This window comes from Lytechinus variegatus, chromosome 5 (genome assembly GCF_018143015.1).
Source record: "Lytechinus variegatus isolate NC3 chromosome 5, Lvar_3.0, whole genome shotgun sequence".
Taxonomy (NCBI): domain Eukaryota; kingdom Metazoa; phylum Echinodermata; class Echinoidea; order Temnopleuroida; family Toxopneustidae; genus Lytechinus; species Lytechinus variegatus.
This window is the reverse complement of record NC_054744.1, coordinates 34,411,829-34,556,007: the sequence shown is the minus strand read 5'-3', so window position 1 is coordinate 34,556,007 and position 144,179 is coordinate 34,411,829. Positions and strand designations below refer to the sequence as shown.

The 144,179-nt window shown below is 36.6% G+C and overlaps 6 protein-coding genes and 10 non-coding genes across 24 annotated transcripts in view; 3 read left to right on the top strand and 13 right to left on the bottom strand.

Moving 5' to 3' along the window:
- Nucleotides 1-54,068: 54,068 nt before the first annotated feature.
- On the bottom strand, nucleotides 54,069-72,616 carry LOC121415996 (neuronal acetylcholine receptor subunit alpha-10-like). Its single transcript, XM_041609424.1, has 7 exons — nucleotides 72,019-72,616; nucleotides 64,558-64,634; nucleotides 63,068-63,216; nucleotides 59,713-59,757; nucleotides 58,202-58,311; nucleotides 57,432-57,970; nucleotides 54,069-56,348 (listed from the first exon to the last, which is right to left on the bottom strand). The coding sequence occupies exons 2-7, from the start codon at nucleotides 64,622-64,624 to the stop codon at nucleotides 55,828-55,830; spliced, it is 1,431 nt and encodes a 476-aa protein (XP_041465358.1). The 5' UTR covers nucleotides 64,625-64,634; nucleotides 72,019-72,616; the 3' UTR covers nucleotides 54,069-55,827.
- Nucleotides 66,095-71,580, top strand: LOC121415994. The gene is made up of 2 exons (XM_041609423.1): nucleotides 66,095-66,481; nucleotides 68,347-71,580. Exon 2 carries the CDS (start codon nucleotides 68,365-68,367, stop codon nucleotides 70,495-70,497), a length of 2,133 nt encoding a protein of 710 aa, XP_041465357.1. The 5' UTR covers nucleotides 66,095-66,481; nucleotides 68,347-68,364; the 3' UTR covers nucleotides 70,498-71,580.
- A 485-nt stretch (nucleotides 72,617-73,101) lies between the features above and the next one.
- LOC121415993 lies at nucleotides 73,102-82,872 on the bottom strand. Of its 4 annotated transcripts, none has more exons than XM_041609419.1 (6): nucleotides 82,501-82,872; nucleotides 80,654-81,405; nucleotides 78,812-79,070; nucleotides 77,243-77,320; nucleotides 76,230-76,378; nucleotides 73,102-75,304 (listed from the first exon to the last, which is right to left on the bottom strand). In XM_041609419.1, the coding sequence occupies exons 2-6, from the start codon at nucleotides 81,293-81,295 to the stop codon at nucleotides 75,068-75,070; spliced, it is 1,365 nt and encodes a 454-aa protein (XP_041465353.1). In that variant the 5' UTR covers nucleotides 81,296-81,405; nucleotides 82,501-82,872; the 3' UTR covers nucleotides 73,102-75,067. The 4 variants fall into 4 exon arrangements, with proteins under 4 accessions (XP_041465353.1, XP_041465354.1, XP_041465355.1 ...); XM_041609420.1 differs by having other exon boundaries at nucleotides 76,230-76,375; XM_041609421.1 differs by having other exon boundaries at nucleotides 77,249-77,320; nucleotides 82,501-82,871.
- Nucleotides 82,873-85,192: 2,320 nt separating this feature from the next.
- Nucleotides 85,193-85,264, bottom strand: TRNAC-GCA. The gene has a single exon. It is a non-coding gene; the product is annotated as a tRNA-Cys (tRNA).
- Nucleotides 85,265-85,993: 729 nt separating this feature from the next.
- Nucleotides 85,994-86,065, bottom strand: TRNAC-GCA. The gene has a single exon. It is a non-coding gene; the product is annotated as a tRNA-Cys (tRNA).
- A 652-nt stretch (nucleotides 86,066-86,717) lies between these two features.
- Nucleotides 86,718-86,789, bottom strand: TRNAC-GCA. The gene has a single exon. It is a non-coding gene; the product is annotated as a tRNA-Cys (tRNA).
- Nucleotides 86,790-87,815: 1,026 nt separating this feature from the next.
- TRNAC-GCA lies at nucleotides 87,816-87,887 on the bottom strand. Its single transcript has one exon. It is a non-coding gene; the product is annotated as a tRNA-Cys (tRNA).
- An 824-nt stretch (nucleotides 87,888-88,711) lies between these two features.
- On the bottom strand, nucleotides 88,712-88,783 carry TRNAC-GCA. Its single transcript has one exon. It is a non-coding gene; the product is annotated as a tRNA-Cys (tRNA).
- Nucleotides 88,784-89,384: 601 nt separating this feature from the next.
- On the bottom strand, nucleotides 89,385-89,456 carry TRNAC-GCA. Its single transcript has one exon. It is a non-coding gene; the product is annotated as a tRNA-Cys (tRNA).
- A 612-nt stretch (nucleotides 89,457-90,068) lies between these two features.
- Nucleotides 90,069-90,140, bottom strand: TRNAC-GCA. Its single transcript has one exon. It is a non-coding gene; the product is annotated as a tRNA-Cys (tRNA).
- A 26-nt stretch (nucleotides 90,141-90,166) lies between these two features.
- Nucleotides 90,167-90,238, bottom strand: TRNAC-GCA. Its single transcript has one exon. It is a non-coding gene; the product is annotated as a tRNA-Cys (tRNA).
- Nucleotides 90,239-91,022: 784 nt separating this feature from the next.
- Nucleotides 91,023-91,094, bottom strand: TRNAC-GCA. The gene has a single exon. It is a non-coding gene; the product is annotated as a tRNA-Cys (tRNA).
- Nucleotides 91,095-92,169: 1,075 nt separating this feature from the next.
- Nucleotides 92,170-92,241, bottom strand: TRNAC-GCA. Its single transcript has one exon. It is a non-coding gene; the product is annotated as a tRNA-Cys (tRNA).
- A 1,255-nt stretch (nucleotides 92,242-93,496) lies between these two features.
- On the top strand, nucleotides 93,497-120,512 carry LOC121415992 (beta-hexosaminidase subunit alpha-like). The gene is made up of 13 exons (XM_041609417.1): nucleotides 93,497-93,638; nucleotides 105,496-105,700; nucleotides 106,665-106,870; nucleotides 107,822-107,887; nucleotides 108,753-108,802; nucleotides 111,648-111,758; nucleotides 112,396-112,497; nucleotides 113,383-113,690; nucleotides 114,618-114,777; nucleotides 116,804-116,975; nucleotides 117,917-118,007; nucleotides 119,061-119,165; nucleotides 120,180-120,512. The coding sequence occupies exons 2-13, from the start codon at nucleotides 105,504-105,506 to the stop codon at nucleotides 120,241-120,243; spliced, it is 1,632 nt and encodes a 543-aa protein (XP_041465351.1). The 5' UTR covers nucleotides 93,497-93,638; nucleotides 105,496-105,503; the 3' UTR covers nucleotides 120,244-120,512.
- An 8,393-nt stretch (nucleotides 120,513-128,905) lies between these two features.
- Nucleotides 128,906-138,920, top strand: LOC121415991 (protein C1orf43 homolog). Its single transcript, XM_041609416.1, has 6 exons — nucleotides 128,906-129,031; nucleotides 132,517-132,787; nucleotides 134,354-134,523; nucleotides 135,282-135,340; nucleotides 136,391-136,487; nucleotides 137,886-138,920. Exons 1-6 carry the CDS (start codon nucleotides 128,966-128,968, stop codon nucleotides 138,129-138,131), a joined length of 909 nt encoding a protein of 302 aa, XP_041465350.1. The 5' UTR covers nucleotides 128,906-128,965; the 3' UTR covers nucleotides 138,132-138,920.
- A 3,646-nt stretch (nucleotides 138,921-142,566) lies between these two features.
- The window catches only part of LOC121415990 (heterogeneous nuclear ribonucleoprotein K-like), an 80,063-nt gene continuing 78,450 nt past the window's right edge, over nucleotides 142,567-144,179 (bottom strand). For all 6 annotated transcript variants that reach the window (XM_041609409.1, XM_041609411.1, XM_041609410.1 and 3 more), the window contains one exon: nucleotides 142,567-144,179. This exon is cut by the window's right edge and continues 432 nt beyond it. The gene's annotated coding sequence lies outside the window, so the exon portion shown is untranslated.

Here is a 144,179-nt window from a genome sequence, read left to right as displayed (position 1 = left end):
AGCATCGCGTACGGTATCTTGTAATCAAACGTACCTCCAATATAAATAGATCCGCCTCCCCAACTCATACCAACCTATACCAAAGTTACCACTTTAAAAACATATTTCATTTTTTTACCAACACCCTAAAGAGAAAATACTTGGCGTCTCCACTCATATCGACTTACACCAATCCGATAAGAGGCTGGTAATTATTGTAACAAGACCCAATGTTTTCATATCACTATTGGTAATGATGTCTCCGAATTGGCCCCCGTGGGTGCTTCTCCGCTAATTAACTTTGTTCGGCGGATGGGGTTTCGCTAAAAGAAAACAGGAGCATAGCGGTAAAGTAAGCAACCCCCTCTTTTTTCTGATAGGCTTCCATCTCTAACCCTGCCTATATGCATCGACGTCAGCCTGTCGGTGCTTTTTCATTCTTTTCGCTTTTTAATAAAATAAAAATAAAATTGACACAACCAAACGAAACTTGTTGAATACACGTGTCAACCCAATTTTTAAAATGTGTGTACACATTTATGTAAGCCCCCTTATAAAATGACTTTTCTTCAACATTTTCAACTTATTTTAATCTCATTTTATTTCTGAGATACATGAACATCGTACACATAAAGTTGGGTATGTGCGTCCACGATAAAATACGTCTGAATTTAGCTCTTTCAGAGTTCTGTTTTTGTCAGTGCTTGCGCCACCGACGCGAGAGGGCATTGCCATGAATATGATTCATCAATTATTTCTTATTTTCATCTTGATACTCATGGAATCATACTAGCATGCGCCACCTCTCTACGGACACAGCAAACACAGAAGTAACTCGATGTGGGGATTATATTGAAATGAGACAATTTGTATATGTTATTTGTATTTTAATTTATCTTCGACTTGCGTGAAATTGGGATAGGATAGTCAGCTGGGTGTAGGGATATACGATGCCGCAGAAGCTTGTTGAGTTAAAGTGATCTGGGAATGAGATCGTTATCGCAAGTTATATATACATGAGATTGTATGTCAAAGGTTGTTTTTCTATGCGATCGTCTAAATAATTGAGCCGTATTAATCCGTTGGGGATGGGGGGGGGCGAGAGTGTAGCAACTTAAATAGGACTTCGAAAAAAAAAACCCACCTGAGTTTGGGAAAATTCTATTCTTGATTTGAGGAATGCAGTTTGCCGTACAGTTCTCGATGGTCTAATAACTTTCTTTCATATGATAATGACATTGTGAAGAAAATTTGTTGCTTTTAAAAAAAAAAAACCATACAGTAGTAGATCAAGAGGAACAAAAGGATATCATTTTTTTTAATAATCAGGATAAGACAAGGTACTAACTGACATCCCCAGAGATGCGTACACACACACCTTCACCTTTCATTATATACATCATGTATAAGGTGGGTGTTTGGGTGTGTGAGGGTGTGTGTGTGTCCGGGGTTCAATTCCCAGTCACACCCCTTATTTGCCCGTGAGCAAGGCATTTAATCAACTGCTTTTTTATTATATGTACATGCTCAATTTTTTAAAAATATATTTACCATGTTTATTGTTAACAAAGATGAAGCTCTCGGCAAGGTCTGATCCATGTCCACTTTTATTCTAAGGTTACCATTTTATTTCTTAACTAAAAGCAATTATACTACATTTTGCCAACACAAGTAATTGTACATTGATTTTGTCCTTTCTTGCTGCTACCCTTGGTGAACTTGGGTACTTTTATGGGGAAAGGAAAATGCGTTTAGTTTTCATCCATTTACTCGATGTAGGTCTTTCGGAGCAGGAGAAGACGGAATGATCAAAACCACACGCAGGTGCAAAGTCATTAGCGAATATGAATGAATGCAGTGAGTTGCGAGAAGGGAATGAATAAGGGGTGGGGGTTGAGGAATGGTAGAAAGTATGCGGATAGGGGGAGGGGTTAAGAACGGTTGTGCGACCGGAGAAGATTGAGTAAGTAGAGAGGTTTTGCGATTAAATGAACATTGAAAGTATTTGTTTGTTTTGTTTGTACATGCAAGCAATTCAATTTTCAACAGACAATTTCTTCAACTTATATATGGGTCCGCAAAAGCAAACAATTCCAAACAAGATAAATGATCAGATTAAAGATACGAAAATGAAAATTAAATTAAAATGTATAAATGGAAATAGTCGTAATAGGTATTTTGAACTTGTTATATTTTATGAACGTGTAATGAGAACAACATTGGAAGCAAGACATGAAGTTAAAGACTAAAAAGAAAAGGGGAAAGAAGAGTCAAACGTTATCCTGGGTTAATCTTGGGAGAGGAAAGAGGGAAGGGGTATAAATATTAATTGGGCGTGATTTGGATGTGAGGGGTAGTTAATGGTAGAGAAAGGGGGAGGAGGGGTAACTGCCCCCTTATTTGGGTGAAGTGTAATAGCGAATACATTGTATAGGATTAATGACCGTTCATTCCTTAAAGAGATCAATGAACCGCGAAGGCGTACAAAAAAATATCACACCTTTCTCTCGTTAATAGTACAAGGCTTACACTACATCCAGGTGTGTTATTCTCTCAGTTTGGTTTCCTATTAACCCTCACTCACATATTGAAATATTCTTGCATTGTTAAACATTTGATATCTGAAGGTTCATCACCCTTACGCTTTTGCTTACCAAACGTTACATCTACAGATGAATAAGAGTTTATATTATTTAGTATAACTGTATCTTATAACAATGTCTATTTCATTCTTGTTATTATCATAATTATTTATTAAGTTTTATTGTTATATTTCTATAACTAAAATCAATGTGATAATCATTATAGAATTTATATTTATGATTATTCATATCCTTTCCTTTCACTTGGCAGTTCAAAATAACTGAAGACGTTACAATATAATACCAACAGAACATACAAAGTTAGGAAGAGACAAATTTAGTGAAGGGTTTATGGCATTCTTTTAGTTTTGATATGGCCCATCAATGTTCAAACTGTCTCAAACAGTGTAAATCTTCGAGGCGAAAGGCGCTACAAGTTCGTGCGAACTTGACCGTATTACACTCAATCCCACATTTCGCCCTCTGTTTTTTTCACCTCGTTCGTGTCATAACAAATCAACAGAGAAAATGAAAGAAATTAAGACTTATAATATACAGCATTGCTTCTCTGTATACCACATCGGAACATATAGGCAAAGGGGTCTCTCGGGTGACAATTTCGTGGTCTTTTCTTTTATTGCGGCGCTTGAGCCACTGTGTGTTTTTGTATCACACATAGTAAAGATAAAAAGTTATAAATCTGATGGTTTTTATAGGTGATGGTGCGCCGATTTTGTCATGAAAAAGTTCTTTTACAACTGTTATAGGTAAACAACACGTTTTATGAAGTAGTTTTTCATAACTTATTGTATGATTACAAATTCCAAAAGATATAAAGGTGACAAAATAAATAGTAGTTGACACCCTTTTTTAAGACTATAAAGTCGTTAGAAAGAGCGCGGGTGGTCAGACTACAAAGTTGTCAATCTTATCATGACTATTCTTTTTATATACTATACTGTATAAATCATTATCACATGTTTTAGATTAAGAATAAATGTACTTGTCAATGTAATAACTTGTGTAGTATTTGAAGTAAGAACAGATTATGTCATAAAAGAACAGGAAACAGGGTAAACATCAAAGTAGAAGGCAGCCATGCGAAGTTTGTCTGATAGAAGGAGAGGTGTGTTTTGTTCACCATAAAAAAGGACCAATTATAAAGTTCCAACTCCACAGTTTCCACAAATATTTTATAGATTTGTAGAGTTCTCAACGTCGAATGTTATAGGATTTTCAGCTCCTTTTTTTCGGAAATAGTGCACCTTTGCCCTTATTCGAATTGAGACCCCTTTCAGATTTACCTCTGATATATTTACATCACCCCTCCCACCTTCCACATCATTTTTATCTCCACCCCTCCCTCCTTCATGTCATTACATTTTTATTCATTCTATTATTCCACCCCCAATATCACGACTTTCCGGCCTATAACCCCCTTCTTTACCGTTTTCCTATGTTATATCTTAACACATCGCCCCCACCCCTTTTCTCTACAATTCAATGACCTTTTTTGACAGTTTACAGTCACCCATAAAAGAATAATCCAAACTGAGAAATTATGGCACGTCATTAAAGTCAGAATTAAATTCCTTGGCAAGAGTAGCGGTGCACAATTTTATTAAGGAATAAGAAAGAAAAATCACAACCCCATCGTCATAAATACAAAGCCAGTATATTGACACAACACGCACATATAATTCCGTAACAGTCTTTAGCATAACTGATGAAAAGTTGTTTACATGTATTCAAAAGAACAAACATTATTTGGACCATGGGTCTTTATTAAAGGGCGCTTTAATGTGGTGCTATACAATGTACATAAAGAGAGAGAGAACTTTCAATGTATACCTAAACTTATTTCACCGCAAAACATTTTTTACAGTCATTATCACGCATGCGCTAAAATTACCGACCTTTTTTGACAAATTCTTTAGAAGAAGATGCAACAAACGTCATTATGCGTCAACTCGGTCAAAAAGCGCATTACATTGACCGAGGTAACGTCAGTCAATATCATAAGCTTGATGTACGCTCTAGCTGTTTTTTTTTTTACGTAGACATTTTGAAGCAGCATGTAGTGCAGGCCAATCGTATCAATACATTGAATTATCAGTTGGTCTATTACCACTTGGTCTAATTCTCAGTTCTTCCAACTTCATTTGGTCTAAAACTATTCCGCCTCCAACCAGTTTGTCTATTATTCATTTCGTCTAATTCCCACGTGGCGTTATATCCAATTCGTCATAGGACCTGTATTTAAAAAAACGAGATAAAACATGCAAAAATCTCAAATCAAGTGTGTGGTGCATTGACCCATACGAACCACGAAAGCACCTCTCTTGGTATTGTGGTAAAATTGTCTTTTTTAATCGTGAGTGATTATATTCGTCACTCTTTTGATACTCCACTTTCAACGGCAACTCGGTATGCATTTCAGTTTCCTTCTCCACCTTTGTTGCTCACGACCAACGGAATATTAGTGGCCCGAAGAGAATCAAAATAACCTCGAAAATAAAAATTCTTCGGTGTAAACTCTTCGTGGTAGCACGCCCCTTGTCATTTTTTCTCTTTTTTTACAGGCCGATGACTGATTGTATGTTCCATTGTGTGGTCCCATACCTCACCTCCCGTGTACCTGTTCAAAATACGACCAGGTGTTGGTTCTTTCTTTCCCTCAGGTTCAAAGGGGCGACTGAGGATGCAGAGTGGGGGTAACAAACCCAGAGCGTGTAGCTCCATCTTGTTTTCCTGTTTTTCTGTAGTTAGCAAAATTCCTCTTCAAGTCATAATTATATAAATATTCAGAAGCTAATTTTTTTCACATATTATCCTCGTAAAGAAAAGCATAAATCTGAAAATGGGAATGCCTTCCCTCTTGTGTATCTAGTTACTAAAACCATATTTTGGTGACAGTTTATTTGGTTTTGTTTTGCTTTTGTTTTGCATGATTCAATTGTTAGAGGGCATTACCAATCAAGACCATTTTTGCATACGCAATTTCTTCGAAACGGTAACCAATCAGAAGTGTTCTTTCATATTTGCAATATTTTGTGTGTCCCGAGGCCCTGGTCATTTGTACAATATTTCGACAATTAAAACTGACTAAGATAATTCATGGTGCTCAAGTAGGTAATTGATAATTGACGTAGGTAATCTCTGTGAATGCAAAGTAACTAATCGGGTCCCTTATGGGACTCCTCTCAGAGTGAGTTGAGGGACCAGTCCTAATGGAGTGAGCTTTTGGTCTTTCATGAGTGAATTCCCTCCTCTTTTGGAGTGAAACTGTAAAAAAAAGATGGCATTGCACACTTTCACTCCAGAAAAAAGGCAAAGACTCACTCTTGAAAGACCGATTTCTCACTCCATTAGGACCGGTCCCTCGTCTCACTCTGAAAGTGAAAGGAATGTAAGTAGGGACCAGATTACCTCCTTTGCATTTAAAGTATGAATAATCTTAATAATATTTAAACTTAAGGATTGAGTTGTGGGCTTATCTCTAATCATTGTTTAAAAAAATACGTTTTTTGTCAACAGAAACTTAATTTTATCCGAAATTGTAAGAATAAAGGGCCGGTCTCTCCAGCCAAATGGTATCCAAATCCCCCCCCCCCCTTCTCTCTCTATTTTTCTCACTGAAATGCCTGTATGAATGGGGTGGAGCAACAAGGTCCGGGCGGTATTTTTATATATCGCACACCTGTACAGCTGGTATGACACGATAGGGGAAGGTCCCAAAGCGCCAGTCGATTGTTATTAACCAGCCGGCCATTGACTAACTCTTGCTCAACATCAACATTCCAAGTCCCCCAGTGGAGTATCTATGGGGAGGGCGCCTGTCCCGGGCGCCACCTTAAGGGGTGTGCAAAACAAAAATTAAAACAAAAACTGAAAATTAAAATTATAGTTTAATCAGAAAAAAGGTGTATCCGGTGTCAGGGGTTAATAGTGGCCCGATATCACAGCTTGCCGAAGCGTTGTTTGTCCTAGAAACCTGTTTGATTTTGCTCGAGTTTGTCAGCCTATATTTGTATTATTTACTTTCTAATCATACGTGTCAAATCTGACATCTAAAGTATAACACTTTGTTTGTTGTCGTTTCCGAATATCTTTTGATATTCTCCCTGGTACAAAACAATAGACCATTGATTTCAAAAGTAAATGATTTATGTATATCGTACTTGAGCTTAAACTTGATTACAACAGTAATAATTAATAAATTTTAACTGAAGTGGCAACCCCCCCTCCCCGAAATAAAGTAAATAAAGAAATAAAATAATTTTGTGGTTATGCAAACTTGAAAGAAAAATCTTGATTGATTAGGCGTAACAGCTAGTACATGTCTGGGACAAAGAGGCCCCGGGACCTGTTTTCAAGTCCTGGGGATTTTGTAAGTTTGTGCCCAATAGAGCTACGCGGCTATAGTCATGCTGATAGTGGGAGACATTCGTGATCTGACAAGGGATTTACGAAGACTTTGCGAACAGTTTGCTAACATACCGGGCATGGTGCATGGCTCACTGGTAGAGCGCGCGCCTCATGAACGGGAGGTCGTGGGTTCGATCCCCGACCGAGTCATACGAAAGACTTAAAAATTGGACCCTTAAGCCTTCTCAGGCGCTCGACGTATTGGAAAAGAGAAGGGTAATAATAACACCCCATGTTTTCGACTTCGGGGTAATGTGTTACTACCGCACGAATCTGCGTAGTAGCAATTGTAGAGAGACGCGCTATTGGTTTGATAACCGCGGTAAACATAGAAAAACTATGGAAGCTTAAAAGTGCCACCGAGATGTTGAGATAATTATCTCGGGAAGTCGACATCTTGATAGCAAAATATAAGATGACGAGATCCTGGATCTCATCATGTTGACATCTTTTAGAAGAGATGATGAGATGACGAGATCCTGGATCTCATCATGTCAACATCTTTTAGAAGAGATGTTGAGATGACAAGATCCCGGATCTCATCATGTCAACATCTTTTAGAAGAGATGTTGAGATGACAAGATCCCGGATCTCATCATGTTGACATCTTGTAGAAGAGATGATGAGATGATCTTGTCATCTCATCATCTCTTCCAAAAGATGTCAACATGATGAGATCCAGGATCTTGTCATCTCATCATCTCTTCTAAAAGATGTCAACATGATGAGATCCGGGATCTTGTCATCTCAACATCTCTTCTAAAAGATGTTGACATGATGAGATCCGGGATCTTGTCATCTCATCATCTCTTCTAAAAGATGTTGACATGATGAGATCCAGGATCTTGTCATCTCATCATCTCTTCTAAAAGATGTCGACATGATGAGATCCAGGATCTCGTCATCTTATCTTTTGCTATCAAGATGTCGACTTCCCGAGATAATTATCTCAACATCTCGGTGGCACTTTTAAGCTTCCATAAAAAACACTTACTTATTCAACAATGAATATTTCCTATTGACTGGATATTATAATTGCACATGGAAACAAACACTCTTTATAGTTCAGTTATTTGTTTTAATAAGTAATGCATCTAAACATATATTGCCATTTTATACCGATTTTATTTTTGTATAAGCATGATACTTATAAACCCCGACTAGTGAGGAGAGCTTCATAAATAGAAACTAGTTTTTTTTAGTCACCCTCAGGCTCTAGTCGGTGGTAATTTCTTCCTCTCGTACATATTCTAGTTGTCTTTTGCCTGGAAATAAAATAAGATAAATAAATAAATGTATATACAGAGGAAATAGCGTGATCAAGTTTCCATCCATCCATTTAACCGTCTCCGAACATTAGCCGTTCTCAACTGTGATGAACTCTTTACAAAAAAACTTGAATTTATGGCTTGCTATCTGACAAAACTTCTTCAAACATAAAAGACACAATAATTATGTCGTCATGATAAATACCGATAGATCGGTGACATTTAAATAAAAATCACCATTTTTGTTTGGTTTTCCGTGTGTATGCATTTGTCACAATCACCGAATGACAAAAAAAAATGCATAGGACGATCTCAGAGGCAAGGTGTTTTATATCGTCAATGAGCACGGGGCATAAAGGAGTGATTTTCCGCGCAATTTCGCCTTTTTAAGTCTTGCCGTTTCGGCAGATTGCAATGTATCACCATTACCGCTCAAATCACCAAATAGGAGAGAGAGAGATGAAATTCCGCGTGGAATATACCGGGAGCTCTCTAAGGGTATTGGGAGGAGGCGGTTCTTCTGGTAGATCAAGGTGTGAGAAGGGATGCAACTAACTATTAAAATGAAAGGGAGTATATAAAACCAAAAAGTATGCGGGGAGACGTAGAGATTGAAACCGCTGATAATTATCCGGGAGAGTGTGCAGCAAATGTAGCGTTTGATCTTGAAACTGAATTCGGTCAGGTGTGTGCGCTGACTACCACCCGCCCTCCCACGAGTTCGCTCGCATTTCCCGCATCTTCCTTGGCGCAGAGCATTCGTGCAATAACATCTTACACCCTCTGCTGAAGCATATTCTATATTTAATGCATTCAACATCCCAGACAATCAAGTCGACTGATACAAGAAATTGTAGGTCATATTTCCAGCCGGGTAGCAGAATGTCGATGAATTCCGCCAGGACTATTAACCGTTTTTCGATAATATTGTGTAAATGGTTGATATGAAATCCAGCCCATCTTAGACCATTTCACACATTTTTTTATCAACATCAACAAATGCACACACACACAAGTAGTTAAATAATATATATATATTGTACCAATAATTAAGATTCATTATAGATAGTAGAATGACACAGATCAAAATTAAAGATTTTATAAGAAAACGGAGCAAACCATGACATTATAATACCATTTAAAATTATTTTATTTTCTAGGTGCTATGTTTATTCAAATACAGAGGTGAACAAATCTCTTTTATTTCTCTATACATCGTTCGCATTTTATTCATTCATTTTATTCATTTATAAAACATACTTACTCAACAAACCAAAAACATTTTCAAACACCAAAAAAGTACAGCATTTGTTCATAAAATTGGTAATAACACACACACATAGGAAAAATATATGGAGAATAAACCAGCATTCTTTGAGAATGAATCACCACATTTTTTTTTATCCTTCCTGCTATATTTTTGACGGATTATTCACCTGTCGCATTTCAGAAAAGAAATAACAAGTGTTTTTTTTTCTGGTTAGAAGAATAAAATTGAAATTGAATTGAGAGTTATTTCTCCTAGTGAATCACTAGTTTATTCATATTATTTTGCCCCCCCCCTTTCCTCTCTCTCTCTCCCTCTCTCTCTCTCTCTCCTCTCACTGTCATCTCTCCCCCATCTCTCTCTGATTCTATTCTCTCTTTCTCTCTCTCTCTCTCTCTCTTTCTGTGCCCACCCACCCCCTTTCTCGCTCTCTTATCCCTCTTTTTCGGTTTGAAGAGTTCAAGATACCCTAATATGCATATGCATTTTTCTTGCGTTTTCACAATATGTTATCAAAAGGAATTTTTTTATTCATTGTTTAATTTCCCCCGGATATGTTTTCGTAGATCAATCTGATTATCAACTTGATTTATTTTCAACCCTTTGCTATTCAAGCATTTGCTGAAGGCTTGATACGAAGATTGAGTGGTTGTAGCTTATTTTTCACACTTTTTTCGGTCAAAATAATCCAAGTTTTTCTTTCCCACTCGTTAGCGCCGTCATTTCAAACCGCTTTTTCAATGATTCATGCGCGTGTCAATATTGAAACAAGACATGATTTTCTCGGGATAATTGAGTCGACAGGTGAAAACGCAGGATGTAAGGCGAAATGACGAGAGATGAAAAGAGAACCGTTTAGAAGCCCCTTTTATTTTGATTTAATTTGCAAAGGAAAAGAGTTCAATACAACAAAGGATTAAAGACAGAACGATCAATAAATGTCGCTTCATGAAGTCAAAGAGATTTAAAAATAATTGTAGGTGCACTTTCAAAACGGAGAGGTACTGTAAATTTGTGGTTTCTTGTAAAGTGCAAGGGTTTCTTTAAAAAAAAAAAGAAATAGCTATACGCGACATCGGGAAGAAGGCCAGGGCTTTTTGTATGCGGTAAATCAATAATAATGGATTTAAGCTAAGAAACTTTATATTCTATTGAAATTGACCTCAACGTCATTTTTACTAAGTGACACCTGCATTTCTCCTCACCCCTCCGGCGCACAAATGTATATATGTACATATATATATATATATTCATATTTATTTGTTTATTTGCATATGTGTATAATGTCTAATGAGAATGAAAGTTGCCTTAGACATGTTAGATGTTTTTGGCTACCGGCAGTATCATGCTTCTTGGAACAATCACCAGGCAGATAAAGAACAGATTTAATGGATCATTTTAAACATTACTATTTCACAACACACACATATACATACACACACCCACACCACCCCCCCCCCCCACACACACACACATATATATATATATATAAATATATATATTTGATAGTACATCTTGTCTGGGTTAAGCATTAAGTGCCAACAAAGTTTATTCCAATGAAATCCAAACCAAGTTATCGACGAAACACCCCATGATTTCTCGAAGGATATACACGATGGAAACGTCGAAAATATGGTATTCGTTAAACTTACCTATCCAAGATGTACTCTGCCCGTTTTCTCTTTTCTTTACCCAACTCCAGAATTCTTATCTTTATATATATATATATATCAACACTCAGTAGCGTACGCAGGATTTTCTTAAAAGGGGAGGGGGTTCAAACTGAGTAAAATGTTGTAAAAAAGGTCTTTCACCAATTATTGTAGGTCGTTTCCTATCCCCCCCCAAAAAAAAAAAAAAGATAAAAGAAATAGGGGGTTGATTTCTTAGGGGGTTTGGGGTTTCAAACACATTTAAGGGGTCGAACCCCTTTACCACCCCCCCCCTACGCCACTGTCCACACTGTGGAATCATCTTCACGCTGTGAAAAAAACCCATTAAAATCGATCTCAGAAAAGACTCTGTGGTAAACAAGATTGTGTGAACTAATGTGGAGAGAGTTTGCGCATAGTCAAGTGAGCATGCTGTGACACTAGTTAGGGATGTTTTCCCATATCTAACAGAGATCATTCGTTGTTAACTTTCGTATTTCACTTCCAAATTGATTTAATTTGTAAATTAATGTCAATTAGTGATATTCACGTCTGATTTTGTTTAATCAAATCCTTCGTTAAAGAAAAAAAAATCGCTTTTCGGCTCCCCTTCCCGTCTCTCTGTATTTCAGCATCTCTCTCCCTCTCTCTCTCACATCATGCTCACCGACACTCATTTATCCCGTCTCTTTTCTACCCCATCTCCTTAAGTTAGGATAGGTAGATTTCCGAACCAATTGATTGATGATCTATACCTGATGATCGATCGGGCTCTGGTCCCACTTATTGTTTACCATGTCATGTCCGATTCAAAGACTCTACTCACATTACAAACGCCTGGCACGGAGAACTGAACAGGGCAACGTGTGAAAATCGTAATTGGTTTTTCACCAGCCTAAATAAATAAGAGTGAATTATTGAGCGGTCCGCGACTCAAAAATGCTTGGCAAAAGCAAGGGAGAGGGAAGCCACGAATTAATCCTTTTCTAAAGAAAAGGTATGAATTCAAACCTCAAGAAAAGCCCAATTCCAATGCGTCGACAATTACGCGCCTCGGGGAGATAAAGAACTGTGTATTAATGCTTCCGCAAAGATTTTTTTTCATCGAATGAATCAATCTTGCCTCATAACCTCCCCCTTATCCCCTTATCCCCCCTCTCTCTCTCCATCTCTCTTTCTCACCCTCCATCTCTTCGTCCCATTAAATCATTTCTCTTTTCTCTGTTTTGTGCTTTTTTGCGGAGTAGGTAAGCTTGTCAGCACTGCCTGCGGGCGCAATACTAGGCTGACACAGTGCATATGTTCTTGCTTGATATATTAGCCAATTTGTGTGATTTTAATCCAGTATGATAGCCCAGATATTAATCAGCGACCAGTGTTTACTTATAATCATTTTACTTATAACCAGGGAGCGGGACAGTCCAGGGAACTGGGGTCGTTGCCGAAAGATCACCTCCAAACATCAAATGTAACTCGATTTTAAGCCAATCAGAATAACGTTTTCAACTTGCACTTGATTTTTTTTTAAACCATGGATCCTACCATGATCCTACTAGTACTCGTCGGATCAGTTTGTGGCAAACTGTAGAAACGCACGAGCACGAGCCGTCATCACAAGTAAATTATGATTGGCTGACACCAGACGTATTTTTAAAGCATTAGAAACCCCTGTAAAGTAGCTGCATCCGTGGGGTGCAGCTAATTCTGTACCATTTTAAGCGATTAATAATAAGTTTGATGATTAAGTCAAACTATGATTAGAAATGGTAAGATTATGACTTTACTTCTCCAAGGAAAATTTCTTGTACCCGTTTATCTCATATATGAGCAGAGCGTGGCAAATTCGGATCATCACCTTGCTAGATGTGGGAGGGGCCTAAGTGCTGCGGCGGGATTCGAACCTCGAACCTTTTAATCTATAGTCAGGGGACATATCCACTAGACCACGAATCCCTCTTCAATTCAAATTGCGAACATTCTCATATACGATTCCCAGTCAAGAAAAACTCTCAAAGGGATTTGGAACGCATACAAAGTCATCTCAAATCATCACGGCGTGACTTTAAGAATAAGGTATCAAGCAAAGAAAATGAACAGAGTTTAATGAATATACTTGTAGCAAATTTATACTTCACTTCTTTGAGAAGCTGTTGGTATGAAAATTAATTATGTTGCTCCACTTGCCTAATGTTTACACAAAATGTCACTTTATATAAAAAAACAATCATACGAGTCATTGTTGTACGTTATTTATATTGAAAACTTTGTTTTCCTTGCTTTATTTGTTCATGTTGATGAAGTATGGTCTTGTTTGTTATAAATTTAGCAATGACTACATAGTTTTGTCTTAACCTTTAACGACAAAGATATAGATCGAATAAATCGTATAGATGATAATTAATGGCGATAATGATTACGAATAATGATTTATAAATTCTAGAGAAAAAAAAACGTCTTGAACTAAAATAGATGACGTCAGAATTGCTATGAATGATTTAGAAAATGAGGACATAATACGAAAAATTGGTAAAACATCAAATAAAATACCTATAAATGATTATCTCGATTCAGATGTGCATTAAAATTTTGGTGATGAAATTTACAAGGAGACACAAAAGTGCATGGTACCCTCGTTAAACAATAGGATACTAAAATACTGGGAAATTATGACTCGACACAGACACAGATAAAGATAGCAATATTTAGGATTCAGCATTAACATCTATGACGTGACAAAAAGTGCTACTTGTGCTGTCACCCCGGGTCCCGTAACACAAAGGATAGTAATTGATCGTAAGCTAGAGTTACACGATTGACTGTACATTGTAGTCAATGCAATCAATAAAAAAAATGTTTTATGATGATTGCTAAGCGTTTTGTTATGGGCCCTTGGACATTACTTCAGTATGCTTCTGTTTCATTCTTCTTCTTTGGTTTTGATGGCAACCAGTCAGAAATGACACTTTTTGCCACAACATAATGAAAGAGTTAATATAGCTTATTTCTCAGTTTTGAATTATTTTTTCGTTTCTTTTTTTTCTTTTTAATTATTTTCTTTTCTCTTTTTTTTGAATTTTTCATTCCTTTTTTTTCTTTTTTTCTCTCCTCTAATGTTATTTCCTTTTTTTTTGTTTCTTTACTTTTCTTTACATTTTTTGTTTTATGTTTTTTTCTATTCTATTATTTTCCTTTTCTTTCCGAAGTTTTTCTTTTTCCTGTTCTCTTCTCGTCTTATATTTTATTTTCCTTTTTCTATTTCCTTTCTATTCGTTTCTTTCCTTTCCTTTATTCTTTTCTTATCTCTTTTTACCCTATTTCTTTTCCTTGTCCTCTTCTTTTGTCTTTTTTCAGCTTTGGTTTTGCCATGCCGACGTTCTGTAGGCTGACCAGCCGTTTTGTACATTAATTCAATTCCTTTATATCAAGCATTCTATTGATATCAGTAATTTATTTTGTCAATAACACTAACTATCATTAAATTCATCAAAATTCAAAGAATCGTTTGAAAAAAAAAGAAATGGTATTAAGAAAACGCTTTGCCTTAGCCTACGGACGTCGGCATACGCTGGTCCGCGTGTGACGTCAGCGCCTTATTGCCAGAAAAAAAATCTGTCCAGGATATGACAAAAAAAAATTATGGAGGTTTACAAAACACGAAAATATTTCACAACACGTATTCTAGAAAAATACAATTTTAAATTTATTTTGATATTTGTTTCTAGTTTGTTTAGCTGTGCTGGAAATCCGAGTTGTTTGCACCATCTGAATTTTGTTTCCTTGTCAGTGTGTGATAATCAAGATTAGATTTTGGAATTCAAATTTTGACAGTCAACCTTTGCCATTAGCTTTTAACTAATAGAACAGGAAAAGTGCAAGCCGAGCTTAATTTGACAAAGTGCAAAACCATGATCATGATGATATCAAATATCTTCTTTTTTTACCGTCAGAGAGGAAAATCCCTTTTAAAACCTATAATGCCAATAATTCATATTCTAATAAATCAAGGTCTCATCATCTTCTTCTTCTTCATATTCCTAATTCATGTCGGTAGCTTTAAAGAGAATCCATTGGTTTGGAGGTGTCTCGTTAGCATATACCCCTTGGTGAGAGCAGTTCCTGCCATAAAACTCCTCCTAAATTGTCTGCGTCCTCATTCGACGGTTAAGTTTCCCAGCTTGACTTTAGTTCTCGCGTGAGGTATACAGGTATAGGGTAGGAGAATGCAGAAAAGAGCTTTGAACCTAACATTTTCATTTCTGTCTCTCTATTTACTGATCAGTTGATTGATGTTGGGGAATATTCCCGACGTTCATTCTTCTGTCCATTGGCGGCGATTTCATGTTAATATGGTTAATGTGAGCATGGATTGGGGACGGAAACATACCAAACCATGTGAATTCCTTCTACGCGCACCGAAATAAATCATGTTGGTAAGGGGTCCTAAAGCTACGCGGGTCCAAAAGCTACACACCACTCCAATGCGCATGCAATTCCAATTGCAAAATAATTGTGCACTCTAGCTCTGTGTGTGAAGTTGTGACTGCAGAGTAACGAACGATTCCTATTCATTTTTTTCTTCGACAGAGGCTACAATAAATCACTAAATGCAGAGAAAACCAGCAACTCTTTGGAATTCTGGTGTAATATTCACTTTTATTTCATTTTTTTCCCACAATTATTATAAACAAATTTTTAGAAATTAAGGCACAGGAAATACTATTTCTTTGCATGATAATTCGAGCTTTAGGACCCCTTCTACATCGGGCAGCGAAATCGAGAGGTGATCGGAAAACACGTCGGGATTTTTGTATTAGTGAGCTTTGTGATAATTTCTTCTTGGATAAGGATCTTTAGAATATTTACCACAAATTAGTGAACAATAATTTGTTCAATTATTAAAACTGGCATAGTTGTTATCAATTGTAAACATATTGCGTTGCCTTAGCCCCCCCCCCCCCCATCACACCGCAGAGCGTCTTGTTGATTTCACGCAATGATGTGATTGACTTTGATAGTTAATTTGCATCACGTATTTCTTTTGGACAGGTGGGCAAATGTAAAACTATGCAAAAATGTTTAGAAAGTAGAGTGTGTCTTTGAAATTAACGTAATGAGTTTGATCGGTCTGAAGTCGGTATCGCCTGTAAAACTATGACATGAGAGCGTTCTGTCACTATGACTGCATGGTTCTCATTTCTGATCCTTCTTTCCAGATTTGTGTTTTTCCCCCTTTATTTCTACAGTGTTTGTCTTTGAATTAAGGTGAACAGGCTACTTAATACCGTACCATGTTGTAAGATATTGTAACATCGTAAAAATTGATCTTGAAATTGGACAAAAGACTATTTCAATCTTAACGCTATTGTGTTTTGAAATATTAGATCATTACCGATATTTTGAATTTAAATGAATACAAAGACTGCCTACTCTCATGTTTAAGATCCTGAGTTATCCATCGACTTTTTTAAACAAGTGATTTATCTTTATTTAAAAAGAAGGGGAGATAAAACATTGCCCTGCGGGACGTCGATGTTTCTTCAAGCATGTGCTTGCATAATAGCGTATTATAGCATCTACTTCGTAGACACTTTCTGCAACGTTCAGAATTTATTGAAAATGCCCATCAAATCATAATGGGCAGATTAGAGGTCATTGTCGAAGGTTGGTGGACCGGGACAGCACATCGTCTTAAGATTCGGACCGGCCAAAAAAGAAAATCAAAATGTCGTTTGTCCAGAGTCCAGGATGACACTGTTTCTGATTCACTGATTGTTGTTATGAAGGTCTTTTGACACAGATTATCTGCGTTATAGAAAGCGTTGGCGAAGTGTTGCTAAAATGTCCTTATATCCATGTGGGTGACTCCGATAATGTCTATACTATAGGACCAACAGATTACCGGACAGGCTTGTCTTAGTACATCAGTGGAATTTGCACGAAGAATAAATACTACACAGAGGTATATTACTGATAAATTTGTAAAAAGGGTTTTTAATCTGACGTTCTCTCGACTTGAAAATTAAGGTTAAAAATCTATTTGAAAAAAAAAGAAAAAGAAAAAAATGCTGCATTTTCCATATTTTTTCTGAGATATTGAAAAGAAATAGGATACATGTACATCATATACATTATACTTAAATTGGGATGATTTAATGGAATTCTCGAAATCTTACAAAAGTGGCATTGCGATGCTTCTGAAAAGAAGTCTGGTCGATGAAAGGATCCCATTAAAACACATAAAGGAAAATATTGCTTTAATTAACATAATGGAAAATGATGGTTAAGATTTATTTGTAAACGTCTGATATCATAGAAGGCGTATTTGAAATGACAAATCAAAGATTAAGCGTTGCTAGTTCAGCGTATCTGAGTACAAAATGGGTAAACCAAAATTTAGGAAATTTTTATTTTAAAGATAAGTGACTTTGTTTTATTATCTCAATATTTCATGAATTATAACACAATTTGCCATGCATTCGTTCATTTCCAAACATCATGACCATAAGTCTACACTCAAGAAGAGTAAGAAGGATAAATCATCATAATATTTATATTGAGTTGACATCATAGAGCCAAACCTTAAAGGTAAAAAAAATAGTGCCAAACTCAGTGTTTCCGTTTATAAATATATTTTGTTTCACGGTTAAAGTAAAACAAAAAGAAAAGCCGTATGACGTCTCGCCGAACATGTGGGGTGTGGGGCCAAGCCATAAAGAATATCTGTGATTGTGATTCGCTTGAAATTAGTTTTGGGTTTTATTGTATTCAGCAGACACGCTACTATTAATTCATTTTTCCGATGATTCAGTAAAATAATTACAAACTTCACACGTCTCCAATCAACCCAATAAGAAACATTGATCCCCAACGTTTGGTGCATGGGACGCGAATTTCCTCACAAAGTGCAAGTTTAGATCAATTCAGGAAACAACAGTTTTAATGTTTTGGGTTCATGTTGCTATCAGCGTGATCATGGTTATCTGCTATAAAATAAGGGAAATTATGTGAAGATGCATGGAAATTCAAATATTGAATATTTTCTCTTCATATATGACTTTGTCATATAAACCTTACAATGGTTATTTATTACTGGTCGAATTTATCCCACCTTGAAGACAATTATTTTTATTCATCTTCAGTGATATACATTTTTGATTGAGTTGTAATTGGAAATGAGATAAATTGTGAGACCTGTCGCCCAACAGAAAAGTGTTTTATCCAGTTGAAGAAAATAGAATTTGATAATTGTTTTGTTCTTCCTTTGTTTCTGTTGTTCTTCATATTATTATTGAGTCTCAATAATTGCATAATACAAATAATGCTGACATTTCACACCTATATCTATCATGCAAAACTAAAAAAATTGAAAAAGAAAAATTACATGAGAACACGACTCATTAATAGATGTTCTGGGATTTTCCTATTTTGCCTCTTTTTTATTTCACTATGAAATAATCTATGCCCCTGATTAAGCACTCAATATATATATCTAACCTTATTGGAAATTCAATTCTTTCAGAAAAAGGGGTGGCTTCAACTCGGATATAAAAATTTTACCAAATTAAAGAGGTTTCTTAAAACAAAAAAAATGAATGTAGCATATTATTGAAATAAAAAGTGGCAGATAGCATTAAAGTACAAGTTTTAAGTCCCTTATTACTGAAGAAGGCGCTCTCTTTTTGTACTTGTTTCTCTTTATTTAAAAGCATTTAATGCAATTGTCTGTTTAATAATAATAATAAATTGGTACTTGTATAGCGCATAATCAATTAAATTTCTCTATGCACTTTATACAAATTGCTCTCCAATATTACATTTACACTACAACAAAAATAAGTATGTTTTAAATGTCTTTTAAACGATTCAACAGAATTACATGATCAAAGGTGAATTGGTAAACTATTCATAATTTGGGACCGCAAAAATAAAAACTAGCTACCCCCTTGATACAACTATCGAAATGTTTTTTTTTTTCATTTTCATCATTTAGTTCACAAACTAAAAATATGAACATAAAAACAGCAAATTCATTGAACAATTTCAAGAATTTTCTGCAAGGGGCAAAATCAGAGCACGCGGAAAAGCTGATCCTTACTTATATACTTTATGGGAACTTTCTATGTATCAATATCGAACTATTCCAAGGTTATTCATACACAATACAGGGAGGGTATCCGACTATCAAGAACTTCCGAATTCAATTAGCAGTGAAGTTGTTAATTGTCTTTTGTTTGGCGGTGGGGGTTCATTTCAATATTATGATCGGGAGGGGTGCATGATTGTACGGGATATATCTATTTCCGTCTTCTTACCCTCGCATCGTAAATCATACAGGGAAGACTGGACGTGATAAATCACAATCAGGTGATCTTCGTCAGCGCAATACTCATCTTATAGTAGAATTTTATTTTATTTTTATTTTTAGGGGGTGTAATGAGATTCTTTTAATGGAGGGTGTTGCCTTCCAGTGGGTGTATTATATCATCATAGAAGATAACACTTTTAAAAAGCTACCAATAAATTATATAAAGGAGCAGTGAGCGAGAGAAATTAGGGAGATAGCGGGTTGCAGAAAAGATAGGCCCCGTAGATAGAGAGAGTTGTAGGGAGATAAAGAATCGGGGAGAGAAAAGGAGACTGTTAGAGAGACACATATTTTGCCCGATTGATTGTAACTCGTGAAAAGGTGGAGATACCCGGCGAAAGAGCGGAGAGATTGTTTGGTGTGAGAAGCTGGGGTGAGTGTGTGGGTTGCAATGTACGCGTGAGTGTGCGCGCAAGAGTGTGCGGATGCATTTGGATAGAGTTAAAGACCATTTGAAAAAAAAACGAACTTTGATGTGTTTCATGTTTCATATTGTTCATAATAAAATAACTGACACCCCCCACACACCCAAAAAATATATATATAATGCAGAAGGTAAGTGGTCAAACAGCCTTTTTTAAGGAAAATGAAATCATCGACAACAGAGGGTGCTAGACACGAAATAACAAAATGTTGAAATCTATACAAATTAAAATGTTAACGGCTGAAAGAGGGGATGAATTGGCAATTAGAAATATAGTGAATGATGATGCCCACCGTATAAATAAACCAAAAAAATGCAGGGGATGGGGTATGTACACAGCATCCCAATCCCCCTGTTTTAGTGGTTGATTTTTCTTTTAAATGTATGAAATAAACTTTTCCATAATGATCATCTCCCATATGAAATCATTTCCCAGTTGTGAAGACCTGTCTGCGCCACCGGCTGATCTGATTGACCGATTACAGTGAGAAGAGTGTTAAAGATGGGAAAGAAAAGAGGAGAGTGAGACTTTGCAAAAATAACGAATAAGTAGAGTAAGAGAGAAGAGAAATGCAATTGTCTTATTCAATCCTTGTCTGCATGGTGCTACAGGTTCTTGAAATCAAGTGTGACATTATGACGCTCAATATTTAGGTGTTCGTCCTTCCTTTTCACTGATCCAATTACGATATTGTGCGTTACCCCGGACACACAAAGACATAAAAAGCACAATATTGATAGGTGCATCTGAAGATCAGGGACATAACATTCCTCCGAAGGGTTCAAACCAAATTTCTTCACTTTCTTCTATTCAAAGAGCAATAATGGCTACCTAAAGTTAAACATTACTGGTAGTTTTCGAACTTATACAGAAAACGATTAAAATATAAAAACCAATCTAAACGGAGGAATGTAGATGAGTGTCACGAAAAGGTTTTTTTTGTATTTCATTTAAAGAATGAACTGTCGCTTAAGTCCTCAGCGAGAAAACAAATGTCTAAACGTGAGATTCCGCCAAATGCGATGGAAGAAATACTCATGTTTGGAAATATGCATGAAGCATTTTTTTAATATAATTATTCATATCTAGAGATCTGAATGAGTTTGCTCTCTCGTATTGCAGATGGGCACTAATTGTTTGAATTGCAATTCAATTTGGTCGATAAGCAAAGGTGTTCTTGGAGTCCACGGACGTGCTTTGATTTTTGATTGGATTCTGTGTTGGATTAGAAAGTAGCAGTAATGGCAGTTGTACTTTTGAGAAGAGACTACTGGCATGTAGCTTTACCTACAGTACAAAAGTTGTTTTTAGAACTTTTGCTGAATGTCAGATGATTGTATAATTTTTATGGTATTTTGTTAAACTTCAGTATGACTAAACATAATGCCTATATAGGTTCATACGGCAACACGCACGAAATGTTGTTTTATGAATGAAAACCAGAACTTCAAGCGTGGAGTAGATAAGGATTTATATTACCACTAAATCAGAAATAACATGCAGCGAAACAAATGACTGAAAATGAAAGACCACCTGGAAAGGAAAGACAAATGGAATAAAAAAAAATACACAAGATGTTTCAAGATTCAAAATTGTTATTCCATTTCCATATAAACACAATAAACATTATATGCAAAGCAAATGTAAAAAAAATTGTTATACATAACGTAGTACGCTATTTTATATCATACCAACATTAATTTTATAATATCGGTCTTTAAAAATACAAGTTTATGGACATAAGGAGTCAACTAAAAGGCAAAGCTTGTAGAACGTGGTCTCCATAGCAACGGATAATTGTGAATATTAATCATTTTTCATAAATAAGGCAAAAACGGTAAAATTCATGTTAACAGATTTATTTACAGGGTGGCATAACTATCATTTCGAACACATTTCTCTAACATAATACAAATTCACATAAAATGGTTAAGAATCACGTGCCAGTTGCTTATAAAATAAATAAGAAATATTAACATAAAGCGAAACAAACTTAAATAATTCATTTCAACTTGTTAAAATATGGAGAAATGTATATAATCAAATACGAAATGTGTAGCACTAATAGAAATGAACGTAATACAAATAAATCAACATAACACAATTATATACACTGCAAGTAATTTGCCTGAATAAATGGTTTGTCATATTTCATTTATTGAATGTTAGCAAAGAAATAAGTTGATCGCATTACTGTCTTGTTTTGTTTTGGAAAGGATTACGTTTACATGAGCCAGGTAAACCAAATTCTGTTTCTAAAACCAACTATATGAAGTAGAGATAAGGGCCTGTCTCGCCGGTATATACACGGAAGCCTTCTCATCCTCTTAACCATGTTAAATCGAACAAATACCAATACCTTACTCATAACCTATTCATCAGCCAAAGAAAATGCAATGTTTGTCTGACTATATCACCTTCCGTTAACAACAAAACATCGTCCCGACAATACGATCAACACCTTTTCGCAAAAGGAACTTCCAAATAAAAGACGATCTGTCCGCATCTTAATAAAGCTTAATCAAACACCTTTTCTTTCTCACCCCCTTCTCGTATTTGAATTGAAAAAGAGAGAGAAAGAATCGGCCGGTGAGCCTTCCCAGCTGCAAGTCTCTCTGTTTTCTTTAATCAGTTTGTATAGGAAACTTTTTTTTCAAGGGGCAGTCGTTGGGAAGACCAATTCTACCAGACGTATCAATAGCCGGCGATGATAATAGGTAGTTGTTGTAGAGGCGTTAAGGGCGTTAATTTTCCACTAATCGAATAGCACCTTTCATGGCTTAAAATACATATTGGCCTTTTGTGCCCGGGTGCGATAGAAAAAACTATAGACCGGCGCTCTCTCTCACGCCTTCTCCCTCTCTCTATTCCCCTCTCTCCCCCTCTTGATTTGAGAACTAAAGAAGCAGATTTCTCACCTTCCTCTCTGCTGGCGAGTTCCCTTTCTCTCATCTTTGTATGTTCGGAAGTGAATAAATGACAAAAGAGCTCGATTGATTGGTTTTAAGAGAAAGGATTGGGGGGTCGGAACGTAAATAGGAGTCGGTGGTACGTGCCTGGACATACGGGCAGGGGACTTTGGAGCACACCTGACGGGGTTAGCCAAGGCCGTATGGGGCGGGAGATTATGGGCGCCATGAAAGGGCCGGACCATGTCAATAATACATACACAATTGGATAATAAGGGGTATTTAATTACACCGGTGAGATTGATATAGGTAAAGGGGGACTGTGTGGATAGAGGGAGAAAAGAGAGATAGATGGAAGGATGTTATTATTATGATCTCACTGGCGTGAATTACTAGGCGTGAATAGGCCCACCCCCCCCCCCCACAAAAAAAAACATTTTGAAGAAGAAAATTATTATGTTAATTAAATAAAAGTTTGTTGATTGAATTTAAAAAAAATAATAATTGAAAACTTCTCTTTGAATTCTGTTAACGTGAAAAAATCCGTTCATTAAATAGACCCCCGCCTAAAAAACAAACACTCACACGGTCGCTTAATTTGATCTACCCCTTCTTTATTTTCTCAATAATATGAGCAAAAATAATTTTGCTCCGAAAATATTCCCCGTAGTATGACCGTGAACAATATCTGCATCCACTGCCTATTCATACCATAATTAATTATTTGAAAGAAAGTTTTTGTTTTTATTTTTCCGAGTGCACTATTGGCATTATCAATGTCAGCCAGCTACAAGCTCTTCGTAGTACAATAGCACTAAATGACACTGAATAAATACAATACAACTTGTTGGGTGGGAGGGGTGATCTTTGTTTCATTTCATTTCATTTCCATATCCAACCGACTCTATATTTCAAGTAGCATTGTATGCATTGTAAAATATTGTAAATCATTAAATTAATCAAACAATAAGTTCATAATATACAATAGGTAGTTTACATAACATGTTTGGTATGTAGGGGAGTGCTGAAAAGCCAGGTCAGTGGCTTGCTCTCCCCTATAATTTAAATTTTAAAAATATATATTTGTATAAGATATCTGATTGATAGTTTTTGTTTTCATACCGACACCGTACCGATATGACCGACAGGAGTATGTAATTCATCTGCAATTAAATACTAATTCTGCGCACATAATTTCGAATGTACTTAGATTGACTGAGGTCTAGTTTATGTTTCTTTTTTGTGTGCATGCATGTATGTATCTTCTTCGGAGATTAATTAGTTTGATCAGGTAGATAAACAAAATGTCCTTCTTTTCTGAACAAGAGACATTTGAGTTGTTCATATTCCCTTTCCTCTTTTATTTGTGTCTATTATTTGAAACTTCTTTAAGTGACTTCATTAGAACCGACGCTCTTACGATCGCTTTGCTCGCTCGCATTGCCAGTCCTCAGCCATTGTTACAAGATGCTGTCAACCATGCAGACTCACGGGTACGCTATGACTCGCACATTCATGCAATTACCACCAGATCATCTTATCCCACTGGAAAATTTAGCGCTTTAGTGTTCATTCCTCTAAGTTCAAATTTCTTTATTTAATTGAACGATAATAATATTTTAATTTCAGGTCCATAGCATAAAAAAAATAAAAGATATGTTACGTGCCAGTATTCATGAATATTTGGATGTTTCATTTTCCCATTTGAAAGATAAATAAACATTAATTTTTGAAAAGAAAATATAGTCCTTGATATTGGAGAGACCCGCTAATTTTGAAGTTTCGGGTCAATATTATTTTTATCGATATTTCCAGTATTTAGATGCTCGAATTAATTCTTTTTTTTCAAAAGAAAGGGGTTGAATTTTCAAACCAAGAAAATTAAACTGCGAAACATTTTTGTTGGCGTTTGACTGTTTAAGAAAAGAAGATCAAGTCAATTATTGTGAGGTCACAGACGAAACAGGAAAAGATGGATATTGGTCTTATGAAGAATGCAGAGAATGAAGACTTGTCGGTTACAATGGAAACCTTGACAGTCTTTCTGACAATTGAATATAACGACGATTCGCGAAGTAATGAAATTGCTATGTGGTAAGATTTTTAAAAAAATTGTTCGAAGGTTGGATTCGACAATATATTTTTTCATACCGGATAAAAAAGTGACCTTGATCAGACTGATATGACAAAATTTTAACAGACGTCTTACTATGCAAATCAGAAGCTCATAATATATATTTTTAACCAAACATCTGTTTTATATAATTTTTTACGCAATTGAAGTGACCACGGGAAAAACGATTCATATGTCCTGTATGTCCAGGCCCGCGTTGCATGCCCAAAAAGTTACTATTATAGGAACTTTGCCGTCCAATAGTATCTTTCATAGAGTCCTTGAATTTGATTGGTTGTTAAGCGTTGTTACAATAGTTGTTACCATGAGATGTTAAAGTTCATGTAATAGTAATTTTTACGGAAAGGGACGTAGAACGTGTTTACTACTGAAAGAATCAGCCTGGTTGCATGGATGGAAGTATTTATCCATTATTTTTCTTTCAATCAATTCATGCAATCATTGGCGAAGCAGATTCAACGCGGATGCGAAATATTGTACAGTGATGTCATAACTCTCTAAAAATGTCATTCCTAAGCATCAATCAAAAGGGTTCATTACATAAATAACTTTTCAGTAGCTTAGAACTATTGAACCTGCAAACAATGCCATTAAACAAAAGCAAAAAATGGACGATGTAAACAGATCATTGGTTCGTTAAATCCCACAGTAGAACCATGTAGGTAACCTGGTCATAACATCGTCCACTTAACACTCGGCCTGCAATAAGTGGTTATCGACCTATTACCAGCGTCGAATCGATCGGGACATACCTGTTAAAACACCTGTATCGATTTTTACCTGTGCTGGTAAATTAAAATATGAATACTGTTTTAAAAAGTACTCAGGTATATGAGGATGTAGACATCACGTGACTATTTGACGTCATTGCATTACAAATGTGTGCATGGTCTGACCTGCAAATGAATAGATATTCTTTGGTTCATCACCTGGGTATATGATGCAGGTGAGATGTGAAATACATTTAATTGTATATCTAGATGTTTCTTAAAAAGAGGTTGGGGAAGAGAAAGTAACACGAAAGACAGTGGAAAGAGGGGGGCGCTGAATAGAAGGAGAGAATGTGAATTGATGCATACCCCACTTACGGTGTCACGCGCGTAAAACATTCACCCATAGACTTGTGTGTTAAAATGAAATGGAAAAGATCATTAAATAAATGTGAAATTAGAGGGTCGAATATATACTACGATTGGATAGGATGTACATCTGACATTCCATATCTGACCAGAAAAAGGTATTGTAGCCAGCCCATTTAAAAAAAAATAAATCGCCATTTTAGAAGACAACTATGATGGGATCAATCAAATTCATGAAGTGAAACAGTAAAATATCCCGAATTCTTCCACCAGTCAAAAAATAGTTCCAAAGTCATTGATATATCTATGGGCAAAGGAAGTTCAGTAGTTACCGTTTCTAGAATCAGTGTTATATTTTCAATCATATTCATACACTTTTATCAATCAGCAATATCAAAATTGAAAAAAAATTGAATGGGTTGGGTTTAATTAATATTGTTTTGCCTTCCTGTTGTAGTTTAGGCTCATGGCACCATACATCAAATTGTTTTTTGTTGCCACCGCACACATTAGACTGTAGACCTACGACTGGTCCACGAACTGATTTTGGAAGAAATCGCACTTTGCTTATTTTCCGAAAATGGGAAAGAAAAGTACCTTTTAATTTGAGGTTCAAATTAACTATGAATGTACTAACACAACAATTAAAACTGTAAAAGCCTTCATTTGGGAGTAAAGGCCAGTTTAGTTTCAAATCGTAACCAATCGTATGATATTTTTGACGTCTCTCTGACTAGATGTTAAATTCGCTGTAGCATAGTCCCAGATTTGAGCATAATGATTTAGACCTTTACACAGTAAGGTTTTCCATGTCGATATTCGCATGAAAATTTGCAACGTTTTATTTTAAAATCGACACGACAATCGACAAGATTTGCATTTTGTTAACAACATGAAAAATGTCAAGATTACAATAACCATCATTTTGTGTAGCTAGCAAAAGGCAAATTATTTCTTCTCTCTAAATTCCGTAGATAGACTGTCAGTAGTCAGGGAATTACATGTATCTAAAATTGGCTCAAAAGTTTCAATTGAATAATATTGAATTCTAATTATATTACTTGGAAACTTCAATCTAACTTTGGATTGGTCCCTGATCGCAATATATTTCAATCTGAGGAATTTAGAGCGTCGATATCAAGGTATGGGATTAAGAAAACGACTCGTAATAGCCTCTATACTTAACATGCTTAAGTCGGCATAAAATGGCTAAAAATAATGTTCAGGTGTGAAAGTCCTATTCAGAAGTAGGAAGCAATTACAGGCTAAGCAAAGACACATTGATGTCGATAAAGTAAGGTTTATTCATGATATTGGTAAAGAGGAACATCGGTGATCCAATCCGATTGTTCACATAATTAATAAACTCGTTTCAGGGATGCGCAGCGCATCTTTATCTTGTAAACAAATGGTTTCCTTTTCAGAAATTGCCCTGTTCTGTAATTGGAATCTAGGAATACGTGTGCACGTGTCCATGTTGGGTCTTTCAGTTCAGGTATGATAATGAAGACATTTTCTCACACCTCTACCAAATAGATTTACGTCATATATTATCCCTTTTATACTCTAGGTCTTCACTTTCACAAATGATACATTATCGGTATCACATGGGCATCTCCTCCCCCTTCTTTTTCATTCTTCTCTTCTCTTTATGTCTATAATTTCTCATCTTCGTTTGCGTTTAAAATGAAAAATATTCATTGCCGTCAAGGCATGGGCTAACATTGATTGGACTTTAAAACTCATGTGAGCTGCATGCTTGCATGACTCGACCGGGATCGAATCTACGGGCAGACGTTCTACCACTGAGCCACCTTGTTTGGTGATTTTGGACATTGTTGGCAAGGTGTGACGAGAAATATTTCCGATCATTTGCAAATTTCAGTTGTACATTTTCAAATGACGATAGATGACTTTAACTAAAGCATAGCAATTCTTTACGTCACTGTACGTGTTGATGTATAAGAAAAAGACCAGTAATCAATTGCAAATTTCAGTTGATTAAAAGTTTTGTGATTGATTTTACTTTAGGAGTTAAATTTGACTTGCAATCGATTGAATATTTCTTGCGAAGTCCATCTGTATTTTGTTTCTTGGTTTCCCCCTTCTGCCCCCGCCTTATTCCTTTATTCGTTTTCTTTCTTTTTTTTTTTTTTCTTTCTTTCTTTTCTTTCTTTCTGTATTTCTTTCTTTCTTTTTCTTTCTTTCTGTATTTCTTTCTTTCTGTATTTCTTTCTTTCTCTCTTTATTTTTTTCTTACTTTCTTCTTTGTTTCCCTTTTTCTTTATTTCTCTCTTTAGGTCTGTCTCTCTTTCTTTCTTTTCCTTTCTGTTGTATTTCTTTCTATCTTTCCTTCTCTCAATCTCTTTCCTGCATGACCCATCCCCTTTCAGCTAGGCCATACGGTCGCTCCTGTGGAGTCCTCTCCTTGCTTCAAGGCAAAGGGCATGACACCCAGTATGCAGTAACAACCCACTTCAACTCACTTAATATAATGCAAATCCTTTATATTCCCCAGTTTGATTTTCAGAAGACAAAAAAGATATCGGTTGTTAAGTGAGAAATTCAAAGTTTGTTCTATCATAATTGGCTGACAGTATCCAGCGTGCTAACTTGTTACAGTTTTTTATCTCTAGTTCTCAGCGAACATGGTGAAAACTAGAACCAAAACCAAGAAAACATTTCCAGGTATCATTGGCAAGTGTTATTTTTATGCAATCGTCAGCATTGGCTTCAGAAAGATATCGAAACAAAAGAAGAGATGGGTCAGCCAGTTCTATATTTTAAAAAAGAAGTAGGTACCAAAGTCCGGATTACGAGTAATAAGGAATGCTCACAAATATATCCTCAAAATAGATTTAGAGAACAAGATACATGTAACTTGCATCAAAGATGCCGAAAGCTGTCTTACCTTCTTTTTAATTTTGTCAAGTTTGAAAAAAAAAATGTCTCCAGCGGTATGCGGTACCCATGCCTTTAGCTTTGAATGCTAACACCTCAACCACCAAACCACTGAGACGGGTCAGTGGATTCGGCCACTCTTATCAAATCCTCAATTCTTACATGATTTTCTCCAATTTGTCTTCAAATTGTCTGTTGTCTGTAGATATTTCTTTTTCTCTTAACCCCCCCCCCCCCCTTCACACTCCCACACTCACAAACAAGCAGGCTCCTGCCAACAGAGAATCAAATAATTATGGTATAAGGGCTTCTGGAAAGCATAATTTGATCCTAACACGTCTTCCCCTTCTCACCACGAAACATCATGACATTAATTCCAATCTCCGAATTAATTTTGATACAATTTCATCTTAGCAAGCCCCTCGGGAGGTTAGGAAAGAAAGAGTGAGAGAGAGCAACCCTGTAACATCGAATTAACTGCTCAGGAACATCTGTCTGACTCTAGCTTTACGAGGGTGTCAAAAAGGTGATACATTGTTGCAGAAGGGTTCATAAGAACATCCATTGGAACCCTCGGATGTGACGAATTTCTGCCCATGGGGGGTGAGAGGGGTCTAAGTTTTCACAAAATTGACAAAGTTTCGAATTTCGAGTCCCCCGTCACGAAATGTTGAGGATTATGTTAAAGTGCGTTCACACATATGGTGACATGTTAGTTAGGACTGGCTACCGGCCGTCGGGACTGATCAATGATGATTTGGAGGAAGATTGTAGATGGAGTATTGCCGCCCTCTCATTTTTCTTATATCATCATTAAATATTTCATCATGACATTCTTCTAATCATTAAAGGGATCCTCAAGGCTGAGAAAAATATGTTTTGAACAGATAAAGAGAAATAAAACCAACAAAACATTGAAAAATTGATCAAAATCGGACAAGGAATAACAAAGTTATGACATTTTAAAGTTTTGCATTATTCCGGGGAAAGTGTTCTAGGATTGTCGTTATGTATATTCAATAAGCAAATTGATGATGTCATATCCCCACTTGTTCTTTTGTATTTTATTATATGAAATTAGGTTTATTCATTTGTTTCCTTCAAAAACTAAAAACACTGAATTGAAAACTGATTAAGCGCATTAGACATGTTAGCTTTTCATTGCTGTAACTTATTTTATTATAGGGGAGACATAATGTATCATTTACACATGTATGAAAATAATCAAGATTTCATCTAATAACACAAGAAAAGGGAAGGTGGGGATGTGATATCATCAGCCCATCTAATGTATGTTCATGACGATGTGCATATCGCTGTTTTCACAAAATATTGCTTAACTTTAAAATTCAAGAACTTCGCTATTTGTTATCAGATTTTGATGAAACTTTCAGCATTTTCTCTGTGAATTTTACTCTGTTTATTAAGTTATAAATATTTTCAGCCCGAAGCATCCCTTTAATGGTTGGTCTTTTATAGTTACTTTTTATTATGATTATTATTATTGTTCGGCATTTCAGACAAAAAAACTCAAGGGGACAAGAAGGAGAAGAAGAGAGAAAACATTTAAACAAAAACAGAAAATCAAAAGTTTTCAATCTTGCACCGGCACCGGAGCGTGTGTGTGTGTGTGGGGGGGGGTGACAGTGTTACGCGTGCTCTAACAATAAACCAGAAGTATGCAAAGAAGACTGTGACATTGGTGGAACATAGTGGCTTAGTGGTAGAGCGCCCACCTCAAGAACTTAAGGTCGTGGGTTCGATCCATGGATGAGTCATAAGAAATCTAATAAAAATGGGACCTCCTGTCTTCTTGTCAGGCGCTCGACGTTTGAGGATGGAGAGGGATGATAAATTTTCATTATCTTTATCCATCATCAGCTAGTCTGCTCTCAGCTATTGCCTGGCGTATAACCAAACCTTTCAGACGAGACCTTGTCAAGTGCTATCAAATCGCATATACTTCGATGGGATATTGATAATCCAGCTCGAAAATAAAGCATCTCATCATCACAATGCCGAACAATATTCTTGTAAAGTTTGAAAGTTGTGAGATTGTGTTTATCCATGATAATAGTTCCATAGTTTTTGTTTTATAGGTACGTACTTTGGCCAAACAAGAATCATTAGCACAGCTCGGTTAAAATGAAGTTAAATATTTTGAATGAGCATCCCTCCTCCCCCCCCCCCCCTCTGTCTGTCTGTCTCTCTCACACACTCTCTCTCTCTCTCACACACACAACGAGTCACAAAAGTAATCTCCGATTTGTAATTACCAAAGGTGTAAACGGCCGTCAGCAAGACGTGCCATATCGCCCTAAAAGCTCCAAGTTCAATCTTTTGTGGCATTAGAATGGTAAAACAACTTCCAGAAAGGAACTACAGAATGAGCTGTTTACTTAAGTTTTACAAGAAACGCGCCGACCTGAACATAAAGGGGGTTTAGCATTTACACAGGTGTGGCGCAGTTCTAAACCTCTTTATTTACGGAACATAGCGGCGGACACAAAGGCTCACAAAGCGTATGGGAAACAGTGAAATATTAAAAACACATTTTGTATCGCACACACACACACACCTCTGGCTGATGAAGCCCTTTTCCTGTTGATATTCCTTTTTTAAGAAATCGTGGTATATCGTTTCTAGAAACTGTTGATACAAGGTGACTCAAAATTGAACTAATGTTTTTCCGTTTTCTCTTAACCATTGGTTAGCCGGTCGGGGTGTGGTCATATTTTCTGATACATAAAGAAATCTATCACAAAATTATATTTTCCTTTTTAAAAGGTAAAAAAATTTTTTCGCTCGCTTCGTTCACTCGAGGATAACGGGGAATTTATTCACACACGCCATAGATTGCCCCATCATGTTATTGAATCCGGTAATTTGGAACTTGTATTTGTATCCGGAGTTGTGCCCAATTTGATCGTTAGTGCGGTTTGAATTGCATTCAATCGCATAAGCTCTAAATATTCCTACACTGACCCTGACTCCCACAATCTTAGCTCTTTGATACATCGTCTATCCCTATAAAAATAAAAGTTGAAATAAATGTACATGAAACATTTCATCGAAATTGGATGTAAAAAAAACCTTAAGGCCTACTGTTCAAATTACACATGGCATGACGCATATTTTTTTTCGGGGGGGGGGCAATAAGCTTGAAACTCAAAAGCGAGGGAATAAAGCGACTGGCCTTGTAATGGGGGTGTTTCTGTATTTTCTAAAGTGGAATTCAAAGATTTTGTGCAAACTTTGAGGGAAGTTTGTGAAAATGTTTAAGAAAATAATTGTAAGGATACGTTTTCTGCGTATCTCCGTGAGTGATTGAGTATACAACTTTTTTTCTTAATATACATCACTCGCTTGTTTTTTACGGGCGTCCACATGGGATAGGGATTTGGGGACATGGACCCCCTAAATTGTTTAAGGCTAAGAAAAAAAGGAGAAAAAGAAAGAAAATAAAAGGGAGAAAATGTTAAATGTGATAGCAATTTCTTAATATTTAGACAAAACCCATCACAAAATCGGATTTTGTATTAAAATGTCAAAATGTTTGCTCGCTATATTCTTCTTGCTCGCAGTTTTGTAAAGGAAATTATGCTCCATACGCAATGTGTGGCCACTCTTTTTTTTCATTACGTCACTGATGGCTGTCGTAGTATATGAATTGATCATAGAAGATATATCAATTTTTATGATGCACCCTGTTGGATGCGAGGTTAAAGCCCTCCACCCAAAAATATACTCACCTTCCCTACACAATGCTATGCAGTTGAACGAATAACAACAAGGATAATAGAAAATTCTCGCGCTTTACGAATTTCTCACAAAACGACCACCGAACTCTCAATACACCTTAACAAACAATGTCTAAACAACTCACTGTTAGAAAACACACAAAGATTGGATCTTCGTGCCCCAAAGCGATTACAAACTCAATAAATGGAAGTGTGGAAAATATTGACAATTTGACAAGAAAATGGAAAAGGGGGTATTGTGAAAGAGGAAGGGGGGCTCTTTATTGAAACAGAAATGATTGTGCATTATCCCCCCTTTCCGTATTTTCATATCCTTCTGTAAACTTGGTTTTTTGTCTCGTCATCTGCACTTTGAAGTTTAAACCTCATCGCAAAAGGAGGGTGTTTGATTTTAAAAAGTGCATCTGCCCTTTTTCGTTATTTGTTTTGCAAACAATTCATCATGAGACATAAATACATATGTAGATAAAGGCTAAAAAGAGATCGCTGTCGCATTTAAGATCAGAATGCACCTTTACTCGTCAGCAAGGTATTGCCCCCTTCCCCTCTCCTCCCTGCCCCTCACTCAAGCTTTTCTTTTCTTACCAGCCCCTCTTCTCGCTTCCCATGCAACTTATATACATATAATTTATACAAAAATGAATTATTTTAACTTCGTTTCAACCCTTCTTACCATATTTTTACGTTTCAAGACGTATATTTTTTAGCTATACGTTTCGTTTCTTCTCGAGTTCCTACATCCTTAGTATAAGGACGCCCAGCTTGTGTTTTTTTTTAGATTTTCTATATAGATTTATAGATTTCCTTTTTCAAAATCGTTAAATTAAAGTCCCCTCCCTAAAGGTGGTGTCAATGAAAAAGCAGCCAAGTTTCAACACAGAAAAACAGTAGAAACATGACTTCTATATACCTGCACGGTCGTTTACAACTATTTCCTTCCAGCATGTCCAGAGTACAGTGTATCGTTCGCTAGTTGCATCGCTAATTGTCTAACCTCTTTCGGCGGCATATCCCATTGTTTATCTACATTATAATTATCGTTATTGAAACCATTAATACTTTCCAAGAACAAACAACGTCCCTATCTTACCCCTAGCCGCGCAGGATACTCTTAATGCATTGGGTTGTTTCAAGAACACGTAACTTAATATATTATCTTGACAATACATTATTAATTGTGTGGTGTCAAGAGGTCGTCTGGCGTTAAAAGTGTCCATCCTTCTTTGTTTGAAAAGCTTGTTAGCACTGGTTATCAAGGGTTTTCCTTTTCAAATGGGACAGGCCAGGGAGTCCTCTATGACTAATCAAATGGATTTAAAATTGTAGTTACAGACTCAATTTGACACGTTCAATAGAATGGGGAAAATACATATGCAACTACATAATCGTCTATCGCTCCGCTTCGGTTTTAGTACTAACATCTTAAAAATCAAATGATTAATGTCCAGATGAATCAGATGAATGAATAACATTTGGAAGCATTTATTCATTGTTTATTTTATTATTGTTTATTATACAGGAAATTTTGTTTTATTATCGAAGTTTATACTTGAGTTTAAACTTCTAGTACACGTTAAGAGTTTAGCATCAATGTGGCCAAAAACGTTTGAGACCAAAACATGCAAAAGTCGACTTTCGTTTTCTGGTGTTTTTCAAGACCCATTTTAAGACACTTATCTCCCTCCTTTCTCAATGGTCATGTAAGTGCTTGTATTTTTTTAATCTTCTCTCTCTCTCTCTCTCTGGGGCTATGAAATGAGCGGTTTTTTTTACAGTAGGTATATTGGTCGATTGAACTAAAGGCAAAGAGCATGAAGAGGGGAGACGATTTCATCTAGAGATTAGGGGAAATTGTTTTCCTTCTGTTAATTAAGCATGCATGTTTAGTATAGAATACTGCATCGAACTGGGTATCGATCGGTAAAACAATGATAAATTGAAAAAAAAAATAATCAAAGAAGCGAGTATGTTCATTCTCATTCGGAGCAAAAATTATGCTAAGGAATTGCACAATTTGAGCAATATGCCTTCCTTTTCACAAGCAATTTCTCATTAAAAAAATTCCTCGTTTTGTGTACACATTGTACCTTTCTGCTGACAAAGAATGTATCCAAGGTTGTTCAATGCAAACTTGCTGAAAAATATTAATTTTTGGCATTCGATTTTCAAAATGATATTTGGGATTTGTAAAAGTACGGTGATTTTGAAGACTCAAACTGCATTAATCTACTGAATAAGCTCTTTTTTCCTCAAACACATAAAGTCATGTTACTCGATCACAATCACGTAAAAAGGGCGCGCTACAGTCGAAATATATATATAATAAAAAAAAATTGACGCCCAATCGATATCTGACACTTGCCACCGTGATTGCGATGTGTGGCACTGAGTCAAATTCCTTCATTCTCCTCAAAATAATTTTCTCATTACCCAACTTGTTATGTGCAATTGTAACAACATAACAACATACCCTTTTATTATTCATCATGTCTCATATTCGTGCTATGTAATGCAATGATAACAGAAGTCAGAATTTCTCGAAATCAAATTTATGAAAAGGTCTTGGTGCGGAGAGGGGAAATGTCAGCCGACAGAAAGTGTTACTATTGAGTTCTTCAAATACATCAAACGGATCGGGTGTCTTTGATGGAAATTTTATTGCAGTTTTAGGGTTTGGAAATTATGTGGCGATTCTCTTACATGAGTGTGAGAAGAAAAAAAACATTCCTTTGTGTTTTATTGGGTCACCTATTTTGTTAGTTGAAAAAAAATGTGTGAATTTGGCAAGAGAGATGTATATATTAATGATAATGGTGGTAGTTAATGCAAATGCGATATGGCTTTTTTTCTTCAGAACTTTCAATTATTAAATGGATTCATGACGTGTTTTAGAATGTTCAACAATGCTTTATTGGTAACAATCGTGGCGGTGAATGTTAATTGAAAACAAATTTCAAGCCCGGACTCAATCATAATCCGAACCCCCTCCACATATATACATTTCCAATTTTCATTTTATGTTGCTCATTTCATTCATAGAAAATTAACATAGCATGATGTTTTTTTCTTAAGGTAACATCATAGGCATATAATATGCTACAAAGTATTGAAATAATCAATTAAATAAATCATCAGATATACAGGAACACCCCGCCCTCCTCCTTCTCCAGGAAAAAAAGTGATAAAGAAAAGTTTCGATGGAACTTTTTCTTACACTCACACACCCATACACCTAGTACTCATTTAATCATGAACTACGAGTTTGTGTAAAAAAATAAAAATCTTTACTCATTTGCCTTCCTCTAGACAAGTTAAGGGATTCATTGCCAACGTGTATTCTTAATTAGTATTTCGGAACATGTATCATTTTTATTTATTAATCTCACCATTCAGTCACCACCTAAAGTTTCCCCAATTTTCGCATGCTCCACCTTTTTTCCGAATATGCACATTTGTATCATATAAAGTATATAACGATAATAAAAATGTATGTCCTTTATGATATGTATTGGTCATCAGGAAATTATTGTGACACTAATCCACATTATTAGAAAAATATAAAGAATTATATGATTTTTCACCATCTTTTAATTAAATGTATTATACATGTATATTCTTCTTTCTAACAAATTAATTTGTGAACACTGAAAAAGAATCACAGTTACAGTCACTCACGACGATGCATGGTGATGATTGATGCTTGATGATAGTGAAGATGATGATGACGACTGTCAGACAATGGCGATGATGATGTTGATGATGATGAAGATACTGACGATGATGATGATGAAGATGATGATAATGATGATAATGTAATGATGTGGAGGAGGATGGTGTGGTGATGGTAGTGATGATGATGATGATGATAATGACGATGATCAGTGGCGTAATAAGCCCCCCAAAATTGAGGGGTTCGATTTGGCGTATTGCGTAAAATTGATAAAAAGTTGAAAGCGAGCGAGCAAAAATTGCGACATCATTACCACCAAAATCAAAATTTGTGATAGATTTGACCGAATATTCACAAAATAATATCATATTTCACCCTTGTCCCTCTCCTTTTGTATTTTCTTGGTCTTGACAAATTGTGGGGGGGGGGGCAAGAGCCTCCAAGCCCCCCATCTGTACGCCAGTGATGATGATGATGATGGTGATGTTGCAGATGAAGGTGATAATTATTTGATGATGATGATCAGCACTTCTATTGTTTCAGTGGTCATTTCCACTATTTCATTGTTTACCAGTTATTTCAATAAAAGTGTGTGTGTGAGTTGGGGAGGTAGGTGTGTGGATTGCGGGGTTTAGCGAAGTTCAGAGCCGGAGAAAATTCAAACTTGTTACATCAAGGATATACTTTAGATGCTCCACCCCAAATTTTGTCGGCAATTTGTCAGCATATTTGCTCAGGAGAGCAGGGGGGCATGTCAGATGAGACTTTCTCGCTAAGATCAGACGACGGTTCCCTGCAGGATCAAAAAACACCACCCGGGGTCCAGGGGTACAAGAAAGGCCACCCCGAAAAAAAAATGAATTTACACCGCGTTAGCCTCTCGAGAGAGCAGCCCATGTCGATGCTCACATGAAAATTACGTTTCCACCGCTGCGAGCTCGGAATCTGACGCGCAGTGAGAGAGCGAGGCGGCACACTGGTGATCCGTTTGACAACATTATGATGGAGCTGCGCAAACAAACAGCCCTGGTGATGATTTTAATGACAAATTATGAGGTACCCGACAGATATCCATACCGCGAACTATACAGTTGCTATCTTTCTCTTGTACCATGTCCCCCACATCCTCGGCGAGACCAGCGCGCGCGGTGAAGATCCCCCGCTGGGTTGACTAGAGTATTATTTCATTTCTCCGAGATGGGAGGAGGCGGGTCGAAGGAGCGACCCATGCCGGGAGATCGGGGGTAAGAGAAGGACAATCTGCGGTGAAGATAAGGCATCCAAACCAGGCCCAAAACACACAAGAGACTGGTTTAATTTGTCCGATGCTTAGCATGACATCCCAACATCATGTTTGGATTATTTTATCCAATTAAGAAGAAAGGTATCGGTTGGTAAGTGGACAGCAACAGCTGATAGTCAACTTTCCAAAGTCAATGAGACTATTAACTTTGATGGCACACTCTTAAAAATAGAAAAATAACATTTCAAGTCAGCCTATTCGAGACTCCTGAAATAAAGTGATGTTTATCTTGATAGCAAGTTAATAGTGATATCATTTTCAGCGACAGCTTGGAATTGTAGTTCTCATATCCTTTAGGGTTTAGCTAATCCATAGCAATAAACAATGAATTCAATGAATTGAATTCATTGATGGAATGAATGAATTAATGAATGATTGATTGATTGATTGATTGATTGATTGATTGATTGATTGATTGATTGATTGATTGATTGATTGATTGATTGATTGATTGATTGATTGATTGACCTAATTGATATATGGAATGATTGATTTTTTCTTAATTTTACATATTTCACATATGAACATATATAATACAAAAACAATATAACATCAGAAGAATTAACATAGTATATAAATCAGACATGGCATTATTCATCTAAGTTAAATAAAACGGCAATTTGAAATCAAAGACAATTCAAAATTTGGTGGGAAATGGTGTACGATAATAGGTGATAAAATTATGACACCTGCCAAGTTGTAATTTTTTTGTATTTTAAGGTGTTTTATGTATTTTTAATTTTTTACTCCTTCTTCAGATGATGATGATGATGGAGGTGGACACCGTCGTGATGGTGAGAATTAGCACGAGCCTACTACATAGGTCAATGTAATTAGGGAGGTAGCGATGATGGTGATGACGATGGCAATGATGTTTCAATTATGATATATAATGACGAAAAAATAGTTACATACAAACAATTGAAACGACTAACCTATCCTTGTGAGAAGGTTTTAGCTTTGGAAGTATGATTTTTCTCCTTCGATAATGATACCGGTCAGATAGGTTATAACCAGAACTTCGTGTGAATAATCCCGTAGTATGCTGCCCAGATTAAGTAAACCATTTGCCCCAAAGAATAGCTGTGTGAAACAGCGACAACAAAAAACCGAACAAAGATGTTAAGTAAATCAAAACCCATGATATAGTGGAGAGGTTGCATCAGTTGTCAAATTTTAATCCATCAAAACAAGGAATTAGAGAGGTAAAACCCGTCAATATCTCAAATTTCAAATAAAAGTTTTATTAAATCTCTAACGTGAGGGAGGCTGGGGCGGTAAAGTGTAGTCCTCAGTTGCGTTGGTGAATACCTCGAGCGGGCGCTATAACATGATTTCTGCACAAACTTGAAATGGGTTTTCTTTTTAAAACATTGAGATCAATTTTTGAAATGAATATTTATTTCATATTTGAAAATAAAATAGATTCCAGAGGTTTATCGATTTCCGTTTAGTTACTTCATGCTATATTTGATTCTATTAATATATTCGTTTCTTTAGAACTTATATTTTCTTCCCAAGAACTCTAAAAATTTACTGTGATTTTTTTAAATTTTATTTTAAACTGTTCTTTATATAATTTACGAGTATGCATTTTAAAGTAAATGTTCATTATCATTCGGGGTACCATGAAAGACCACTACGTATCAGTAAATTATCTAATCTTGTCAGAAATAAATAAATAAGTAAACGATTAAATAAATAAGTAAATTTTTGTCGCAGTGTATTATTGTAATATTGGAGAGCAGTATAATTTTGTAAAGCGCATAGAGCAGTTTGGATTGATTATAAGCACCAGTTTATTATAATTATGTTTAGATAGATAGATAGATGGATAGATAGATGGATAGATAGATAGATAGATGGATGGATGGATAGATAGATAGATAGATGGATGGATGGATGGATGGATGGATGGATGGATGGATGGATAGATAGATAGATGGATGGATGGATGGATGGATGGATGGATGGATGGATGGATGGATGGATGGATGGATGGATGGATAGATAGATGATAGATAGATAGATAGATAGATGGATGGATGGATAGATGGATGGATGGGTGGACGGATGGATGGATAAATAGATAGATAGATAGATAAAAAATAAGTAAATAAATAAATAAATGAATAAATAAGTTAATGAATAAATAAATGAATAAATAAATAAATAAATGAATGAATAATTGTAACCGGCCGGTCTATTGGTATGGCCTTAATATGCAAGAATGGAAAATAACGACGAATCCTTATAAATTGCAAATGCTGAAAATGCAAATAGGAATAAATAATTGATTTTCTTTCTATGATTGCTTCGATTGTCTTGACAAGCACAGCTGTTTAGCCTGAATATAATTGTAACGAAAGTTGGTTTTCACTCGTGTTAATGCGCGTTCTTGTGGAATACACTCAAATAAACAAGAATGACCAACTAAACCAATCAATTTTGCACTTGCAGGTTTCCAAACAATTATGATTAAATTTCATTGTGGTCAGATTGATGTATACTACGATCCAAAATGGCTGACCACAGGATTCAATTAGTAAGAATAAACATGGCGGCATGTAACCACATTATTTATATGCTTGTATATCCTTGTTCGATTGGGCAATTAATCTGTGTAAATTGAAATGTCCAGGTGCTAAAAGGCCCAATTGATGTTATTTATATGCAGTTCATATTCCATTTTCAAAACGCTTATTAGGATTTTTTTCATAATTACACATAATAAAGATTAAATGGGTGGGTGCATGGTATTGGTAAGTGATATCATGGAAATTTGTAAAATTCTTTATGAATTGCATGAGACACAGCAACAAATTCTCCTTAAAAAAAACTTCACTCGCATGACCATGGACCTTACCTTACTAAGGGTCCATGGCACGACTATCCAAGTATTTTGCACAGCAAAAGGTTAAACAATACGAATTTTATGCAACCTGTTTTTTTTAATGAATTTAAGGTAACGTATAGTCGGTCATAACAATATAAAAGGAGCCACGTAATGTGTTGTTATTATTAAATTACAAACTAACTGAAACTGCTATCTTTTTAGTCAATAATCAGCAAGCATGCCTTTTAAAATGACTTGAAAACTAAACAACCGACAGTGTTAAGAGAGAAAGAGTATCGTTTAATGAGCGCATTTACACAAAATAAGATATCAGGATTTTAATTAGTTCCTATTATTAATTAAATATTTCCGAACGCTGGCAGATCATGACAGTAGTGTATCTAGGAGTTTTCACAGGGGGGCAAAAGCGTCGGCCCAAAAAAATTGACAAGCAAAAAAAAAGAAAAAGGTCTTCAACTTCGAAGGAGGGGGCCACTGGTGCCTCGTCAGGGGGGGGGGGCAGGGATACGTCCCTTGCATGGGTTGTGACTCGTCAGGGGGGGGGCAATCTGCCCCCCTGCCCCCCCCCATATACGCTAGTGGATAATGGTCAAACTTTTCCGCAGATGTTTGACAGTGTTAAATCTAAGTCAACTAACCGTGTTATGGCGAGCTTTTGCGAATCTATCTACGTGTATAACAATGTACAGTCTTGATCATTAAATATATATATGTATTATAATTTCTCACAAAGTATTAACAAACCTCAGACCTGTACAGTATATAAATCTAACAAGACCCAGTGACATAGAGCAATCGAAATCAAATATCCCTAACTCCACAGGGATTTGATTTCTCCATTATGAATCTAATTTTGTTTTCAAGTATGGCGAGGCTGGTTAATCTTCTTGTGTTTTCTTAAGAAATTAGCTCGTCAAATATCACCCAATGTCGTGCCGGCCATCCAGAGGTACTGCACACCGTGATCAATTTGTTCGATGAACTTTCCATTTTTTTCATTCCACTTCTGTTTGCTTTAATCATTATTTTAAGTTTTGTTTAAATATATTTTGTTGAAACGAATTGTATTTTGGATTTGATTCTGGAGGGGATATTGGTTTAAAGTTAGAGGGGGTATACTCGAAGCTGGAAACAATGATATCTGAAATAGAGTTTAAAAAGTAGAGTAAAAAAAAATAATTAAACAAAATAATGATTTTGATAAATTATGAATAAACCTACAATTTTATTCGCATTGCCTAACTGAAATATATTTCATATTTGAAATATGTTTTCGATACTTGGTAACAGAATTATTGAGATATCAATGTATAGAGGAATAAATCAATGTGATTATCATTCAAGTGCATTGGGCCTACACTAAAAAGTCTACCCACAATAGTGCGTAAAATGGGAACATGCATGTTAGTTTGGTAAAAAGATCACTATTTTGTAAATTTTACGCAATGATGCGTTAAAATTTCTCCTTAAAACAAGCAATTTGCCCAATATTGGATTAAAAAAACACACTCAAGAAACATGCATGTTCCCTTTTTACCCAATATTGGGTAAAACTTTACTTATTGTTTTTAGAGTGTATATTACCAAAATAAACTACTTAAAATGTTGCATTATGGTTTAGAAACCGGGCCAGCTTTGAAAGTTGCGGACTTTAGGTGGTGCTATTGAGGCAGCTCGTTCGTATCTGCTTCAAAGTATATGTCAAGAGTGTATAATTTGTGCACGTTCGTCTATATTTCTGTCTCAATTTTTATGATTTCTTGTAATAATAACGGAAGAAAATTGGATTCGTATAGAGACGCGATGGATGCATACTTAAAGGCTAAGTTTTCCTATTTTTGTTTTATATACGTTGGAGGAATATTAATCAATAAAACACCAAAATTTTTAGCAAATTCGGATTAAAAAAAAAGCTGACATCTAGAAGCTTCACAATACATTAATAAATGTGCACACGATGTCAATACAAATTGGTGAACCGATACAGCCACAAATTAACATTTGTTTTCTATATTTAATAATAAATATTCTTTGACTGCCCACATGATTGTGAGACACTCTAAATTTCATGGATTTAAAATAAAACCAGATCGGCTAGTGTGGATAGTGAGCAACCGAAATTAGATCTACTTATTCTAACTTTGTGGGTTTGAATATAAAACTAAAAGATTTGAATCTGAATTTCTTGAGATTGAAAAGCTAATCCTTGATTAGAAACCAATCAAAAGAATATTCGACTGGTCTATTGCCAGCCGATCTGGGCTGATTTTTAAATCCATGAAATTTAGAGTGTAGGCCTACAGTATTATTTCATTTATTGCAATAACTTGCCAAGCTTTATAAATTGAATCGAATTCCTTCGAAGTGAAAAAATGAAAATCTATAGTATTTTCTCATGTCGATGGTTATAAAATTTGTGAGGAAAGTCACATTACTTAAAAGTGATGTAAATGTCTTATCATACTTTGAATTTTGGTGATTTAAACATAAATTAACTTTCTTATTTATTCTAAATTTTGGGAAAATTTTATGGGACTTGTTTGATTATCCTTTATATATGAATCAAATGTTTTGGTTTGGACTTAGCCTTTAAGAAGAAGAGGTGGCACGAATGATCGTTTCTTAATACGTCCGTCGTGGAAAGTGTCAAAACAACAGTTGTACAAACACGAGCCTATTGTGCGTGTGACATATCGCTCTAAGTTACAACGCGTTCCCACTTATACATTCTTCCAATCCCAATAGAAAATTGTTTGAGCAAAGCTCGAAATTCATCTATTTTGCGAGAAAATACAAATAAAATGAATGGAGCAGTTCCGATGTGTTGGATAACTGGAATTCAGTTTGCCTTATATGGGGCCAAATATTTAGAAATAAAGTGTATTAAAAACATTGTTGAATAGTTTGAATATTTGAGGAAAGCAATGGTAAAGTAAGTATGAACATTTTACCCAAAAAAATAGGAAATTAAGGAATTTTATTAGTACTTACGGAATTGTACAAGTACCTCATTAATAGATTACCTTTTTTATTTGTTTGTTTGTTTTTGTGTTTTTTGCAGGAGTTTCTGCATTTGTTATAAATGAAAATAACGACCATGATATGACATAATATATGAAATAAATTCATTACTATGTGCACAATTTTAAAACAGAGGTGTAATAAGCTATAGAGTTTAGATTGCAAGCACAAAATATAGTAATGAAAAAAAAACATTGTTGTGCGAATCAAAATCTTGATATGATTTATAAACAATCTGAGGGTAAAGCTCTGTTGGTATATTTTGCTGCACAGTATAGAGATCATAAAGAACAGGTGATGATGTGCGTTTATGATGGTGGTGACGATGATGATGTTGTTGGTATTCTTGTTGTTGTTCTTAATTATGATGACGATGATGATGATGATGATGATGATGATGGTGATGATGATGAATGAAATGATAGTGGTTGTAGAGATAGTGATACTGATGATGATGATGATGGTCATGATGATGATGGTCATGATAAAGATACTGATGATGATGATGATGGTCATGATGATGATGGTCATGATAAAGATGATGATGATGATGATGATGATGATGATGATGATAATGATGATGATGATGATGATGATGATGATGATTCCTCTCCTTACGTCAGATTTTTACTATCAAAGTAACGATATTCTTTTGCCTTTAGAAATAGAGTGAATTCAGTATTTACCTTCATATTTTTTTATTCCTTGGTCTCTGAGGTTTGTAAGAATTTCGTTCCAGATCTTACATCGATCAGAGTGCGAACGCTTCTCCTTGAAACATCACAATGTACAAATTTAGCCCAGCAAGACATCAGTTGGTCGTTACTTTCGCTGGTATGACGTCGAGATGCGTAGCTGCCCCCCCCCCCATCTCTCCCGCACTCTTATCTTTCACTCTTTCCATCTGTCTGTCTCCCTCTTTCATTATATTTTCCTTCTCACTCTCTTTGTATTTCACATCCAACAACGCACCCTCACCCACACCCTAACACACACATACATACACGCACGCACCTCTCTCGCTCACACCTTCCCCCATCCCCCCTGAATCTAATTCCCCCTCTCTCCACAATATCATAAGACAAAACATGTAAAAAGCTCGTAATAATGTAATCATTTCACTTTCCAATTAAATGCCAAATTTTGTAGAATAATGTCATTGGTAATTGACTCCAACTGTGATATATACATGACACCATGATATGTGGCCAGATTGATTGACATTTGTATAGCTGACATCAAGGTGGCATAAACTTTCATACGCAATGTGCCTCCAAAGAAACAGAAAGTAGATAAAATTAGACACTATTTCATTGGTGCCGCCCCCCCCCCCCTGTTCAGAAAAGGGAAATCCAAACGATTCTGTCATCAAATCCAGAGCCGAAGAGGCTTTTTTTTCAAAGCCATATGGACCAGTGAAGATCCTGTGCCAAAGTAGTTGTCCATCAATTATTAGATAATAAACTTACTGTAATATCGGGTTTTTCCGTCTATTTGTTTTTATTTTTTGGGGGGGTGGAGGGGTGGTGTTCAGAATCATTTAGGCCTAATAGATATAATATTACAGAAATCTGTTTGATCTATTCATGCTCTTCTCATTTATCCATCCACATCCATACTCCCCGCTTAACGGCCATAAAACAAACTTGTTTACCGATGTAATCATAACAAGCAATTAAATAATTGTTGATTTTTAGGAAAAAAAATAGAATAATGCAATATGGTACCAAATTAAGAGTAGAATTTGATCTGTTATCATGGGTATAGACATTGACCTTTTCTTACCCTTTTCGGCTATTTTTTTAAAATAAATGATTCCTTTTCAAAAATTGTTCTTAATGTCTTCAAGCTTATGCTAAGCTTTGGTTAATCCTAAGATTATTTATTTTCAAAATTTGAATTGTTTTGTCAGATAAAAAGAGAGTGTATCATAAAAGACATGTTCTATTCACATTTTATCAATTTTTAAAAATTTTATTTAAACCTCTAAACTGAAAAAACCGCGCGTTCCCGATAACCTATTTTTAATAAGTATTTGGAATCTTTTGGAGATTAAGTTATTCCTTAATGAAATGAGGAGACATTTCAGGAGCATACAAACTTTCTAAAACTCCGTAAAAAGAAAAAAAAACGATCTTAACAATTTTAAGCAACGCTGTTTACAATATGAACTTTATAGTAGCCTTTTAACAGTTTAAAACCGTTATTTTTTTTAAGGATTCGATTCACAAAAGTACCGGCGGTCAGCCGTATACAGTGCGAAGGTGTTAGTCTGTTCTTAAAGGACAAGTCCATGCACCCCAACAAAAACTTGATTTGAATAAAAAGAGAAAAATTCAACAAGCACAACACTGAAAATTTCATCAAAATCGGATGTAAAATAAGAAAGTTATGGCATTTTAAAGTTTCGCTTATTTTCAACAAAATAGTTATATGAACGAGCCAGTTACATCCAAATGAGAGAGTTGATGACATCACTCACTCACTATTTCTTTTGTATTTTATTATATGAAATATGAAATATTTTGATTTTCTCGTCATTGTCATGTAAAATGAAGTTTCATTCCTCCCTAAACAGGTGGAATTCCATTATTTTAACATTTTGTGCTTCAGGCAAGGAGGTCCTAATTGTCAAATTCGTAAAAATTGAAATATTGTATAATTCAAACAATAAAAAACAAAAGAAATAGTGAGTGAGTGACATCATCGACTCTCTCATTTGGATGTAACTGGCTCGTTCATATAACTATTTTGTTGAAAATAAGCGAAACTTTGAAATGTCATAACTTTCTTATTTTACATCCGATTTTGATGAAATTTTCAGCATTGTGCTTGTCTGATTTTTCTCTATTGATTCAAATCAACATTTTTCTGAGGCGGACTTGACCTCTAAGGACAATTTACATGTATTTTGTTAACATTAAGTGATGATTCGTATTTTGCTTTTAGCATTTCACCGAATTGTTGGGCCACATAACCCAACATTTCATAGATTAGTGAGATGTGTGTGTTTGGGGGTGTGGGTGTGTTTTTACGGATGTACACAAACGTACATCCGATAGCGCGCCGTGACGTGATTACTCGAGTAATAAGCCGAGAGTGGGCGCTATATGCGATAACCCAGAAGAATCAGTCCATGAAAATTAATATGATCACTAAACTTAATAATTTTGGAATAAAATTCAATATAATTCTCATGACCGAACCTTTACCATATTTACCAAATATAGTGCTAGACAGACCTTATATTCAACTGTCATTTAACTTTTTAACAATGAAAATATGGGCTTAATACAAGAGGAGCAAACCAACACTGTTTTAGGTCTCTCGTCAACTGTGTCCTATTAAAAGTTTGCCTTGAAATATACTTTTTGAGATACCTATCAATAAATACAAAAAATAAATAAGCTGGTAATTTTACGTGTATAGGGAAACTAGAATGTGTTGAAAACAAAAGTACTTTTACTTGGTGAGTGTGTTATGAATGTATTGATGAGTTTCGAATGTACTGAGGAGTGGATTAATGTGTTGTATTTTAAGTGTGCCTACAGTAAAGACTATCTTGCTAAGGATGGTGCATCATGGGTCAGGAACCAGGACAGATTTAAGTAGTGGAAGACTTGAGGTGATGCTATACAACGCCACTGGTCCGTATTTGGATTCTCATTATTGTGTCCTCAACTCAATAGGAAACGATCGACACTTCCACTATATTACATCTCGCTATCTAAATATCAACCATAGTATGACAAATATAATCTAGTTGGATGAAGGAATAGAGGAAAATGTTGGAAAAAATAGAGAGAGGGAAGCAGAAATGAAGAGAGGAGGGGTGAGAAGAAGGGGTAGAATGCAAAGAGGGCAGGTGAGATGGGTCAAAAGTTCAGAGGAATTAAAAAAAAATATGTATATATATATATATTTATACCTTCTCTAATTTTTTATGTTTTTTTTAAATTTCCGTGAATTACAGCTAGTGTACGAGCCGTTCAAACCAACCAGTGTTTTTGGTTATTATATAAACATATTTATAACTTGAATAAAGTGGGGTATTAAAACCGACACCCATTGGTGACACTAGATAACAACATCCTAATATGTTAACACTACACCCTAACATTTTAACAGAACACCAAAGAACACCAAAGATTGTTCTGTTAATGATAATAATATGTATCTAGAAACAATCTATTCAGAGGCGCATTGTTGTTGTTTTTATTATTATTACAACAGCTTTAGCTCGAGCTGCATTTCAGCGCTCGTACATTGAAGGAATTAATAATGCCGAGTACCCATTCACCTCACTGGTCGTTCTTAACTTACAAACAGCTTAATTAAACACCCACCTGGGTGTGGGTGCAGCACAGTGTTGATAAATTTCTTGCTGAAAGAAAATACGCCATGGCTAGAATTCGAACCAACGCCCCCCTGTTTAAAAGGCGAGAGTCAGAACCACTAGACCACGACGCGCCCACTCTTCAGGTAACAAACATGACAAAGACGTTGTAAAAGCATCCGTGGGTGTTCAACTAACACTGCAAATTAAACACTTGAGTAAAATAGCCAGTGTGGTCCTACATGTTCATTTTATTCTTGTGTGGTCCTATATGTTCACTTTCATTCTGATGTGGTCATATATGTTCATTTTTATTCTGGTGTGGTCCTATATGTTCACTTTCATTCTGGTGTGGTCCTATATGTTCACTTTCATTCTGGTGTGGTCCTATATGTTCACTTTCATTCTGGTGTGGTCCTATATGTTCACTTTCATTCTGATGTGGTCCTATATGTTCACTTTCATTCTGGTGTGGTCCTATATGTTCACTTTCATTCTGGTGTGGTCCTATATGTTCACTTTCATTCTGGTGTGGTCCTATATGTTCATTTTATTCTGGTGAGGTCCTATATGTTCACTTTCATTCTGGTGTGGTCCTATATGTTCATTTTATTCTGGTGTGGTCCTATATGTTCACTTTCATTCTGGTGTGGTCCTATATGTTCACTTTCATTCTGGTGTGGTCCTATATGTTCATTTTATTCTGGTGTGGTCCTATATGTTCACTTTCATTCTGGTGTGGTCCTATATGTTCATTTTTATTCTGGTGTGGTCCTATATGTTCATTTTATTCTGGTGTGGTCCTATATGTTCACTTTCATTCTGGTGTGGTCCTATATGTTCATTTTTATTCTGGTGTGGTCCTTTATGTTCATTTTCATTCAGGTGTGGTCCGATTTGTTCATTGTTATTCTGGTGTGGTCCTATATGTTCACTTTCATTCTGGTGTGGTCCTATATGTTCACTTTCATTCTGGTGTGGTCCTATATGTTCATTTTATTCTGGTGTGGTCCTATATGTTCATTTTATTCTGGTGTGGTCCTATATGTTCACTTTCATTCTGGTGTGGTCCTATATGTTCATTTTTATTCTGGTGAGGTCCTATATGTTCACTTTCATTCTGGTGTGGTCCTACATGTTCATTTTCATTCTGGTGTGGTCCTATATGTTCACTTTCATTCTGGTGAGGTCCTATATGTTCACTTTCATTCTGGTGTGGTCCTATATGTTCACTTTCATTCTGGTGTGGTCCTACATGTTCATTTTAGCCTGGTGTGGTCCTATATGTTCACTTTCATTCTGGTGAAGTCCTATATGTTCATTTTATTCTGGTGAGGTCCTATATGTTCACTTTCATTCTGGTGAGGTCCTATATGTTCACTTTCATTCTGGTGTAGTCCTATATGTTCATTTTATTATGGTGTGGTCCTATATGTTCACTTTCATCCTGGTGAGGTCCTACATGTTCATTTTATTCTGGTGAGGTCCTATATGTTCACTTTCATTCTGGTGTGGTCCTACATGTTCATTTTATTTTGGTGTGGTCCTATATGTTCACTTTCGTCCTGGTGTGGTCCTACATGTTCATTTTATTCTGGTGAGGTCCTATATGTTCACTTTCATCCTGGTGTGGTCCTATTTCTTCATTTTATTCTGGTGTAGTCCTATATGTTCATTTTATTCTGGTGAGGTCCTATATGTTCACTTTCATTCTGGTGTGGTCCTATATGTTCACTTTCATCCTGGTGTGGTCCTACATGTTCATTTTATTCTGGTGAGGTCCTATATGTTCACTTTCATCCTGGTGTGGTCCTATTTATTCATTTTATTCTGGTGTGGTCCTATATGTTCATTTTATTCTGGTGTGGTCCTATATGTTCACTTTCATTCTGGTGTGGTCCTATATGTTCACTTTCATTCTGGTGTGGTCCTATATGTTCATTTTCATTCTGGTGTGGTCCTATATGTTCATTTTATTCTGATGTGGTCCTATATGTTCACTTTCATTCTGGTGTGGTCCTATATGTTCATTTTATTCTGGTGTGGTCCTATATGTTCATTTTTATTCTGGTGTGGTCCTATATGTTCACTTTCATTCTGGTGTGGTCCTATATGTTCACTTTCATTCTGGTGTGGTCCTACATGTTCATTTTATTCTGGTGTGGTCCTATATGTTCACTTTCATTCTGGTGAGGTCCTATATGTTCACTTTCATTCTGGTGTGGTCCTATATGTTCACTTTCATTCTGGTGAGGTCCTATATGTTCACTTTCATTCTGGTGTGGTCCTATATGTTCACTTTCATTCTGGTGTGGTCCTATATGTTCACTTTCATTCTGGTGTGGTCCTACATGTTCATTTTATTCTGGTGTGGTCCTATATGTTCACTTTCATTCTGGTGTGGTCCTATATGTTCACTTTCATTCTGGTGTGGTCCTATATGTTCACTTTCATTCTGGTGTGGTCCTATATGTTCACTTTCATTCTGGTGTGGTCCTATATATTCATTTTATTCTGGTGTGGTCCTATATGTTCACTTTCATTCTGGTGTGGTCCTATATGTTCACTTTCATTCTGGTGTGGTCCTATATGTTCACTTTCATTCTGGTGTGGTCCTATATGTTCACTTTCATTCTGGTGTGGTCCTATATGTTCACTTTCATTCTGGTGTGGTCCTATTTATTCATTTTATTCTGGTGTAGTCCTATATGTTCATTTTATTCTGGTGAGGTCCTATATGTTCACTTTCATTCTGGTGTGGTCCTATATGTTCAGCTTTATTCTGGTGCTGTCCAATATGATCATTTTATTTTAGTGTGGTCCTATTTGCTCCACTTTTTTCTGATGTGGTCCCTTATGTTCATTTTTGTTTTTGAAATAAATATAAGAAACTGTTTCTAATGATTGTAGTATCCAGCAAAGCACAAATATAGTTTGTCTTTCCTCTCGCTCCTACTCCACTCCCGAAACACATTATCCCCTATCACCCCCCCCCCCCCCTCTTCCTCCCGATAACCTTGGCATCATCTTTTGGGGCCCCATCCCTGATATTTACCGAGCTCAAACTCTTCCAAGGCGTCACAGTCGTCCTAATAGTGCCCATACACGCTCGTTAGTTCAAACTCTTATGGATTGATTTTGCGAGTTGGAGTACATTCTAAACGAAGAAGTTTATCCACATCCGCTGCGAACTGACGGCGAGAAAAAAAAATCGCAAAGAAGATGAAAAGGAGGGGGGAAGAGGGAGAAATCGCGAGATGAAACAACGATGACTACACTACAATACTATAGAAAAGAAGGAGGAAAACGGTAGTATTTGATCTCTCACGTTTTTCGTCTCCATGTGTTGACTTATTGGGAATTATTACCATAAGCGTGCAATGTACACATGGGGGCGCAGTGTACTTTAAGCAACCTGCGCCGAGCTCACTTCTGCACACACAGCTTCCATGATCACTTATAATCACAAGCATTTTCCCTTTTCCTTTCTTTTTTTTTCCTTTTCACCTCCTTGCTTGTGAAATCGATAGTGTTGTGGGACTAATTTCATCTAATGCCCAACAATTTTCATTACTCGCATTGTGGATGAAAGTCAATCCGTCCACGACAAATATTTTCTTCTCCCTTTTTGCATTGGATCATATCACAGTTTTCCCAATGCACCTATTAACCATTATTTTTCAAGAAGATATGACATTTGCTTTTCGGAATGGGGGAAGAAAAAAATCGACGTGGAAGGACACCGTCTCAGCATGCACAACCAAATATAAAGCTGGACGTTGAGCGTGGCGCAATGAAAAGATCATTCTTGTACGGATGAAGTGGGGATGGGCGGCCGGTGAGGGGGGAGGGGGGCTTCGGTGATTGGACAAGCATATACTGAGAGCAAAGGAAATGACTAGTGGTATAGTCGGGAAGGACAGATGGAAGGAAAATAAAAGTGGTAGCGAAGTGCCTGGTGCAAATGAAAGACAAACATCCCAGATTACTGATATAATATCTTGAGATAATATTGACCGCCAAATCTTGCACTTTCTACGAGAAAAGTTGAGCTTCGTACAAAAATGATCCGCAGTGTCATCTACACTAATATTCTGACATCTACATCCAAAAAGTGCAATCCTTCTGAATTCTTTTTCTGAAAGAAATATATTAATCTTTTGAATAAGAACAAAAAACATAAGACGTTATCTACTTTATTAAAAAAGATATAATACAATCTTTTTACATAAACATACATGTTATATCCTTCCATGATTATCAACCAACAGACAACACTGTCTATTTAAACAAGTTATTGGTCATTGTAAATAAAATATTTTTAAAAAATCTACAGCATGTTCCATAGATAGGTGGACATTGACTTAAATTGATATCCAATCTTAATCTTGCTTTTGATTTATCAAAAAAAATAAATATATTTTTTCATTATAATGTATCAAACATCTGTGAAAACCCCATTCAAATGTGATGTTGATATTATGTAGCCCGTATCTTTTTTGCAGCTAGTGAAATGCATCAAAGATTTAACACAGATCTCTTTGGTTTTCTAAAGAGACGCCTTATGCTTTATTTATCAATGTAATGTGAGTTCCTAGAATTTTATTTCTGACAAAGTGGCATTTTTATACATTTTTATGAGTTGCCTTACTCTGCTCCAAAGCAACGCAGGAGCAAGGCACGCTGTTGCTTAGACATTATATAATTTGTCATTCTTTATTCATAACATGTAAACAATTAGTTGGATAATTTCTTTCATGCATTTTGTTTTAACAAAGATTTTCTTATTAAAGTATTTGTTATTCTCTTACCATATAATATTCATAATTGGGAAGACAACATGCATATTGTGAAAGTCAACGGCAGCTTCTCCACTGCAAGAAACACCGGTGTTGATTTAACACCAGCTCGGTATCTATATCGGTCCACACACATGTAGATACCAGACTGGTGTTAAATTAACACCGGCGTTTAAGTAGTGTCCTGTATCTCTGCATTTTGTTTATTGGTAAATTTCGCAAGGCTTACCCAGTTTTACTTCGAATTGTTCATATTCATTTTTTAAGAATGTTATTCAATATTTTGTGTAACAACCAATATCATATATGAATATTTTGTCTTGGATTATATCTAATAGGCTGTTATTATGTTATAATCATCGTGCAGCGGTTATTGTTGTCATATTCGAACAATATTATCGGTGTAAGGTGTTCTATGAAATAAGATAAACATGAACCATTCACTTGTATCGAGTCGTGCTGTCTATGATCGCTCAGACTTTTCTCATTCACTTTTCTTGACAACTAAGAAATGCCGATCCCAAACATATAACCTTGGTAGTATTTGATTTGCCGACGGCGGTAAAAGACGACGTAACACAACTTTGAAAGAAAATATGAAAAGCGAAACACTTGAAACACCAAGGAAGATGAAATAACGACGTGTAACGAATGAAAGTGAATTGAGCTATCAAGTAGCCGACTGCACTTTCGGCGGGGTGTTCGGGGGCTAATTGCTTCTACCAACCGATGTCAATCATTATCCGGGAAGACAAAAAAACTCCATGAAAATGGTAGAAGGCATGGCAAACACTGCACGCGCTTAAGTAAAGTTTCCATAACACTTGACCGAAAGAAGTGCATTCTGAGGTCACATAATATATATGAAAGCTGGAAGAAGATGTTTAAAGTGCGAAAATGATGCATGGGAGGGATATTGCGAGAAAATAGTGAAAATAAGAGATTGAAAGGATACAGAAGGAAAGATTGAACAATTGCATATAAAGGGAGAAAATAACGACATGGATAGCAAAAAAGAAACACACCCAGTCTCACGCCCCCCCCCACACACACACACCCATACCCACACGCATGTGCGCCCTCACATTATTCGCATAACCCTCTGTTCTCACCCTGAAAGTAATAAGGATACATTCTGCTTATCATCTGGGGACTACTGTGTTGCACGAAAGGCTTTTCTATGTGGATTGTACTATAAATTAATACAGAAGAATATCACTTAAGAGAAAGAAAAACAAATTAACCACTCTTATGAATATTTCAAGATTAAAACAGCTAAAAGTTGAATTGGAATACAGAACTGAAAGAAAGCACAAATTACGTCATTGCGTCGGATACGCAAATCGCTCATTATTTTATTCAATAAACAACACTATGTTCAATTTGTTTTAATCTAACATCGTTATCGCCAAAGGTACAGATTTTGAAAACACAGGTAAATGTTGATACACCAAGACTGGATCTAAAATGTCAAAAATTGATCCTATCCACCGATCTCTTGTGTAACATTACATTTTGACCCACGTCCTTCATACACCAAAAAAAGAAGGACAGAAAGAAAGAAAGACAGAAAGAAGGAAAGAAAGAAAGAAAGAAAGAGAGAGAGAGAGAGAATAGGCGCTCGACGTTTGAGAATGGAGAAAGATAAAAATAACACGTTATCTTATGCAGGTCCTGTTGGAAGAATAGCTAACAGGTGAAGTATGTATCCTGGGTTAAGAAGAGTTATTATTTGTATTCAAAGGGAAGGAAGAATCAAATATTTTCTTTTAATTGCCTATTTTCAATACTTTTAAACATTTAACCTCAATAGTCTCAAACTCTCGTTTTTTCACGAAAATATTCATACAATAAACTCTCTTGAATTGTTACAAAAGTTAACAAGCTCATAGTAATAGATTACATGAATTAATAACAAAATAATAAGGAAATTAAAAACGCAGAGTATTATATCTGGGCTTCGTGACAAATGAAGCAGTGATCAAACAATGCAAAACTTGGATTGACCATTCGCAGTCAATGTTACACGTCTACTTTCCTTCAGAGGCTGACCTGAAACCAAACAGAAAGTATGTTTTATATATTGCAATAAATCGCAACCATTTTCATTACGGGGCCCACGTTACTATGATAATATCTATCTTAATTCTGGTATATGTCATATTTACTACACTTTGGCATGGGTACGACGTATTATACTTTCATAAAGCAGTTTATATATTTTCTGTTGGCTTAATTTGACAGTAAATAGCTAAGGTTTGTTAAATTAAAAGCTTGTAGTGTATACATATATGACACAAATGTTTTTTTAATGGTGGTAACGATAACACACTGACTGAATAAAACATGATATTTTTGTATTCTAATCTGCCCCCCCCAAAAAAAATGATTTGCTTATATGATTTATAAAAAAGATATTGAAATACAGTAATCACATTAATGAATAAGCATATACTGTACACACATGTAACTTGATAAATGAAGAAATATTATGCTGCCATACCTATACTGTCTCTTAAAAAGAAATACTTCAGCTTTCCTGATTACAAGAAAGATACAATCAAACTTAAAACAGACATCAAACTGAATGTAGATTTATCATGTTTTATATTATATGGCAAGATTTGAAAGTAATGGTAAGATTGATCATTATAATATTGTCATGATTCATGCGTTTCGACAAAACCTGAATTAAAAGCTATCGTCAACATAACTTGATCACCCAAAAAATTAAAATGGCAGAAGGGCAGATATCAAATTAAAGAGATGGGATACGTACATATAGCATTCCAATGAATGTTGATAAAATTGCAATAATCAACGTTAATAATGAGGAATAATGATAAATCCATAACAAAATAAACATACCATGAAAACAATCAAGTAACATGCAATATATCTTGGAGTAAATGAATTGCACAGTTTTCGTGGTTGGAGTCTTTTCCATCGAATATAATGGATTCTGTTTCTATGTGATTTTTATTGCATCGTAATTTGCGTATGCGTATTTATCTTCATTTTTAATTACCGATTGACTTATCAAGACATCTGGTATGATCAGGGCGAATATCATATCCATGCTCGACCATGTTCATTGAGCTCGTGCAGCAGCGGCGACAATGGTGGCCAGAGTTATGGCCAGACAAAGGATGGCGAAGAAATAGGTGAAAAACCGATCGAGTACGCTGGCGATGTGCATCCACTCCATCGATGTCCTCTTGCTCTCGGCATTCTCGAAGGTGAGTTTGGCGAAGTGGGCCACCCCACGCGAGATCTTCGTCATCAATACCTCGATCGGGTCGCCGTTGGACGTCGACGTCGACGCCTGGAATGGATCACCATTGCCGTCGTCGTCCTCGAAGACGGGATTGAGAACCCCACTGCCTTCGATCTCGCCACGGCGCTTGTGGGATGACTGTTTCGGGTCGTCATCGTCGTCGTCGTCGTAGGGGATGGCCTGAACGCAGAGGAATCGAGCGAGAAGGCCGAGGATGGCCTTGCGGACGAACCTGGGAGCTCGTTGACTGTCCCCTGTGTGGTGGATACTGATGGTGACCACGGCGAAGAACGTGATCAGGCCGACAGCCACGATGATGGCAGCAAAATATTGAGCTGATAATAGGAAATGAGGTGAAGAGAAAAAGAAATTGCAATGCCGTTGATTAAGAATAAATTGAGTCATTCTAAAAATATAATTATTATTTAAAGAATAAGGATACAACTTCTTAAACAGACGGCAACTTGATATCAAAATGAGACGGGAGTAGAAGTAAAGACTAGGATCTCAGGAACCTGCAATGGTTAAGATTATCTCCCCACCTTTTCTTTTGGATTTTATTTGTTTTGGTATTCCAGTTTTCTGCTATAAGAATGTGAACATAAAGATTCCCGATTATAGCATGTATAGCTAACCTACTTGGTGAAAGGGAAAGAGGGATAGCTAATTACCAACTTGCTAGTTGCATATTTACATGCAATGTCCCCCACCCCCCCCCCCCAAAAAAAAATGCAAAACTTTAAAAATTCAGTATCTTGTCTATTATTCATCCGATAAAATTCGTCGTGTTTTGCTTGTTTCATTTTACTATAATCTATTACAAAAATATTTGCAGTACCCCTTTTCATTTTCCTTCATTGCTTGTGCCAAACCCTCCGGAAAATCGTTTACATGTTACGATGCATTTCGATTTATTTGCTTCAGGACTTTCAATCCGAAATTAGAAAAAAAAATCTGTAAAGTATTTTATTATACATGGCAAAAAACGATAGTATTGACCGGTGTGCCTAGATAATTACCAGTCATTTCCTCCGGTTTACATTTGTGGTGTTCCACACCCATGAGTGTTATTTAAACACATTTGGTTGTTACTTGTACACAGTTTGGTTTTACTGCCAAACTTTAGCTGTTTAGGGTGCAATTAGAGCACCTCAAGGTTTAGTTTTCTAGGAACACACATTAGTCTTAGTTTTAACACACCAATGTTGGCAATGTCGTAAGCTACATTATAATCAAAAGCCGCGGGACGGTTTTCAAAGTGGGGAGGGGGCTGACCATGCAAAAAATCACAATCACATGGTCATATTTACGTTTTTGTAAACGGTTTTGGAAAAAAGTGGGGGCTGAAGCCCCCCACTTCCGCGGCCCTGATAATGTAACATTTATGTTGTCTATTTTCATTTCAGTGGATAACTTACAGATGAGCGGCACCACTTCAGAGGTAGGTGGCATGGTCTCGGCTACCAGCAACAAAAACACAGTGAGAGAAAGAAGAATAGTGAGTGTTAATGTAATCCTCTCACAAGCATCAGACGGCAGGACAAAGCCCAGCAACACCAGAGAGGAGATGATCACGCAAGGGATCACCAGGTTGAAGAAGTAGAACATAAACCGCCGCTTGAGGATCACGCTGAAGGTCACCGATGGGTACACACCCGGACAGCACTCTCGCGCCTCCACATGGCGTACCACAGGGAACTCTTTTAGGTCCCATTCACCGTTTGGTTGGTACTGCGTCGCGTCGCCAGATGTGCCGTTGACGATGACATCGATCTCGTCCCTGTTGTAGGTCCAGGAACCAAGTTTCAGGGAACAGTTCTGAGTGTCGAAGGGGAAGTAGAGAGGGTTCATTGGACAGGCGCTCATTAAAATGTAGTTGGTCTTCCATGATACCATCCCATCGTATCTGATCCAGGCATGGGTCCACCGAATGCCGCCGTTCAGCTCATCGTTGGCACTGTCCGATTAATAGAAGCATATAACAATGTGTCAAATCACTCACAATTTGACATGTGAAATTCAGTCTTGACTGTTTCTAGAATGGTCATGAGGACATTAAAGGACAACATGTTCAATATGTAGTTAAAGCTTGAGTTTTTGTTTATTTCTGTGTTTTTGTGTGGTCTGCTTTGTCTTTTTTTGTAAAATGTAGAACTTTCATACTAGGCAAATGTTTTGATTTACTTACTTATTATGAAGAATAATGTCGGGTTTCCAAATATTTTCGATGGGTATCTGGATGTCTGTGATGTTCCAGAACATTGATGGTTCCCAGGTGAGGAAAGCGTCGTGCCATTCCTGGAAAAAAAAACATTAAAAAGCAAATGGCATATTATATCAAATAGCAAATTATAGCAAATTATATATTGGCCAAAAAATTGGGGTCCCAGTCCCATCCATCATTTTCATGATGGACACAACTACCAACACCCTGTAACCATGGTAACATGGGAAGTTACAGATCTGAAATTCATCACTGAGCATGCACGCTCCTTCTGTTCCGGGGACTCGGTAGTCTGCAGGCACAGACCCTCATTGGAACTTTGATCAACAAGCTGTGCCTCCACGCAAAGACTAGCCAAGCAGACTAGAGACTCGGGGATATGCCTTCCCCTACACAAGTGTTTGCTTCTTTTACTTGCACATGATATGCACACCCACTGTCACCATTACTTTTACCTTGATAAGCTGATGATATAGATTTTTGGGTGAAACAAATCAAGATCTGTCATAAAATTAAATTTCATTTTCAAAAGGTCTTAACTATTTTTGTCATGACTCGTTTTGCTCATTCGCAAATACTTTGAAATACCTCCGTTCTATTCCGTAAAATCTTAGACCCAATACGGCACTGTTTTGTTTGGTACATCTTGTACAATCTACTTCATTTTATAGCCTTTAATATCCTTTCCGAAAGTAACCCCTCTCCGTCTCCCCCACCCACCCTTAAATGATTCAATTGTCGGTTTCAACCTGTTGGTGCTGCTTTACCATGTTTACACACAGGAACTAATCTTGGTTTTCTTTCCTGAAACCTCACCATTCCAATCACCCAAGAGAGATCCTTACCCTTTCTCACTATACAAACATACATGATAGCTATTGATACTGTAATCCAAATATTTTCTCCGCCAATGCTTTCCCCCGCTCCACTCAAAACTAAAGAGAAATAGATTTCATTAAACCGGACCCTAACTTAGTTAGCACCGTATTGTACTATGCATGGCAGTGTCGATTTCGGAAAGAGAAATTGTATCGTTTTCCTTTGAGGCTCGCTAGGCGGAAATTCATAAAGATATCATTGTGCTTTGGATGTAAAAATTCAATAAAAATACTATATTGGAAGATTGTACGAGCAAAGCTGGCAACAAGCAGAACCTCATGGCATGGGATCCAGGGGAGTCGAGGGGGAAGCAATCCCACCCCATCCCCTTCAAGCTTTCGAATATGTCTTCAATAAATTCATATTTCATTAATAAAAATATATATTTTTAACCTATTTTTCATATCGGAATGACTTATGACACTATGCAAAGTGAGAAGTAGGAATTAAGATAATGTGTTGCAGAATTGCATCTAGGGGCAAAGGGGTACAAGCCCCTGGTATGTCTCATAGCTGGTGATCAAGAAAAATCAAAGGGGAGAGGGGACAAATGGTTTTTTTTTTTAAAAAAGGGGGAGAAAAGAAATCGTACATACCTGGGTCATATAAGTGTTTGCAGTCATGATCTGGTTCGCCTCGTCCTATATATAAATAAAAGATAAAAGCCAGAAAATTTGATTTTTTTTTCCCAAGCGAATCATTTACGTATTTCTCCCTTAGGATGACCTACACCATCACAGATGATAATGATACGACCCAGGGGGAATCGCTAGGACACCGCGCGATTTCTTAATCAACCCCAGTTCGTGATGCCCTACCTATCAAACCCATTAAAAGACGTCATTTTAAGAAATCGCTAACAACAAAGTGCTCCTCGTTCTAGGTTTCCAAATGGTTATTCCACAAAGGAAGGAGGATACTAGATTAATAGAACGGGGAAACGGGCATAGGTGCTATGAGGGTGAGTCAATCGAATTCACCTATAAAAAATGCCACCTAATACAAGACCGAATAAACAAACATAGAATCAGGTTACACATATTTTTATTTCCCTTGTTTTATTCTGCATTGTCCTTTTTGGAATTGGAAAGATAGATCCCGGGACACGCTTTACAAAGTGGTAGTTTCGAATGAGTTAAGAGCGCATTCGATAATAATTCAATATTAAATAACCTACTTTCACGAACAAATAAAGATTTCTGGTTTGTAGCAAATGTTTGCATAGAAAAACCATGCCCCCACACTATTTAACATTTATTTTAACAATGTTATTGATGATAAATAATATTCTATCAATTTTGGAGCAAGGAGCATTAAATATTTTTCATTTCTGAAGTAGAAACATTCATATTAATGGTTTGAAATAAAGAAGTGTATAGATATAACACGAATTTGCTGTTGCCAAATATATTCTACATAATCGAACACGACAGACATGTTTAATGCACACTTTAGCTGATTTATCAATGGCAACTCTATTTTTGCAACGCCAATATAATTAATCTTGATTTGCAATCGAACGTAAGCTTCTTGCAACACCCGGTTGGCATGATTGGAGTAAGTATGTGTAGGTTAAATCGATGTTTTTTTTTTCAAAACAAACAGCTCTTGTCTGACATCTGTGAGCATATAATATAACTTTATCGAACATTGTTATTATAAAGGTGAAAACAGAAATAAAACCTAATCTTAAGTAATTTTAACTTAAGCCCCATTATATTCATAAATTAATATACAAATAAGAAACTAACTTCGGGATTAGATTGCCATTTGATGGTAAAAATTAATGAAACCCAACAGCGCCATCATATCCAACTACCGAACATGTAATGGGCGTTGTGGCGTGCGTCTGTAATCCAAGCTGTGGGGAAGTTACAAATTGATGCAGAGGGTCGAGATTCGAGCCCTGGTCACGTCTTTCGGATGATGACGTTAAAGGTCGGTCCCAGACGTAAATAATCATATCTGATTGATACACGTCTGACAAAACTCAAATACACACACACACACGCTTGATGATCACTCACTAAATTTATACGCAGCAGCCGCGGGCCAGGGAGGGGGTCTTGGGTGGGTGGGGAGGGGCTACCCCTTCTTGCTTCTGTTCCCCCGCCCCCCTCCACCACACCCTCTTTTCGCTTCACAACTTTTATAAGTAACCATGTGTACAAAAAATATGAAAATGATCTTCAACTTGTAATGTTATGCATGTTCAACACCCCCACACACTGTCAAAGTCGTTCTGCGGCCCCCGTTAGATGTACAAGCGGATTATAGATGGAAATTATAAACTGCCCACATGTGATTTAATTGCATGGATTCTTCCTTGCTTATGCATCAGAGCGATACCCTTCATACTCCTAAGCTTAAATAAGGAGACATCCGTTGCAGACGGCTTATTTCGAAAGGGTGGGTGCTGTCGCGTTAGGGTGCGTCAACGCGAACGCGAAGATTCGTCCAAAGCCCCCCCCCCCCCCCGGTTTGTCCGAAAGGGTGCGTTGGGAGCGCCACGTCGCGTCGCGTTCACTGGAACGCGCCCTTTCGTCCAAAGCCCCCCCCCCCGGTTTGGACGAAAGGGTGTGTTTAATAATAATGAATAAATAAATACAAATATTTATAAGAAAGCTGAACAAACAAAAAAGACGAGTGATATGTGAAATTTGCATTGGAACATAAATCATCATATGGCACAAACATTCTTTTTAAGGTAAAAAAAAAAAACAATGACGGCATGCTGCATGAGGATTTTTCGGTGGAAATGTTTTATGGTGTATACATGTAAAAATTATGACTGATTTCAAGGTTCTTTCAAATAAAAAAAAGTAACTTACCTTCAATTTTATACTTTGCAGGTGTGTATTTATTACAAAGGAAAACATTCGTATACCTGGAGATATTTGGTGTCCCCCAAATTATAAAACTTACGGCAGATGTGTCCTGGAAGGGCAAGGCCAAAATTGATGTCGGGTCAGCATTCACAACGTTTAACTCTTCAGACCCTACCTTACTATATTTTACACTTGAGACCCTGCCTTAGTATATTTTGTGAGATGTATCTGTTGTGTATGTGTGCGTGTTGTGTGTATAATAATAATAATAATAATAATAATATGTGCGTGTTGTTTGTATAATAATAATAATACTTATAATAATAAAAATAATAACAATAATAATACTACTTATGATAATGATAAATATAATAATTTTCACCCCAAAGAGTGAATTTATGGAAATGAATTTGGAATGGAAAATTGGCGCCAAGTGGCTTATTGCAAGGGTGGGTATCTGATTTTATTATCATTATTATTATTATTATTATTATCATTATTATTATTTTTATTATCATCATTATTCTTAGTTGAATTTTTCTTTCTTTTCCTCAAATTGTCAATGCTTTAAATGATTGAAAATCCACTATTTTACCTGCAAATTGGCAATGTTTGACAAAATACCTTATATTCAGCTTTCTTATAAATATTTGTATTTATTTATTCATTATTATTAAACACACCCTTTCGTCCAAATCGGGGGGGGGGGGCTTTGGACGAAAGGGCGCGTTCCAGTGAACGCGACGCGACGTGGCGCTCCCAACGCACCCTTTCGGCCAAACCGGGGGGCTTTGGACGAATCTTCGCGTTCGCGTTGACGCACCCTAACGCGACAGCACCCACCCTTTCGACATAAGCCGTTGCAGACATCGGTATGATGGGGGTGCCATGGAAATGGCGGGGGCAAGACCGTACTGGTGACGATTTTTTTCTTCAATTTATTGAAAAATGCAATTTGAATTTGTATGACTAGGCCTTTTTTTATTACTTTCTTCTTTTTCTGTCTTTCCCCATTTCTTATTTCGTCTCTTAAATGTCAAAGGGGAGGAGGCCCTTCCCCCCCGAGAGCACTGTCCCTGCCAATGAGCATGCTTATTGCTCAGTGGGTGTTAATGACACTCACCATATCTAGGAGGTTGACAATAGCCAAATCAATCTTGACAGTGATGGCGTGCTCTTGGTTGAGGACTGGGCGAGCCACGGTGCTGTATCCATTATCTAGCAGACGAGAGACCAGATGGGCTTCCTCGGGTATCACTTGGCCAAGGACACCTGTGATGAAAATATAGATATAACACTGTATAATATACTCTTAAACAAATTGAATTAAAAAAAGACAGTATTGGGTAAAGGAGATAACTTTACATGCATGTTAGTTGGGTAAAATATTTGGTAAAATACAAGTGTTAAGGGGAAACAAATTTACAAAACAATATTATTATGCAATATTTTACCAAAATAATATTTGATTTGATTTATTTTTTGCATTCATATCAGTATCATAATTTCAAAATACATGTATACTATATACAAAGGTAGTATATGACAAAATAATAGTAGTCGTAGAGTGAAAATTTAACCAAATGTATTATAAATTTTTCAAAATAAGAGGATAATTATAAGGAATACAGGAGACCGCCAAATATACTAGTACCACTGTTCCACTATTTACCCAAATACAAAATAATTATGGTTAACCGCCATTTCGTAAAGCACTAACCCGTAAAAGAAGATCAACAACCCCCAAAAAAGTCATCAAAATTCTATCGGAATTGAGGTGGGCACTCTGCCAACTGCTTCAGCTGTAGCACCCCCCCCCCCACCTCCATCCAACACCGCGATATGCGAGTTATTGTGTCATACATATTACTTTACATTTGCATCTAAGTTAATCATTTCCATGCAGTCCGCATATGGACAGATGTAGATCAATAAAGTGATATCGATCGGAGCTCAACCACTCTTATAATTCGCGTATGGTAGACTGACTGGTCGTTTTGTGTCCGATATTATGCGGTCATGTAAACAGAGGTGTTGGTGTTAAAGGCTACTCGCCCATCTTCATGACCACAGTCACACCAGTGAACTCGACTCCAGATCGATCAAAGGGTTTAAGTTATGACATCGGTTGGTTTAGAGTCGATTTCGTTGGTAGATGTGACTGAATGCATCATAACAGAAAGGATGTTGTAGAGTTGGTGTCGATCGGAAGGGGCGGGGCCGGGGCCTCTTCCGAATTTATTTCTGGTTTTATTTCTCAGATTTGTTTTCATTCCAAGTAAAGAATTCATAATAGAAAATGCAAATATGTTTTATTTTCATTTGATTATAACCATGACAACTGTGATTTATTTCTAAAGTGTTTCCCCTCAAACTCTTACGACATAGTTCTACGACAAGCCATCTTATCCAGCATTCGGCTCTGACTTTTCTTATTGCGATTCAAATTTGTTCCTATCTTATCCATTAATTTCTTTCCCTTTTAGAATCCAGGTACCCCCATCCCCTTGCAAAATTACTTTAACTAAGTTTATTAGTTTGTTTGTTTTTGTTATGATTTTGTTTTTGTTTTGTTTTATTTTTGTTTTTGTTTTTGACACTGTACATACATACCTGGAAGCAGGGAAACGATCAAAATCAGAAATATCGGACGATGCCTCCTCATCGAATTGGACTCCATGGTTTTCCACCTGTAATGGGAGAAAATTTTTAAGTTCAAGCGTTTATTTCTTGTTTGCCAAAAGAACGGTTGAAAGCTACAATGTAATAATATGACAAAAAATAATACACAAGGATTGAGTTATAGATATATACATGTATATAAAGTATATTGCTTGATTACACATGAAGTAGAAAATATTGGAAATGAGGCACTAAAGAGAAGCAGAGTTTGAAAAACTTGAGTACCTCTATAAATTATGATTAAATGCAATTTAATCTTCAAGTCTAGATAAGATTGCTTAAACAAAATAATTGACAATTATAAATTACCTTAAAACAAAAGAAAGCAACAACATCAAATAAAAAAGAGGGCCATGAAAAGAAAAAGAATTGAATTTAAAATAAAGAAAAGAGAGAAGGCATGAAATGAAAGAGAAGACAAAAAGGAGATCGATGTGAAAAGAAAGTTCCATCTGTCTCACATTTAAAACATGTGAAAAAAAGAGACCTTGGTATCATCATGGATTCTACTCATGTAGGCCAAAGTGAGTTCCACTTTGAATTGATTTTCTTCATATTTTATTTTAATTTGAATTGTTCATTATTGAAATATTAAAATAAAAGATTGCTTTGGTTCGACCAGCACACCGACCATCGAGATACACGTATTTAGAGCTAACCCTGAAATATTAACTAGGTATTTATATTATACATATTCGTTGTTTTATTCAGTTATTTTATTTATTCTTTTAGAGAATAAACACTGTCCAGATTTATAAAAAATCCGACACCGAGAATTGTTGATTCTGAATTCCATCCAATTTCTGCTAATATATCGCAAATAAAATGTATCTCCATTAACGATATACTCATCAGGTTCTTGGCAGGCCTACCTTATGACATGATGAAATAAACAGAGGCATAGATAGATATTAAGGGGGCTGTCTTCTAGAGTAATTCCATTGAAATCATTATGTGGAAATAATACACTGATTTATTGCTAATGCATTTAAAAATAGCTGGGGCGTCAATATCCCCCCCCCCCCCACCCAGCAACCGGTGATAACAGAAATTCTGCTTCGTTACCTCTCAAGATATTGTTTTCTTTGATTTAATTGATATTGGAAAAAAATGAAATGCATATTGTTCATTGTGTGTAAATCTGTTATCTTTTATTTATTATGGACAAGACTCGGATCGATGGCCAATTGGCTTGATTGGATTAGGGCCTGCACTCAAACATGTCCGTCCGACGTACTCAGTGCCATTCTCCGTCAGTTGCTAGGCGATGTCTTTTCGACGCGGAGGAGTTGTCGGTGCGATTGTCTTCCGCATCCATGCCTTGTGCGCAAGGGACCTACGGACACAGAGAACTTTTGTTCAAATCGCTCCCAATACAATAAACAACAAGCCTAATTATCGATTCCCCATCGAAGAAATAGATAACCTGACTGCTTTTAAAATATCACTTTTGTACAGGGCTGCGAATAGATGCCTAAATCGATATATTGCTGTTCAAACTTTTTGCCCCTTCCCCATACCTATTCATGTCATTTGTAACGATTTTTATACACCTTATAGATCTGTGTTTGTTACTATATCAGCGAGGGGAGTCCATTTTGGTGTAGGCCACCACCAATGCTTCCGTGGTCATGTGCTAGTATTTCTTCCTTTTAAAAACTACCAAGTCAATATCTAACAGGAGACGAGAAGAAAACAAGACTGTTATAAGACAAAATGGAGAGTGATTGTATCTTGTTAAATTGGCCCATGTCAAAGTGCCAAGAAATTATTCCCTGCATGCTGACTGCATGTCCATTGCTCGTTGCCTGTGTATATTAATGTCATCGATGATTTTGGACTTATCTTAGCCTTGGTAAGTCTGGTATATGGTTTCGTGTGTATTTTTTTTTGTGTGTTTTTTGTGTGTATTTTGGGTTGTTTTTATATCGTTTTTGACACAACAACTGCCTTCTTGGCTTTTAAGGGGAGGTACTTCACCCTGACAAAAAGTTTATTGTAAAAATAGCAGAAAAAAATAATCAAAAATATTGCCAAAGTTTTGAGAAAAATCCATCAAAGAATTAAAAACCTTTAAAATATCAATTACTTGATTTGTGACATCATTTGCGAGCAGCTTTACTGTATATCGTATGTTAAAAAAAAATCAATGACATGTCATTTTCTTAAAATTAAAAAATTAAAAATGTTTTTTACTTTACTTTCAGTATACATGGTATATCAATAGACAAACCGTTTCACACCCGTTCCCAAAAAGAAAACAAAATAGGCCATCACAAACCATTGAAAGAATTAAATTCATGCATTTTATATTACATAACATAATGGGGCAGCTGCTCGTTTATTACGTCACAAATCCAAAAATTAAATTCTTATAACTTTTGTTGCTATTTTTACAACAAAACTTTTCTTCAGGGTGGACTTCCCCTTTAACTGAGAACATCACAGCAAAATTACGTTCTGCAATTGCATAAAAGCATTAACAATGATTCAAGACCCTTTTGTGTCAGTATCCGAGATGGCTTGATGAGTTTTTTTTTCAAATTAGGGGGCACAACTTGAAATATTGGGAATTTTTTATGAACATTTACGAGCGAGCGAAAATTACAACCTTTTTATAATGAAAATCTTAATTTGTGATACATTTATACATAGTATTCAGAAAGTATGCTGTATATCACACTTAAACCCTATTCCTTTTTTTTATACTTTTTCATTCTATTTCTTAATCATATTGAATTAACTGCCCCCAAGACCCCTCCCCTTCCCTATAGGCCAACGGGCCCCTCACTATTTAATAATGATAATATAGGGTATTTATATTGCGCACATATCCACCTTGTTAGGTGCTCAAGGCGCTCCTATATTACCCGGCTAAGCTAGGCGTTCATAGCGCACACAGCTTTTTAAGGAATTACTTCCTACCGGTACCCATTTACCTCACCTGGGTTGAGTGCAGCACACTGTGAATCAGTTTCTTGCTGAAGGAAAAAAAATTCAGGAAATAAAAGTGGAAGAGGGAGGAAAAGAAAAGTGCAGAGGGCGGGCGAAGGAAAAAGGATGTCTATCATGCAATGATACAGTACCCATAATTTCTATCTTCAAAATAAATTGAACTAATTTGGGGGACATCTTAAGCACCCATGTCCCTTGTATAGAATTTCGTATCCTTTATAAGAAGTACTCTTTTAGGTGGCCTTGCATTTTCTTTTTCAGTTATTGTGTCTATCATTGTCACTAAAGACATAATTCATGATTGATAAATTAATAGATTTGGTGTTCATGATAGAAAATAGGCCAAACCCTTAAAATTGTTTTTTTTTGTCTTGCCATTTACATTTTATTTGATATAATCAATCGAGTGAAGGAAAATTTCATGCGCGTTGCCTAGAAAGATAAACTTACATTTGCATTTATAAAATGCATGATTTATCACAATTAAGTCATTTGGAATAAATTGACAAATTAAGATATGTTATTTCTTTTTACATCGCGAGAAATGAAGATGACTTTGTCACTTCCCGCAACCCCCCCCCCCCCCTCCCTCCCCAAGAAACAATTAGGATTATTGTTGTATCTTCCTGAGATTGATATTTTTAATCTGAAAAGTCATAGTTGGGTTAATGGTATTTGATTTTATAAAATCATTCGGTTGAAATCTTATCATTGTTACACCTTAACTGTTTAATTTATAACTGCTCTATTGTTTCTCGTTAACAGGTTACTCCTACTTTCAAGATGACGTACGGAACCAAGAATTACGGCGCCGTAGCGTCAGCCTACGGACCGCTTACTAGAAACATGCCCAAAGTAAAGACAGCAACTGGACAGCAAGAAGGAGACAACCAGTGGAAGCAGAAGCAAAAAGTACTCCATGGATCTCTTCTTGAGTACACGAAGAGGATGGACAAGATCAAACAGGCTCGGATGGCCATTTCAAAGAGCAAGGAACAAGGTCGATTGAGTTCGTTACCACAGCAACGACGGCACTTTAAAATGGTCTTACCCGGTTTGGACCAACTGGAGCATGACGCACTGTCTTTGACCAATAAGTTCATTAGCCAGGCTCAGTTCCAATCAGCATCCAGTGCCGCAGATAAGTTAATTGAACGTTCTAAGGAGACATTGCCATCAGAAGGCGTTAAGTCCAGTATCTTCAGCAACGAGGTACAGGAGCGGTCAAAGGCATCACCGAACTCGTTTAAACAGAACTGGAGAGTTCTGAAGGATGTTAAGGTCAGGAACATACCGGTCCTTAAAACAAAAGATGGTGTTGTCTATTCAACGGTTAGTCGCCCAGCTAAGATCAATCAACCTCAAACAGCAGAGACCTTTGAAGATACAAGGACTACCATCGTGAAACTGGACGAGCAAGGGAATGCCAGTACAAATGTGACCAATGAAAAATTCCGGAAGTATCACCCTGGAATTTTACCAATGCCTGGTATGAAAGGCCCTTACAAGTCCAAGGTTACCCTACATGTTTCGTTGCCCCAGATGGAGAGGGAATTCGAAGGTGAAGCCGACGAGGAAAATGACACCAACTCCTGCTCCATCGACTTACCGAATGATTCGCAATCGTCAAGCCGCGTTCAGACACCGAACCCTACAAAGACTGACACCGGACAGGACATATCAAGTGCTACTCTTCAAAATAAAGAGAAATTCGAAGCTGTTTTGAGCAACGATCCAAAAGATGATGAAAACGGTGCAACACATAACGTAAAAGAGAAGCCGGAAGATGTCGCAAAATCTTTAAAAGGAAGGGACACGCACAATGATCGTCCAAATGAAAAAGACAATTTCAAAAGACATATTAAAAATGAGAATGCTAAAAATATTTCTCCTGTTAAGAAAATATCGGTTTTGCCGCCGACAACGAATTTACCGCGAGAGAATAAGCATGGCGAAAAGAACCATTATCCCTGCGCTGATTGTCCTGTGTGCAAAGCTGAAATGGAAAGTTCTGAATCGAGTTCGTCTATGCTCAAGAAAAAAGACAAGCCATTGCCAAATATCAAGTCGTCATCTGGCCAAGATTCGAGCCGCGAGAAAAATAAAGTTAAAAGAAGCTCTCTACAACAGATAACCTTACCAGGCGGAGTGATGAAATTAGGGAAGGTGACATATCACAGGACGTATAAGATCAATGTCAGACCAGTACCACCGCATATGAAGCAGATGGTAGGTGGTGTCAGCAGTGAGCTGACGTTGCATGATTCCTTTGCAGATGCTGTCAACGGCACCGATGTTCTCAAAGAAGCCGAACGAACTCTCCGCTTTGAAAAGAACCGCAAGGAAAACCAAGAACGGAGGAAGAGATTTACCAATGAGACGAAACCCATGCAACCGTTGTGCAGACACGGTCGTTTCGTGCAGGAGTGTTACACGTGTAGAGCTGTTGAAGAGATCCGTCAAAGACTGAACAGCTCTTACAGCCGTAGCGAACAGCAGTACCAATGGAACCTTCTGTCGAAACACGAACGGCACTTGACGCAGAATGGCAGTAGGCCTATGTCGAATGTGAGACCACCCCTGCGAAAGAACGCTCCATACAGGTTATCCGCAATCTCTAAATCTACAGATACTGTTCATGCTGCAGAAGACAGTAATGCACTCCCTGGTAAACCTGGTGGTAGGGTCATCACTGAAAAGGAAGAAGGACGTGCCAATCCTCAAGGTTTGCTGCCGAAACAAGCAGAGCGCAATATCGACGAGAATTGTGACAATGTATCGAATGAGAATGAAGAATTGGCGAACAAAAAGGTCCGATTCGCAGAGGAAAGAATATATGATCCCATGAGGGGGTCCTACAGACAGAGCAGTAATTCGAACAATGAACAGATGCTTTTACCGCCCCTTAAAAACTGACAAGTTTTATTGTCATTTTGTGTTCGTTCATGGAATAAGGTGTTAACAATATTAATGTATTATACAGTGGCGTAATGAGGAAAAAAGATTGAGGGCCAGATATGGTGTATCGCGTACAATTAATAAAAACTTGCGAGCGAGTGAAGCGATCGAGCAAAAATTTCGACATTTATTACAAAAGTCCAATTTGGAGATATATTTTGACATTATATTCAGAAAATATCATCATATATGTATTTCACCCTTCTCTCTTTCCTTTTCTCAATTTTTTTCTTGGTCATGAAAAACATTTGTGGGCAAGAACCCCCCCCCCCCATCTGTAAGCCACTATAATGGACACCCTGTACTCTATATTATATTTTACGTGCTGTGCAGTTTCGAACGAGCCTCTTATTCATGTTATAATGTAAATATCGTGTTTACTGTACTAAGCAATGCTTTTGTCTTTCAATCATTCTATCAGCTGGGCTGATTCAGGGAAAGATGTTAGTAGTAACATTCTATCAGCTCCTGTAAACCAATCTGGGGGCTCATTGCGCAAAGTAACTACGCGCTTGATCAGTGTCATGCGAGTGAGCAAAACGAGCAAGTACACTTTACAAATACAAAATGCAAAAAATAATGGAAAAGGGCCGAGGAGTGACACCATTTTCTTTTTCATAAAAAACATTGCCTTTCCCCGACGTTTTTAAAGGGTATGTTATCCAAGGAACATGCGAACATAATTCTTCGTTTTCAACCCTAAATTGCATAAGCTCTAATGTCATATGCTCAGTCGTATTGTTCCCTCACGCGCTCCGTAGACTCCCGTGCCTATTTATGATCATGAACACGTTGAACGTAATGATATTCTTGCTATCTTGAAAAAAGAAATTCTAGCCTTGTAACGTAATTGTAAGACATGATTAATAGCAAATATATCTATGTCCCTATATATATTTATTTTTGTTTGCATGCTCATTGTGTTAAGCATGTACCCAATACGTTATGTTTTAAGAAAATATGCAATCAGTGACAATGGCATGTGGTACTAGAAACACCATCAATTTATCAGTCAAGTACTAATAAATCCACCTTCGGGTCATATAATTTTCGTTTTTATTCATTTATATTTTTCTTTGTAAACTTTTTTTTTGGGGGTACAGCATGTATTATAATTGAACGAATTTATCGAGAGACTGTTTGTAGTTGAAAGACAGACTTGGTTTGAGTTCAAAGAAAATATGAAATAGGAAAACACTGCAACAGACCTGTAAACAAATACATTGAAATTTAATGAAAATCTGTTCTAATAATTAAAAAAAAATGATGATAATTTTTCAATTAAAAAAAGTTCACTGCGTTCTAAAATAAATTTGGTTTACTCCATTTGCTCCAAAAGATTTTGCAAGGAATATATTTTGTTACGAAAAGTCATTCAGTAGTACATGGGATTAACTTGTCACAGGTCGACATTTTATCGAAGCGAAATATGAATTAAAACAAAAAGTGTAAAGAAACAACCCAGAAAGTGGTACTTACCTTATATAAACTATACGAATAATATGTAGTAATAAAAGAGAAGAAATCTCTTGAAATCAAGTTTCCACTAGATGAAACAGATAAAATCAAAATAGATATTTCCAGTTAAAATAAATGGATCCAACCTTCTCACCGATGACAAAAATCAAAATTCATGAAATATTGTTTTGACCGCACCCCGAATCGACTAATGAATATAGGACTCAATAGAACTGATTACCTATCTGTGTGTAATACTCAGAAAGAGAGAAGGGGAGGGAGGGAGAGGGAGAGAGATCATAGCTAGCGACATACAATAATTAAGCTAAAAGCTAAGTAGATACAACACTACCACCAACTGGAATGTGGGCTTGCGTATAGATTAAAGCAATTTGAAAATCGATATATTCTTCTAGCCCACCATCTGTTTTAAACGTAATCAATTGATATTCCCTAACCAGTGAAGATCTTTATTTTCATTTCGACACATTAATTAACTTTCGTTTCGTGCTAGATGATATGAATATTTAGGCTATATCTCACAGCACAACTGATCTAAATATCAATACCCAAAGTCCCAACTGTAAAAGGTTGTCCCGCTCCCGGTCCCACCCCTTTCTCCCTCTCTCTCGCCCCACCCCTTCTCTCCCCCTCTCTAGTTCTTTCTCCCTTTACCCCCCCCCCCCCTCTCTCTCTCTCTCTCTCTCTCTCTCACACACACATTGAACATTCATGTAGGGGTGCGTTCATGGGGATGTGGGGGCGTGTGTATGAAAGAGATGGAAAAAGAAAATGACGCGGGTCACGCGTTTCTGTGCCGATTTTTTTTGTTTTATTGGCCTACTTCTGGTTTATTTGCTGAAACAGACAAGCTGAAACAAAATGACTAAACTTCAAATTGACTAAACTGAAAATAATAGAAACATCCGATAACAAGGACTCAATTAGAAAATGAAATAATTTACCCAGGGTATCATCTAAAGCTCTTATGAACTGTTTTAACCGCGGACCCTGCACAACAAGCTCTCTTTAAAAATCACGCAACAGACGTAAAAGTAATGATCAAAGTGAGCAAATCGAAGAAGGCCTACGGAACTCTATGGCTAATGTTGAATCAAAATTAAGTTTATTATTGTTTCCAGGAAAGTAAGGCATGACTTTACCAAAGAACACAAAATGTTCCTGTTCGAAATTCAATACCTAGAGATTTTTTACCTGGTGATGCAACGAACTGTTACTGCTTTTCATATAATCATATTTTAGCAAATGATAAACTTTTCATTCATATGCTAAATACAAAGAAAAATACAATTTTAAAAGATATTCAAACTTGAACTTATGTCTCATTTGGCAGTACACACTATAATAAATGTACCAGTTGGTTCGTAAAGTCGGGTGTAACATCATGAAGAGCAGTTTTGTGAAACAGACCTGGCTTGGTATAAGAGTGCATATGTGTTGTCCCCCCCCCCCTTCTTTTTTCCCTCCTCCTCCTTCTTCTTCTTCTACTACTACTTCTTTTATTCTTCTTCTTCTATTTTTTTTTCTTCTTTTTCTTCATATTCATTTTACATATAAACATACTAGAACATTCATTTGGCCCAATGTATGTATCCACATTTGATATGAAATTATAGACATAATCATAATAAGCACTGAGAAGTAAGAAAAATCTACAACATGACAGTATTTTTTATGCGACCCCACAAAATATACAAAAATCGACATACTATACAAGAGATCTTTTTGAGCGGTAACTTGAGAGAGTTATGTACAAGAAAAAGTGCAAACTAGATGTAAGTCTTATTCAAAATCCAGAATTTCTTAGTGGAGAGGCGCAAAAACGGGCCACCTTTATCCAGAAATTTCCGGCACGCACCAATAAAGTACAGTAAAATTTATCACTCCAACCCTCCCCCCTTGACACCGGGGATCAAAAAGATGTTTACACATTTTTTTTTACTAAACACGTTTGAGTACAATTGCCAAAAAATGAAAGTCATTTCCTTTCTCAAGGAGATCTTAAATAATTATTGCAAATTATCATGCATGGCCTTCGTACAAAAGCTAAAAGCAAACTTTGATAGCTCTTGCGCATATCTACCATGTCTACAGAATCTTAAAATTAATTCAAATAGGAAAATGAGTCAAAATCTCACGGATGAACACGATTTGTTACTGAAGCATAAACTTCACCTAATGATGACCGTGCGTTATACTTTATGCCCTTCGCGTACAGGACTTAATCAACAAAATCATAACACGCTTGTTGATGAAGCGTTCCCCTCTCTTTTAGACACGTGACAACTTTCCCTGATTTTGATTGGGTAAGAAGCACAGGTGTCTGAATGTTGCTTTGGTAACTGCCAGATATATCAGACTTTGTTGGATAAAACATCTGACCAGTACTACTAGTTCCTCGTTCAGGAGCATAAAAGTGGTTCCAAAGGGGTAGGCGGCAGGGGGTGACTATACCCCTGTAGAGTAAAGTTTTTTGAAAAAAAGAAGGAAAGAGCTTGAGAAAAAGAAAGAGATACGAAGAAAACGTAAGAAGAACGACGAAGGTAGAGTATGAAAATAGAGGTCTGGGCCGTGTAAATACCAATATATGACCAATGCCCACATTTTTCAGATGAGAAAACAGTGACTTTATCTTGGTGTTGTTATTATAACGTCACTACTTTATATGTTAGACAATATCAATTGAAGATTGCATAATGGCATGCTAAATCCGTCACTCACGAAAAATATAGAATATAAATTGATTGTCTTTGAAAACTAATGCGGCTTTCTTTGTATACCTTTGGACCAGGTATGATGTATTCATTTACCCAACCAAAATTCTGATTATAAAATGAACTTTTTTTCTAGCATGAAGCCATCCCTGCTGATGTTGTTTAAGAAATAAGATCGAACTCATCGTTGCGAACTATATTCACTTTGCATGATGGACTTTGGTCCGAGTCTGGGCTGGAATGATTACTCCGGTCGGTATCTGGGGCTCATTAGTCGTTATTGACTCTCAGTAAAAGCAAACGAAGTCGAGCTTCGACCCGGATCTACACAAGCCTCAGGTAACCCTAAACATGCCGAAATAACTTGTGTCTTCAAAGAGACAAACTCGACGAGGGGTATAGAGCATCTTGATGGCAACCTTAGTCCGTGGAGGAAGGTACACGAGACCGCCGATGAAGCATGTTTTGTACTTGCTTGTCTGTTCCGAGATCGGGGCGATGCAGGTGAATGCTTCGACACCGTCGATCACGATGCTATGACCGATGTACTCATTCGGGTCGTAGTACATCATCTAAACAGTTTGATTAAAAAGCATATACATGTATTTATAATTGTTTAATGTCTCTTCTAGGGACTGTTTCACAAATTTGATACGAGGGCATTTTAGCAATCACTTCACAGACGCTTTCTAGAACACAGAGAACCTTTTGTCAAAAGCTCTTCATAACAAAGCAGTCTTTGTCGAAAGTCGATGAATCAAAACAGCAGTGCCGTCCTGGACTCTGGCAAAGGACGTATTTGCCATTTCTGTCCGGTCCGAGTCTAGACGATGTGTTGTTCCGGTGCGTCAACTTCGACAATGACCTTTGATCTGTCCAATGTGATTTGACAGGAATTTCAATAGAATTCGAACGTTGAGGCAAACGTCTGCGAATTGGATACTAAAATGCGCTAGTACGTTGATGACAGATGACAAACGCCTATCATACCAAAGAAAGTGGCTCCAAATCTACAGGGGTATGTCACTGGAAATAACGTAAGAGATTTGATCGGTCTGTAGCCAGTTTCACCGGCATGACTGTCGCAATACATGTTCTAGTGAAAAATTAGATAATACAAATTTGTATTGGTTTTAATAAAAATGATTTGAATTCCCTCTAGGCTTTACCTTGCAAAATTTTGAAGAAAAAAACGCCATTGCATTCATGATTGCCATCAGAAAGTAACCATCGAACCGCGATGTTATACAACGTCAGCCCCCTACTCGGCTTAGTCACCCCGCTTCCTTTGAAAAAGTGGTTCGAATTGAGACACTTTGTCCCGTATTTGGAACCCTCGAGAATAGGGGTTCCCAAGAAGTTTCGTTACGTGTTCAAGAACCCTAAATGGTTCTATAAAGAACATAAAAGGGTTCCAAGTTGGTTGTTTAGAAACTTTAAAAGAACCCTATAAGAACATTTTTTCCAAGAGTGTAGGACATGTTGGGGAAAATTTACCTGGCTATATACGTAGTACAATCCTGGAGTTCGTACGGTAACGTTCCCCCGCGCTGATAGTCGAAATTCCCTCTTGATTTCGTCCATGTAGCCTGCAGACCCTGCGTTCAGTAATGACGAGGATAGAGCCCAGTAAGGGACCCAACCAGCTTTTTGCAAGTGAAAAGGGAGAAGGAAGAAAATGAAAGGTTTTCAAAAAGTATGGCATCGTCTTGTTTCGAAAAAAAAATATAAAAAGCAAAAACGAAACTTTAACTAGTTTAAAGAAATCTTTAACTAGGTTTCATCATTTAGATGACAACAAATTTATTGCATCATTCATGTCGTACAGAATTTAATGATTGTGAAGACCATTATTTTTCTAAGTTTTGGTGTTTTCTTAACGTATACATCTGTGCAAAATCGCAACATTTGAGTGCAAGGGGGTTAATATAATGATGTGGATTTTGTTGATTAACCACCATTATCCTAAAACATTACTATGACCAGTCAAAATATATACTTCTTTTAACAATGACTTTTACCAACAGGTTCAAGCAGGGAACGTGTTCAGACTGACAAGAAGTCCTGGGGGTGTCAACGAATGTCAAGGAAATGTACACGGCAGCTTAAATATTCGTACTATTATACAGGACTATCAAATAATCAAAATGCACCTTCAATTGTTGACTCGTGGTTAATTGTTCTGTTTCTTTCGTGACATCACATCTAGCCTGCAGATCGAGCAACGCAGATTGTAAGTCACGCATGTGTAAGTCAGCATTGTAGGTAATCACTCGAATACATAAACTTAAATATTTGTACAAAGGAACTGTGTATTTGTCCTCGAATGCCATGATTTTTATGCCATGATTTTTACATTCGTGCGATGATATATTTTGCAGGGGGTTAAATGGTGATCTAGGCAAAGTCGAGTTGACTGTAGCATGTATTTTTTCTTTTAATTTGATTAGGGTACATTGCGTCATTATGTAACCAATAACTGAATGCAAAAGCTTAAAAATAATTCGTACCCTCACCTACGCCGATTGTTGTGGTTCGATTGAGATTGGCCTGGAAATGGACGCCCCTTATCTCTGTCGAATTTCGATCTGAATAAAAAAAATGCATTTTGACATACGTAGGCCCTATACATTTAAATGTAAATGCACGTAGTAAATACCTACTAATAATGATGTGATAATAATTCTTAATTATCCAGGGTAGCCACTTCTAATGAGGTGTTCTCTAAACAGAGCATGCGTAACATAAAGTTACACCCTTTTCCATTTTGATGCGTGGAGCGCCTGCAAAAAAGGCAGAAGGCCCCATTTTTATTTAAGTATTTGGTATGACCCAGCCGAAGATCGAACCCCGACTCCGGTTTATGAGGCGGACACACTACCACTAAATCGCTTTAGTAGATTCAAGGTATAAATGCGAGATCATAATGAACGGTGTATTGGCTCAGTTGGTAGAGCATCCGCCTCACAACCAGGAAGGTCGGGAGTTCAAGTCCCAGCCGCATTACACCAAAAGACGTAAAGAGATGGGAGTTACTGCTACCCTATTTGGCGTTCAATGAGCCAAGGTATAAGAGCCTCATCGATCTGGCGCTGTTGAGAGGCTACCGGGCCCACGATCAATTTGGGTAAAATGAATTTTCTTCGGAGTTCTATCTCGAACATTAAAATATGGACTATTATTTTTCTTTCATCATCGTGGCACAGATCATATTGAAATCAATAATCTAGTGTAAGACCATTTTTTTCAGAAGAGGGAAATAGCACTAATATCTAACGCCTAAAAACCGACATCATTCTCTCCTCAGATTATAAAAATTACCACCATTTCAAATATTTTTTCCTCGCTATGCTGTACATTCCAAATTAAGTTTTACCCAAAAGCAGGTGACGAAATGTCCAATACCATAAACTATAATAAGAATTTACAACAATGAAGAATAAGGATAATGATAACTAAAATTTATTACTAAACAATTAGGTCATGAATGTTGATGAAAAAATTAGGGGAGCAGGGAATTTCTTTTTGTTCCCCAACTTTCCATGTTACACGTTATCAGTAAAGAATAATCAATATGACCAATGCTACAGTCATATCAAGACAACCGACCCCAAACTGATCGATAAGTATGCCATTGGAAAATAACGTAAAAACTTTTGTCGATCTGCATGAGGTTAGTTTCATTAGTATGACTGTATCACCGATAGGGATTTTTTTGCTCAGCGACGTTCAGATAATTCATAAAACAGAGTAACTGTATTGTCAAATGTCCGTCGTGACTTAGACCAGGGAAGTGTTTTGTAGACCTGCTTAGACCATCAAAGAAACCTTTGCTGAAAATTGGAGAATCAAGACAGCAGTTTCGTCATTGCAGTTGGACAAACAACAAAATATTTGCAATTTTTCGTCAACTCTGAAACTAAGGACAAACTGCTGTTCCGGTTTACCGATTTTCGACAAAGACTTTGTTTAGTTGCTCATTGTCATAAAGGGTATTTGACAATAGATTTTCTATGTTCTTCAATCATCATCTTACGTCGCGTCGTCGAGCCAAAACTCCCTATTGACCGATGACGTACCCGCTTCTCTCGTTACCGCTCCGACACTTCTGGCTCTCTGGGCCTGCTCATCCGACTGATTTCGGTCTCGTCCTCTTTTCTTACCGCCTCTTCTGTATCTGGCTCCTTCACTTTCACTGTCTTTTGGGATAACAGGCACGCTTTTCAGTGATGCCCGCGTATCATCTTTTGATGCTGGGGTGCTGCTATCAGGTACTTCTGAGGATGCAGGCGAGGTACTCCTTGCGTTTTCGAGCTTGATAAGGATTTTGGGATGAATCTGAAGTGATGTAAAAGAAATAACTTTCTGGGATAGTATCATTTATCTTTTCTCAAAATTATTCCTTCTTAAAAACAGAAAATATAATGTATTTTTTGGTCATAAGTCACAAGCGACAACAATTTATCAAGAAATTGTAATAATTTCTTTAACACCACGAATTAAGAAAAATATATTTAACAAGAGGATGAATAAAAGAATAAGAGCGATGAGAATTTGAGTTAGGGACATTCATCTCTTGTAAATAAATTCATGGTCATTGATATTGCTGAAAATTATAGGTCATTTGAAAGGTTGAAAATCAATGGGAGCAGTCTTGGAATGCTAGGGAAAAAATGGAGGTGTATTATCCAAAGGAAGGAATCTTTGCCGGAGACAAGGCAGGATGGAGCTGTTTCTTATGGTATGAGAATATCCTTCATGTTCTTTGTTATAAGCTACCATTGACTCACTGGCATATATATATTTGCCAGTTTGGTATCATCCCTACAATACTGACTGAGGAACATGATTAGAAATACAGAAAATTAACGAGTTTTATGGATCAGTCATATTTCTTGTTTTTAACATTTTTTGGCCACTAATCTTTCCTTTGCATGATCTCATTGCACTCAGATTAACTGTCGTGCTATTTAACGTATATCGTGATAGTTGTCCTCAATAATTCCTGAATCCCTTTTCTATTTAAAAAAGGGACAAGTTATATTGTATTCCTTTATTGCAGTTAAACGGTTTCACAAATACGCCAATGCTGTAGGCTGGCACTCATCCGTGGTCGGGGTTTTCCCTAAATGGTTTTCTTTTATCTAGCATGTTATATACTTCTGACACGACTGAACAATACCGTAATTATCTCTAGATTTCTTATACCACTTGAGTATTTGACCGAAATTCATTTTTTTTAAATCACATAAATTGTCCATTATCATGATTATAAATACTCGAAATTACATTAGTCTGTCTGATTGCCAACTGATTTATATGTGTTATCTCCATATATACTGGTATACCAGAATGTTTTTTTTTCCTGACATCGAAAAGCACCATTGTTAACTTCACACTGTTTATCGCCATACCAGAGAGGTGTTGAACCAGCATCAGTTTATGTTTAAATCGAGGACGTTTTACATTGACTTGCCTGGTTAAAAATTTTTGGTGCTTAATGTTACAGCGTTACAGCGTTTCAGACTTTATCCGACAGTTAGGTGTGCACTTGGTTTTTTTTTTTTAATAATGAATGAAAAATTAAATAAAAGTTACCATTGTACAAGGCAGACACCTGTGCTTCCTAGACTAGTTAATTAAAATCAAGAACGTTGTCAATTTGCCAGATGCCACATACTGGGGTTGGATTCATCCATCACCTTTCGTCCGACAAGTTGACATATCTGATAATTTTTTTTTAATTTGATTGACAATGATAGCTGTCGGATAAAACGTCCGTCAAGGACAAGCCCTTTCATGAGACGCTTCCCAGGTCTTCTTGTCAGTCCGACTAACACCATGAACAATTTGCCTACTTGAACCTGGTGTAAAAACAACCCTACTTAATTGCAAATTTTAGTATTTAGCAATAATCTTACCTCGGGGGTTACTGTTTCTAGAACTTCTTTAAGTTCATTTAACGAATGAACGTCATGTAAGGAATGAATATCTCCATCAGGTTTCGACTCTGTCTCTACTCCCAAGACTTTCCCGTGACCACTCGCCATCAAAAATGCGAACTTGTTCTCCCGTCTTTCACCATTCGTGGAGCCTCTTTGTCCACTCTCACCATCAGTTGGCATCCTACAATTACAACTCTTGCTAACTTCTGAAAGTCTTTCTTCCAGCAACGCTACCCTCTCCAAGAGCCGCGCTTGTGCATTACTCCACGAAATCAATATGAATGCCATGGATAAAGTCACCAAAAGAGCAGCACAAGGAACAAGCACCGTTAAAATAAATCTCGCTGCTCCAAGAGCATGTGTCCTTGAGTGGTTTACACTCTTGCTAGGAAACCTAAGTAAAGGTCTGTTTAGTTCTTCTGATATGTTTTGCAATCTTGAAGAAGATATGTCCTTGGAGTCCGGCTCATAGGTGTGGCCTGGAGAAGTCAGCAATGTTCTGTTCCGTTCTTTTGACACTGTTGGCACATTTGACGTTGTGCCTTCTGTGTCCAGCCCGGTAATCTCTCGGGTGTCCAGTCCGGAACCTGTGCCATTTGCAGGAGACCCTTCGGTCATGGTTTTCCTCTAGGTGAATCTCTGCGATGTCTTGTAGAGTTCTGCAGCTGGTCATAGACTTCAAGGGATAATGATAGGTGCCTAATGGAGTCTGCATACTGTCAAAATTTCTGAGAGGATTCGGATGAAAATTAGTCAAAAACTGCTTATCTGATTATATAATCGGTGTTACTTTCTGGAAATGTTTTGGTAAAAAAAAACGGTTACAGCACTAACCATGTAAAGATGAATGATATGAATAATGATTCGTTGTATTAAATAGCGAGGGTATTCACTTAAGCTATAAATCTTCACTCCCAGTAGCATAGGCGGCGGAAGCGGGGGGGGGGACGTGTCCCCCCCCCCTAAATTTGAGGAGGGGGGACGGTCCCCCCTAAATTTGTTGTTGATGACCTTTTTTTTTTTTTTTTTTGCTTGTCAAGTTATTTTCCTACGTCCCCCCTAAAATTTTTGGGTTGAGAACATTTCTTTTTTTTGCTTGTCAAAAAATTTTTGGTTGTCCCCTCCTAACATTTTTGGCTTCCGCCGCCAATGCCCAGTAGGTTTGCATGCAACGAAATGAATCGATAAATGTACCATTTAATCATATTCCATCGATCAATAATTATCTACTTATCTATACATAAATCTCAACAGAAATAGTTATTTTTGTCCACTCCACTTGTGTTCCTGAGTAGAACAAATACATTTACAGCCCTCTCGCGTCGAGTACACAAGTACTGACGGATTTAACGTGGCCATGTTGCATTGAGAATAGACTGATATTTTCATGTTTATAAATTTGAAATTGATGCGATATGACTAAAATGTACAAAATATTCCAAACTGCTTGAAATATTTTACTACGTACATATTTTCCTTTGATATTATTCAATTTATAAATCATTATGACCAAACTCGTGGACTTATTGATAAGCCCTAGATTTTTTTCCGTAATTGGGTAACAACAGTGTTTAAAAAACTTCTAGGAATCTTCCAGGCTTTTCTTATCATTATTAGCAACCCTTTATGATAGTTCAATTACTCTTCAAACAAAGGAGTTGATATTAATATGTAAATGCTCTAGTCAGAAAATACTGTGTTCTAGTCGAATGCGAATAAAGTCAAATATTGTTGAAATAAATGCTACACTCAGATCCCCTGCCCGTCCCCCTTGTGTTGTCTGTTACTTCAACTAGCCTGGTATCACTATACAGCATACTCACCTGCTCAAAGCAATCATGCCAGGCTGCAGACTGTTTAGAACAATGCAATCAAAGATTAAAACTCCAAAATTAATTCCAATGCAACAGTGATTGCAGTCTTACTCCATTCACTTCATTGGTATAATGTTCATCCACTTTTCCATACGGAAACCCTAAACATCCGGACGGATATCAATCTTTATTTCAGCCGGGGTTGCATAATGAAGTTCGTCAGCCTTCCGAATAACAAACTTTGACACAAGACACCAGGGCTTTTCCTAAAGAAGTGTGCCATCTCTAGAAAGTCCGAAAAAGGACAAAGACACTATAATTCCAAAATATCTTGCCACAGTGACTGGGTCTGGGTTACGATGGTACATTGGTTGTCGTTTGTTTTCATGCATGATGCTCGACAGAGTCATTAATTTGGGGGCAAAGTCCTTCTTTTGTGGCTTTGTTATATATTTCTTTGTATTTCCGATTTTTTTTCGAACCTTATTCAGGATCGCAAAAGCGTGGGTGAATCGGTTCTGATCCAGGTACCCTTGAACTATTGAATAGAGCAGGGCACGGGAGTACTTTTCATTATACGGTTATTTTATCCTCTTTTGGAAAAAAAAATATTTAAATATATCTGAGTAGAAATTATATTTAGATTTAGATTTTATTTCCGTTCAACAAAGAGACAGTTCAATGACATTTCATAAAAAAATATTGAAAATAAATGGTATGAATGGAGGGACTTGCCAAAGAAAATCAGAGCTTGTATAAAAGGCAAGTCCCTAAACTTAGTTTCGATACTGATTAACAAAACTGTATACAATAATGGAGACCGACGGAGAAAAGCTTAAAACAAGTACAAAATATGAAAATAAAGCGAAAAAGCGACGACAAAAATAAGAGAAAGTAATTCACATAATAATTACAATGATACCAACAATAATAATGATATAATTGAAATAGTAATTACAAAATTATAATGAGAAAAAAATGCAAAGGAGAAAGGGGGATAGAAGGGTGGTGCAAATAAAACTGAAAAGAGGAACATGCAGGTGCACAGGTCGTAAGGCATATAGTGTCATTATTTGGAGTGTGTAATATTTGACAAATTATTGATAGTTAAAGGTGAGGTTTGTTTGGTTAAGTTTATACGTTAGCTTGAATTGTTTGTGTTGACTATTAACAAATTATTATCTTTTTTAAGTTAAAAAATATTAATATATTTGAAAATTTTGAGTGTATTAAAGGAGGATCTATAACATTAGTCATAAAATGTGTGAAAGAGGAGAAAAATAAGTAAAACACAGTGGTCAGTTGTTAAGATTTTGAAAGAAATCGGACAAAGCAATGAGAGAGTTATGGCTGTTTTAGAATTGGGATCCTAAGATAACTTCAAATTGGCAACTGGGTATGTAAATTATGACAAGTGGAAGGGAAATCTTTTACAATTTATATTCTTAATTAGAGGGATTTGTCGTATAAGTGTCAATTCCCTGTGGTAGTGATAAAAATATAACCAAGGTATCATATTGTTATGTCCTCATGAAAGAATATTACGATCTGAAATAAAACTTAAAAATATATGTACATGTTAGCTTTTTTATGTTTTGGAGTAGACGGAAGAGTGCTTGCCTTTCATAACTATGACATCACCAAAGCGGCGATTTGAAGTCTCCATAGGTATAGTAATAACCAATTTGTACAACTCTCATTTTAATTATAACCTTTTTTTTATTGTTTGTCCGATTTTGATTAAATTTTCAGCGTAATGCTTGTTTGATGTTTGGATTCATTTTCTGGAGTGGACTTGACCATTAATAAAGTGAGTACATTCAATACATAATTACATTAAAAATCCACAAACACCGATTGCAATTTTCTTTTGCCATAAACACCTTTTCTTTGTTTTCCTGGAGATATGTGTAAAGGTGTTTCATGTAGCTTCCTTAACTAAAATACAGACCCAGCAGCCAGCAGGTTAGATTTGTAAATTTTAACCCCCCAAAAGGGGAAATCTGATTGGATGAGACAATCGGCTACAGTAAGGTCATTTGACGGGGCTCATCATCATCAAAAATATACCCCCGTAAAAATAGCTATTGACATGCTTGATGTGATAATTACACACCATTTAAGAGACAATTTTGGACACCATTCTGCCTTCCAACTACTGAATATTTGCTCGCTTGCTTCGTTTTCTTGCACATGAGCAGACAACGAAGATACGGAACCTTTCATGTAGATGGCGCTGTTCCAGTAAGCTAGTTCATTGCTGTATACCTATATCCCTGAAATACCAATTCGATATTGCTATCATGTTGCAACAGCTAATTCCAAACATCTTTGTGATAAGAGTAGTCATGATTGTACATACTCTTGAAATCAGTTAAATAGACACTAACTTTTCTACATGTTCCGAATATGTTGTATATAATATCAATTACATCTACACAAAAAAATATTTCAGAAAGAACAACACATTTTCTAATTAATGCCGACAACTAAAAAAAAAACTTTTTAAGGGCTAATCTACTTTTGTTAACTTATAAATCTAAATATTAACGGACAAGACCTTTATGTACAAGACGAATTGTCTGATACCACATCCAAGATTACCGGTGTAATGTTATCACCACCCCCCCCCCCCCCCATACCTCCCTCTCCCTTTCTTATGGAGCTCCTCGAACAATGAGAAAAAGGTAAAAGAAAAGTGAGGGGACACCCGGGTTTGAACCGGGGACCTCTCGATGTGCAGTCGAATGATCTACCACTGAGCTATATCCCCTTCAGGCTTTACAAAAGGGATAATAGAAATTGAACTTTCTTGCTGGAGTGGATAGAAACGATGGCTGGTCGTCACAGATGACGAAACAACAATGCAATGATGACCATGAACCGGACCCACATTTAAATCTATAGTTCAATAAAGTTTTGACAACGTGATATGTTTCAAATGCTGATGGCGGCTATCGGATATAAGTTGGCTTACCAATTTTGTCGTAAGAAATAGGAATTCCTTAAAACAAATTGATTTATCCTAAAACAAGTGAGGACTACCTCTTTCGCACTCTCCCCCTTTTCTTTCTTTCTTTCTTTCTTCTTTTTCTTTCGTTCTTTCATTCTTTCTTTCTTTCATTCTTCCTTTCTTTCAATTATTCTTTCATTCTTTCATTCTTTTCTTTCTTTCTTCCTTCCTTCCTCCCTTCTTCCCTCCCTTTCTTTCTTTATTTCTTTCTTTCTCTATCTCCCCCCCTCTCTCTCTCTCCCCCACTTCCTCTTTTCCCCAGCCCCCTTGTAATGGAGGAGGTTGATTTGACCCTTTTCCTACTTGATGTTTATTTTCACCATTATGCTATGTGACTGATATATTGACTTCGATCGTTATTGATAATTATCATAATAATCATCAATATATGTATATAATGCCTTCCCTTCTCTGAAAAAAAATATGCATGTATTGCCTTCGTGGAAAGTGCAAACATGTGCCAACATGGAAAGTAAAATAGGAATGATCAGGGGACACCCGGGTTCGAACCGGGGACCTCTCGATCTGCAGTCGAATGCTCTACCACTGAGCTATATCCCCTTCATAGGATATAATTAGTATGATAAGGACTTGAACTTTCTTGCTGTAAAGGGTACTAAACGAATGGTTGGACGACGGAAGATGAGGAAACAACCGTGAATCAGACCCGTAAAATAACTTGGGTATATGTATTAATCGTGTATCTTGTCAAAAAACCAACGTCATAGCTTTAACCAAGGGTTCAATGATGAAATAGTATTAATTCACAACTTTATTCCACAGTATACATGATATACTTATAACGAAGACTTATAATAGATCTGAATTTCTAAATCAATTGCTGTTAAATATTTTGTTAGTATGACAGTAGATCTTCTTTCATAGAACCTTCCAACAAGTCCAAGTCAATCCCAAAACAAAGACCATACAAGCATAATCATAAAACGCTAAAACTATCGTCAAAATCTGATGTAAAGTTATGACTTTCAAATTTTGATCAATCTAAAAGTAAAGCAGTTTCCTTACTTTCTATTGGAAAATATCCTTTTGTGATAGAAAACAAATAGTGTTTTACATCATCGACTTCTTCATTATAATGATCACCCATTTTGATGCTGTACAATATTTTGTGAAAATAAGATAATTTTTTGTTACGTCGTAATAGGTATTGGTTTTATCGGATTTTATTATTTTTTGGTGAAGAGGGAATAGCAGGGGACACCCGGGTTCTAACCGGGGACCTCTCGATCTGCAGTCGAATGCTCTACCACTGAGCTATATCCCCTTCTTGTTTACAGGCGAATCCAGCCCAAACAAAAGCTGTTTTAAGAGGAAAATTACAAATCAGACGAGTACAATCTATGTAGGTGAAAATGTGATCAATATCGGACAAACAATAAGAAAGTTATGAATTTTTAAAAGTGGTAAAAATTTGTAAAGTCACTATTTTGGCAGCATTGGTAAGGATTTACTTTTCCATTTACTCAAATACATGAAATGGCCATAATGTCATTTTCCGCAATATTTTTTTTTCACTTTATCATGAGGACATAAAGAAATTGAGATATAAAATAAAATATCATCACCCCCCCCCCCCCGCCATTAAATTGCACTTATCATGCCATGGCCTATACGCAAGACGGTCGTTTCGCTTATCATCCGTTTTGTGCATGATAACTCTTTTGTGAAAAATAAGAAAAATTTCATAAATTTCTTTAGCTACATCCAAATGGGGGATTTCATTGTAATGCTATTTTAAAGTTTATTCATTAATTCGAATCAATAAGCCAGTTGGTAGTTCCTTTCTGCGCATGATCAAAAGATTCTACGCATGATCAGAGGAAGGTCATTTGTACTAAAGTGACATGGTGGTTTAAAATCTAATCAGATAAGCACCAAGTTTGATGTCTTGATTATTCATATATTCTTTTGAATAGTGGTTTTCATTTACATCCACAAAAAACAACAATGCGTCCACGAACGACTAGAATTTCACAGTTTGCCAAGTACATTGTGCAACATGCTATGATATCCTTTCAAAATAGGAATGCACCAAATACCTTCATAAAGTGTTCATTTGTGTGCTATTCTAGTCACCTGGTCTATTAAATTTATTCATCCTGCTATGTAAGGCAAGCTTACGTAATATCTTGCTTTGTAATCTGCCTATCATCATGAAAGAAATGAAAGGTCATTTGACCAAAATTGTCCATGAAGTAACTACGAACTGGTCTATTGGTGGACTTGACCTGGAACTGTTTGTATTGGTTTTATCAGATTTTCTTGTTATTTTTGAAAAGGGTAAAATAGCAGGGGACACCCGGGTTCGAACCGGGGACCTCTCGATCTGCAGTCGAATGCTCTACCACTGAGCTATATCCCCTTCTTGTTTACAGACGAATCCAACCCAAACAAAAGTTGTTTTAAGAGGAAAGGGACAAATCAGACGAGTAGATACATGTATGTAAGGTGAAAATGTGCCCCGAAAAATGTCGGAAAAACAATAAGAAAGTTATGAATTTTTAAAAGTGGTAAAAATTTGTAAAATCACTTTTTTGGCTGCATTGGTAAGGATTTACTTTTCCATTTACTCCAGTACATGGAATGGCCATAATGTCATTTTCCCCATTTTTTTTTTCACTTTTTCCATGAGGACATAGAGAAACTGAGATACGAAATGAAATATCATAACCCCGCCATCATTGGCGGCGGAAGCCCAAAATTTTTGGAGGGGACAACCAAAAAAATTTTGACAAGCAAAAAAAAAAAGGTTCTCAACCCACAAATTTTAGGGGGGACGTAGGAAAATAAATTGACAAGCAAAAAAAAAAAAAAAAAAAAAAAAAAAAAGGTCATCAACAACAAATTATTTAGGGGGGGACCGTCCCCCCTCCTCAAATTTAAGGGGGGACACGTCCCCCCGTCCCCCCCGCTTCCGCCGCCTATGCCCGCCATTAAATTGCACTTATCATGCCATGGCCTACGCAAGACGGTCGTTTCGCTTATCATCCGTTTTGTGCATGACAACTCTTTTGTGAAAAATAACAAACTGTCATAAATTTCTTTAGCTACGTCGAAATTTGATGGGGGATTTCATTATAATACTACTTTGAAGTTTCTTCATTAATTTGAATCAATTGGTGGACTTGAGCTGGAAGTGTTGGTTTTTTCGGATTTTCTTGTTATTTTGGAAAAGGGTAAAATAGCAGGGGACACCCGGGTTCGAACCGGGGACCTCTCGATCTGCAGTCGAATGCTCTACCACTGAGCTATATCCCCTTCTTGTTTACAGGCGAATCCGGCCCAAACAAAAGTTGTTTTAAGACATGTAAGAGGAAAATTACAAATTAGACGAGTACAATGTATATAGGTAAAAATGCGACCAATGTCGGACAAACAACAAGACAGTTATTAATTTTTAAAAGTGGTCAAAATTTGTAATCACCATATGCCTATGCATACTTCAAATTGGCTGCATTGGTAAGGATTTACTTTTCCATTTACTCCAGTACATGGAATTGCCTAAATGTAATTTTCCCCAATATTTTTTTTTACTTTATCTCATGAGGACATAAAGAAAATGAGATATAGAATAAAATATCATCACCCCCCCCCCCCCCGCCATTACATTGCACATATCATGCCATGGCCTACACAAGACGGTCGTTTCGCTTATCATCCGTTTTGTGCGTGAAAACACTTTTGTGAAAAATAAGAAAAAAATGTCATTAATTTATTTAGCTATATCCAAATATAAGCGGGGATTTCATTATAATGCTACTTTGAAGTTTCTTCATTAATTCGAATCAATTGGTGGACTTGAGCTGGAAGTGTTGGTTTTATCGGATTTTCCTGTTATTTTTGAAAAGGGTAAAATAGCAGGGGACACCCGGGTTCGAACCGGGGACCTCTCGATCTGCAGTCGAATGCTCTACCACTGAGCTATATCCCCTTCTTGTTTACAGACGAATCCAACCCAAACAAAAGTTGTTTTAACAGGAAAATGACAAATCAGACGAGTAGATACATGTATATTGGTGAAAATGTGACCAATGTCGGACAAACAACAAGAAAGTTATTAATTTTTAAAAGTGGTAAAAATTTGTAATCACTATACCTATTGCATACTTCAAATTGGCCACATTGGTAAGGATTTACTTTTCCATTTACTCCAGTACTATGGATGGCCAAAATGTCATTTCCCCCAAAAAAATCACCTTTTTCCATAAGGACATTAAAGAAAATGAGATATGAAATGAAATATCATCACCACCCCCACCCCCTGCCATTAAATCACACTTATCTTGCCATGACCTACACAAGACGGATGATTTCGCTTTATCATCCGTGTTGTGCATGATAATTCTTTCGTGAAATATAATTTTAAAATGTCATAATTTATTTTTTAGCTTATACATTCAAATTTGATGGGGGATTTTAATATAACTGTATAATATGCTACTCAAGTTTCTTTATTAATTCAAATCAAATGCAGTGGTGGACTTGAGCTGGAAGTGTTGGTTTTATCGGATTTTCTTATAATTTTGGAAAAGGGTAAAATAGCAGGGGACACCCGGGTTCGAACCGGGGACCTCTCGATCTGCAGTCGAATGCTCTACCACTGAGCTATATCCCCTTCATACGATGTAAAAAATTCTGATCAGGGGACACCCGGGTTTGAACCGGGGACCTCTCGATCTGCAGTCGAATGCTCTACCACTGAGCTATATCCCCTTCATACTTTGCAAGTATGTAAATTGACTTGAACTATCTTGCTGCATTGGGTATAAACGGTTTGATGGAAAAAGAAATGACGAAATAACCATGCAATAGGAACCAAGAATCACGCAAAAATATGCATTCATTAATATAAGTAACTTTTTGAGAGCTGGGTAAAAGAAGGTATTATCGCAGAGCAGGAAATAAAATTTCTCACCGACCATCGGGGAGGGGGGGGGTAGTGTACAAGCATATAAAACGATTGAAATATCATCAAAATCGGGTTAAAATTATGACATTTCAAATTTCAAATTTCGCTCAATCACAAAAACATTTGTATGCACGACTCTACCGGAGCGGGTATGAAAATGGTGGACATGACGTCATCTGCTCACTATTTATTTTTTTATTTCATTAATGAAAGATGAAATTCTAGATATCATTTTATATGTTTTCAATCAAAAGTTTCCTTGCTTTCAATAAATTAACCAAAAAGGTCCATTTGGTTACATATAGAAAAGAATGAATGCAATCATTTACTTCTTTATTACCAATTTTGACATTAGTTTTACAATATTTGGCGTTATTTTGACATTATTTTATGAAAAAACGATAAATTTTGAAACGTCGTAACTTTATTTGACTTTTATGATTTGTTTCCAGTTGTGTGCTTCTTTGATTGATCTCTTAGCTATTCAAATCTATTTGTTGTTAGTTGGGACTAAAATCCACTCGCGTGATTCCCTGTAGAGTCGGATTTTAATGTAATTGAAAAAAAAAGTACATAAGAGAGACTGTCAGGGGACACCCGGGTTCGAACCGGGGACCTCTCGATCTGCAGTCGAATGCTCTACCACTGAGCTATATCCCCTTCATACTCTGTATTAATGTATAGAGACTTAAATTTTCTTGCTGCAATGACCAGAAACGATTGACTGGAAAACATAGATGACGAAATAATCACGTAATAGGAGGAATCACGCCTACAATGTATGTGTATGCAAGATATCTCAGAGGCGGTGGAGCGAAGTTGAAACCGGGGGGGGGGCAGAGGAAAGAGACACTATCTCAAAACGAACAAAAAATAGCGTATCCATCCCACTCTAGAATAATGACGGAACGCATAAGTGTTCAAATTTTATGAAAAGTACAGCATATGGGGCCAGGGGCGGCGGATCTTATTAATTGTTTTCGAATGAAGAAAAAATAAACAAATAGGGCAATATCATCGCGGAAAAAAAAGTTGGAAAGGGGAGATGGCACTGTAAAGTGACAGACTAAATGCCCCCATTACTATATAAAACATTTGCTGAATTTAATTTGCCCAATAGTTTATAGAAATGCCCCTTCAAAGGCGAATAAGGGGAAATTATAAACGATAAATATTCCACAATACATGAAATACATAAAAGAAAATTAACTTTTTCTTCCTCCTGGTACTGCAGTCAAACTCCACAAGCGGGATATTATTGCTGTACTGCAGGCGTGTGTGGCTATATTTTACTGATGAATTAACATTGATAATGTGCCCCCCCCCCCTTTGAATCTTGCTTAACCTTGTCTTAAACTGTCACGTATGTCTATCATGTCTATTGGTTACCGTAGTAGATTCCTATCTGCCATAATCCTTGGAAGGAAAGGGAAAGAGTACCCGAAGCAGTGTCCTCTATTGTTGGTATTCGGGACTGAAATATGCAGATTAAAAAATAATTGTTACCTTACAAAGGGATTTTTATTCCCATTGGGAATTTAGGGGCAAGTGACCCCCCCCCCCTCACTCACTCACTCACTCACTCTCCTCGTCGCGCAAAGTCTGTCATTTGAGGAATTCAGATGTTCTATCCCGGGGTTCTATATCGTGTTTATCAACAATGTTCGCTGCGATGTGAAATTGCCTTTGATTCCATCAAATGCTGTCACATTTGCCGATGTAAAAAATTATGGTCAGGGGACACCCGGGTTTGAACCGGGGACCTCTCGATCTGCAGTCGAATGCTCTACCACTGAGCTATATCCCCTTCATGCCTATTCCGAAGTAGCACAGAACCTGTATTCTTTACAGTAATGGCAAGGGATAAACAGATGGTTGAGCATAACTGACGCAACCAGCGTGTAAACACAAATGAGAGCCACGCCCACTTTTCTGTAGGCCTATTCAGGAAATACGTACAAGATACCCGTACTTTTCTCCGTACTCAGTCAGGGTGCAGTGCAATGGTGATTGAACTCCTTTAATTTTTAATCATGCAGATCCAGTAGCAGTATAGCGCCCGCCTCGGTCAATGTTATGCATAAAAATAATTTATATATAGGCATATTGGATAACTAGAATATAAATCTCTATGATTTTATGCAAATAGATTAGAAGATTTGCGCTTACATTTCCATGGCATGACAGGGCAGTGTAAAATTGAAAATAGAAATGCTCAATTAGTGTAGAAACGTAGACCACAAGTTTTTTTTTCTTGACAAACCCCTTGGGATTGAAGAATATTGATCTATCACAATGTCAACAGTTTTTGTCGACGAGAGTCATATTTATGACAAAGTGAAAGGGCTATTATTGCCCCTTTAGCTGCGATTAGATTTGTTTTAATATTTGAAAAATTGAAATAGGAAAACAAAGAAATAAGGAAAAAATATGGACTGACTGAAAAGAAGAATCAGCATATACCTACAATAATATGTAGAACTAAATCTCTTTTACACCTCATTGAGAAGATAAGACATCCCCCATGCGTAGTAGTATAGTAGTAGTAGTAGTAGTAGTAGTAGTAGTAGTAGTAGTAGTAGTAGTAGTAGTATAGTAGTAGTAGTAGTAGTAGAAGTAGTAGTAATAGTAGTAGTAGTAGTAGTAGTAGTAGTAGTAGTAGTAGTAGTAGTAGTAGTAGTAGTAGTAGTAGTAGTAGTAGTAGTAGTAGTAGTAGTAGTAGTAGTAGAAGTAGTAGTAGTAGTAGTAGTAGTAGTACGTTGTCATCATCATCATTATTATTATTATCATCGATCATGCATCTCATCACCACCATTATTGTATTACTATCAATTATAGTAGCATAGCATAGTAGTAGTATTTTTATTGTTATTCAACATCATATCATCTGCAGAGTGTTCTCATGAAGTCATATTCACACGAAAATGTCCAATCCCGATAGCAGTTTTGATAGGCGTCGCCGTGGTTTGAACGGAACAACGCACGCACAATATAATGCTCTATCGACGCAGAACAAAACAATAAAACCCGTGACGTGACAGACGGTCGATCACATGATAGCCTTACCAATCACGTGATTTTCAGCTATCGAGCTAGTCCGGTCTCTTGATTCATGAATTGCGATGGTCAATTTCTACTCCTACTAGCTCATATCAAAATACGGGATACAGTTCCATAATTCTGACAAGTCAACAACCTAATTCGGTGAGTAGTAACCAAGAGCATGAAAAGTGTGCCAAAATGATCAGTGCCCAAGCAATAGCAATGAATAGGCTAGCCTATGCCTGGCTATACTATTGGGCAGTGCTACTAGCATGACGACGCAATGATGATGATTTTTTTAGATATGTCATATATGACATATCTAAAAAAATCATCATCATTGCGTCCTCAAGACTAAGCATGACTAGTACTGCTAGTAAGTAGTACCGTAAGGGCACTAGTATTCAACCTGTTTGGAGGGTTTCCTCAAATATATAGAAACATAGAATTTACCTGAATTTCAGACCCGTCTTATTTCTAAGAGCAAATGCTGGTTATTCTTTTTCCGTTATTTTTTTCTTCAACCAGTCGACTTTGTGCGCGGGCGATCGAATTATACGGCGACGGTTTTTTGCACTAGTATTCAACCCGTCTGCACTAGTATTCAACCTAGCGATGAAAGATGGTCCTGTCTCTTAATCTGCCCTGAATTGTCCCATCCGACTATGGACTAGACCATTTGAGATGAGACCAAACAGGGAATTAATCAAACCAGAGACTTACATAGATCTAGATCTAATTTACCAATATAAACCCTTTTGAGATTTGCTATCTATCCTCACTACTAGGTTGAATACTAGTGCAATTCAGTGCAAAATGCCATCGGAGCATAATTCGATCCTACGAGCATACAGTCGACAGATTGATAAAGAAAATACCGACAACAGATTACCCTGGAAATAACAAAGGTATGAAATTAAGATAGTTTCCATATTTCTAGATATTTTTGGAAATATGTCAAAATCTTTGAATTATGCTGGGTTGAATACTAGTCTAGTGCCCTTACGGTATGGTAACCCAAGGAACTCCCGCCCGCGCGTTTCCGTTTTACACCCTGGCGAAGGCATTTTCCGGAAAAGTAGCCAAAAAGCGACTAGTGAAGAGTCTACGTCTACGTTTGTTTACATTATCAGCTGGGCGCGCGATCCAAAGTCCGCACCGAAGTTATCCGCAGAACATACCGTACTTGCAAATGTAGCTGAGCTTATACTTTCCAGGTTCAATACGAATGTTTGCCTTGATCATTTGCCTTGCCGATTTGCTGATGTCTGTCTTTCTATCTGTCTATATATCTATCTCTCAAATTCTATCTCTATCTATGTAACTGCAGTATCTATCTAATAATCTTCTCTGTCTCTCTCATTCTTTATCTAACATCTATCTATCTCAAATTCTCTATCTCTCTCTATCCATCCATCTGTCTTTCTCTATTTCTCTCTCTCTACCTACCTATGTATAAACTACAGTATCTATCTGTTAATTTGTCGCTCTTTCTCATTCTTGATCTATCTGACATCTATCTATCTCTCAAATTCTCTATCTCTCTATCCATCTATCTATCCATCTGTCTGTCTTTCTCTATTTCTCTAGATTTTAATCTATTTTTAACTAGAGTATCTATCTATCTGTTAATTTGTTAATAATCTTCTCTGTCTCTCTCATTCGTTAATTATCTATTTAACATCTCTATCTATCCATCTGTCTGTCTCTTATTCTCTCTATCTATTTATCTATCCATTTTTGTCTCACCTGCGAAGCAAAGTGAGACTATAGGCGCCGCTTTTCCGACGGCGGCGGCGGCGGCGGCGTCAACATCAAATCTTAACCTGAGGTTAAGTTTTTGAAATGACATCATAACTTAGAAAGTATATGGACCTAGTTCATGAAACTTGGCCATAAGGTTAATCAAGTATTACTGAACATCCTATTAGAGTTTCATGTCACATGACCAAGGTCAAAGGTCATTTAGGGTCAATGAACTTAGACCATGTTGGAGGAATCAACATCGAAATCTTTACCTGAGGTTAAGTTTTTGAAATGTCATCATAACTTAGAAAATATATGGACCTAGTTCATGAAACTTGGACATAAGGTTAATCAAGTATCACTGAACATCCTGCATGAGTTTCACGTCACATGACCAAGGTCAAAGGTCATTTAGGGTCAATGAACTTTGGCCGAATTGGGGATATCTGTTGAATTCCCATCATAACTTTGAAAGTTTATGGATCTGATTCATGAAACTTGGACATAATAGTAATCAAGCATCACTGAAAATTTTGTGCAAGTTTCAGGTCTCATGATTAAGGTCAAAGGTCATTTAGGGTCAATGAACTTTTGCCAAATCAGGGGTATCTGTTGAATTACCATCATAACTTTGAAAGTTTATTGGTCTAGTTCATTAAACTTGGACATTAGAGTAATCAAGTATCACTGAACATCCTGTGCACGTTTCAGGTCACATGACCAAGGTCAAAGGTCAATGAACTTTGGCCGAATCTGTTGAATTACCATCATAACTTTGAAAGTTTATGGATCTGATTCATGAAACTTGTACATAAGAGTAATCAAGTATCACTGAATATCCTGTTTGAGTTTCAGGTCACATGATCAAGGTCAAAGGTCATGTAAGGTCAATGAACTTTGGCCATGTTGGGGTTTTTTGGTGAATCTCTGTAAGTTTATTGGTCTAGTTCATAAAAAGTGGACATAAGAGTAACCATGTATCACTGAACATCTTGTGCGAGTTAGAGTAGTATTCAAAGTCAGCACTGCTGCTATATTGAACCGTGTGATGCAGGTGAGACGGCCAGAGGCATTCCACTTGTTTAACTTATCTATCTGTTAATTTGTTAATATTATTTGTCTCTCTCCCTCTTTATCTATCTAACATCTATCTATCTCTCATCTATCTATATCTATCCATCTGTCTGTCTTTCTCTATTTCTCTCTATCTATATATCTATGTATCTATCTATCTGTTAATTTGTCTATCTTCTCTGTCTCTCTCATTCTCTATCTTTCTATCTATCTATCTATCCTCTCTCTCTTTCTCTCTCTGATCCCCCTCTCCCTCTATATATCAAACTCTCTGTCTCTCCCCCTCTCTATCTATCCATCCATCTCTCCCTCTTTCTCTCTCTTTCTATCTATCTATCCACCTCTCTCTCTCTATTTCTATCTTGTCTCTATCTAATTATCAGTCGATCTTCTATATCTATCTTTCGGCAGCTTCTAAGTGTATCAATCCATCAAACTTCAATTTGTCTTTCCATTATAAGTATCTGTTTATTTTGATTTTGTCTGTCACTCTATTCATTTAGTTAATAATTTATTTTTAGAAAAAAACTATCATAAACAACGCGACTGCAAAAGCATGTTCGGATTTCACTCCTGACTGCCGCTCTCTCTGTACATGAAGTGCCGAGGAACTCTGTGCTCTGATCAGTAACTGTACGTGCAAATTGCATGCGGTGGTGGACTCGCCTGTGTCGCACGCTGCATGCAACCAGCGACGTGTGTAGACTCTTCACTAGTCGCTTTTTGGCTACTTTTCCGGAAAATGCCTTCGCCAGGGTGTAAAACGGAAACGCGCATCCCGCCCGCGCCCACTACGCGGAATTTGGCATACTCACCTGACAAGCGTGAAGTATGGTCAAAATAATTCTCTGAATAAATAGTTAAAACAGAAATCAAGCACTTACCATGATTATATGGATCATAATGGTCTAACGAGTGGCAGTTTTTCTGACATCTGGGCACAGACTGGAACTAGTCGATTTGACAGTCTCATAGGCTCAATACACCAACCTAGAAATGTTCTTTCCGATGAAGTTTTTTTCTTGATTCGTGTTCCTAAGGGGTCCTAGAACAAATTCAGCTTGGTTGCCAAAAGTTGCCGTTTGGGCAATTTTGCTAATTTGCATAAATCCAAAATGGCCGCCAGATGCCATCTTGAAAACCTAACTTTTGAACCCCTGTCCACAAAATGATGAGTAATGACTCGTTTTAGGGGTTTAGAGATGTGTAGAACTGATTTCTGTAATCATTTTTGCAATATAAGGTCATCTTCAGGTCAAATCCAAGATGGCCACCATATGCAATCTTGAAAAATTGACTTTTGTTCCCCTTGCCCAAGAATGACGAGTAATACCTCTACTTAGAGGTTTTGGGGTGTGCAGAATCCATTTCTGCTTTCTATTTTGCAATATAATGTCATCTTCAGGTCAAATCCAAGATGACCGCCATATGACACCATCTTGAAATATCAATTTTTGAACCCTTTGCCCCAGAATCATGCATAATAACTCTATTCATGAGTCATTAGGTATGTTGATTCAATTCATGTAGTTATTTTGCACAAAGGATAATCTTCAGATAAAATCCAAGATGGCCGCCAACCGCCATCTTGAAAAATTACTGTCTGAGGCTTATACGTGTTAGAACTAATGTAAAGGGATTTCAGTAAGATACTCATTTCTTTTATTAATTCTCAAGTTTTTGTCCCAGAATCATGAATAATATCCCTCTTTTCGTGAGTTATTTGGTATGTTTATTCAATTTCTGTTCATAATTTTGCAATGCAGGATCATCTCCACGTCAAAATAATCCAACATGACCACTAAACGCCATATTAAGAAATTAAAAAAAACTACTTCCGAGACTATTGAACCTTGAAGAAGTGCTGTCCCTGATAAGGTTGTTGTTATGTATTGGAGCTCATGTAAGGGGATTTCAGTGAGAATGATTAATTTCTTTTAATCACTCCATTTTTAGTTCGAGGTCAAGTCATGTCTAAGATGGTCAGATGGTTGATAGATTTCGTCATTAACCGCTTACTTTAGAATTAAACCACTCAAGGTTTGGGCTATGATTTCGGGAGTTTTGATCCCTTTTTTATTTCTGTGCAATCATACTTTTCCAGTGAAATGACTTTAAAGTATTATTTGAATTAAAAAGGGTTTTCTCCGTATTTTTTTTCCAAAAAAATTGATTTAATTATTAACTTCCTTCATAATTATTATTGGACTTTTCCTCCTGACAAGAGCCATTGACTTGGTGAGCAGGAGTGCACTCTTTAGCCTCCTGCAGAAGATAGGCTCCCCAAGACTGTTCCACGGTCAGGATTGTTCTCATTCGTGAAATGTTTTACGGAAACGATGTCGCCCCTGCCTCTCAAGAAGTGGGAGTACAAGACCTAGTCATACATAACAGCTGCCTGTCTTGTGCATGTAAGGGGTTTGGACCATCCATCAGACTTTGAGACAGTCAGAAATCCTGATAGACTCAAGACACCGACTGTCCTCCAGATATGTATATCAACAGCACACACTCGTCTGGTTATGGTGGACTCCTCACCTACCTTGGACCGACTATATGTCTCTTGTCCCCTTTCACAGGACAAGCATATAAGCATCAGGATTGTAAAATCTGTCAGTCATGGCCAAGCTCCTGCACGGAAGTAAGTCCTGGAAAACGTACGCCGACCAAGAAAATTTGCTATACACCTTCCATGTCAGCTGCCTCGGACGTATCATGCACGTTAAATGGCAGGACAAAGTGAAAAATACAGAGGCCCTTCAGCGTACGTGCTAGCATCAAAAGCTTATTCTCGCTCCTTAGTCAAAGGCACCTCAGGTGGTTGGGGCATGTTTGCCCCATGAAACCTTGGCGAATCCCTTCTTGGATTCGCCAAGGTAAGGTAAGCTGTGTGATTGGTCTCACCCCATCGATAGATCACACCTCCGTTTTAAAGACACATGCAAATATGACATAAAACTTGCCGGCATAGACACTAACACTTATGAAGGTGTAGATGATAGTCGCCATCCATTCTATGGAGAGCTACTAAGTACAGGGGGTCATTTTCAAACAAAAGTGGACATGGGGGTGAAAATTAAAACATGCTAGAAATCATTAGGCTTTAATGTTTTTTGAAACTAGACATCTTAAAGTATATTATTCCATTTCAGTTACATAAAATTATTAATTATGTCTTGAGATACAGTGAATTTTATGCAAGGGAAATTATATGTTAAAAAATGTTGATTTTTGCATTAAAATTCACATATTGCCTATCACAATATAAAATTTGTATTAGAAGCGCATTTGCTGGCAAGATACAAGCTGTGCATTGTATCTAACTCCTAAATAGCAAAAAAAAATTATGTGAAGTGTTTTTCTGAAAAAAATAGGGTTTCAAAGTTTTCAAAACTGGTTGTCGTGTCACTCACGTTTTAAATACAAAAAGTTTTCTAGAGCTGTGCATTCTGAAAATTAATTAATCCCAGTACAGGAGCAAATACAGTTTTCCTGTACCTTATTGTATATAAAGTAACTTGGTCTAATGTGTTAAGGTAAAGCTGAAATTAACTGTTAAAGTTGTGTCGTGTCACTCACAATGTCGTGTCACTCACGAAATGTCGTGTCACTCACGGTACTATATTGTGTATAAAAAAGGACATCCAGTAATTTTTTAAGCGTTTTACCAGGGATACAGTTAAAATGTTATTCCTGACATCATTTAGGCCTATTTTAGGCTAATAATTTCCTCCATTTTCCTAATTTCACTCCTTTTTATGGAAATATTGCATTTGTCATTGAGTTCATCTATTTTCTCTCCTCTCCATGGAACTTTGGTTTAAAAAATCCTGTCAATTTTCCATTGGTGTGAAGACTCGGATCCTAATTCATATATTGGTGAATGTACTGTGATTAAGAATATAATAACATAATCAATCAACACAAAATTACGAATGTATCAAGAGAAAAACCACTATACTTTAGCAATTGACATATTTACAATGCATAAAGGGTTGGTGATGGTGATGGTTCAAGTCATACAGGTATGACTTGAACATTCTCTCTCCATTTACAGAAATGAGCAGAAAGTTCACCTTTCTTTTTAGCAATGTATTTCTTTGTTATACTCATTAAGAAAGCTAGAAAAGTCAGTGATCTTATTTTGAAATTTGCAGAAATTTTAGTGGTAAAGTAGTGTATGAGATATAAGAGATCTCCATGAAAACCAAACATTTTTTTCAAATTCAGAAAGAATTTTTTTTTTCCTTCTAATTGATTAAATCAACCTTTTCATTTGCCATAAAGCTTGTATTCCAGGACATGAAATAAACAAATTTGCAAGAAAACATAAACATTTCAGGTGAGAATGTCTGAGATTTGATAGAAAATTTTGGATATTGCTTGAAGCAGTTACATGCCAAGTTCAAAATCATTATTTGTTCGGCCACCATTCATACTGCTAGAGATTAACTACATGTAGGGTCTGAACAGCAAGCTAACGTAAGCGGGCCGATGTGTGTTCAGAGCAGATTTGCATTTACACATATTCATTACAACAAAATGATGCATGTTCATGTAGGTCCCAACAAGTCCCAACTGAGACTGCATTTTGATTTGAGCATCTTTGGATGGGTTGCCATGTATGGGTAGATCTTTTTTTTTTTGGGGGGGGTACCCTAATAAGAACAGAGCTGGACCTTGAGGAGAAAAAGCTATTGAGGTACATGTTGTATAAAGGGAGGCTGGTTGGGATGCTGAATTGGATTTTAGGGTGACATCCAAGGGCTTAGAAAAGGAAAGGCTAATGACTTGTAGTTTTAGGTAATGCTGAATTGTAAACCTGTAAACTTTCATATACAGATAGGAAGAGTTAAAAGTTTTGAATGAAATCAGGCCACAAAAAGAATGTTTGAGTTGATGTCAATGCCAAGACCACATAACAAAGTGCCTCCTCCTCCTCCAAAGAGGAGTGGTAGAAGCCCTAGTGTGACAATAATGTGGTATGGAATAGAGAATGTGAGTTGATGGGTAAATATGACCATACATGTAAACCAAGAATAAAACATCAGGATGACATATTATCAACTTTAAAGAAAGCAGTTATTATGTAATTAAGCTTGTTTTTTGGTTAATGGTATTTTACTTTTGTACACCATGCCAAAAATACTTTCATTGTTGAGATAAATGTTGTATTTTTGCACATGTCGTGTCACTCACGTTTTGGATGTCGTGTCACTCACGGTACATAGGAGGGTACCATTTTCCATAGAGAAGGTTTGATTGATTCTAACTATATGTATCAGATAGGTACACTATTTATGTCCAGTTACTGGTACTCACAGTACTCCTTGACAACTAGTTGGGCACGAATCCAACCATATGTGTTAATGGTCAGAAACCCATGTCCAAAATTTGTCGTGTCACTCACGCACCATTTTTTAATCATATCTACTATAACGAATTGTTGAATTCAAATCAAACTCGGAGTGGCCCATGCCAGTCCTATATTGTATATAATATAGTAGCCATGATTGATTCATAACCTTTAAGTTTGAAGATATGAGCCCTTAAACCTCTCCGATTGTCGTGTCACTCACGTTTGAAAATGACCAGGGGTCAAGACGTCAGAAAATAATCAGAATGCTAAATTGGCAGACCAAAGGCCTAGGAGGAAGGCTAGGGCAGCATCTTTATATAAACGTGTCTCAGCGCCATCCTCCTTCATCTGTAAAAATTTGCTCTAGAGACTGCCACTCTAGAGTGGAGCTCTATAGTCACTCTCAAAAATGTAAGGCCTAGCGCTACACCATCGTCTTTTAAGGCGAACTGATGCCTACCAATCATTGGACACATTGATTTAGAAAAATAATATTGATAAAACACTTTCAAATTGAAATAAGACCCTAAAAGCCTCTTCAGTACAAAGGTATGAATGGACCTTAAAAAAATACACTCGAAATGGATAGCCCAAACCTAAAGAGGATTCATTCTAAGTTGAGCAATTAATGTTGAAATGAACTTGAGAATTAATAAAAGAAATGAGTATTCTTACTGAAATCCCTTTACATTAGTTCTAACACGTATAAGCCTCAGACAGTAATTTTTCAAGATGGCGGTTGGCGGCCATCTTGGATTTGATCTGAAGATTATCTTTTGTGCAAAATAACTACATGAATTGAATCAACATACCTAATGACTCATGAATAGAGTTATTATTCATGATTCTGGGGCAAAGGGTTCAACAATTGATATTTCAAGATGGCGTCATATGGCGGCCATCTTGGATTTGACCTGAAGATGACATTATATTGCAAAATAGAAAGCAGAAATGGATTCTGCACACCCCAAAACCCCTAAATAGAGGTATTACTCGTCATTCTGGGGCAAGGGGAACAAAAGTCAATTTTTCAAGATTGCATATGGCGGCCATCTTGGATTTGACCTAAAGATGACCTTATATTGCAAAAATGATTACAGAAATCAGTTCTACACATCTCTAAACCCCTAAAACGAGTCATTACTCATCATTTTGTGGACAGGGGTTCAAAAGTTAGGTTTTCAAGATGGCATCTGGCGGCCATTTTGGATTTATGCAAATTAGCAAAATTGCCCAAACGGCAACTTTTGGCAACCAAGCTGAATTTGTTCTAGGACCCCATAGGAACACGAATCAAGAAAAAAACTTCATCGGAAAGAACATTTCTAGGTTCGGAAAATGTCAAATCGACTAAACCTCAAAAAACGAAAAGTTCTCTCCTACTAGTTCTAGGCCTACCCCCGTCTCGATCGGCCATTTTTGTTATGAATTGTAACAAAATGGCCGATCCAGACGGGGGTAGAAGGAGAGAACTTTTCGTTTTTTGAGGTTCCAGTCTGTGCCCAGATGTCAGAAAAACTGCCAATTGTTAGACCATCATCCATAAAATCGTGGTAAGTGCTTGATTTCTGTTTTAACTAGGCCTATTTATTCGGAGAATTATTTTGACCATACTTCACACTTGTCAGGTGAGTATGCCAAATTGCACGTACGATCTTGGGCTCCCGCCCGCTACGCGGGCGGGAGTTTCTTTTGGTTAGTATTAGTAGTATGGCAGACAAGCATGACAAGCTTCAATTCAAGTTCAGTTCAAGTTCCCCACATACGGGCACAAAACCAGAAACTTTCACCCCCAAGAATTCTACTTTCCCTCTAAAAGATCTAGCCCTAAACATGTACATGGGGTCCAACTTCATTTCTAACATTTCTGCGATATTGATTTCATTTTTAAAGAATTCATTAAAAAAACGAGAGATTTGTTATGAAAAGATGGGAAGAGCTTACGGCCGTGTTTACGTCGCCATCTTGATTTCTTTGTCTTCCGCTTGGCGACAGCACGCGAATCGCGCGATTTGATTTGATTAGTCTTGATTCACGTCACAGACCCTTTACTGACTAAATAAACCGATGTCTATGGACAATTACACGCATTAGATCCTGCTATAAATTTGACGGAATAAATATTTTGGTATGTATTTCCACTTCCCCATCATACATGTTCTATATTAGGGCTAGATATATTATTCTGAACCTTCTCCATGTTTTTATTTTCAATTTTAGTGGGGGGTGCATATATGGAACTCGTACCCAGAAATTGTTGAATAAATCCCCAGAAACGATAGTTATTCCTGTCTAGTAGTACTGGCACTGCTAATAATACAGTGCTACTGCTAGTGCTAGTCTTGAGGTATACAGGAATAACTGTCGTTTCTGGGGATTTTAACAATTTCTGACATTTTACTATAATCCCCATTCATGTATGGGTGAGTGGAGCCAACGCAGTTCGGAGGAACAACCAAAATACAGAGACTGAAGCTTTTGGTCTAACAGTGGGTCTTGACTCTTGAGGACGCAATGATGATGACTTTTATAAAAATCCAACTGGGCGTTGTGGCGTGCGCCTGTAATCCAAGCTGTGGGGAAGTTACAAATTGATGCAGAGGTTCGAGGTTCGAGCCCTGGTCACGTCTTTCGGATGGTGACGTTAAAGGTCGGTCCCAGACGTAAATAATCATATCTGATTGATACACGTCTGACAAAACTCAAATACACACACACCTGACATACATGTCAGGATTTTAAAAGTCATCATCATTGCGTCCTCAAAACTAGGACAGTGCCACGAGGATTCAGGCTCAGCTAGACCAAAAGCTTCAGTCTCTGTATTTTGGTTGTTCCGCTGAACTGCATTGGCTCACTCACCATAGTAAAATGTCAGATATTGTTGAATAAATCCCCAGAAACGACGGTTATTCCTGTCTAGGCTCAGCTTGCCTTAGGCTTAGCCTAGAGAACTCCATGATGTTTTTTAAAACATTTTGACATATACTTCTTCATCATGGAGCCTTGAACTGCCTCCCGTATAAAAGACAGATGTAAACAAAGATGAATTTCCCTCGGAAATCCATATTTACTGAGTGAAATCAGTTTATAAGTGTGAATTTTATTGTTAATGATATTTGAACCTTAATGCCTAATGGTAATGCGTATGAAGGTTCAAAAAATTGGTTAATAAAAATGTGAAAGTTTTAAGGTTTCTTACCAGACCAATCTCGTGTAGATCCCTCGATCCGTTTGTCAACAAAGCAAATATAAAAGGTTTGACCCTTGAACCGCTTCATTATGACGTACATCCAATTAGCGATGTTACAAAATGCCATTTTGAAGAACAATTTATAGATACAAATTATTATTTAACATTTTTTAATAAGTGATTATAAATAATTATCATTATTATAATTTTTTTTCATCATTAACCAAGAGATTTGTAAAGCAGTCTTACAATCCCTTTGTTTAGTTCTTGGAGGATAAAATATGAATAAACATAATTTCATGTAAGAAAATACAAAAGAACAAGTGGGGATACACTCTAAGACATCAGTTTGCTCATTTGTATATTCATGAAGACATGCACACTGTTTCACTGAAATACGGCAAATCTTTCAAATGTCATAATTTTGTTTGTCCAATTTTTATCAAATTTTTCAGTGTTCTGATTTTTCTTTGCCTGTTCAAATCATAATTCAGCCTGGAGTACCCATTTAAGCCCCTTTCTTTGGTTTAACATGCGGTCCTGTTCCTTTATATAGTTCTTGATGATTTGCTCCTGATGGCCAGTTTAAAAAAAGTTACTGCACTGAGATTTTTTAAAGTAATTTTGCTTCCTTTTCTTCTTTGTAGATAAAAAGATGGCTGGTGGCTGGATGCAGATAGCATTGGTTGCCATGTTCTTGGGTGTGTGCCTGGCATCGCTTAGTGAGAATCAAGGTCCTAGATTTCTAAAGAAGCCAGTTACTCCTTCTGCTCATGGCTCTCCGTGGCCCATGCCTCAATCCATCTCTGTGATGCCCGTTGTCTACGATTTAGCTGCACAGAGCGATTTTACGTGAGTAGACGAATAAAGAAATTAATTTGTTTCCCCAATGGTAATTAGGTCAGGTGTGGTTTCTTTAATACCCATGGAAGTACAGCAGGGAAAAAGGTACATGGGGGTGGGGCTTAGGGCAATTTTGCCCTCGAAATGCTCGAAAGAGGACTGGGAAAATTGTTAATGCTTATCAATAAAGTTGTGAAAATTAGGCCTCGAAAATGATAAAATATGATTATTTTTTTGCCTGAAGTACAGTGTCCCGTTTGAAAACCAGCAGCATTAATAACCTCACCTCCAGCCCTCAAGTACTCATATCTAGCCAGGGTCATTACCCATAATGCAACATTAATAGCAGTGTAGACTTGTGAAATACATGTAGTCCCACTTGCATTGTAACACACTGATTAACTATACACAAGACATTTGTACCAGAGAATTTGTTTTACCAAATAGAATAGAGGTACCTCCCTCTCAAAAACATTTTACTTTCTCTACATAAATTCAATAATAGGCTAATTTATTCACAGTTTTAGTGATAGTTATATCAAGACTTAACAGACAATGAGAGAAAATACGCTCCCCTTTAAGAAATGCTTTTACAGTTTCTCATTAATGCTGGAAAGTGCAAATCAATTATTATCACATTATTAAATTAGATACTGTTCGAAATCTGGTTTTTATTGATGTTACAACTGGCAATTATGCCATGGGACCTAATGAATGAGAGAATTAACAAATGAATCTGAATAAGAAACATAACATAGGCATACGTGTACTAGTGAACAAAAGAAGATGCACAATCATTAACTACAATCCTATGATGAGGAATAAGATAGCCATAAATTTACAATTATATGTTCACATGATGATTCAGAACTATGAATCGTTTTCATTTTTTCCAAAATCGGGTTGTAGGCCAATCGTAAGGTGCAGTGGCCGTTACTAACTATTTTTGGAACAATATTCTTTGATAACGCAGGTTGTCAGCCAGCAAGGTACAGTGTGATATATTGAACAGTGCTTTCAAGCGCTATCGAGCCATTATCTTCAACCGACCAGAAGCTAAGAAAACACCCAAGGCATCAAAACACTTGAAGTTTTCTGCTAATAGCATCTTGAGTGGACTTGATGTTGCTGTGGATCAGCCTTGTCCGGATTATCCAGACCTGGAATCTGATGAGAGTTGTAAGTTTCAGGTCAACTACATGTACTTTGATAATTTTGTTGTATATCCAGTATTTATGATTCTCCAAACTGCTACATGTATGTGCTAACAATTATATGCAACAACGAAGTTTAACTTCTCTTGTTCAACGTCAATGGGATGCATGTATGAGGAATGCAAAGCCCTGAACTGGTAACTGATTTTAATTAGTTAAAGTCAATTCGTTAAATATTTCTTATCTTTTCTTCTTGATATATTCTCAAGCTCATTCAAACATAATGTAGTGAGCAATGGAGGTAACAAAGCCTTCATATGTTATGAGGTCATGTTTGCACATGGAAATTGGAATATGATTTTAGAAGTAGAGCTGCAGTAAACATTGGGTTGGCAGAAAAGTAATGATGAAAAAGAAGTCCATCAAAAGTGGGATATTGGCTGAGGCTTGCTTCACATTTGTGGACTGAATAAATATTTAGAGGCATTTTTATGTTACTCTTTCTATAAATGCAGCGTGTCATTTTTGTCATTTGTGAGTTTTTACGCTGCCATGCAGGATGATTTCAAGAACACAATGAATGTATTGACAATGCAAGTCAATTCACAATGAAAAGCTGAAAGGTCTTTGTCCAAAATTGGTGAACCGGGACAGCGAATCATCCTACATTGTAAGTGTCAGAGCTTACAAAAAATTGCAAATACATGTATGTCGTTTGTCATTGCCACTGCTGTTTTGATTCATCAATCTCGACAAAGACTTCTTGGTTGCTCATTGTCATGAAGGACACTCGACGATACATGTTCTATGACTATGTTCTTGGAAGCGTTCTGTGTCATATTGCAAAAAGTCCCTAGTGTAATATAAAGATAACTTCTGTAATGTTCAAGTTTAATGGCTTTCAATGCTCCTGTTTATTGCTCTTTGATTTAAAGTTGTTAATCAATATCGACCCTTTCTATATTTTGTTTTACAGACACTCTGATGGTCTCTGAGCCTGTTGCTAATCTAGCTGCTAAAACTGTCTGGGGAGCCTTGAGAGGTATGTTATGCAAGACAGAATAAAGAGTTTGTTTTCCATAATTGACCAGCCCTATGAAAACCTGCCAATTGTAATATTTGTATTCTAATTCAACCTGTAAAGAATATTCTCTCCGGCCCTAATGTTGATTGTTTTTCTCCTTTTTTCCAAAAAAAAAATGGTGAGTAGAGAACACTAGTGTCTAACCAACCCTCACTCCCCGTTTTGATGCGTGATGCCTCTTTGATACATGAGGAGCAACTGCTGCATGCACCAGAAAATGTATATCTACCACATAATAACTGTAATATTTTCTCTTGTATGGAACACAAACATTATTTTTCTTAAAGAAAGGGGCAGCATACCATAATTTGCTTTCATGAATTACTTTTATGATGCCTATAAAAATTACAATATGAATATTTATGTGAATGTATAAAACTTGAATTCTTGAATTCAAATTTAACAAAGTTATACAGTAGACATTATATTAATATTCATTGATTGATTGTCTGAATTTCAATTTGACCGTTATTTTACCTTTGCTGTTCTCGTCAAGATCATGCGACAATCCAGTAGTGTTATAAGCCAAAACTTTTGATGGGGCCAGACATGGTGTATGGGACAAAATTTCTTAAAAGTTGTTAACGAGCAAAGGCAAGCATGTGAGCAAAACTTTCGACCTTTTTAATTCCAGAATCTAATCATTTGATAGATTTTGACGTAAAATTTATAAATTTTCAAGTATTTCACACTTTCCTTTCATTTTCTTTCCTTTTACCCTGTTTTTTTAGTCATTTTTTTTTTTGGCCAGTCCATGGCCCCCAAGCCCCTCATGTGTACGCCAGTGCTATAATTCCATGTATTTATTTAATAACCCTTTCAGGTCTGGAAACGTTCAGTCAGCTCGTTTATGATGGAGCATTAGCTGGTCAGGTGTGTATAAAGTATATACTCCAATTACTCTATACTCTATTTGAATAGATGGACTGAAAATGAGTCTCTTGCATTTTGTTTGCACCATTGAATGCCCGTAGACCTGTTTCATTCGCATTGTTGCAGAAATATGTACATGTATTCGTGTGATGCCCTTTTGGCCACAAACGAGCGTGCATTTTCTGTATTCTATCTTCTTATTTACTTTGAGGCATTTATCATTCAATCATTTTCTGCCTGTATGATTTAATGTGCATTCTTTCTATAGTTTGAACATTTCAACTAGAGCTTGATATCATTATAGTTTATTGACCACTTTTGCATGTATTGTAAATTTATTATCCCATTTACAAGAAATTCCCACGTCAGAGGCGTCTGCATAAATACATGTACATACAGTTTACAGTTTCAGTTTGGTTTATTTTCATTTCAACTCAAATCAATTTAACAATAAAAGAAATCATTACAAAGATATAAATGAATATACAAATGTATAGAGTATGACACTATGACATAGATAAATAAATATTTACAATATACACTAAACAATATGATAATCATATGTATAATGATATTCAGAATGAACTAGATAATCATGCTAATAACTAAAATATTCATGAAAAAGCATTTTGCATATAACTTCTTTTATTCATCTTGACTATTTAAATAAAAGTTGAGGAAAGAAGAGATCCACTAATAAGCATGGCTTGTTGAGTGTGGATTCACTTTCAAAAGCATAATGTAAGATATATTAATTGTATGATCTCTATGAGAAACAAACATCAATGCACCCTTGTGAGGTAACCTGGACATCCCAAACAGGAAAAGAAAGCTGCCAGATTTTGTACCAGTAACTATCGTAGGGAGGAGGGCTTTTTCACTAAAGCACTTTATAGTGATCTTGGTTGGGAATCTCTCCAGACAAGAAGAAGAAACCTAAGACTTTGTATGCTATACAAAATGAACACCGGTCTCGTCAATATCAAGATAAATGAGTTCATCCAACAGAACACAAGACAAGGGGGAATAACCAAAAATTTCCTCCAGGTTCATCACAAGGCCAGGGTGTTTCAAGATTCCTTCTTTGTAAACACGACTGAAATAACCTTCCCCCTCAATTGTCAGTTGCCCCTCCCTGGAGTCATTTAAATTAGAACTGAAACAACTTCAATAAAGGTCATTCCACACACGTTGTGCTACTCTCTTCACTATATTTAGCATGGATGTGTCAGGAAGTCAAAAGAGATAAAAATCAATAGATTCATGCTCAATAACAATACCCATGTTCAGGTTCAGCAGCTCTGACTCATGTCTCACATTAGTAAAAGAAGAGAATTCATCAGAGGCATTAGGACTGCATGTAGGTCAGAAGTTACCTTTTCTTTTTCACCATTGTAAGGGGTTCCTCCTAAGATCATCAAGATATTGTATAAATAGAAATCCGGGGACAATAGATTGATTACTGGCATGAATAGCAAGTTGAAACTGCATTACAATAGAACCTCTTATCGGTTAGATCCTGGTGGATCAATTCATAACAGGATGTGACTATTTTGTTTGGAGAAAAATTGCTAGTCAGCCATTTTGAAAGGACAGTCAAACATGGTTTACATGTAGTGACTACCCTTCTGTAAATACCCATCATTTTGTTCCCCTTTAAATGATGTTTCCAGATGACTGGTGAATTACAGAGTACTGTCCAGATAGGCAATGGCTCGTAGTCTGAAGTCTATTTTAACTAAGACCATGGTCTAATGCTTTGCTAAAATTATGGAAAGCCAAACATGTATGTTCCTTGTGTTTGCAGAGCTTTTTTTCATTATGCTATAATAATAAAAGAGAACTAATACAGTTATCATTCCCAGACAGATATGAAGTAACAGATAAGCTTATAAATCTAGCATGCACTGTTAAAGATTAGCGCCACAATTGGCTGTCCATAGTTAGACCACTAATAGACTAGAGTTTGAATTAAACCCGAATTCATTAAAGGGGAATCCAGTCTTTGCCATAGAATGTTGTGTTGGGAAGGAGCAAAATGAATTAAACAGAATGGTGAAAGTTTGAAAGAAATCGGACAAGCAATAAAGAAAGTTATAGCTGCTTTGAAATTGAGATCACTAATACCATGTAGATATCAAATTGGCAACTGGGTAAGTAAATTATGACAAGGGGCAAGGACAACTTTCTCATAGGCCATGTACTTTATTATCAGGGATTTGTGGTTTTCTCCTATAAGTACCCATTCCCCTGGGGCAGTAATCTATATATAACCCAGGTAGTAGTTGTTTAATGTCCTCATGAAAGAAAAATATAATTTGAAATGAAATTTTTGGGGAAAATGACATTTTAGCCAGAATATGTATTGGAGTACATGGAAGAGTAGTCCTTGCCTTACATCACTATGACATCACATAAGCGGCCAATTTGAAGTCTCCATGGGTATAGTGATTACCAATATTTACAACTTTTAAAAATTCATAACTTTCTTGTTATTTGTCCAATATTGTTCAAACTTTCACCTATCAACTTGTCTAATTTTTCTTTTTCTTATAAAAACAAGTTTTTATTTGGGTTGGATTCCCCTTTAAGGCATTGTCAGCACTGTCAATATCAGGAAAATCCTTGGTTTGATTGGCTGAGAGGCACTAGCCTCTGACTGTTACTATGGTAACTGTCGGAGAAAGACAAGTTGTCAGTGCTGGCAATGGTCCTCAGGGTACCATCTGTCTATAAAAACCACTTTGTTGGATGGTCTTTCCAAACAGGTGTCACTGTCTGAATTATCATTAAACCCCATAACAGAATATGTGATGTTTATATCAACCCTATTTCCTTTTTACAGCTTGTCATCAACAAGACATCAATCACAGATTTTCCACGCTTCAAATATCGTGGTCTCCTGGTAGACTCATCGAGACACTTTCTCAGTATGTCTGCTATCTTCAAATGTCTGGTAAATATGTATTATTGATATTTCATTAACCTAATGAAAGATTACTTAAATTTAAAACCATGCTTGTAGTGAGTATGTGGAGAAAAGGCAATAAAAAGAAAAGTTTTAACACTTTTTGTTATAAAATTATCAAAATGATGATTATTTGTGAACTTTAATCACTTTATAACAGGTTTTTAGCATTTTAGCGTTTATTTCATTGATTAGTATTTGCATACTCAAAAATAACTGTTGTTGGTCTCTTTGCAGATATTTAGCGCCTTACTTTTCTTAATGATTACCTTTCCAACATTTACCTTAAAAAATTCTAGACATTTCATATCAGGACACTACATAGTAATATTGTATCCAAATTTTTTCCCAATTTAATGCTTGCAAAGTGGTTTTGTACCAAAAGAAAGGAAAAGTATATTTTATTTTCAATATCAGGACCTGGGGGTTTCAATTTTATGCATTTTGATATTAAGTTTTAACCATGAATATACATGTACCTGTAAGATTACTCATACAGCATTATTATTCCTTTTCCTTTTCTCTGAAAACAAATCAAACCTTGAAAATGAATAATCTTTTACCCAAGACGCAATACAATGTAGTCTTTAGTCGCGTATTCTTTTTTTCTTTCTATCTTTTACAGGATGCAATGGCCTATAATAAGTTCAATGTATTCCATTGGCATATTGTGGATGATCAGTCGTTCCCTTATGAGAGCAAAGCTTTTCCTTCCATGAGTGAAAATGTGAGTTAGATTTTCATTTTATGCAAAGGTATCTTTAAAAATAGTCAATAGTTGCAATTAGCCGTAACTGTAGCGAATTCTCACTCCACATCTTTTCACATTGACTGAGCAGTAAGGCATCAGGAAAGCAACAGTGAGATCCTGTATGCTGCAAAGTATTTGACATGACTCTTATTACAGTACCTGTTAAACTGTTATGATGTTACATTTATGTTGCACCTGATTCATCATGAACCATTTGAGAACACATAATTTTATGGAAAACAATTCTTTAAAAGGTCTCTGAACAAGACCCGATTGATAATGATTCACTGTTGTTTGTTGCTCTGGGTTCCGTTTCATGAAGACATGTATATTAATAATAAATGAACAATTTCTTTTAAAAGAACTACTATTCACCTATTGGATTAAAGGATTTCAGTAGCTTTTAACTGTTATTGGAAATAAAAAATATTATACAAATAATAAATGAAAAGTTTCTTTTTAAAAAAATTATGATTCCCCATTCGGATTAAAGGATTTCAGTAGCTTTTAACTGTTATGTCCAAAGTATGGAACATGACTTTTATTACAGAACCTGTTAAACCTATATGATTGTATGTTCCACCTGATTTGTCATGAACCATTTGAGAACACATAATTTTAAGCAAAACACTTTTTTAAAGGTCTCTGAACAAGACCTGATTGATAATTATTCACTGTTTGTTGCTGTGGCTTCCGTTTCATGAAGACACATAATAATAACAAATGAACAATTTATTTTAAAGTAATTAGTATTTGCCAATGGGATTAAAGTTATTGCAAATTTGTTATTCAAAATTTATGAAATGTGCCTTGTTCTTTTTTTAAGTCACATGAGAATCTATTTTGCTTCTAATCAAACAGGACGCGTACGACCAAAACCATGTGTATACTAGGGAGAACATCAAAGCTGTGATCGACTACGCTCGCCTGCGAGGCATCCGTGTCATGCCCGAGTTTGACACGCCAGGCCACACCCAATCCTGGGGGTCGATACCAAATCTTCTCACCCCTTGTTACTCCGGGACCAAGCTTACAGGTGGATATGGTCCTATCGACCCCACCGTTGACAGCAACTACGATTTCTTGAAGACTTTCTTTCAGGAGGTTGTCGATCTGTTTCCAGACAAGTATGTCCACATGGGAGGAGATGAGGTCAGCTTCACTTGCTGGTAAGATGTACATTTTTGGTGCAAGGGTTTTTTCGACTTCTTTTGAGTTTGACTGTTAGATCATGAATAATAATAGTAAACACTTCTTTTATTGTGCATATCACGCGATTGTAACATTATTATGCCCTTCCAAAGGACTTGGATATTATTACCCCGGCTTAAGCTTTGCGAGCTAGAATATTTACTGCACACGCATTTCAAGGAATTAATTCCTGCCAGGAGCCCAGTTACCTTACATGGGTTGAGTGGGAGTGCAGCATCACCTTCATCAATGGTGATTATTTACTTTATACTATAACTACATCATCTATTGCTACCAGAAAAAATATTTATAAAACAAGTACTACTCTTTACTCAACGAGGAGGAGCAACGGAAGCAGAAGTTTCTTGAAGGCTCGATCGTAAGGTTTATGAAGTTTTGAATGCCAGGTATCATACATGTTCATAATTTATTAAGAGAAGCTCTGATTTTTAAGGTCATTTGATCAAAAAGCAAATATTGGTTCATTTGTCAAAGAAAGACGATTCATTCGACAAAAAAGTAAAAGCATTTTGATCAATATTTTAGAAAATGTAGAAGGGTCTGAAATATGAATATACATGGACTGCTATGAGAGGCATGTTATTTTTTCCAGAGGATCAAGGGGACTGCATTGCGAGGGCTTTGCCCAAGAGCATGGTCAAGCAGGTATTGTACCCGCAAGTCAAAAGTATGAGCTACCAATGAACTTGGCCTACATGTAAATAGTGTTAAGAAAAGAAGACATTGAGATATAAAAGAGCCTTTTGGTGTTTGTCTATTTTCGTGAATATGCAAATTTTTCCAAAAGTGTGTTCTTTCCACCAAATCAACAAGTTTTTTATAATAGGTCAAATGATTCTTTTCAAAGATTAGAGATTTCAGCTTTCTTCTTATGATATTTACAGGAAGAGCAACCCACAAATAACTACCTTCATGCAACAACACCAGTACGGAACAAATTACAGCAAGCTTGAGGAATATTACGAGCAAAGATTACTAGACATCATGGCCGACCTACAGACTGGATATACTGTGTGGCAAGAGATCATAGACAATAATGTCAAGGTCAGTTCACATCTTGAAGTTCTTTGGATTTGATGAACTAAGAGATAAAGGAGAGTGAAACCATTGGAATAAAAAAGCTTGTGTGAAAGCGGCGAAATAGAAGAGAAAGAGGAATGAAAGTTTGAGAAAAATTGAACGAGCGATAAGAAAGTCTTTTGAACCCGTGGCATACCCTTTTGTAAAGATTGAACTGTGTTTCTTTGTCAAATTGGCAACAACCTTTTGCTATACTACAATATAACACGAGAATGATGACGGGTACTATCAGATTAAGTTTGTATATGTGTGTAGTCTGTATTATCCAAGAGAAAAAAACACACCATGGGGAATTAATTATCTTTTTTTTTTACATGAATAAGGTTTTTCTTCTATTAAAAAAAAAAAAAATATTCATCTGTACTTGTTTTGAGAGTCGACACTCTCCAGCTACACATGTATATTGAATTGCATTATGCAGGCAAGGATGCTGAAGATTTTCCCACTTGTTTATTCCCAAAATCTGCATGTGCTTCTGATAATTTTGGGGCAAAATCTCAAAATGGTCTAAAACGGAGTTTACGCCCTAACAATTTTATAAAATGATCACCAAATCAAGAGAGTTCTATAGCATATGTGATAAGCAATCCCAAAATCAACAATACGTCGCAAGGGAAGGTTCTCTGTAAATGGTCAAAATAGTAATTTGGTCTTCAAAATGTAAAAAAAAAATCGCAAAGTGACACCTCTCATGTTCATGTGAATCCTGAACTTTAACCCTAAATCTCCCAGGGTATTTCGATTCTTGTCATTCCGGGGGGGAGGGGGGGCCATTATGGCCCCCCTTTGGACCGCCGATCGCGCGAGCAACGCAAAAATTTGCACATCGGTAGTGTGCGATGTAATCTACAAGGCTGTATGGTAAAATTTTCCAAAATGATGAGATTTTATTTTGTATGAATTAATTATTCTAATTTATGCATAAATCATACTTTTTGCTCTACACACTAAATAAAGCTCGTAGAATGCTAATTGTTGGTAAAATTATTCTTTGTAGCATTCTTAACAATCGCAATTAAATAAACTTCGGTTTGGAAATAAATTTCTTATGTATTTTATTATTTTATGAATTTCTTATGTATTTCTTTGTTTTTTTTACTTTTTATTTTTCATTGTTTTTTCAATGGATATCGTTCCAGACTTAATTCTGATCATAAACAAGGCAAAATTAATTAAGTTTAATCAGTAAAAGTAGAAATTAATGATACATTTATGAACTTTGGCTAAATACACAATTTGCATTGGATTTGTACATGAAATCACGTTTATGAGCAATTTTGGGTCTGACATGCACTTATATAATGTTGCGTAATGTCGTAACCGCGTACCCCGGGCGTCACAAATTTGATCTCAAAATTTGCGCGAGATTTGGAAGTTAAAAGTCAGCGAGCGGCGAGGTCAAAAAATTTCGCGCAGCAGATATATCGCGAAAATTGTCGAGGGGGGCCATTATGGCCCCCCCCCCCGGGAGAATTACATGTAGGGTGAATTGTTCTCTCCTTACAAGCTTTTCCTTTTCCTTTTCCGCATTTAATTAAGTACTTGTGTGGGGTATTGTTGATCACTGTTGACAAATTATATATCATTGTAAAACTTAGAATATGCTTTTTCAAGCTCAATTAAAATCTTAGAATTCATTTTGGGCCACTTACATGTATTGTTGGTTTTGGGGTGGAAGGTCACTTGTGTTTGATAAATTTTCATATTCAAAGAGGCATATCTCTAACTATACAATTATGATCTTGATATGTTTCAGGTACGGGCTGATACCGTTGTACATGTATGGAAGAATCCTTACCCGAATGAACTTGCTAAGGTTACTTCTATGGGCTACAAAACCATTCTTTCTACTCCTTGGTACCTTAACCTCATAAGCTATGGCAATGACTGGAAAAAATACTATGCAGTGGAACCGACGCAATTCAATGGTATTCATCAACAATTTTCACTTGCTCATCTCTAACTATACAATTATCTTGATATGTTTTAGGTACGGGCTGATACTGTTGTGCAGGTGTGGAAGAACCCGTACCCGAGTGAACTCGATAAGGTTACGGCCAAGGGCTACAAAACTATTCTGTCTACTCCATGGTATCTTAACAGAATATCCTTCGGCAGTGACTGGAAAAATTACTATGCTGTGGAACCGACACAATTCAATGGTATTCACCAATCATTTTCACCAGCACACCTCTAACTATGCAATTATCTTGATGCGTTTTACATATAGGTACGGGCTGATACCGTCGTACATGTCTGGAAGAACCCGTACCCGAGTGAACTCGATAAGGTTACAGCAAAGGGCTACAAAACCATTCTTTCTACTCCTTGGTATCTTAACTACATAAGCTACGGCGATGACTGGAAAAAATACTATGCTGTGGAGCCAACACTTTTCAACGGTATTCCCCAACAACCCATCTATATGATTCTTGAATCACACTTTTAAAGCCTGTCTAAAGCTTTTGTAAAGGATTAGCAATGTGAACTATACCCGCTTGTGATTGAATGTTATATTAAAAAAGCATAGTAGTCATTGAATACACTTTTTACCCATCAGAAATATGGCATTTTTTCGGCAATGATTTTATTTCTATTTGAAATAGCCTTTTGAGCACTTGCTTTGCATGTTTAACGATTGATATTAGAAAGCTAACGACAAAGATCATATCTTGTAATTTCAGCCCATTCCCTGCCTGAGAAGGTGTTTTATATAAACAATACAAAAATATGTGGATATTTTTTTACCCTTGAGAAAGTCCAAATGCCCTCTGGGGGTGTTTCACAAAGAGTTACATGTAAGTGTGACTTAGATTAATGCTCAGTGCTGAATTTGCACATGATATGTAACGCACAGTCTTATTGGCTAATACGCAGCTGCATGTATCCTCTTAGCATGATTTGACCAATGTGGTCATGCCTTTTATTCAACACACAAATGGACATTTTAGTGCAAATCTAGTTCACCATTAATTTTTTTGTGAAACACCACCCTGTTCAAAAGATACCTGTGCATGTAATTCTTACTTACTGTAGTCCTCAAAGATGTGTATTATTTGTATACTGTAATGATAATTTCTGGGTACTTTGTTTTACTTCGTAGGTACCGATGCTCAGAAGGAATTGGTGATCGGTGGAGAAGCATGCATGTGGGGAGAATATGTGGACTCTACAAACCTTATTCAGAGAACTTGGTAAGATCCTTCTCCTTTTGTTTGTGAGAATGAGGTATCTTGGATGTTTTATTTTTTCTGCAAAGTTGTGTATGGACAGATTGATTTGGAACACACAAAGGTTTTCAGCTGAAGATGTGCGAGACATAATTGTTCGCATTTGATAGAGATCGTGTTGCCCGACGCAAATACGTGAGAATCAGGGATAACCCTCAGAGAAACAACCGCTTCTTTGAGAGGGAATGTGGTCAGATATCCCTGTTTCGAAAATCTTGTTAGAGGATCCAAGATATTTCATTTCCAAGCGCTATCAACCTTGCATGGCCACCTAATCCCTCTTATCTAACTTTTCACTTCTGCAGGCAAGCTTGAGTGCGAGACAAGGTTGAATAATAAACAGCAGCTGTGATATTGCGTAAAAGCAGCTCTGCCTGTAGTAATCCCTTCAGAATGAAATTATTGTAATCAAATTTTCATAGAAATATTGTAATTAGATATCCAATGTTAATTTGTTTTCAATTTCGAATGAAGAAATTGAAAAAAGCAATATACTACATAAATGATTGACCTGATATCGCAATTTTTGTCACATACATTTGTTAAAAACACCACAAAGAGTTTCTTCACCAAAAATTAGAATATTTGGAGCTTTATTAAGGGATTTAGAGAAAAAAAAGTATGATTTTGCATACTGATTATATTAGCAAAATCAAATAATAGCAATTTCCATGAATTAATAAATTACTATAGAATTTTGTATATTATGTCTCAGACAACCTGCGTGCCAATTTTCAGTGCGATCGTTCTGTCGACGTCCAAGCTCCTAAGGGGGGCGGGCCTGTGACTCCCCCCCCCATATGATCTCCCAAAACACCCTGGCCTAAATAGGGTTAAAGGTACATTATCAGCAGTTTTGAAGGGAGCTTTGACACCATTCTGATATCTGCTTTTCAAGACCTATACATAGAATGAGAAGCGGTGCAGTTTATTTTCTTGTATTGTAGAAAATTAAAAGTATAAACGTGTGCTTTATGTGGATGCTCAAACTCATTGGTTATGTTTAATTTTTCACAGGCCTCGAGCAAGTGCGGTAGGTGAGCGTCTGTGGAGTGCCAAGAGTGTGACTTCAGCGGTGACTGCAGGACCAAGACTAGTAGAGCACAGATGTCGTATGATCAGGTGAGAGAAAAATGAGGTTGAATGAGTTTTATTTCAAATGATCGATCTGCATCCACCTTCTTCATAACCTAAAGTAGGTCATCATCATCATTTCATTGCATATGCATCTTTAATGATACATTAGCCGCAAGTGAAAATTAAAAATTAAAAGAATTGTTCAACCGAACAAGGAATCCTGAGGGTATTGAAGAATAAGGATTAATCAGTAAAACTGTATGGCCCGAATTCACAAAGGTGGTTCCTAAAACCATCGATTGAACCCTTGGTTTATGCAGATATCCTGTATAAATTATGCTTATTTACCGCGTATGTTGAAAAATTTCCAATGCTGATGCGTGCTTTTGTCACAGTGCGCCAATCGACGCCTTTTGCCATGGTTGAATGCATTATTTTATTCATTAGTCCACTGTTTGAAGAGTGGAATCATTAATTCAAAACAGTGGACTCGTTAATAAAATAGCGTAGATAACCTAAAACTGATGGTTAAGTTGTGCGTGACTGCTTATCAAAACTTGGGTCGTAGATGCCTTGAGGGGGCCTGCATGCTGTGGCGCTGACAGAGATCATGTCATTAGCAAAATTGCCAGGATGTAATGTACCTTCTTTGGCAGGTCTAATCGGTTCCATAACATTTGCTCTGGCGACAATTGCTCTGATGTAAAATCTGCACATTAAGCCAAACATAAAACCTAACCTCTAAAACCATATGAACCCTAATCCTAATCTTTACATTAGTCTGAACCAAAAAAATCTATTACACTCCTAACTCTAACCCTATGCCCTATTAACACCGGAGCAAATGTCGTGTCACAGTTTAATCAGGGGTTGATACAATGCCAGTACTTTCAAGTCACAAGGCCACTGTAGAAAACCTTCTCCAATAGACTTTTTAAACTCAAACCAAGGCCAAGGCCAGCAAATTGTGGCCTCAAGGCAAGCCACGACTACATCACTGAATTAGCTTTATATGTATCAAGCCATGTTTTGTTTTGTTCTTCTCTATCATTGTTTCAGGCGTGGCCTTCAAGTTGAACCAGTTACAGGACCGAACTATTGCCCCTATGAATATGAAGACTAAGATATGCCAGATTGCCATACTCTTGTTATTCCTTTGTCTCTGTTTGGTGTAACTTTATGTGTGTGTTTTTTTTTTCCATTGATATTGGTTTTGTAAAACATAATTTAGTCCTTATGGTGTATGATAATTAACTGATGGTGTATGTGTAAAGTCTAAGATAAGTAATAATTTCTCAGAAATAAGTATGCCTATGTTTGTAATCAGTAATCGCAATGATTTTGTTGTTTGTTTGTAGAATGGTAATGTTAATCCCAACGGGGGGGGGGGGGGGGGGGGGGGGGCGGGGGGCATCTTCAGATGCAAACTTTGAGAACACTGAATATAATGTACTAATGCAGGCAATAATGTTAGCATGCATAGCAATACCACAAACACTGTGTTTACACAAGACTTGACTCGAGTGTTGAATCCTCAAGCAGGGTCGAGCGCTGAAAAGAGGGCAACTGTGATGGCATATACATGTATACTGAAACAAAAAGGGCGAGTTTGACACGCCCGCGGATCACAAACAGAAGTAGAATAGATGTCACAAATATATGCCGTTTTTTACCTAGGTCATGCGGGTTCGACACAGCTTTCTGTTAACACATGAAAAAATAGATGAGTCTGACTCGGCTCACTAGTTGAAAGCTACGATTTACATGTAGGCGGATCAAAAAAGTACCCGGTAGTGTTCGACAAGGCTTGCGAATCTCATTGATTGCGTTTACACAGCATAAAATTGCCGTGTTGAGCACGGCTCTCGTGTCAAACTCGCGAGCCAAGTCACTTTGTAAACACTGTAGGACATACTGTATACACTTATACAAGATGTATCAATAGAAATGTACAGCAACTCAAAGTTTCCTGACTGTTCATGAGATGATTATAATATTAAGAATTATGAAACTTGTATTGCGTGAAGCTACCACTGCCAGCATTCGGTACATGTATTTGTTACTACAGACCACTGCACAATATTTTTCGAAAAAAAAGGAGTGCAAATATCAGCTGATTACTCCCACTGCATGCAGATGGGGAAATATTGAGAATGTGCTTACGAACAATGCAGCTATGCAATCAATTCATCATTACTGTTTTTAATGAATGATTTTTCTCAATATCAGTATGTTAGGAGCAATAGGTTCTTATGAAATAAAACTTAAATAGGTTATAATACAGGAAAAAAATGTGCTGAGACTTTATGGATGTTCTTATTCCTTTCATTTGTCATTATACCTTGTGTTAAGCATCCAATAGAACTGTCATTTCAAGGAGTACATGTATCAATTTATTGTACTTAATCTACTCAGATTTATTTTTTCTATATCTTGTGAACTCCACATATCAAAAATCTCTAATTCAAGGGAAAATATGTCATGAACACATAATTATGGTACATGGCCAGAAAGAATAAATATTGTCGACGCAATAATTTAATGTAGTAAAGGTTTACGCGAACAAAAATCAGTACCTATTCTACTGTTATGTAAATTTCAATCAAAGTAAGGCATGACGGCAATGAATGAATCCATATGTCAATGTAGTCATAATCTCACAAGAGTTGCAGTTCAGTACATTGCAAAACAGCTTTCCAATAATTAACATGAAAGTTGTTGGATTAACACCTTTTAGTATCAACTCCCAACTTAATTTAATTGAAATCAGGTTTATAATGCATTTACTGGAGCTCATGTAGGATTATAACATCTTTGGCATCTGGATTCATTCATTGCAGCCATGCCTTTAATTTGCACAAATCAAAATTTATATTGAAGTAAAGAATACCTCCTGTAAGCATGGCTATATGTCATGCCCCCCCCCCCCCCCGATTATTTAAGCATATATCAAATTATTTCCGGAGTTGCTACTCTTTCTGGTCATATATAATCATGCGTTCATGACATGTTTTTCTCTGCATTCAAATATTTTTATTCAGATTAAGTGGTGTATATTACATGTTATAGTTATGCAGATGGTGTTGTCTTTCTATGTATCAATACATTTTATACTCCATATTTTGTATATTTGCTTTTATAAGTGGAATAATAAACTAAAGTGGAAATTTCAAAATAAATCTATTGTCATGTTATCTAGGAATATCAATAGGCCTATCTAACTTTTTAGACCAGTAGTTTAAGAAAAAGAGTTCTGAATTTTCTTGTTGGATCATGCATTTATTGGAAAGATTATGCGTGTTATATTTGATGATCATTGGAAATTTCAACGGTTATGCACTTGTACTGATTATGTAGAGAAGATGTCTTTTCACCAAATCTTCCTTTGTCAAGCTCTTCTTTGTGTTGATGACATTGTTGTAACTATCTACTATGTGGAGCGGTGTGGCCCAGTGGATTGGTCTCCGGACTTTGAAACAGAGGATCGTGGGTTCGAATCCCAGCCATGGCGTAATTTCCTTCAGCAAGAAATTTATCCACATTGTGCTGCACTCAACCCAGGTGAGGTGAATGGGTACCCGGTAGGATTTATTCCTTGAACGCTTTAAAGCCTATTAATATGGCAGCTCATCTACAGCCGGGGTAATAATATGATACCAAGTATCAAAGCGCAGTTGAGTATGTGCACATAGTAACTGCGCTATTTAAATGGACATATTATTATTATCAAAATCTATCTCGGTGCATTATACCCCCACATTCCAAATTTACTGATTCAATTCTCTCTTTTTTTTGTAAATGTATTTTTGCATTCTTGTTATTGAGTAACCCTACAGTATGTTGTATTTTGGTATGTTGTAAACTAATGTCAAAGACATGATCTTTTTTATATCAATGTGGAAGTAAACTGTGTGAACTGTGCAAACATCTGAACCTCAATGCTCAAATTACATTAAAACCTATGAAATTGTACATATTGGATTGTGCTTTGTAGTTCTGTGGATACATTAGGTGGGCAAAATGATATAGGACTATATTATATAAATAGTGCAATCTATTGTACAATAAACTGGATTATATGTACTACATTTTGACCTCGGTGAATTAAACCTGCACTCAGGATAATTTATATTTGGAATTCATGATATGGTCCAGTAATATTGCATCATAGAATGTACACTGTTTATTATAGTACGGTAAATTATACAACGCCTACTTTGCTTGTTGTACGCGAGCAAATGGGAGGCTGAATGTCAAAGATTTGTACCATTGCACACGTATCATCCAAAATATACCTTGCACGGGTCAGAAAAAGGTGACTTCATCATAAAAATTAAGATTCAACGAATTGCATGCGCTTTATAGTAATGCTGACGCACAGGGCTTACTGGATGAACGCACGTTGCCATTAATCAATATTCTCCCCATTCATTTAACACAGACTTTACCCTCCAAAAATTGAAAATTGTAATGTACATGAAGGGTTGCCACATGGTACCAATCTAGCCAATCACAGCTCGTATTTTACTACCATTATTTACTATCATGTGAAATTGTGCATGACTGTGATTGGTCGAATGGAATTCATTAGAAAAGAAATTACCTATCAACACATCGAGGGAGTGTTTCATGAAAGGACTTGTCAGACATTTTATCTGACAAGTCTGTTTTATCCGATAGTTACCATAGGAACTGAGTGTCTCGGCCAATCAATATCAAGGAAAGTTGTCAGATCTGAAAACTTTTCAGATGAAAAATGTTGATGAAAGGCTCCCCAGGGCTCAGTGGCGGATCCAAGATTAACCAGGCGGGAGAAGGGCTTGCTTTCTGAAGAAAAAAAATGAAAAGCCATAAACGGAAAATGAAATTGTCCCCACCTACAGGGTACATTTTTCGTCAAAATATTTGACGCTGAAAGCCTTAAAATATTCCTTTGGTTTTGGTCAGGGAGTAAATTGAAACTTTTAAAATATATACAAAAAGTTTGTGTAGAGCCCCGCCCCGCTCTGCACTGTGATGGACTACCTTCGATTGAACGATTTTTTCCATCTCCATTTTTCAAACCAAAGTTTTTTAGATATTTCCTCAGGCTCGCAGTCTGTAATCGAATGTGAACTAGACCTCTTTGTTTTCTAAATTGATTAAGAAAGTGCATTGGATCATTCTTCTGTTTTTCACTATTTTCTATTTCATAATGATATCTTAGAATTTGATTAGAAATACAGATATTTATTGTCTGCTGCAGTTTTTAAGCTGTGACTATTAAGCTTGTTTGTGGTTCAAAATTTTTAAAACTCTTCATATTTTTGTTAAATTTGTATTCAGCACAACTTAGTATCTTGTTAGAAAGTCGAATTTCATAATTGTCAAAACCACTAGATATCTTGTTTGTAGGGTTGGTTTTATGTTGGTTTTGTTTCACTTTCTAAACACATTGCTTTTCATGACTTATGCCTTCAGTTTCATAATTGACTGCAGCTAGTACAAGAATATTTCTAGACACTAAATCAAAGAAATATTTACAAATACATTACAGTTAACTGCACTGAACAATAGCCAGCTTCAAGGCTGAAGTGCAGAAAATCCAATTGCGCTAAGACTGCGCCGATTCTTTTTTTTTTTACCGCACTTGGGAGACCGCGCAGACATAGGGGAACTGACCATACGTGCGGTTAAAAAAAAGAATCGGGGCACTCCATAGAGTTATATAAACCTAAACACGTATTTAACTCTATGGGGCAGTCTTAGCGCAATTGGATTTTCTGCACCTCAGCCTTGAAGCTGGCTAGTTAACTGTAATGGCAGGGAGAATATTCCAGTCTAATGGCATCAGGAATAAAAGTTTTCCGTTATAAGTAACAGTGCGAGCATGTGGTACGTGTAACGTTGAATGTGAATAATCGTAGGGCCTAATAATATTTCATAAATCTGTTGAAAACTATGACCGGATGGCCGAGTAATGAATGCGCCAGTGTCAATTTTCAGATTGGCCCAAATTGTACAAAAATGATTGCGCCCTTAATGAAGCAACCTAACCACGCATTGGTTGCATATTGAACACGACATATTCGTCATAATTAACGAATTCATGACGTCACGGAAGTTTTACCTGAACTTTTGACCAGTCATGGGAAGGTTTCATGACAGGAGCTTGTCAGATGATTTATCCGACAATCCGATATACAGTTTCCATGGTGGTGCTTCTCAGATCAGCAATTCAAAATCATCAAAGGTCGGATGAAAATGTTGATGAATAAATTTTCCATTGGGGCAATTATGTTTTTAACATATTCCATTATTATATTGTAAAGCTTTATATATGACTAAGAGACAAAAAAATTAATGCGAGCGCGAAGCGCGAGCTGAATTTTTTTAAAGTACCTTAAAACAGGAAAAGCGTACCTGTTTAGGACTGTTTGTAGTAACTCATGAGGAGGATACATATCTCACTACACAGATAATGCGAGTGCCGAGAGCGAGCTGAAATTTCTTTATATTCTGACATAAAAGATGATATTCTAAGCATTTCGGTACCAATGATTAAGATTGGTATCTAAGAGAACAATAGATGCGAGCGCGATCGAAGCGCGAGCTGAAAATTTTGATATTTCGATCTGACAAAAAATGACAGTTAATGGACGTTTTTGATAAAGAACAAGATATATGTATCCAAAAGATTATTACAAATCGAATCGTGAGTTGTTTTGAGGTTTAGAACTGAAAACTGGACATTTTATTTATCTATTTTTGATCATGAAAAGTATGGTTTTTTGCTACAGTCATGGTCACACCGCCCGAGTGTTGTTGGAGCGGTCGTGGAGCGGTAGGGAAAGAGGGTCGAATTTCGCTCTCAAAATTGGAGAAAAAATCGAAAACAAAAAACAATCGAAATCGAAAATGGTAAACGGTAGCGAGCGGTGACAGATGATTTTTTTCTCTCTGCTCCACGACCGCTCCAACAACGCTCGGGCGGTGTGACCATGCCTTTACATAAGTGATGCGAACGCGAAGCGCGAGTCGGAAATTTTTTTATATTCCAATCTGAAAAGCGGACGATTTGAAAGAAAGAGAGTTGTGTGTCTTATTCTCGCTTGCTGAACATTACAATCTTGTTTTATTTTTGCACATCCGGAATTATGGGGGGGGGGCAAAACGATATGTTGCCCCCCCCCTCCCCATTTTTTCATTGGTGGGGCGATCGCTCCCTTGCCCCATCCCCCCATCCCCCGTGGTCGCATAAGCAGATAATACTTGCTTGATGATATTTCAGAGAATCACTAAATTTGGTTAATGGCTGTTGAAACATAATGCCAACGTATTATTCTCATAAAATTCCATAATTTGAATATCATGGGCATGCAATTTTGATAAAATTTGCATAAAGTAATAAACTCACATTTGATTCCCAGTCGCCAATCTTATCGAATCGCCCCACCAATGAAAAAATGGGGAGGGGGGGCAAACATATCGTTTTGCCCCCCCCCCTCCCCATTTTTTCATTGGTGGGGCGATCGCTCCCTTGCCAACCCCCCCCCCCCCCATCCCCCAGGATCGTCGCCTCTGCCGTGGTCACATAAGCAGATAATACTTGCTTGATGATGTTTCAGAGAATCACTAAATTTGGTTCATGGCTGTTGAAACATAATGCCAACATATTATTCTCATAAAATTCCATAATTTGAATGTCATGGGCATGCAATTTTGATAAAATTTGCATAAAGTAATAAACTCACATTTGACTCCCAGTTGCCAATCTTATCGAATCTTATCCGGCAAAATCAATGCTCTATTCAAAGACATTGTCCTGAATTTGTGAATGAAAACAATTGTATTCATGCATTTTCATTTTCAATAGATTCATGCACAGTCATATATTTTATGATCCTATTCGCCACTTACTATTTTTTAAACTTAAAATGGCTTTCTTGCAAAAGTTGGGCTTTTAACTCCATGTTGAGGTATGGTGAATTTTCAGTGTTAATTTTCTGCATAAAATTTAAAGTGATTGGTTAACATTGGTTTGACTTTTTAAAAATCTGAGCTAGAAGGTCCCACTTGTCCCCTGTGTCTGTGATATGTTACAAAAATGAAGCCCAGAAAAAATTGCATTCATAAATAATTATTCAGTGCTTCAAAAATGGAAATATAAAGTGACCGGAAACACCATCTTGATTTCATCCCATACATTTATGTGTACTATTTAGGTGTCTATAAGACACTTATTTACAAAATCGGGGTTTGCCTTGTAGTTTTAGCTTTTCAGTCTCAATAATGGTTGTTTTCAGGGTTTATAAGTTCTAATACATGCACTTGTACACATGTTTCATCTTGGTTTGAGAATTTTTTAAATCGGCTGCTCACAAAGTTAAACAATACCTTTAAATACATGTTTACGTAGCAATTTTTTTCAAAATATGCTCACATATTGCACAAAGTAATGTTATATTCAAAAGTGTAATGGTATATTAGGAATTAATTTATAGTGAAATGCTATTGAATTTGCGGGGGTTTTTTTGGCATAAAATAAACTCATCCATAAATAGCCGCATTTATTAGAATTTCACTTGTCCTATGGGCCTATCTTTTTTCTAATAATGACCCACATGCAGCTGATAGGGTTTTAACTATCTCTACAGTGATAATAGATTTTTTGTTTTCTGCATAAAATCAGCATAAATAAGCACTTTTAAGTAGGATGCACGGGGGGGGGGCTGGGGGGCACATGCCCCCCCCCCGATATTTGGTGTGCCCCCTGAAAAAATTAGCAAAAAAATGGGAGAAAGAAGAAAATAAAAAAGGAAAAGAAGAAAGTACAAAATATGGATAGAGTGTCCCGCTTTTAGGTCTAAAATCTAAATTTTCTTCCTCTCGCGCATCGCGCTCGCATCAATTGTTTAGTTACATACACTGTAAAAAATGAGTGCTAATTAAGCACTTACAGTGCTTGTACTTGTATAGTGACTGCACTACGAATGTTGATTTTCTAGTTTAAATTTGAACTAGAAAATCAGCACTAAAAGTGCAGTCCCTATACAACACTGTCAAGTGCTTAATTAGCACTTCATTTTTTTACAGTGTACCTATATATCCCATTTATTGATATAAAAAGTGCTTAGAATTACAATTTTTCTTAGTTCGCAAGTGTCAAAAAATTTGCTCGCGCTTCGATCGCGCTCGCATTATTGAGATATATACCGTTTTCGTGGTTAACTATAAGCAGTCCTTGAAACAGGTCCATTTTCGATAATGCTAGAACAGTTAATAAAAATTTCTGCTCGCGCTTGGCGTCAGCAGTAACCATCTAGTTACATACGAATATTATTCAGGATCATATCACTTAACATTGCCCAGAATATCACATTTTCAGGACAAAATCGGGAAAGTTAAAAAAAAAAAAAAAATCGCTCGCGCTTCGCGCTCGCACTTTTTATAGGCCTAAGGCTTATGAGATGTTTATGTTGTTTTATAAGAATGAAAATAAGGAGTGACTGATCGGGGAAATAGTATAGGTGAAGATAATTTCGGGCCCCGTCACCTATTGGCGAAAAGCAAGGACCCCCTAGCTGTGCCCCCCCCCCCGGGAAAAAATCCTAGCTACGCCACTGGATGCAGGCCCTGCCAGTCACCGATTTCTAAAAGTGCTCATTAAACGTACCCGATATGATATCGACGTACCGACCGGGAACACAGCTCTTGCTCGATGCTTGTTTTGTGTTTGTTACTTTGGTTTGTTATCTTCACACGATACGACCACGCCTACTCATTTGCATTCGGTCGCCAGAGTACATACAACTACGCCAAGCAATTAAGCCGGAATCACTCAATTTTAAGTCATCTGGAGCAGTATGGCAGGCAAATTATCGCCAGTTTTACCAACAACTCTCATTCTCATAGCAGGATTTGGAGGTTTGGTAAGTTACGTCTATAACCATTTAGTTTCCATGTAGTGGGACCGACAGGCGCCAATTTCACCAGCGCAGCAGGGTACGCAATTTCTTAATAATAAGTGAACGGGTCCTTGCACGATTTTTTGACACATGTATTCGAATAGCAGGTGAGCGAAATCGCCGGCTATAGCACGCTTGTGTCTTCTTAGAGTTGGATGGATGTTGGGTGTCCGGACACTAAATTTGGAAACCTTCTTTGGCGCGCCACCTTCTTTATCTTTGGATTGCACAAAAAATATGAATTCAACAGTTGTAACTTTCTTCAGTTTTTTTCTCTAGAACTAGGTCTAGTCCATTCTTATTCTAGTCTAGATCTAGGCCAGGGCCACTCATTCAATGAACAAGGTTATAATATAACCTTGTTCTCAGTTATATCTCCATGTGTGGCAAAATAATGGTGGCAATGTTTGGCTTAATTTCTCTTTTTATATGGGACAAATGCTTGTTTTTCTTACACTGTCAGTTTTCATTACAGGCATTAATCATATAACTTGGCTCTTATGTAAATTTAATTCTTGAAATTATTTTTTTCTTAATTAAATATAGAGATTGAAAAATGAAAATTTTCTTGCCATATTACTTTCCACCAATAGAGGGCGTACACAAAAATATGCCCAAAATTCAAGTTTTTGAGCGCTCTGGTGAATGCAAAAATTATTCCCAAGTTACTAATGAAAAATAAATTGCAACTGTGTGGAAATCAGTAATTTTGGTCACAAAAGTGATATTTTAATGATTTTTCAAAGTGTGTGCTATGTACAGCATTGGCATACCATAGTCCTACCTGTAGATTCCCCACAGGCAGGATGGTAGCAGTGAACCAGTGGCTAGAACCTAATTGCCTGAAACTCTGCTTGTTGTTACGTTAACTTTTTCAATTGCCTTATTGTCTGTTTTAAATTGATTGCCCAGACACACAACTTGAACTATTTATTGTCTTGTCTATAGGAAGTGTGATTGTGCATTGTGGATGGCTATATCTTGAAAAGTGAATATCTCGAACAGGATGAATATGATCTAGATCTATTCTTATTAATCTACGATCGATGAACAGGCACTCAACTCAAGCCTACAGCATTGTGGACTAAGTTAAAGTAAAGTAAATTAAAGTTATTATTTAGGTAGACCTAGATTAGTCAAAGCTGTGATTGGATGATCAGCAACATGCCAATACCTATTAATATCGACTAAAAATATCGGCAAAAAGTATCACAATTTTAAGTTGTTGTTTATCTAAAAGTTTGGGGATATGTTTATTATGGAATGTGTTTAAAGTGTTATGAGGTTCTAGCGATTAATAACTTGAAGGAAAGAACTCTTGTTTTCCAAAATAAAAATATAGGGGGCCTACATGTTTCTGTAGAATACGTATTTTCCTAAAAAATCAAAGTCCCCAACGTAACATATCAATAACTCGTCGATCGAGATTCAGGACATGTTTCAAAATTGCTTTTAGGTACTAGTAGTTAAAATAAATTTTATGAAATTGCTGTAGGGCAAGTCCAAGAAAAGGTCACCCTAGAAGGCAAAATTTCATCTTTAATTTAAGAAGTTATCTTTGGTGGAGTAAGAAAGCCTAAATGTGGAATTTTAAAATTTCATTAAGAAAAATGTGATAATATGCATATTTATGCTAATTTGGGTCACCTAATTTGCATAATTGGTAAAATGGGCGTTACGTATGGGACAATTATAAAAACTCATAGAAAATAAAAACAAAACTTGTGAGATTTAGTCATAGGTGGGACATGGACCCCCTAACATCTTAATACTTATGAGGGAAAAAAAGTGGTGTCATCTAATTAATTATGCAAATTAGGTCTTGTCCAAGGATGGAATGTCCCATACGTAACATTTTGAGGATGTTTTTTTTAGTTATTTCTCATAATACAATACTTTTATTGTTGCATCTCTGGGAAGTTCTAATTTATAAAGTATGAAAATGTTATACCACAAAAAGTTTCAAAAATAGAGTTTACTTTTTAATTAAAAGTTAATTAAAAAATTGTTACGTATGGGACAACATGTTACGTATGGGACATTTACACACAATGTCAATGGGGAGATTTGTGTACAAAGTGAATGGAGAAAAAAAAATTCAAGAGTGCTCTAAACAGTGATTATTTACCTTTTCTTTAGTTTTTAAAGACTGATTTGTTATAAATACTGATTAATGAAAACAACTGAAGCGAAAAAATTTTGAAAATGGAAAAAAAAGAAAAAAAGAAAAAACAATAGAAATACATAAGAAATTCATGAAACCATGAAAAACAAGAAAAAAAAATGTTAAAATGGCTAATTTCCTTTTCAGTCATATCAAATATGTCTCAATAGAACATTTGAAAAGACAGAAACTCTTTGGTTATTTCTATATTTTAAATTATTTCAATTTTTTTAATTATGGGGAAAATTGTGTACGTACTCTATGGGGACAAAATGTCCCATACGTAACTGTCCCATACGTAACATGTCATTAATTTGTTTAATTAGAGTCTGTGATTAGAGGGATTTGACTTATGACATGAAACTTGCCTTAGATATACTAGAGTATTGTGAATTCTATCACACTAAGTTACAAGTTGTCAAATGAAATACTTTCAGAGAATTCTCAACTTGAAAAAAATGTTCTAAAAATTGTCTTTTTTCTGCGTCCCATACGTAACGGCCCATCTTTTCTCTCTAAAAGGTCAAGGTCAAGGTCATATGTCACCATTTTTTCCATGATTATTCTTCTCCTAGATGTCTACCATCATGAGGGTATTCAATCTAATCAAAGTCAATTAACACTATTTTTCAGGTCATTGAAGCCTCTGAAATGTCCCATACGTAACGCGCGCGAATTCTTGGACTTGCCCTGTAATGAACCCTTGTCCTCCAAAAAGTAATATAAATGACACATTTTTCTGACAATAGCAGAAAGGAAAATAAAACAGAATAGAAGTCGAAAATATCTAAGATTACTAAATGGATGATCAGTTTACCTTTTGTTATGAACTCCCGTCCTCCAAAAAAATGCATTATTCAGACAACCCCGGGAAGGAAAATGAAATAGACATCTTAAATATCTAAGATTACTAAACGGACAATCAGGAACATTTTAAAATTGTTTTCTCATGGATGGATTCATACTGTACATTGCACATTATTTGGCGCAAACTGTATGACATCACAATACTTGTGAGTAAAGTATTTTCCCTAAATTTGGTGTTACATTGATGTGATCTCAATACGAGTTTAAGCATTTTACTTTGATAATAATAGCCCAGTTAAATGCTAGTAGAAATACCTGCAAAATCATTGCTTTCAATCGAATACCAGCCCAGATGCCTAAGTTAAGTAGGCCTACATGCACATATTCGGGTGAGCTTAAAAAAATTAGTCCAGAAAAGACAAGTTTTTAATTAATTTAGTGCCTGGTTTCATTTCTGTTTTTGAAATTCCATTTTTAGTTCCTGCTCATGGTTATGCTCTTTGCCAAACGTCAAATCACGCGCTTCAAATTTCGATCCCGGAGGACCCCTCACACCGCTGTTGGTCACGGGGCACCGAAGCGACTACAGTTGGAGATTGAACATCTGGTACAGAGGACGCAACAAATCAAAGGGTTTCCAACGTTGCTTGCGGATGATGACTACAGGCTACAGTATCTTGCCAACACAGAGTCAGATAGATGCACTTATGTCTACAGAATGAAAGCAGTTGATGCATTCATTCATTTCGGTAAGAAGATAAATTCATTGGTGAATAAAGCATTGCAATATAAAACTATACAATGTAGTAGTAGGCAAAAAAAAAAGATTATTCTGATTGCTTATTATTTTTAAATTAATTTGGAGTGTTTGAAGGATCATTGTGTTTACTCTCCCCTTGTTATATAAAGCCAGGCTGACACTTGCACGACTTTTGGCCACGATTTTGTCGTGGCAAGTCGTGCCATTTTGGGGCACGAACTGGGAGGCTCCCGCACTGTTTTACGACTTGTTCACGCATAGTTCACGACGAGTTCACGAATGCGTGCCCGTCAGTGTCCACATTGACACGAACTGGCACGAGGATGTCATGCATAGTTTGCGCATAGTTTACGCATTCCCCGCATTGGCACGACGAGTTTATGCAATTCGGACGGTATCGTGCTGAACTATTTGTGAACACGACGTGAGCTGTTCGTGAACCATTCGTGACAGTCGTGGCATGGCACGCACTGGCACGCATCCTCCCGCATCGTCCCGACGAGTTCACGAACAGTTTGCGCATAGTTCACGACCCGGTGGCTAAATTTTGTCGTGACCAAAATTTTGAACATTTCAAAATTCTCGTCCCGACATGGCACGCAGTCACGACGTGTTTACGCACACTTCACGCCAGTTCACGACTAGTTTGCACACTGGCCCGACTTTAGTCGTGCCAATGCGTAATTCAAAATTGTGCAAGTGTCAGGCTGGCATAAGGCTTGTATTCTGAACTCTGGTGTAAAGTTGCGTTGTTTAACTATGGATAGCCACTTGTGACATACATGTAAATCTCTAACAGAAGAGGTTCAACTGTATCAGCACATTTGACTTTACTTTCAAATTATTGACCTTCTTGGAAGGATTTAATGAGATATTTGTCTTCAAGCTAAGTGATAAAAGTTGCAGTAAACACTAATTTCGTGAAAAAATCTGTAAAACCAAGGCTAAGTATGACTATATCATTGTGGATCTTGATCTGGTACAGTTACATTAAATGAACTTTGTCAAATCATAAAATCTAAGCTGAAATACGATCACACTGAAGATCGCCAACACAAATAAGTGTAGTGTAGTATTATTGCTGGAATAAAGACCCAACGGAAGTGACCGAATCAGCGCTTATTTTGCTTATTTCTCGGCAATTACACAATTTCTTCCAGAATCCTTTGGCACATATTTTTTATTCATACATGTTAGATTCTGTAAAAAGTCATTTTGAGATTGTTAGCAGAACTGGAATTTACCTTTAACCATTAAAGAAATAGGGAAGAGCACAGTAAACATACTTAACGTGCAATATTAGCAAAACTGATATTTGTTGCTTCCTATAATTTTAACACAGAGTTTAAAAGTGCATACTTTGTGTGCAGGGTTGCAAGCATGCTAGGAATACCAGGATCCATTAACCAGGGTAATTATAATTGGAATGTAGAGCACTTAAAACATAATGTATTTAAAGCACTGTGTGATCTTATCCTTTTATTATTCATTCTTTGTTTACATTGACTGTTGCATACTTACCATATTTGTCATTTGCTGTTTTTTTTCTCAACAGAAGAACAGGTCAAAAAGTTGGATGGGCGTCTTTCTCGGCCTATTGGTGTGAGCGTTCGAGAGCATATCAAGCAGCTTAAAGTTTCACCTTTGACCCCTCTTAAAGGAGCCAGCGATGCACTATGCAGGGCATACATTGATGCGTATGAGCATGCTAGGTTTGGATGTAAGGTAAGTCCCCCACAGTCATAAGATTAGAAGTTAGGTTTTCATGTGGAAGCCTGTACAAACTTTCCCCTATATTACTCGCCTTTTAAAGGCCATTTAATTTGGAACTGACAATTTGCTCCTGCAACCCAATCAGTTTAAGTATGTGTGTTCTTGCTGCAGATGTTATTCAAATTATGCATTTTTAATAACTGATCTAATCGATTCTATCAATCATTTTCAAGAATCTTGATGGAAATTTGCGTTTACTTTGTAAATATAAAAGGGAATGAAAAATCGTGCTCCTTTTGCCATCTTATATATACGGTATCATTAATTTTCCAATGATGATAACTTCACCTTTGAAACAGAACCATTTCATAAAGCATAAAAACCAAAGTATCTTATTATTTCTGATTTAAAAGTGTTGCTGGTAAATCTGCATTATTCCCCCTCGCTTTTTAATATTTTTTTGTTTCATTTTTTGTTGAGCATTGTATAACTATCATCATCATTGTCATCGCCACCATCACCAATGCCATTGATATTGTCATGACCACAGCCATCACCTTTGTTATCATCGTCGTCATCGTCCTCTTCATCATCATCATCATCATCATCATCAACATCATCATCATGATGATCATCAATATCGTAATCCATCATCATCTTTAACATCATCATCATTGATATTTTCCATCATCATAATGATAATCATAATAATTTGTCATGTTTAAGTATTCATTGTTTTGCCTATCACCTTTTCCTCTGTTTTTCTTCAGCCATTTGGAGAAGCTGAGTACAATAACTACATGGCATTACTTCATGAGCTGATTAATTGGTAAGTTAGGATAATCAGGGGGGCGTTTCATCAACATTTTTGTCCGACAAGTTGTCAGATCTGACAACTTTCCCTGATTCTGATTGGCTGACAGGTACTGTTACTATGGTAATTGTCGGATAAAACAAGATTTGTCGGATAAAATCCGCTCCCCTGGTCGGATGGTTTCACCAAAGTCAAATGGAACTAAAATATTTAAATTTAGATAGCTGAGTGAATGAAATAGCTATAATTTTTCGTTTATAGTATCATCTGGATGGTAAATATTGAACCTCAACCCACGGATTACCCCAGGAGAGATCGGACGTCCTCGCACCGTTTCTTTGCTTCCCAAAGAGTGCAACATTGAATTTGAAAGCCAAATATTTCTCTCATGTGGAAGTAACTTTTTTTAGATCAGATTGTTCAAAATTTTTCTCTTTCGAGATTTTTAAGCTCCCAAAACATTCAAGGCAAAGTTACCTATATGAAATTTAAGCAATGTTGTTGATAGCCCGTAGACAGATACCCTTTTTTGTCATTTGATTGTTCAGCAGGGTATTAAGGAGTCTTATAGTTTGAACAATCAAGATTCCTTGATTATCAGAAATCACAAAAACAGTTGACCTATTTACATGACCTTCCAGTGGTCACACACGATGAGCAATCTGACTCGGTCAAGTATCCCACTACAGCTCCTATGACATACCAATCAACATGCCGAGTGATGCATGGTCGTCATTGTCGGGACTTGAAATAGTTCCAATGTTTAGAGTTCATAAAATAAAGATTTTTAGCATTGATTTCTTGCAAGTTTTTGTCCAATATCAAAGATAATAGCAATGTAATTTTGATATTAAATCAGTAATGGACATCTGGCATACATCTTGTTAGTGTAAAAAGTAGTATTCAGTTGCCGATTTTCGGTAAGTTAATCAAATGGTTTGTTTGGGTTTTACTCCTAGGCCTAGTTTTATGGATGTGACTTTTTTCAGTTTGCCTGCTTTGGTAATGTGTTCAATGGAAATGAATTGTTATTTGCATGATATGAATTTGTATTTGAACCCATAGTTTACGACATAAGAGTCATAAAAAGAGGAAAGTCAGTCAAGCAACACATCCATCCCAAGGTGCTACCAGGTCTAGTATCGGCAGTCAACTTTCTCAGGTAATTACCTCATCAGTTTGACCCATCATCTAAGAATCCATCAACAAATTTTTCTGGCTTAACCAATTTATGACAATGAGATTCTTACCTACATTACTCTGTGATGATAACCCAAGTCGCTCTTCTTGGTCACTTTCACCAAAAGATGCATGACATGTTGACCGATATCTTTGCCTAAAATACTCAGGTCAGTATAGGGTCAAGGGAAATGAAGTCAAATGCAATTATTGTATCCCCCGAACAGAGTTTAGAGGATACTATGGATTTGGCCTCGGCACGTCCACCGCAGAGATTTCCTTGTGAGCGCTCTATCAGCTGCATTTCTTCTCCGATCGTCTTCAAATTTGGCATGAAGGTTGAGTATGGTATAGCGAAGAAGCCTGTCGATTTTGGTGTGGGCAGAGGTCACATGGTAAGGTCAAAGGTCATTTTCAGGTCAACATTAAAGTTTACATGCAAGACTCTCTTATGACACCTAACTCTGCAACCGTAAGTCACTTTTCAACCAAACTTGGATGGTAGATGGATTTGGGGTACCTGCATGTTATGCTGCAGTTGCAGGTAAAATGGTATGGTCAAAGGTCATTTTCAGGACAACATTAAAGTTTACATGCAAGACTCTCTTATGACACCTAACTCTGCAACCGTAAGTCACTTTTCAACCAAACTTGGATGATAGATGGACTTGGCAAACCTGCATGTTATGCTGCAGTCGGAGGTCACATGGTAAGGTCAAAGGTCATTTTCAGGTCAACGTTAAAGTTTACACGCAAGACTCTCCTATGACACCTAACTCTGCAACCGTAAGTCACTTTTCAACCAAACTTGGATGGTAGATGGATTCGGGGTACCTGCATGTTATGCTGCAGTTGCAGGTAAAATGGTGTGGTCAAAGGTCATTTTCAGGACAACATTAAAGTTTACATGCAAGACTCTCTTATGACACCTAACTCTGCAACCGTAAGTCACTTTTCAACCAAACCTGGATGGTAGATGTTCTTGGAGCACCTCCATGTTACTGCAGTCAGAGTCGCATGGTAAGGTCAAAGGTCATTTTCAGGTCAACGTTGAAGTTAACATGCAAGACTCTCTTTCTCCGGGGACCTGCATGCTAGGGTCATTGTCACCATGATAATTGTATTTTTGGTCAAATTTCTGTGTGAGCTCTATATATCGCAATGACGGATGATGCGATGGGTTCGGGGGATACATGTGCTCGGCTGCGCAACCCGCCAAGCATCTCTTGTTACTTTAGTTGTTTTATTAATGATTTACATGTATCAAAGCTGTGATAAAAATACAAAGCTGGCCTCCTAGTAAAGGCTAACTTATTACCATCTTTTCTCTTGCTACATGGTGACCTACATTTTTGTTCTCTTTTCATGATTTTGTGTCTAGGTATCTGGACCATCTCCTAACCAGGATAACACCTCCTCGAACAACAGAAACACATCATCTCTAGGGAGCATCCATCGCCATGTAAAACCTCAACAACTCAGCCCAAAGTCCACTGGAGATGAGACGTCTAGACTGACCGATGGAAGCAGTTCTCAATCGCAGACCATCTATGACGGAAGCACAGAACGCATTCACTTATTAAGAAACCCTGACAGATTGCATTATGCAAGGAAGGATACAACCTGAGTTTGAAATGAATTATTTTGTTTAAGAAGCATTGATTGTTGATAAGACATCCAGGCTGACTGATGGAAGCAGTTCTCAATTGCAGACCATCTATGACGGAAGCACAGAACACATTCACTTGTTAGGAAAACCTGACAGGTTGCATTATGCTACAAAGGATACAACTTGAGTATGAAAAGGATTCTTCTTTTGTTTGTTATGGACTCAATGTTGATAAGACCTCCAAACTGACCGATGGAAGCAGTTCTCAATCGCAGACCATCTATGATGGAAGCACAGAATGCATTCACTTGTTAGGAAAACCTGATAGGTTGCATTATGCAAGGAAGGATATGACCTGGGTTTGAAATTGATTACATATTTTGTAAAGGACTTGTATTCCATCATTGTCTAGACTGAAGGTGAAACAGCTTTCTCATTTATGAGAACTTGCCGATTGACACTAGTATTGCAAGATAGTGCATGTGTTTGTGTTTTATACAGATGTGCAATATGATTATTTATGTGGAGCATTGTAGCCCAGTGGATTAATCTCCTGAACAGATGTTTGTGGGTTCAAGTTCTGGATAAAACAGGACTTGTCCCATGAATTATCTGACAAGTCCTTTTATGAAATGTACCCCAGGGCTCCTTGTTTGAGTTTTCAGGTCAAATTGCGTCTTTGATATCACTAACAAAATGCTTTATAAAACATTCACCTGACCCATACTTCTTTGTTCATTCATTCATCAATCGCAGCGGTGGAGTGTTGTGGCCAAGAGGATTAGTCTTCTGACTTTTAAACAGAGGGTCATGGGTTTGAATCCCAGCCATAGCATAATTTCCTTCAGCAAGAAATTTATCCACATTGTGCTGCACTCAACCCATGTGAGGTGAATGGGTACCTGACAGGATTAAGTCCTTGAATGCATGAGCGCTGAAAGGCAGCTTGAGCTATTGCCAGGGTGATAATAATGATAACATCGCGCCTCAGAATGGAATATTTCTTTGTTCATTCATTCATCAATCGCAGCCGTGGAGTGTTGTGGCCAAGAGGATTAGTCTTCTGACTTTTAAACAGAGGGTCATGGGTTTGAATCCCAGCCATAGCATAATTTCCTTCAGCAAGAAATTTATCCACATTGTGCTGCACTCAACCCATGTGAGGTGAATGGGTACCTGACAGGATTAAGTCCTTGAATGCATGAGCGCTGAAAGGCAGCTTGAGCTATTGCCAGGGTGATAATAATGATAACATCGCACCTCGGAATGGAATATTTCTAGACAGATGGCACTATATAAATGCCTATCATTATTATCATTATTCATTAAAACTGGACATCGCCAGGACATCAGTCAGTTGCAAGGTGATATTTGTTTGGAATTAAATCCATAAGATTTTATATCTAATTTGCATACTGGTATCTTGGCATATATACATATGCTTATATACCAAATCAATCTACTAAATACTAGCCCTAGGAATATAATTTCAGGCAAGACTGAAGGTTGAATTATGCATGAAATTTTGAAATTTATTGGAGATGAACAGATAATAAAGAACCAAAGCTAGATTAATTTTCATTGTGACTCCATACAGATGTGTACAAATGAGGGGATCATCTTCCATTTATCATGATAAGCAACCAAACAAGTTTTTCATAATCTGGTCTAAAAATATTTTCTTTGACTTTGGTGAATATTCCACTCATTGCAGATTGTTTTCTCTAAGGTTACCTGTAATTGTGTTACAGTTTGCAAGCACATAATGTAGCCAGTTCAAAAAGAATAAAGAAATTTTGCAAAGTAGTTTTAAGTGATACTCATTATTTAAAATGTTTTCTTATTCACAATTTTTGTGTATGACTGTAAAGCCAGCAGGCTAAATTATCAGACATCCATCTCATATATTTGTCACTGCATTTTCCATGTAAAGCTATCATGGATTTGCCTTATCATAGCAAATTGCATGGATGAGAATTAACACACTAATCTTGCATCAAGACAGTTGTTTATTTTTTCTTACAACTTGCCTCAAAGCAACATTCACGTTCACGACCCTAAAGAGACTTGGCTATTAGAAGTATGGAGGGAGTTGGGATTCAGCCCCTTTAATGGTCTCAGCCATGCGATGATGACGAAAATTGGCTTGTGCGTTACCTGCAGTATAATCTGGTATATCTGCAAAACTGTAAGACCAATTTCTTTGAAAAATCTCACTACTACTGTACTCAATTATGCTAATTTTTACGTAAGTTTCACAGAAATTGGATGTACACCATGTGTAAAGTCCTGGAAAGGACTGAAAGAAATTGGAGAGAGGTAGAAGTTGAATGGAAAGACAAGAAAGGGGAGGTTAGAAAGTAAGGTATATCTTTCAGAAATGAGTGTAGTCTTTAAAAGGACTGTACATCAGAGTAAAAAAGCTCGAGTTAGTAGGCAAGATGGGAGGCTTGAGTAGATTAGAGTGGAATCTGGCCTCGAGTACAGGTACATGTAGGAAAGATTAGAGAAGGATGGCTTGAAGTATCGAGTGGAGTTGAATAGAGTAGGAGCAGGAGACAAGATGCAATGTTTCAGGCAAGTTGACTGGCAGTTTTCGGGAGTGTCCACCCTATCATGAAACTTGAATCTTTGGGGCATTATTTAGGGAAGGGTGCAGAAAATGTTCCATAACACTTGTTTATGGTACTCGCGAGATTGAAATATAATTTTGTTATCTCTTAAAATGAATTTGGTATTCTGAGATGACATTTTATCTCTCAGATAACATGTTTAATTTTATCTTGCGTATCTACAGATGATACGCAACTGTTCAACAGAGCAGTGCCTGCGTCTACATACCAATCGCGTATCTGGCCATTGCAACACGAATGATTTGCTTGCGCCCATGTACTTTGAAGAAAAAATAAAATAAACTTAAGAGGGTAGGGGCTATTTTATCTCCGCGACATTGATTTCATAATTATTTCTAAGTGAATTAACTCCAAATGTTGACATAAAAATTAAAAATATATACCGTATATGTCTTTTGAGAATAACACTTTAACGTTATTCCTGTACAATCGGGAAGTATTTCATAAGACTTTTCTTGACTAATATTGTCTTTGAAATGATGCTTGAAAAGATGCGAAATAGACTTCGAAAAAAATATAGAGTATTGTCTCTTTTTTTTTAATAATAAATCTCTGTAAACATGGTAAAGACGCGCAAGCGTATAGTGTAAGCATATTTGAAGTCAATGAATTGACGCAATCTCACTCCTTTGCCACACCTAGCGGAATGAATTTTCATTGGTTGAGAAATATGACAGAGCTATAAAAGCGCGTTTCTAATTGGATATTGATTAAAAAATAGGTGTGTCTTACAGAGATAAAATGAAAATAAGATTGTTCTCAGAATACCAATTCAGAGAGATTTTAAGGGTATTTTATCTCACTGATTTTAACGGAGATGAAATTTTAAATCTGAGATAAAATGGATCTCGGGATATCCGCATACATTCGTAATTCCGAAGCTTCGTTATTCCGTAGATATTCCGAAGGTTCAATATTCCGAAGGTTCGTATTTCCGAAGGTTCGTATTTCCGAAGGTTCGTAATTCCGAAGGTTCATTAGTCCGAAAACGAAATGTTCGTAATTCCGAAGGTTCGTTAATCCGAAAATGAATTGAGGTTCGTAATTCCGAAGGTTCGTTAGTACGAAAACTAAATGATTAACGGACCTTATTTCGTTTTCAGACTAACGAACCTTTGGCACAACGAACCTTATTTCGTTTTCGGATTAACAAACCTCCGGAACATCAAACCTTATTTCGTTTTCGGAATATCAAACCTTCGGAATGACGCCACAAATGTTCGGATTAACGAACCCTTTTACGTTTTCGGATTAACGAACATCGAGGTATAGGCAATTTACGTGTTTCGGAATTACGAACCTTCGGAAAAAAGAACCTTCGGAATTACGAAGTGTAACCGGAATATCACCCCTGATCATCATCTTCAGTTTCATCATCACTATCGTCATCCTGATCATTTTTTCTTTCAACATCATCCTGATCATCTTTACTTTCATCATCGTCCTGATCATCATCTTCACTTTCATCACCCTCATCCTGATCATCATCTCCACTTCCATCATCACTATCGTCATCCTGATCATCTTCTCTTTCATTATCCTCATCCTGATCATCATCTTTACTTTCATCATCTTCACTTTCATCATCACTGTCATCATCATCGTCCTGATGACCTGATCATCTTCACTTTCCTCATCCTGATCACCTTTATCCCCGACAATCATTATTATCCTCGCCGTCATCATAAACACAACATCATCACCCCCATCATCATCATCCTCATTACCATCATCATCGCCACCATCATCAACATTCATTCATGTAACCTTCGATCACTCCTACAACACAGACAAAAAAAGGAGTTCCAACATGAATAATATACATGATACAAAGATGGTAAAAAATTTATTACAGATTATCAGCTGGCACATATTCATTGGAAATACTTGCTAATTTTATACATTTAACCTTTTTCAATTCAAATATGGATTCCAAATCGTAGAAACAATTTGACATTTTCTTTGACATAAAAAATATCTAAAACATCAAAATGCCATATTTCAATTAACTTTTTGCCCGCCACGGACAACTCGCGGCACATACAGCGGACTGCCAACGATGACTCAAGTCATAGTTCGCACACAATGCATACGGCACCCCAAAATTGATGTGGCGGGCAAAGAGTTAATCAAATATTTAATCTCTTAAAATGCCTTGCAAATTGGAAGACATATCCCACTTAGTATTCTCTATCTAGGCATAAAAAACATTAAAATTACAATAATCTTTGTTCATAATTTCGAGTAATAACAATTTTGTATCACATTATAATTTTCTTACAATAATCTGTACGCCAGTGAGCTGTCAATTCAATTTGTGCTTCATTTGTAAATATTACACACTAAAGAGGTGTTAAAAGATGATTTAAATTTTTATTAAAATAATTTTTTTTTAACAAACCCAACAGATGCAGATATCTATATTTCCTAAATAAATCAATCAATTCGGTGCACTGTTTTATTCTGTGAACAGTATGGTAACCAGTTTCATTCATAAGGTAATGTATGATTTTACTTTCTATTAATCTCCACTGTTAATAGTTTTTCCTTAATACATCAATTTATTTGCATTTCACCTTCGATCCTCTATGTAAAATTAATTTAACATGATTATAGTTCTGTTAGTCCAATGATTCAACAGCATTCGATGCAAACATTTATTGTCAATCTATTATATTTTTAAAGGAATTTTAAGCTATGTATGTACAGCACAAAATATTAACATCTTACATGCTAAAAATATGGCAAGTTCAATTTGAGTTATTACCATAGCTAAAAATGTAAGTGATAAAAGCATAAATTAAAACATATGTGGTGCTGGGGGGGGGGGGTGGGACTGCTGCCCTTGCCCATTATTTTTTTAAGAGACAACAATGCAGATCTTTGGGAAAGAAGCATTCTTGTAACTTTTTACATAGAAGTATACTGTAGAAGCAAAGCATTTGTATTATTTGTTCATTTTTAATAAATATCTACAGTATACATGTTAAACCAATAAAAAATCCTTGTAAAATATTTCAATCGCATATTTGTCATGGAGAAGTTATTTTTTTATGTTTAGAAGAGTAGAAGCTTTTAGCAATGGAACTTTAGAAGATTATTGTCACTTATTGTTCCAAGAGTGTGTGTGTGTGTATATATACATTAAAATGAAATTAATTTTTTCAAACTTGCAATGGTTTAACAGGTTTTTCTATTCCTTCAGATTTCTAATCTCACATTGAACATTGGCAATTAAGATGACGTAGCTAACTTTTCCGCCCTTCTGAAAGAATGATACTGAAACCATCCGTAACACCTAGAGAATCCTTATCTCAATTTAACTGCCTATAGCCAATACCAGGGGTTATTAAAAAAGCAAAAAACATAGTACTTCACCATATTCCCATACATTTTCTTGCTGTGGTAGAAAACTATCAAAATATCGCTTTTC

Coding starts and splice junctions, on each gene's coding strand:
- LOC121415996 (XM_041609424.1), bottom strand. CDS start 64,624: ATGGAGTCCAATTCGATGAGGAGGCATCGTCCGATATTTCTGATTTTG. Junction 58,312..59,712: donor CAAACACTTATATGACCCAG/GTATGTACGATT, acceptor TTTTTTTTCCAG/GAATGGCACGACGCTTTCCT. Junction 57,971..58,201: donor GACATTATTCTTCATAATAA/GTAAGTAAATCA, acceptor TTAATCGGACAG/TGCCAACGATGAGCTGAACG.
- LOC121415994 (XM_041609423.1), top strand. CDS start 68,365: ATGACGTACGGAACCAAGAATTACGGCGCCGTAGCGTCAGCCTACGGA.
- LOC121415993 (XM_041609419.1), bottom strand. CDS start 81,295: ATGACCGAAGGGTCTCCTGCAAATGGCACAGGTTCCGGACTGGACACC. Junction 76,379..77,242: donor AACAATCGGCGTAGGTGAGG/GTACGAATTATT, acceptor ACTTGCAAAAAG/CTGGTTGGGTCCCTTACTGG. Junction 75,305..76,229: donor TGTACTACGTATATAGCCAG/GTAAATTTTCCC, acceptor CAAACTGTTTAG/ATGATGTACTACGACCCGAA.
- LOC121415992 (XM_041609417.1), top strand. CDS start 105,504: ATGGCTGGTGGCTGGATGCAGATAGCATTGGTTGCCATGTTCTTGGGT. Junction 113,691..114,617: donor GAGGTCAGCTTCACTTGCTG/GTAAGATGTACA, acceptor TGATATTTACAG/GAAGAGCAACCCACAAATAA. Junction 119,166..120,179: donor CACAGATGTCGTATGATCAG/GTGAGAGAAAAA, acceptor TCATTGTTTCAG/GCGTGGCCTTCAAGTTGAAC.
- LOC121415991 (XM_041609416.1), top strand. CDS start 128,966: ATGGCAGGCAAATTATCGCCAGTTTTACCAACAACTCTCATTCTCATA. Junction 129,032..132,516: donor TAGCAGGATTTGGAGGTTTG/GTAAGTTACGTC, acceptor TTCCATTTTTAG/TTCCTGCTCATGGTTATGCT. Junction 136,488..137,885: donor TCGGCAGTCAACTTTCTCAG/GTAATTACCTCA, acceptor TTTTGTGTCTAG/GTATCTGGACCATCTCCTAA.